Below are 144,179 nucleotides of genomic sequence, written 5' to 3'. Positions count from 1 at the left end.
CTTTCTTTCTTCTTTCTTTCTTCCTTTCTTTCTCTCTTTCTCTCTTTCTCTCTCTCTCTTTCCTCCCTCCCTCCCTCCTTCTCTCTTCCCTCCTTCCTTCCTTTCTTTCTTTCTTTCTCTTTCTTTCTTTCTTTCTTTCTTTCTTTCTTTCTTTCTTTCTCTTCTTATCTCTGAGTATGAAAGCCAACAATTGTATCATCAGTCTTCTTCTCTTTACAGCGTCACTTTCCAGATCCATTCATTCACTTGCATGGTTTCAACTGTTGTTCTTCAGAGCATCTGCCTTCCCAGGCCTGTACCCAACCCATGCCCTTGTCTTCCTTTCTTACTTTTTGAGAGATTATCCTAAATCTAACATCTCCTTATATCAGCTGAAACCCACTCTGGACAAAATTGAAAGGAACATATTTCTTAGCATCATAATTACATTTCTTGATTCCTCCTTTTAAAGGAAAGCACGCTTTCCCTAGTATTCAGTATTAGACATTTTAGAGCCATTCAGAAACAATTCTGCTGTTTTACTGTTCTGGTCCAGTCTGTCATCATGGCTCTCTTTGCTTCTTTCGACATGTTTATCTTGAGTGTAAACTTCAGGAGTAGAAAAACTTCAATTCTTTTGTTCCCCATTGTCTCCCAGCACCTAGCACAGGGCCTGGCATATCATACACGTTTAGTAAATATTTGTTCATAAATAAATGAAATAATGTTCACAAACCTTTCTCTTTTCCATTCCAAGTGCCAGGATCCGTGTCATATCTTTTTACTTTAACCCAGGACTCCAGAAGCCTCTTAGATTATAGCCCTGCAATTTGACTATTGATCAAAATCACCTTGGTGGTTCATTAAATGGCCAGTGTCTTGGGTCCCATTTCCAGATATCATGATTCACTGGACACCCAGAAGTTAAATGAGCACACGCTTCATTCAGAGTCCTGGCTTTCCTCATTCTCTTCTGTTCTATTTTATTATATATTATAGACTTCTTTCTTTTTTATAAATTTATTTATTTTTGGCTGTGTTGGGTCTTCGTTGCGGTGCATGGGCTTCTCATTGCAGTGGCTTCTCTTGTTGTGGAGCATGGGCTCTAGGCACATAGGCTTCAGTAGTTGCAGCATGCGGGCTCAGTAGTTGTGGCTCGCAGGCTCTAGAGCGCAGGCTCAGTAGTTGTGGCGCACGGGCTTCGTTGCTCTGCGGCATGTGGGATCTTCCTGGACCAGGGCTCGAACCCGTGTCCCCTGCAGTGGCAGGAGGATTCTTAACCTCTGCGCCACCAGGGAAGTCCTATATTGTAGACTTCTATCCAAATTGTAACAAATTCCATTGTAGCCAGATCTAAATTTATACCCAATCCCCTTCTTAGGCTTCATCCTTGTTAGTTTTCATTTTTCAAACAAATTAGATGCATGTCAAGGGCAGAATTAAGAGATCAGATTTCAGATTTCCGTCTTCATTTCCTATCTCCTTAATCTATTAAATCATATCTATATCATGTGGTTCCTGTGAGGATCAAATCAGATACTTTTTATAAAATTGACTTGTAAATGAAAACACTTGGTCCATGTCAGTTGTTTTGGTATATTCTGTTTCTACTGTAATTATAACAATATTAGCCACAAACTAGTCAGTCAATGGCCACATCCTTACGACATTATAAATTCAGTGGGCTGCTTCTCTGGAACAGTATATAAGATATACTGTTTCCCAAATACTAATTAGTTGATAAGTTCTTTATGGGAAATCACGTGTAGACCATTTCTGTGTTTGGGATTTTATTTCTTGCCTTTGAAAGAATAAATGTGTGGTTCAGACCTAAGAGAAAAGCAGCTGATGAAGCAGATGTTAGTTTGTCTTCATAGAAAATCAGGTTCTTCCTCAGGAGGGAACTTACTGCTCAGTTGGGGAAGGAACAGTAAGTGCTCTTCCCTGTATGAAGTCAGGGTCTTAGAAAAACACGGACATCACACTATATTCTCAGATATTAACTAGGTTGCTGTATTTCAAAATCCATAGAGGCCACATGGCTTTTTCGTCACTATATTCCCAAAGCTGGGAATATAGCAGACGCTTGATAAGCACTTATTACTTAAGAAGCCCAGTCTTCTATTATGGAACCTTAATCCCATGAAAATATTCTTTTTGATGTCTTGTTTTCTATCCTCGTTCTTCTCCAGGGCTAGCTATTCCCTATTTTCTTCCTTAATCACATGATCTCATTGCCAGGTAACACTTTATAGTTGCAAAGTGGACAGTTAATAATAATGAACTTAAGGGACTTCCCTGACTGTCCAGTGGTTAAGACACCGCTCTTCCATTTTAGGGGGCACGCGTTCCATCCCTGGTTGGGGAACTAAGATCCCACGTGCTATGCAGTGTGTCCAAAACATAGAAAAAATAATAATAATGAACTTAAGCTGGCCGCATAGCCTCACCTGGAGTCACTTTTTTTTTTTTCCTGAACCTTCTAGTGGTTGGAGGTTGCCATGTGACCTAATTTTCACCAATGAGATTTTCAAGTAGCTGAAGTTGCGGCTGGCACAAATTGGTGTTCCAATATTTGTTGAATGAATAAAAAAAAACGAATGAAATAGGGAAAAATAAGTTACGTGTGTAACTTCTGCCTCTCCTAAAAAGACAGCTGCCTTGTGCCCTCCCTGGCACGTGGGCGAGTCTGTGCTCCAGCTTCGGGCACGCCGATGACCACAGAACTCTAGGGCAAGGGCTTGCCAACTTTTTCTCTAAGGGGTCAGATAATAAATATTTCAGACTCGGTAGTCGTGAGGTCGCTGAAATACTCAGCTCTGCCCTTGCAGCCTCAAAACAGCCATAGATAACACAGACACAAATGGATGTGTTTGTGTTCAGTGAAACTATATACAGAAACAGACAGTAGGTTGTGTTTGAGCTTTGAGTTGCAGTTTGCCTGCTCTAGGGGATCGTGGGGAACAAGACAGGAAGCAAATGGAGAGCTTGAAGGGTGTCATGCAGCTGAGCTACCCCAGCAACCTGAATTGCTCAACTCAGGGCAGGAATATGGGAAAGAAATAAATTTCCTCTTTAAACCGTTATATTTTGAGGGTTTTGTTACAGCAAAGCTAATTAGCTGGTGCAAACAAAATATAATAAAATGAATTGCTAACTGAATTTACTGTCATTGTTGTTCTAGTTATTGTAATTATCATTATTATTATTATATTAAATCTCTAATGACCCTGGGATAAATTGTCTATGGTTAAACGCCAGAAGTAGCCAAAAGGGGAAAAATAGGTATTATAATGTTCGGTAAACTCACTTCATTTAATCATCATAACACTCGAAGGAATAGGGGCATATTAATTCCGTCTTGGCAAATGAAAAATGAAAGGATGATATAGATTGTGTCTTGCCGAAGGTCACAGAACAAAAAGTGGTGAGATTAGGATGGAAGGTCAGTTACATCTGATTCCGTACCCTTTGCTCACCATGCCTTCTGCTGGGATAGCTCTGATACCATTTTGTTTGCATACCTACATTTATTAATATATCCAGGCCTACTATAGACTAGAAGGGAAACCCATCTCACAAATGCTCTTTATATTAGCCAGGTGCTTACAAAGTCTCCATAATAATATATAAAACAATCCTTTCTTTGGGATTCATGTCTTGGTATCAACTTGCTAGAAGGTTCACAAGAAGAGATGGTCCCTTGAGTGATTGTTCTACCCTTGCACTGCCCAGTGTGGTGGTCACCGGCCACATATGGCTACTCAAGTTACATGAAATTAATTAAATAAAACACTCGGTTTCACCCCAAAATTGCTCAGCCACATTGAATGTGCTCACCAGCCACTGGTGGCTAATAACCGCTACTTGGGACAGTGTGGATTATAGGGTATTGCCCATTGCAGAAAGTTCTACTGGACGGTACTCTCTCCTTTTCCACTAGATTTGACATTTTTAGTTTCTTTGCAAATTCAAGCTCTTAGTAGTTCTTGACCTTTGGTGTCCCCATAGAGCTATCCCATTAGCATCACCCAGAGGAAGCTGCCCCTACTTCCAGGTTCCGTTATTTAGCTCCCCATGGACCCCTCCTTCTTTTTCCTTTTCCTTTTTGCTCCCCACTCTTATGGCCCTTTTGCCACTTCTGTGCTGGTTGTCATGCCTTCAGCACTAATTGCTTCCCAGCAGGATGGAGCCAGAGTCACCAATGGCGTAAAAGTCAAAAGAAGGAAAAAAGAAAAGAGACAGTGTGTGGAATCTGCCCTCAAAGTGTGGAATCTGCAAACCAACTGAATTTTCACACTGTCTGTATGAACAATCCCCTAAGTTATTATGCTAAAAGAATGTTTGCATCTCTTCACTCTCCCTGCTGGAACCCAGAAGGAAGGGAGAGTGTGGAAAACCTTCTGGCACCTCCATTTTTAATAGTATATGTTTGTGTACATGTTTGTGTGTGTGTGTGTGTGTGTGTGTGTGTGTGTGTATTTTCCTGCCCTACAGAGGGTGTGAAAGCCCCACTTAACAGCAAACGCCTACCTGCCATACCTGGTCACCCGCCTATTGTTTGAAAAGCTACAGTAGGTGAACCAAAAGTGTGTCTTAATCCAACGCTTTGGTTGAGGTTGAGTTCACTTTTATTACGAGAACACAGTCTTCAGAGTTTATGAAAGTAGAAGCTCATGGGGAAAAAAAATAGCTGTTTAAACAGGCTGAACAACAATGACGGCTCTGGTGGAATGCATAATCGTGGACTAAACTTGAGTCTGTGTTTCTGTCTGCATCACAGTGAGAAGGACCAAAGGGCGATACGAATTGCTTGGCTTCTGTGAAAGATGTGAATTGATGAGCTTCTCTTTCCAGGGGTGTTTTATTAGGGAAGCACAGAGGGCCAACCTGGGATCAACACCTGGGTCCCTACTACCCATCTCTCATCATCAGGAATAGACATTCCAAAGATAGAGACACACACAGAGATCTTACAGTTATTTGTCACTGAATTTGTTAGTAGAACGATACATTTTCAGAAAATTAGCCCCCTATTAGAAAACTTGGGACTTTTTAAATGTTCGTCAAAAAAGGAGGGATTTGGGGGAAACTGCACCCTCTTGTTTATGTCAAAATGTGGTCCAAGGGGTGCTTTGTGATTTGGATGTTTAATGAAATAATTGTTATTTGCCTTCCGGAGTGAGAATTTACTTTCTTTGACCCTCCTTTGGAGCTCTTCGTTTTAAGATAAGCTCAAATATTGACAGAACTGGAACTGAGATTAAAGGACATATAAAGTGCATTAGTGTTACAGCAAAGGAAGAAGAAAGAAAGACCAAGGGGCCTCTCCCACAGTAAATAAAAGCGACAGAGATTCTTAAGAAAACACTGCTGAATTTCACTCCTGTGTATGATGAAACGGGTTAAGTTTACAGTGGTCTGAAGGACAGGATGGATTCTTCACCTTGACACCCCCAGGAACAAACCGCAGTATTACCAGAGCTCCTTTTTATATTCATTTTGGCCATTTTCTTTTCGGTGTGTATCATAATCTGACGCATAATGAAAACCAGCTGTTGCCCCTCAGAGGCAAGCCACCAAGTACTCTAAAAGCTGGGTAGCAGGGAATCCACAGCCCAGCCTGGGGTCTCGCTTGTTCCGTCACTTAAAGAAAGATGGAGTTTGATGGGAAGGAGCAGAGGAAAAAAGATTACTCTGTCGATGCCCTTGTTATCAGAGAATGAATTATCCATGTGCACCATATATAACCTAAGGCTTCCAATTTTTCTCAGTTGAGGGCTGAATCCTCCATTAGCCAATTTGTAAATTTATCCCAATCTGGCCAAAAAAAAAGAGAGAGAAAGAAAGAAAAGTGTGTCCTATTTGTGATATAAGCAGGATTTAGGATTCAAACTGATGACTAATTATTGACGGGGTAAATAGAGAATTACTGGTTCCCAGTTAATATAAATTATTATGTTTAATGTAAGGGAAGGACAGAGCAAAGAGGAGTTCCCATTTCCCCTTGTAAAATATTTACCATTCAGGTCCTCACCAGTTCCACCAGTCAGATGTTTACTGACAGAGGTCAGGAGCGAGATGAGACACGTGCCGTTCATGATGGTGTATGGTCCAGGCTGGCCAGATCGAAGTCTCCGCCCCTAAATTTTACTCTTCATTTAACACCCTGGCTCTCTGTGTTCGTGGAAAAAAAAAAATCACTGAAGAATTTTCTGCCAACCAATGAGTTATTAAACAGAAATTATATGTTTTATAAAGGCTCTTGACAAACCTATGCATGTATTTTTGAGGCCCTTGAGATGCTATGATATTGTTCATTTGGAAAGCTACTTTTGTTACTCACTTGAATCACACTGACTTTCCAAAACACATTCATATTATCTTTAACGGCAGCTTGAAATTCAGCAGAGATAGGTGATATCTCTTTAAACATTGCTCATTTTTAGACCATTTTAACCATTCTCAGTACAAAGGTAGCGCTCGTCTTAGAGTTTAGGGTACACCTTTCTCCAAGGAGTATACATCATATAATTTACCCTTTGAGTTTGGATGTGGTCCTGATGTTTCCTGTTGATTCCTTCTGATGGATGAGAGTGAGGCTGGTGGGGTGTGGCGAGGGGAAGAATAGGGAATCTTTCAGGTAGAGTGGGACCCCTAAAGGGCAGAAAGGGAGATGTTAAGTGTCCCACACCATGCTTTTCATTCATTTCATTCAGCCTCCGTTTTGATATTCAGTTTACGTCTAAATTTTTCTGTCTGCATCTGTCCAAAAGAAGCAAACGCGTGCTGTTTGTTGCAACAGGGTTTACACGTCTGACATGACTCAGCTTTCAACACTTGCTAAAGATTTGTGAGTAGGACTCCTGCCCTCTGTGTGGCTTCTACAAGCAATACAGACCTGAGTCAACTTCCTAATGAAACTCACCAAAACACCTAACTAGAATTCATCTATTCCTTTGAGGAGTATCAACAAAATCTGTTGGAAAGAATATATCAGTTCTGCTACTTCTGCTATGGTCCGTGAGAGCTTTCCTCCTGGACATTTCTCTTCTGCTTTAATGTTTTCAACTGCAGCCATGTGCTAACCAGAGAAAATCCATTCTCAGGACTTTCTGGGATCTGGGTCAAATGTCCCTTGGTTGTCATTCTAATCTTAAGGTCCTTTAAACAAAAGAGCTTTGTCTCAAAACATGGATCAGTTATTTCCTAAATTAGGTGAATAGCTTACCTAAGCTGAGACAGGAAGCCACTTTATTAATGGATTCAGGACAAATCCACAACATTAAAACACTTGATATCGCTCATAAATACGAAAGGGAAATAAATCTGGCTGAGAACAAGAAAAATGCCTAGGTCCAATCTCTCTTAAATTCCTTAAAGTTAGAAAAAAAGAAATCTTTCCTGATGCCTCAGATTTTCACAGTGTTCTACAACTTTTCTTTATCCCTTACCTTATTTTCATTAAAAACCTATATTTTAAACACGCCAGGCTCTACTTACTTTCATTTCACAATAGTTGTTTGGAGGAATCGTTTTAAAACAATCACTAGAACTCAGGAATGAAAAATGGAAATACACCTTAGCAGGAATTTTTTTCATGGTCTACACTTTTGGTTTCAGCGTGGATTGTACTTCCACCGAGGGTGTTAGCCTGGTTATTCCAGGAACTCTGGGAAGGACTGAAAAGAGACAGAGTTCCCGTACCACTAGCAGAGTGACTCTCTACATGCATCTCTGTGCATGTCCCCAGATTCACAGCTGCTTCAGGAACACTGGGAAGGACTGAAAAGAGACAGAGGTCCCGTATCACTAGCAGAGTGACTCTGAACATGCATCTCTATGCGTGTCCCCAGATTCACAGCTGCTTCAGACAAGAATTTCCAAAAGAATAAAAAAAGAAAAATGATTCTGTGGAGGACAGTCTTCTGGTTTTCTGACCAAGGATAATTCCTATACGGGGCACTGGAGTATCTCCCAAAGTGTATTTGTCAGTCCCCTTGCATGAGAATCTTTTCTTTAAAGAACTTACTTTGCTCATGTCCTACCTTAGAACCCCTGAATCTTTAAGAGAGGCCAGGAAATCTGTACTTTTAAGTAACTCCCTAAATGATTATTACACATGCTAAATTTTGAGAGCCACTGGAATTGCATAAACTATACCAAACACAATTTTAATCAAAGGCTTAAAGCATTAAAAAAAAAAGCTTAATAAATGTGGTTATTTCAAAACAAACAAGGGATGGTATAACCACATTAAACCATAATCTAGAACCAGTAAGAGATTAGTACTCAGTATAAAGACCGATAAGTCAGTTTAAAAAGGGTACTACTACTAATATCCACTATTTTCAAATGTTTTATTTCTGGTATTGATGCGTGCACGCGCGCACACACATATATTTTAAATCTAACGCCAATTTAGAAAAGAAAAAAAAAACTTTCTAAATCTGAGTAGTGAGATTTAGGTGTAAGCTGGTGTGTCATAATATTTCTGTACATTTCTCTATTTTTTGTTTTCGTTTTTAGTTTTTCTTTAAAATATATACATAAGATCACATTAGAATGCTTAGGCACTTCTATTAAAAAGTAACCTTGCTTTTCTTTTCTACTTCACCTCATCGGCACTATTTCTTACCTACCTACAAACACACACACACATACACACACACTACGCTACACACACATTTGTGTGTATATGTATGTATGTGTGAATATGTGTGTATGTGTGAATATGTGTATATGTTATATTATGGTAATCCTCCCAAGTTATGTCCACACAAAAACCTGCGCAAAGATGTTTATAGCGGCTTTATTCATATTTGCCAAAACTTGGAAGGAACCAAGAAGTCCTTCAATAGATGATTGGATGAATAAAGTACAGTATACACAGACAATGGAATATCATTCAGCACTAATAAGAAATGAGGTATCCAGCCATTCAAAGACATGGAGGAACCTTAAATGCATATTATACTTAGGGAACGAAGCCAATCGGAAAAGGCTACATACTGTATGTTTCCAACTTGTATGACATTCTGGGGAAGTCAAAATTGTGGTGACAAAAAGATTGGTGGTTACCAGGAGCTAGGGAAGGGGAGATGAATAGATAGAGCACAGGGGACTTTCAGGGCAGTGAAACTATTCGCTATGATTATAATGATGTATATAGGTCATTCTAATTTTGTCCATACTCACAGAATGTACAACGCCAAGCGTGAACTGTAATGTAAGCTCTGGGCTTTGAGTGATTATGATATGTCAATGCAGGTTCATCCTTGGCAAAAAAATATACCCTATCCTGATGAGTGATATTGATAACGGAGATGTTAAGCATGTGTGGGGCAGTGTATATGGAAAATCTCTGTGCCTCCTTCTTAATTTTGTTGTAAACAAAAGTGCTCTAAAAAAATTGTCTTAAAAGAAAAAGAACCGGGCTTCCCTGGTGGCGCAGTGGTTGAGAGTCCCCCTGCCGATGCAGGAGACACAGGTTCATGCCCGGGTCCGGGAGGATCCCACATGCCACGGAGCGGCTGGGCCCGTGAGCCATGGCCACTGAGCCTGCGCGTCCGGAGCCTGTGCTCCGCAACGGGAGAAGCCACAACAGTGAGAGGCCCGCGTACCAGAAAAAAAAAAAAAAAAGAACCCAGGCTCAAAAGTTTAAGTGACTTAACAGAGATCAACAGATGGAGAATTGAAACTTGGTTGGTTTGACGCCCTAACCTGTTTTTAACCTCCACACTGGAATCATTAGTGTTATTACATCACTACCTAAAACATAAAAATACATATAGAAATATGGTTAAGAGGACATGCAGTGAGTCTGAGATGGATTAACATATATATTAGGAAGGAAGACAGACAGACAGAGACAGAGGAAGACAGAGATTGATTTTCAACCCAAACTCCTTATTTAGTATTTCTTCCATGAAAGGAGTAAGCTAATACCTTTTTCAGAAAAAATTGTAAACATGACCCTGCACAACACTGATTCATTTAAAGTCAAGCTTAGCAACGAATCTGGCCTCAGGTTCTTCCTGCCTGTTCTCAGAGCTCCATTTGCTCTTCCGAAAATTTCTTCCAACAGCTGAACGCTGAATTTTTATCTCACTTCCATTTTTCTCACTTTTGAAATGTCTTTTTGTTCTTTAATCTTGTAGCCCATCATGGTTTAGAAATTATCCCCTGAAGACATTAACCCATGGAGACTTCCTCACTTTTAAATAATATCTAGTATCTGTGTACATCTTAAGGGCTCACAGAATGCTCTCTTCAGAACTACTTCCCAGCTCACAGAGCCCAACTCTGTCACAACCATCCATCCTTCTTATCCTTTCCTATTAGTCGTTCTTTGCTTTTGAGTCTGATCACTGAATCCTATTATGGAAATTAGTGGCTACTTTGAATGTCTTAATCCCTGGGGGCTGGTCGGCCCCTCCCAACATCCAACAGGAAGGAGAAAGGAACAAAGAAGAAAGAAATCTGAGAGCCTCTACGTTTCTTCACCTCTCTTTGGGATACTACGGATGTATCACTTTGCAGGCAAAGCCCAAAGGCTCCAGGTCCCTGTTAGCCTTGCCAGGGCTGTCAGTTCAGTGGACTGTGTACACCCGCATCAGAGTTTAGCTAACAACAGCCCACATCTGTGTTGTGCTGAAGGAAGGAGGGCTTTTCTGTGGTGCTATTTTCCAAATACTTTTTGTATCTAATGTGAGAGACAACGATTTGAGATAAGCACTCAGCAGCTTCACTACTTACTCTTCAAAGATCGGAAACAATTATCTAAAGGAGACACTGCCTCACTGTTGCTGTGTATTCAAAACTCAGGTCAGGTGTGTTAGGTTTGCATACGGCCTAGGAGTTGCAGTAGATTGCCGCAAAGGTGATGAAAGATGGTCCAAGTTCCCACAGGAGGTGAACCCGCATGGAGAACTAGGTTCACAGCGCAGCCGTTCGCAGAACTCATCAGACTTGTGTGGTCCCTGCTCCTTGCGGCTTTATTTTTAACCCTGTTCTGCAAGGTTGGCTTCTTAATTAGGCTCCTTAAAAGATAGCATTTATTTAAGGACACACATGAACCAGAACTACAGAGGCAACTGGCCGTCTCTTCTCACGGCAGGATGATTCTTCTGTCTCATATCTCAGTCCCTGCTGGTGGGCCTACCCCTTCTTTCTCTTAATAGCAACGGGCTGATCATTTCCATCTCTTCTAACCAAATCACAGAAAAGGCTAACCTTCCTGTTTTCCCTGCTTACCATTCCCCATTTGGTCAGTTCTCCTTTACAGTGGGACTGTCTCCTGGACTCTCCTGAGGCCAGATGACTCTTTTCTTGGTATGGCCAGTAGCCAGCCCTGTGCAATTGAAAAAGGCAAATTCAATAACAAAAGGCCTGATACCTTTTCTATAAAACATAAAAATTAAGAAATAAAAAAAAGAATCAGATGCTGCTGCTCTAAACATTTCACGTGCCTGATTGGATTTTTCTCTCCGTTCACCTTTCCCACTTTCCCACTCCAACTGAACCTATTCAAAATCACGGTGGAAACGTCTAGTTATTTAACTTTATCCTCCTTCCCCCAGTCCTTCTGACCGCCCCCCCACCCCGAAGCTTAGTTAGTTTGGCTGTGCTCCCAGCTGTGGACCAGTGACAGGCATTTCAAACACGCTATCCCCAGAAGCCTCCATTTATTTCATCCCTCACTTCCTCGAGTCTCCTATTTCAATTTGCTGACAAAACAGAATCCCTCCATTATAAAACCTTTCTGTATTTCACCTCTCCATCTCAGAATTTCTTTCTTAGACCAAGCAGGCTTTTCTAGTTCTTTTTCTTGTTTGTTTTTCTTGTTGTTATTTAAAAAAAAAATAAAATAAATAAATAAATAAATAAATATATATATATATATATATATATATATATATATATACACACACACACATATGTAGACCCTTACTGTTTTTCAAAACCAACTTTTAACCTGGGATTATTTCTTCTTATTCTATTAATTCCACATCACACTTCATTCTATTACCTAGTATTAGAATTTCCACATACTTGTCTCTTTTGTTTTATAATTAGTCTCCAGACTTCTGCTCAGTATATACATGTGTTCTCATGCAACCAAATCCTGAAGAGAAAACACAAAATAAACCTCCTCCAAGCTTGCTTCCTTCTCAAACCACCATCTCATGCTCTTCCCTCCCTCCATTGCTAAAAATCTGAGAAGTGTAGCTTACACTCACTTTTTCTGCTCTTTCACATGTTACCTTTGTCCATAACCTGCTCCAACCTGTTTTGACCACTTTGGAGAAAGCATTCTCTGAGCAGACACAAGGATGTCCAATGTGCCACAATCTCAGTGCTCTCTAATCAGTTCTCAAGCATCTCAAACGTTCTATAATAGTAATATTTAATGCATTTCATGATGTTCTACATCCATATCCACGACTGCATTTAATTCTCACATTGGTATTGCTCCCATTTTATAAACGAAGAAACTATGGCTCCAAGATGTAAAATGATTTGCACAAGTACCACATGATACTAAGCTTGACAAAGCTTGTCTCAGCCCTGTTCTTTTGATCCCACTGGCATATGAAGCAACTGGATTTCCTACGACACAATATTTTTGGGTCATCCTCCACAGGTCATCGTCTCTATTACATTAATTGGCTCCTTCAATTTACGTTTCTATGTCGGTTTCTACTGAAGTTTCAGTACCTGGTTCTCTCTCCTCCTCCCTTCACACCTGCTACCTGAGAAACATATCTATGCATATTGCTAACACTTTCCTGTGGCCCTCTCCCAAATTACATTTTGAGCCCTGGCATTTCTAACAAGGTCCAGATTTTATATCAATATTTCAGCTTCCACCTAAGCATCTCTCTGTGGATGGCTCACTGGCACCATAACGTCAGTATATCGACAATCAAATGCATGATCTCGCCTACGAACAAACAACAGAAATGAACAAAAGTGTACTTTTCCCCTAGGCTCCTTTTTCTTGGTTAACTATATTATTATTTATTTTATCACTCAGTCTATCCCACTGGAAGTCCAAGTCATCTTGAACTTTCCTTTCTCTCAATGCCTTATTCTCAAAACCTATGATTTCCAGATTTCCAATTCTGAAGTTTTTCTAGAATGTCTTATTTCTACTCATATGACCACCGTCCTAGTGGAGGTACACATTACTCCTTATACAGGTTATTCAGACCCTTACTGAAAAATGGCTTTGCATTCATCCCTTTCCCCACCCCCGGAAGAATCTGTCACATGGCCCGATCTTGCCACCTCTCTGTTTAAGTATCTTGGATACTATCTATGATTTATAAACACGAGATCACATTCCTTTCCTAACCTGTCATGCTATCTGACCACACCATAACTTTTTAGAATCATGTCCCAGTAGATCTTACTATGTGAGTGCACTTTTGCCAAACTAGACCATTTGAAATGCTGAACAAAAACATTCGCTTGCTCACTTCTGGAATTCTGCTGATACTTCAGCTCGGGAGCTCTTCATCTCCACTTATAAAATCCTCCCCACCCACTCAATACTCGTTTTTATACTACTTCTAACTTCAATGCTACTAAAAATAACCAGGACTGAGGACTGCTTGACCCTTCTCTCACAGATACAAAAAAATTGATTCTAGGACTATCAATGTGCCTCAGAACCATTGCAGTTTGGGAATCGGTACATATAACCTGTTTGAGGATAGAAAGGACAAGAATTTCCATTTAGAAGACAAGGGCAGCTACCTACCTGAAAGCAATCTTTCCCCTTTACCAGGTCTTGTGAAACACACAGTTCTCCATCTTCCCGTAGTGCGCTTATTATTGCCAAAAGACTTTCTGATTCCCCAGCCCCTGATAAGAGCTTTCATCTCTTGGATTACAAAGAGCTTTCAGTTCTAAGATTTTGACCTCATCCTTGTTCCCCTCCACTGAGGTTTTACGGAATTCTGGAAATTATCCAAAACAGTTAATAATGTTTTGGTCTTTAAACAGCATTCTCAAAACCGTGACCCAGTGGACTGGGGCCAACAGCGTTGTCTCCCAAAATTCATGTCCACCTGGAACTCTAGCATGTGACCTGACTTGAAAATGAGGTCTTTGCAGATGTGATTTGTTGAGGTGAGGTCATACTGGTTTGCAGTGGGCCCTAATTCCAATGGCTGTGTCCTTAGAGGAAGGCCACGTGAGACACAGACACACACAAAAGCATGCCATGTGAAGACAGAGGCGGAGATCTGAGTGGGAAGTCTAAACGCCAGGGAACACTAAGAGTTGATACCAGAAGCTAGGAGAGAGAGGCATGGAGGAGATTCTTCCTGCTGACAACTCGATTTCAGACTTCTAGCCTCCAGAACTGAGGGAATAAATTTTTGTTGTCTTTGAACCACCCAGTTTGCAGTATTCTGTTACAGCAGCCCTAGGAAACTAGTCCATTCAGTCAACCCTTGGGATCAGAAAGCTGCCATCTAGCTTAGATCAGCATACATCTTCTGCACCTTTGTTTGGGTTCTTCTCTTCAATAGTTCCTGCTACATCCCAGAAAGTCACAGCCATGTCTCCTTTGTGACAGACGCCTTTCCTGCCCTGCTCCACCCTGCCCCCCACCATCTCCCCACAGGACTCTTCTCTCCTCTGTCAGCATGACCCCCAAACTCTTCAAGGGGGAATGTGTATCTGAAGCTTTTGTGAGATTCAGTTGGGACATCAAAAGCCAACTCCTTTATCATCTAATCCCTCTGGTCAGAACACAAGTTTTCTGCCCATTGTATCAATAACTTTACAGCACCCTCTGCCTCTGTTATACCCGCCTCTGTTATACTCCGTTGAAGCAAGTTTCACAAAATTTTTACCTCCCTCCTACAATTGATTAAAACTCTTAAAGGCAGGCACCAGCTTTCACCCCCGTTTGTCCACAGTGCAGTGCCTTTGGTGTTAAGTCGGTTCAATACCCGTCTATTTCCAGCCCACGCTATAGCAAGTACGTTTCAAAGTACCTCGTGCGTGTTTGGTCAACAAGCCTTGGATCAAAATGAGTGATACCTGAAGCTTTCCTTTTCTTCATTGTAGCCTGTTGAAAAATAAGCCCAGACCTTCCTCTGCTTTAGCTCACCTCCCCTTCTGGTTAAATTATTTGATATCAGACACCACTGACATCCCTTCTTTTTCTTTGAAACAGGAAATAACCCCAAGAATACATTAATCTAAACCCACTACACTTCTACATCTCAAAAACCAGAGGGCAGAGGAAGCTGGAGAGAGGCCAGAAGGGACCAACTTTATTCCCTCATCCTGTATTGTAACCCCCATGTCTAATCTTCCCCACCCTACCAGGTGGTTTAAGAATTTTATCCTTTCTTCAGAATGGAAAAGGAAGTGGGGGGCTGGAATTAGGTGTATACAAACTGTTGAAAAGGCTTTCTGTGCACTTTGAGGGCTGAGCTAGAGTATCATTTGTATAGAGCAGCCCAAGCCTCTAATTTGAGAATGAAGGTCTGCACTCATTCTCTGGCATGATTCCTATCGGCAGAATCACTGAAGCCAAGGCTAAGAAATAAATAACTAATCTCTCCACGCAGGGAGGCTGGTAAACAATGCAAATCCTGACTTCTGCCAAGAGGAAGAAGCACATAAACCAGGCAACTGCCGAATACATTGCCAAAGGGGGAGGCTTCCAATTAATCACTAAAGCTTTCAAAAGACTAAACGAGATCCAAGAGCAGAGTCGCAGATGCAGAGTCACAAGGGACAGTGGCAGAGAAATTGACCTCTAAGCACCATGGTATCGGATCAGTGGTTCTGATGTTTTCATTCACATCAGATTCCCTCAAGGACCTTCTGAATTTATCAGATCACCAGACCCTATCCCAGACACTGTATCAGAGCCTCCAGTGCTGGAACGCAGACCTGTGACTTCCTAAGCTGCCCCAGGGAACAGATGCATTTATGCCCAAGGTGGAAGAAACACTGAATACGTCTTCCTGGCCCAGACCCCTTCCCCAGTTACTAAATGTTGACCTTAGGCCAATTTCTTACTGAATCCAATTCTCTCAGCTCTAAAAAGGAGATAATAATAGCACCTTATCATAGATCTATTAGGAGGATAGTGCATGTAAAGGGCCAGGCAGCATGCCTGTCACACAGTAAGTGCTTAATAAATGCCTGTGCTAATTATTACTCCTGCAAGAGATGCTACTTACCCAGTAGAGAGTTGCAGATACCAAATGCCCCTCCACACTTTAGTCAGAAATTCTACATGATTAATTCTCATTGTAAAGCTCGATTGCTGTATCAGCCATTTCCTGAAAGAGATTTAAAAAATGACTCTATTATCAATATTACGTTTATTTGTTAAAATACTCTGAGTGTTTGATCCTCAGGAAGCTATCATCATCAATGATTTTATGAGTGTACTGAGAGTCATTTTCAGGTGCAGAGCAAGAGAAAAGTAAATAGGAATGCTTCTCCGCTGTTCAAAGATGAAGGTTCTGAGATCAAAGAGCCTGAGTGATGTGACCACATCCCTAGAGATAGTGCCAAACGCCACCTTGCTGATAAGGTTGCTGCAGGTGCCTTACACCTGAGTTCCTCTCTGAATGCCTGCTCCAGCTCTCTGCTGACAAGAAACATTTTGAGGTGTCCAAGAATTATTTGATGACCCTGATAGTCATTGTTTCTTTAGTGACTGAAGTCTACACCTGTCACACTCAGGTTTTTGTCTCTTTTCTTTAAATCAGGAAACCTTGCTTTTCCCAGAGGCTCCTGAATAAGAAATTAGAATAATAAAAATGGAGAGACTTCTAAGAAAGGCTGCTACCTGCACTGTGTAACTCCAGAACGCCTCAGCTACTGAAACAGAGAGCCTGCTGGGTTGCCTGGAGTGGGAGATCCCACACACACACACACACACACACACACACACAATGAACCCATCCCCACCCGCTTCCTCTCCTATGGTTTTTTATCAACCTATTGGCTAGGATTTGGCAATGGAACTGTAGAAAGCTATATCATTTAGAAATAACATACATTTGCTTGTAATTTCTAAATTTTCACACCAGCTACAAGTCAGTGCAGCACTTTGCTTCCTGTTAGAGCTTTAACAAAGCAACTTACTGCCATCCTTTGATAAGAGTATGTTTTACAGACTGCACAACTTTGTCAGGTCTGAATGTCACAGATTCCAGATCTAAGAAGGTTTTTAAAAGTAGTTGAACTGTGCAATATTCCCCCTGCCCCCCGAAATGTTTTATGTCTTCCTAGTAACTACTTCGTTGTGCTTTATTTTTAGTTACTGTCAATTTGATTCAAGTTACGTTCCATGGCAAACATAGCAATCCAAAATAAGAAGAGGCTTATTAAATGTATTTCTTTGAATATCATACCTCATGCCTCAAAAACAAGACTGGAATTTCGCTGTCACACTTATGTTCGTGGGACCTATATAACTTGCCTTTTACCATGAGTTATTTTATCAAGAAAAAAAAAATCATTGTCTGACCATGAGTAGGGACATATGTTGATATTTTATTAATTTAAATACCTAATATGTAATATTTAAATATATCATTTTATTGGGGGAAATTCTGTAAGACTATATTAAAATATGGGATTATCCCAAAGGAAAATGAATAAAAAGTATTGATCGCCTGATGTCTCTAGAAATTATCCAAAGCAGTGCTAGTCAATAGATATCCAGTGCAAGCCACATGTCATTTTTAAGTGTTCTGGTAGCCACATTTTAAAAAAAGTAAAAAGAAACAGGCAAAATTAAGTTTAATAATGTTTTATTTAACCCAATATATTCAAAAGGTTATCACTTAAATATTTAACCAATATAAAAAGTCGCTAATGAATGATATTACATTCTTATTTTTTTATCATGTCTTCAAAATCTGGAGTGTATTTTACAGAATGGCTCACTTTGGACTCGCCAAGTTTCAGGTGCTTAATGACCACACTTGGCTAGCGGCTCCTGTATTGGGTAGTGGAGATCTAAAGAATTTTTAAAAAAGGAAAAAATAAGAAAGCCAGGGGAAAAGTCAAATGATGACAAGACCTAAAGATAGATGATGATAGGTGATAGATAGATAGATAGATAGATAGATAGATAGATAGATAGATAGATTATGGATATAGGACACATTCATGACCTTATTTTTAAGTCTAAAAGAACAAGACACAGAGCGAATACATTTATGATATTAGAACACTAATCTATGAAATACAACTTTTCTTAAATTGGATAAAAGACACATTTTTCTATGATTTACTATTCTTTAAAAGAATTCTCTTCCCTGCCATCATTAGCATGGGTTTGTAGATCTAAATGGAAGAGCAGTGTAGACACAATGACAGGTATTACTTGAGAATGTGCTTTGGCCTCCACACTTTGTTCAGAGCTGTGAAAACTTCAGAAACATTAGACGTGTTTGCTGTGCACCAAGTATGGTGTATCAGAAGGAGCCGGCTAGGTCTGGATTTCAGTTTGCATGGTCAGTGACTACCCTGTCGGTCTGAACTTCACCGATTTCTGTAAAATAGATGTAATGATCCCAGCCTCATAGGGTATGGTGCTGTGAATGAGACCAGATACCTAGTACAGTGCCTGATTCACAGCAGTGATTCAGAGACGAGCTCCCTTTTACCTCCTTGACCCTATTCCATAGTAAGTTAGAGTCTACTTGGTGAAAGGTAGAGAATGTGTCCAAAATAATTCTCAGGCAAGGCAAGACAGCCTTTAATGAAAAGCTTGATTGTGTGAAGCACAATTTAAGAACCACAGAAAGTTAGGGAATGAGGATTGAAGACTACTTGCAGGAAACGGGATGTGACCTTGCTTTCATCATCAGGAAGATCTAGATGCGGAGGAAGAAAATCGCAGACAGGAAGACGTAAGGCAATGGTTCCGACGTAGTGTATGCAGTGGAGTGACCAACTAAGCATGGTTGTTTGGAACTGAGGAGGTCCCCGGGATGCACGACTTTCAGTGCTAAAACCAGGACAGACTGGGATGGTCGGTCACTCTAGCACAAGATAAAGAAAAGTAAGAAATTCTGAAGGCACACTTTTATGAGTTACGACCTCACTAAATGAGACTTCGAGCTAGAATTTTCGATGCTTCTTTCAAAAAACTAGTTTTCACACCAAAACCTGGAAAGAGGAAAAGAACAGCCAATAGAGGGGAAAACGAGGGCGAAAGCTACAGACACCCTCTCTAGAGCCAAATAACTCAGCCTTTATCTTGTCTGAATTCATTTCCTTTCTATTTATGGATTAACTATGAGACCTCTAGCCAATATCTCCTAAGTAAGAAGCTTATCTATTAGCTCCCTAGATCCCATTGGCAGAAACACTATGCTAAATCTATAACCAATACACTTTTCATGTTAGACTTGACAGAATAAAAGTGTCATTATAAGTCTTCACGGGAGGAAGAAGAAAAACAGCGCTTCGGAAACTCAGTCAATGAGAGTCTCCGTGAAAAAGACTATGGATCGTATTCTACCTGGTTAAGGGAAAAGGAAGAAACACCTTAATTACACTAATGCCTTACATTTTTTTCATATAATTACAAGTCTAAAGTTTTTCTTTGCTGTTAATTTTGTATGAAACGTATTCGTGCTAAATATTCCCTTACCATACACCTAGAGATGTTTATTTACACAGATGCAGGGTATTTGAATTTAGGGGGAGGGGGTCATTGAAGCCAGAACCCAAGGCCAGCCCCTCTCCAACAGTAATTTGTGGTTTTTCCTACATTTAGTGGTCACAAAGGAGCCTTAGACTCTGTTGGTCAAGACCAATACTGCACCGTTATTTTATATGAAATTTTAGAAAAAAGAACCCTCACCCTCATAACCCAATAAATATTTTAGCTCACTTTAGAGGTGAGTCTAGTGGTGGTGAGGAAGGGGTGGAGGGAATCTGGTGTCACATAAATGAGGCCAAATTCCCACAGAAGGGAACCGCTTGTCCAGTTTCTTTATCTTAGCCATGAAAACAAACTTGTGTCTGGGTGTAAAATAAGGTAGTAATAAAATAAATCAGGCAACGAGCCAAGTTTAGAATCGATTTCCTTTCTGTCTTATTCCATGAAAATCTCTACATGAAAACACTTAAGCAAAAACAAAATACCCACTTATCTACACAATATGTAATTTATATAATGAAATATATGGGAGTATGTACAAACAGAAATGTTCATGCAGGTGCTGTTCATATTGAGAATCATAAAAAAGAGGGAAATATTCGTCAAGAATAAGGGAATGAGCTGGGAAATGTAGAATTTCAGGATGTTTGAAGGTATCATTTAAAAGATAGCCTTGTGATTAGACCTTTCATACATTTTTTTTCACTCTCCTCCACCACTAGCTGAACATCGTAAACAAATAAAGAAAGAAGAAAAAAGTCTTAAAACAATATTAGTTTGCATTCCGACTGAAAAGGAACACAGGAAAAATGACGCAGAAAATAAATCCAGATAGGCAAAAAACCTCTTGCACATGATGTGGGGAAAGAAAAATGACATTTCATTGGGATGGTAACTTGGTCAAGGACTTGATCATCAAGTTTGCTATTTTCCTCCTAAAATTTTAGCTCTAGAGCACAGTTTTCAATGAATGTTTGGGTAGAAAAGCAATAGCGAGTTTAATTTCATATACAACCTAAAATATCTATGATTTTTAAGTGTTTTCTGTGGAATCTCAGTAGAGAAAACAGCAGCTTTGGGAGTTAGTATGACTATGACAATGATTAATCAAAACTTTGTTTTGAGGTTGATATAATCAGTACGATGTTTTAGCCTCCTTTCAAGAAATTGTGTGTTTTGTCCCATGGCCCAAGCATTCAGGAACTGCATGGCTAATTTTATGGCTGAAATAATCATATTCCATTTCACTTATATGCTTTCAATGTACAGAAAAAAAAATATTCCCAAGGTTCTGCCACTAACTCTTTCCCCTCAGCTAAGAAGTGAAAATAGTATATTGTTATAATTGGCACTCTGTGGTGGCTTATTTAGAGCTCATAATATTAATTGGACTTGATTAAAATACAAGTCTTCCTGAACTGGAGATTCTGTTGGAGTTGGGGTTACAGAAAGATTAAAGAGTTATACAAATTCAGATCTGTGATATACCAGGATGAAAGTTTCTAAAGACTTCTAAAATATTTAAAACTAGAGATATTAAAAACCTATACTCTTTACCCTCAACTACATCTCATATATATATATATATATATATATATGAGATGAAAACCTCTACATGAAAATATTTAAACAAAAACCCACTTATCTACACAATGAATAATTTATATCATGAAATATATGTGAGTATCTACAAACAGAAACGTATTATATATATGACAAATGTATCATATATATGATACATACAATTGCTTGGTGGAAAAGAGGGTATACTTTTTTTCTTTTTAGAAGATGTTGGGGATAGGAGTTTATTAATTAATTTATTTATTTTGGCTGCGTTGGGTCTTCGTTTCTGTGCAAGGGCTTTCTCTAGTTGTGGCGAGCGGGGGCCGCTCTTCATCGCGGTGCGCGGGCCTCTCACTATCGCGGCCTCTCTTGTTGCAGAGCACAGTCTCCAGACGCGCAGGCTCAGTAGTTGTGGCTCACGGGCCCAGTTGCTCCGCGGCATGTGGGATCTTCCCAGACCAGGGCTCGAACCTGTGTCCCCTGCTTAGCAGGCAGACTCTCAACCACTGCACCACCAGGGAAACCCAGGGTATACTTTTTGATAGCTCAAAATGACAGAGATAAAATATTTAAGTGTTGATAGTATAAAAGTCTTTATAAAATAGAAAAGGTGTATCCTGACTGTACATTGATAATATTTAGCAACATTCAAATGAGCCTTTAATTTCATATATGTTTCTATATCATCTTCCTGCTTCATACCAATATTACTGTTTTGAAGACTTTTGGAATCCTAGATTGATGTGGGCCTGGGACAGCTTTGGGACTTGACTTCTGACCCAATTAATACCCTTCCCTGCCCCCTTGTGGCTGCCAAAGTTAGAGACCAGGTTTGCCAGTCCAGGTAAAAGCCATCAACGCTGTAATCATGGTGCTTTGTTTACAGGTAACTTCGTTGCAGCTTTCCCATAAATTTTCGCTCCTTAATACACACTGACATATGTTTCAGCAGTGGAGCAAGTAGAGTCCAGAAACATGCCCACTCGTATATGGAATCTTGAAATATGACAGGATGACCTGACCAATTGCTGGGAAAAGGAGGAATTAGCAATAAATAGCACTAAGCAATTGGTTTGCCATCGGAAAATAATGAAACTATTTTACACCATATATAAAAAGTAGTTGCAGAAGGATTAAAGATCTAAATGTAGACTTCCATTCCAGTAACAATAGGCTACGCTGTTGAGACCAAAGCCCTTGCTAAAAGCAGATGTAGAATGAATAGCTTTTATACTACTAATACTTTTTGTGTTAAAGAGAATCACGTTATAGTGATAAAAGTTTCAAGTCACCAGAAAAAAGTAACAATTCTAAATGTATATGGACTAAATGACATGGCTTTGAGATACATTAAGCCAAAATAAAACTAGCTAAAGAGAAAGGACAAATTCCTGACTATAATGGGAGGTGACTGCATCTCTCTCCTGGTAACAGCTAGCTCATGAAGGCAATAATATCAGAAAGAACAGGGTGAGATATGAACAATACAATATACAAATCTGACTTGATAAACACATGTAGACTACAGCAGTAAATAACTGGAGAATTATTTTTCAGCACCCAAGAATCAATCGTAAATATTGACTAAAAGATATTACCTTGGAATTGGTAGGACTGTATTAAAATAGTTTCTATTCATCAGATAACCCCATTAAAATAGGGAACAGGAAATCCACAGAGTTAGAGAAGATATTTGTAATACATAGAGTTGACAAAGGATTTATATACAGAATATGTAAAAATTCATATAAATCAATAAGAAAAAGAGATAGACAGCTCCATAAAAAAATGGGCCAGAAGAATTGAATAGACAGCTCACTAAAGAAATCATTCACATGGCCAATAAACATATGGAAAGGTGCTCACTAGTCCTCAGGGTACCGTAAAACTCAACCACAAGGAGATGAAACTATCCACCTGAAGGAATGGCTAAAATGGAAAAGAGAGAAAATACCAAGTATATTGCAAGGATGTGGAGGGAACTATAGTCTCACAGGCACTGGTGGAGGTGTAAATCAGTACAACTATTTTGGAAAATGATTTGGTGCAGCTAGTAAAGCTGAATGTATGCATGTTCTATATACCCCCAAATTGCACTCCTGGATGTACACTCCACAGAACTGTGCACATGTATTAAAAAACAAACAAACATATATCAGCATGCCCTTAGTGTCATTATTGATAACGACCAAAAACCGGGAACTATTAAAATGCAGTTGAATGAATAAATAAATTGGTGTAAATTCATTAAATGGAAGCAGTTTACAACTGTGCATAACAATATGATGAATTTCACAAGCATAATGAAAGAAGTGAAAAAAGACTCAAAGAGTCCATTCTGTATGATTTATTTATAGAAAGCTCAAAAACAGGCAAAACGAAAATATTCTGTTAGAACAGTGATTCTTTTTGTGGGGTGGTAACTGGCAGAAAGAGGGGTGATTCTAGGAAACTGATAATGTTCTTGTTTTTCATTTGCGTCTCGGTCTCATGGGTGTATTGAGTTTGTGCAAATGCATCATGATAAACATTTATTTTTCTGAATGTATATTATAATATATACATTAATGTATACATTATTAAAATATTGCTTACAATTACATAAACAATTGGAATACTAAGGAATAAATCTAAAAAAGGGAGCAATATCTCTGAGAAAAAAATATAAAATGTTACGGAGAAATTTTAAGAAAACCTAAATAAACGAACATAGTGATAAATAACGTTCATGGATTGAAATCTTAATACTGTAAAGACTTCAACTCCTCAAACTGATCTCTACATTTAGTGCAATCCCACCAAAAATTCCAATTTTTTTCCTTTTGATAGACCTTGACAAGTAGATTTTAGAATTTACATGAAAGTGCACAAATCATAAATAGACAAGAATTCTAATAAAGGACAATGTGGGAGAACTTTCTCTTCCTGATATCAGACCATACTACAAAGCTATAGTAATTCATCAATGTGGAATTTGCACAGAGATAAATAATATATAGATAAATGCAGAAGTATTTCATAGCTCAATAGACCATATATGTGTGTGTGTGTGTGTGTGTGTATACACACACACACACACACACTTAATATATGACAGAGGTAACACTGCACAATTAGGATAGAAAGTACACATTTAAAATACTTTATTAATTATATTATTCTTTTTTATTTTCAATTTCAGAATTTCAGAAATATTGCAATATTAAGTATTTTCCCAAATAGCCTTCACCCAGATTCTGTAAATGTTAACATTTTCACACACACACACACACACACACACACACACACACACACACACCGTAAAATACACACAAAGGGATGACAATATGACTGTGTTCATATAAATTTCAAAGACAGATGAAACTAAATTCTGTTGCTTACAGAAACATACATAGGTGATAAAACAATGAAGAAAAAAGGGAAATAATTATTACACAAGCCAGGATGAGTTGAAGATGACATTCTTTTTCTTTATGATATTTATTTAGTTAGATGTGATTTACGTTATTGCACATTTTATTCATTTTTCTGTGGATAGTACATTTCACAATAAAATGAAAAAAAAAACCACATTTAAACCAGGAAGAATAGAACTTTTAAAAAAAGTAACTGTTTGGGGAATTCCCTGGCGGTCCAGTGGCTAGGATTCTGTGCTTGTGAGTCTGTTTCTGTTTTGTAAATAAATTCGTTTGTATCATTTTTTTAGATTCCACATATAAGTGATATCATATGATATTTGTCTTTTTCTGACTTATTTTACTTAGTATGATAATCTCTAGATCCATCCATCTTGCTGCAAATGGCATTACTTCATTCTTTTTTATGGTTGAGTAATACTCCATTGTATATATGTACCACAACTTCTTTATCCATTCTTCTGTCCGTGCACATTTGTGATTTTAAATGCCACCCATATGCTATGAATGCCCACATTTACATTTCTAGCCCAGGATGTTCCACTGAACCTCAGACAGCTGCTCAACGTCTGCATTTGGATGTCTAATAGACTGAACTAGTGAGATTTCTCCAATAGCTACCCATTTTCCGTCTCAGGCAAATAACAGATACAGTCTCCAAATATCTTGCTGTCGTTCCTGAGTCCCCGCTTTGTTTCACACTCCATGTCCAATCTGTCACTCTATCCTGTTTGCATTATTACTCGCTCTCTCTAATATTTTCTTAGCTTATTGAAGTAGATTCCTAATGGCTCTCCTTGCTTCTTCTTAGACTCCTTGAAAGTCTAATCTCAATACTGCAACCTGTAGGATGTTTCTAAAACTTAAAACAGATGGTGCCCCCCCTCTGCCTGAAACCTTCCCATGGCTTCACATTTCACTCAGGAGACAAAATCTTAAGCAGCCTACTAAGTACTCTGTGGTCTAGTCTCTGACCTCACTTCCCACTTCCTCACCCAAGTAGAGGCATACAGATATAGACCTCACTACTGCTCGTGGGATGGGCACGCTCCCACCTCAGGACCTTTGAACTTCTTCCTCCCTGGCCTGAAAATACTCTTCTCGCACATTTCTGAGTGGCTGATTTCCTTGCCTCCTTTGTTTAAATATCAACTTCTCAATGAGGCACTTATTTTAAAATTGCAAGTCCCCACTTCCAGCACTCCCAGTCTCCCATTCCTTATTCTATTTTGTCCCCTAACACTTAGTATAACACACTATCATTTACTAATTCAATTTTAATCTTTTTATACTTGAAGAAATGTGTCTGTTTTGTTTACTAACGTTTCACCAGCTCCGAGAAGAGTTTTCTACATATAGCAGATGTTCATGATATATTTGTTCAATGAATTAATTGTATTGCTTCATGTAAACTACAAGCGTTTTAAGAGTCTGGAGAAGAGAGAGACAAGTATAAGCCAGGGGAGTTAGAAGTCTGAACATACACAACTCCTGCTTGTATTTCATGTGCCATATGTGGTTGAGATCAAGCAGAAAGAAAAACACCCACATTGGATGGAGGTATGGAAAACAGAGTTTAGAAGAGACACTTTCTCCCTTCAGAATAAAAGTCATGGTTTCTAGATGGTCCCTCATCAGCAGCTTGGGGTATAAAATAAGGACCTTTCCTTCCCGTTTTTGCAGGGGATGGTCTATGATTCTAATCTCCCATCAAACTTTTCTTGAAGAATTATTTTCCTTCCTAAGGTCCTTTTCCCATGGTAAGTCAAAGACTATGAAGTGATTAGCTGTGGTTGGGACTTCTGTTTATCTATTCATACCTGGGATTTCTTCCCTTCTACAATAATAGCATCTTACTCTTTGGCTAGGCGTATAGTTCTCTGAGATAATTACTACAATTACATTCTCCCTTGGAACTAGATGCAGTGATTAAGTCCTAACCAATGGAATATAAGGGCAATAGTATGTGTGACTTCTAGGAGAAATAATGGTATCCAGGAGGCATCATTAAGGGGTAGAAGGGGGCGCCCTTCTGCTTCCTTTTTTATCTTCATGTTGTGTGGAATGCAAAATGATGTCTGGGGCTTGAGAAGTATCTTGGATCACAAGCTGATAGTTAGTTATGAAGACTGACAGAACCATACAATAGAAAAAGCTCAAGTCTTCAATAGCTCAGACGCTGGCGCGCCAGCCCCAGGCTGTTCACCTGTGCTTTTACGAACACAAAGAAAAGAACAAGAACACAAAGAAATAGAACAAGAAAGAAGCCTGTATGTTGTTTAACCCACTGAGAGTTGGGTTTTCTGCCATCTGCTATCACATTTTTTTTTTTTTTTTTTTGCGGTACGTGGGCCTCTCACTGCTGTGGCCTCTCCCGTTGCGGAGCACAGGCTCTGGACATGCAGGCTCAGTGGCCATGGCTCACGGGTCCAGCCGCTCCGCGGCATGTGGGATCTTCCCAGACTGGGGCACAAACCCGTGTCCCCTGCATCGGCGGGCGGACTCTCAACCACTGCGCCACCAGGGAAGCCCTGCTATCAAATTGAATCCTAAAACACTCTCACTAAAAGTTCCAGTTTTCCTAAAGATGAAACCTCTTCTCTCAAATGTCATATAAAAATATTATAGAACCAGTAAGTCACAGTTACCAACCAAGCTGAATGAACACTGACCTTGCAGTTGGAGCAAAGTCCTGGAAACCCTCTGCTGTGCCAGTCATTAACCCTCTGATTGATAGGTCTTGGAGAGGGCAAGGTGATCCTAAGAGAGTGGCTAGGTTTCCAGGAACTTGGAGAGGGGCTCTTTATCAACGAGTATGGGGAGTGTTTCAATATGTTAGCACATCTCAGTGTCAACTGCCTCTTCTCGTGATAAAAGTACTGTAAGAGTGAAGTGGGGATCCAGCTCCTTGACTTTGATCTACATGATTCAGGTAGGAAGAAAAACACCCACATTGGATGGAGGTGTGAAAAATAGAATACTCCGGTATTCAGGATGGAGGACATGAACATAGGCAAAATCAATTACAAAACCCCATGCTAATCAATTTCAGGGTCAGTAAATATTATAAAACCTAGGCATTTGTTGTCACTATTAAAGAAGCAGGGTGTGTGGCTCTCAGGATCTGCTTCTGTAGTGACATGAGCTTAGGGCTGCTGAGGTCACAAGTAGCTTGAAAATGGACCAGCACAGAAGAGGTGCTATTAAGTGCTGGGATTATGGGTGCCAGTAACCTTCTGAGTCCTGAATTCAGCCATACTTGAAACAAGGAGCTATCTATAGACTTTTCATTATTACTGAATAGTAATTTCCTCCTTTCCTCTTCATCAAGATTGGGTTGATTTTTTTTTCATCTATAACTAAAAGACTCCCATTTGATACAATGAACAAGAATTGCAATCTTCAGATGCATCAGAAAAGAGCATTCTAGACAAAGAACAGAATGGGCACAGACACAGAAATGTGGGCATTTATTCTGGAAAAGGGAATTAATCTTGTATAATCATTTGAAAATTATTTGACCTTCTGACAGGTTGGATAAGTGATTGCCTACACTCATTCACCTATTCATTCTGAGGGGTTACAAAGGAAGGGCCTGGAAAACCAGAACATCTAGGTTCAGATCAATAGCTGGCACTTAATTCCACTTAACCTCAATTTTCCTGCCCTTTGAAAGAGATATAACAATAGGGGCAAACTCATTAGGGTTTTGTGATGGTTATATGAGTGAATACATGTAGGGAAGTTAAAATAGTCCATGGAACATTGTAAGCACTGAGTATATGAAACAATTATAATCGCTTTATCCATTCTATAAAGTGCAGAGCCCCGTGCTTAGAAGGGTCCCATGTTTGGTTTAATGTTCTGCTGTGGCCATCTTGAAATTCATGATAAGTTTTGGACAAGAGGTCCACGTTTTCATTTTCCAGTGGACCCCACCATTTAGTCAGCCTGTCCCTGGCAAGATGTTCCTTTGCATCATGGTTGAATGGTCAAAGCAGGGACCTGTGGAGCTGGAATCACCAGGTCTGAACACCAGTTCTAATTAAAAAAATCCATGACCTCCCATAAAACATTCAGCCTGTTCCTCTGCTATCCATTTTGACTTCGTAGTGCTCTACTATCTGCTCCTTTCCATTTATTTAATCCATAGCTTCATCATCAACTTCAGACTGAAATTTTTCAGTGGTCTTTTCATTTCTCTTGCTGTCTTGAATTTTTCCTGACTCAATTTCCTTTTCAAACTGCTACCTTGTGTCCAGCATTAACTGAAAGAAAATAGATCCATATCAAGGTGCCTCATAATAAAATTTTAGGACACCAAAAAAAAAAAAAAAGAGAGAGAGTGAAAGAAAAAAAAGAAAACATCTTAAAAGTTTTAGAAAAAAAAAAAAAACACACACAGATAAGGCACAGGCAAAAATAAGCCATGAATGGGATTATGGGGAGCAAGAGTACAGAGGAAACATGTCTTCAAAGTTAAACAAAAAAATCCCAAACTATATAATCCTAGCCAAACCATCAGGAGGTGTAATAGTAGAATCGAGATATTTTCAGACCTGCCAACTTGCAAAAAATTACCTGCCATACATCTTTTTTTTCAGGAAGCTCCTGGCATCATTCTCCAAGGGAGTAATCCATAAAAGAGGAACTTGTAGGATTTATGGTAGGGAAGAAGTGAGGACAACTCCCATGCGGTTGGGGAAGAGGAGTTCTTAGGAAGATAGTCAGCGTATCAGACCTAAACAATACCTCCCTCAGGCTGAGACAGTGGGAAAAAGACGCCCAAAAATACACAAACATATACACATACACACATCCCGAACTCATAGACTATCTAATGTAGGACTCATATACTGAGAGAAGTTTTATGGTTCTTTTTTGGAAATCTTTGCAGCCAAGTAAGTTATGGTTCCGTAAGACAAAAAGCAAAGGAAAACAAAACAGACGCAACTATCATGAGAACATAAAAATGTACAAAACAGAATGACACGCAGTCTTAAAGTACTGGGTGGCTCAGCTATAAACAAAATATGCCTAGTCACAAAAAGAGGTGCACTGAATATTAATTCAACCAAAAAATCGGGGGAGCAGAAGGGGGGATGGAGAAGGGCCCGCCCACGCCTGTGTGTGTTGAGTAATGAGCACCCAAATTAATTCCCCATCAGCTATAGAGCAAAGTGAAAATACAATGTGTAAGATTTTTTTTTTTTTGCGGTACGCGGGCCTCTCACTGTTGTGGCCTCTCCTGTTGCGGAGCACAGGCTCCGGACGCGCAGGCTCAGCGGCCATGGTTCACGGGCCCAGCTGCTTCGCGGCATGTGGGATCTTCCCGGACCAGGGCACGAACCCGTGCCCCCTGCATCGGCAGGCGGACTCTCAACCACTGCGCCACCAGGGAAGCCCAAGATTTTTTAATATTAAAGATAGATATATAGGCATCTGCCTTAGAAATATGAAGATCAGTACCATTAGAAACAGCTACAGTGGCTTTCACCAGTGAGAAGGAATTATCCGTGAGGACCAGTGGAGTAAGAAACAGCTGTCTTTCATTATGAAGTCATCTAGGACTATGCAACTTTCTAGAAACGTTTTATTGTGGATTATCACATACATACAGAAGACTGCGTAAAACGTATTTGGACGGTTTAACACTATAATAAAGCAAACATCTGCGTGACCCTACCTAGATGGAAAAATAGAACAGGGCCAGCCCCTAGGACACCCCCCCGCAACATGCCCTCTCTGAGCAAAACCTCCTCCCAACCCGACCCCAACAGGTAGCGCTCTCCTGACTTCTGTGATAATAGATTTTGCATTTATTTATATTTGTATCACTTATGCATGCATCCCTCAACAATATAGTTGAGCTTTTCGTGGTTTTGACTGTTTGAATTTTTGAATATGTATATAATGCACTTGAATGAAATTTAAATTTTTAAATGCAATATTTTGCCTGTACAAGTACAGAAACTGTATTAATACACCCTCCACTGTAAAGAATTATTGAGTACACTGGCTTTCCCAAATTGATATTTTCATAAGAAAAATGTATTATTACTCATTTCTCCCAGACGCTTGTAAATATACGTTTACCTTGGAACCGCACGTAACACCTACAGATCTGTACAAGGAGTACTTGTATTTCTATACAATTAATGACCAAAGTATGTTTTTAATATCGTGAGCTAAAAAGTATATTAAAATGTGATTTTCACAGTAATTTCAGTGATCATTCATGACTAACAGGAAAAGAAGATTCTAAGACCCGAAGGAAGAATGATGGCAAGGACAAGTCACCTTTAGAAAAGAAAGAAAATTTAGTATTTGGGCCCATACTACAAATCTGGCATTCTCGAACAGTGGTTTCTATCCAGGGCGAGTATCAGAGTTGATTGACTTTGGAGGTTTCAAAATAATCCCAGTAAAAAGCATCCTTTTCACCAGAGAGGGTAAATTAGAGTTTCAGAGATAGGGAGATGGTAACAAGAGTATATATTTTAACAAACAAACAGTGAGCGTCCATGACAATGTCAACCAGCTCTTCAGGCCATGTGGATCTTAACATGTTCGTTCCTCATCCCGATATACTATCCCCGAGCAGAAGTGGTTTATTAACAAAGAGAAGACACTCCCAACATCTCACTTGACCCATGAGATCCATGGTCTTCTTTTCTCAACTGTGTAAATAATGGTCCCCATTTTCAAACTTGTGGGAATCTGCTCTGTCCATTTCCGACTCTGGCCCTGCTGCCTGCACTGGGTGGCCGGGTACAGTTATTATAAGGCGAACCAGCTCCTTGCTACCACTTCTCCACCTAGCCCAGAATTATTCTTTGGAACTTATTCTGGGCTGTGGAACAAAACATAACAAGACAGGGTCCTGCCATCAGCAGAGGCCAGAGATGTAGAGAGAGAACCAGTTTGGCTACATCAAGGGTGAGTCCTCCCTCTGTTGCTAGAGAGGAGCTTCATCTCGTGGTCAGAGCAGAAGCTGGGCGCCATGACTCACAGAGCCTTTCCCTGACTCTGCTCTGACTCACTTTGTGACCTTGGACAAGTCCCTCTACCACTCTGGGCTTCACTGTCCCCCCACCATCTAGTCCTTCTGGTCTCCCTGAGACTTCAAGCATTTGCATTTGTAAAGTATTTAAACCCTTCAGGAGAACCATTTCAGAAGAAATATTGGTTCTGGAATTCAAGGGAATTATCTGAGTCAGGCTTTCCAAATAGAGGTACTAAGTCACTGTTAACCTGTGTTTCTTCATTTTTCTTTCCTTTTTCCATCTTGAGTTCTATCGACTTTAGCTTCACCTGTCAGTGCTGCTTATGGCCGCTTGGCCTCTTACTTAAGGCACCCTGTTGGTCAGGCTATATCTGAAATCTGCTCAGAAACCTCTGTGACCTTCTCATTGTCTGTCAAGCTGGGATTCAAGTACTTCCTTGATTAGATCCCAACCCACCTTCCCTGTCTCGTGTCCTCCATTCCTCACACATATTTTGTGACATAGGTGAACTGATCACCTAGCTGTTTCTCAAGTAAGTACCACCTCCTGAGGGTAAAGACCTTGTTTTCTTTGATCTCGTGGTCTGGGATCAAACTCAGTGCCTCCTCCATTGTCATTGCTCAGCAGATGTTGGGTGAATGAGTAAATAAATGAATGAATGAATAAATGGATGGATTCTGTTTCTTCCTCCCAAAATGTCTTTAAAATATAAACACTGCCCATGTTTTATGGCCCATCTCAAATGACATCCTCTACAGAGCCTTCCTGGACTCTCCCCGTGAGAAATGGCCTTCCCTCCTTTACACCATTCTATCTGCTCTAATGACATAATACCATGTATTGGATTTACATGTATATATCATAGCCCTCATATCAAAGTCCCTTGAAGGGAAAGGATATAATAAGTGTTTTTCAACTCAGCTTTCACTCAGTAGCATTTTAGTAATTACTCTTTGCACTGAGTGTATGTGTGAACACACATGCCTTGGAAGTACTGTAGCCCCTCTTTTTTCACAATTATTCTTCACCTCTCGCTATCTCCTATAATTTGGGAGCTCTGAAATTCAGCCAACATCTTCCTCTTCTACAAAATAGGGAAGTAGGACCAAAGGATCCATCTGCAACTTGAGATTCTGTTATCTAGGCACAGATTTCTTTAGGTAAAGATTGCCGGAATGAAGAAATTTAATTAAAATGTATTACGAAAACCATAATGAGCTTTTGGCTTCTTATATTGCCTGGTATTTTTGTTTTCTTGTAAGTCATTAAGAAAATTATATTTTTCATAGATTTTTCGCGTTTGGCAATTTGTTTGCTAATTTTCTGGGCTGAAATGTCTCCAAACAAAATTAAATAATAAAAATCACAGCTCCCAAAAAGACCTTAGAAGTTATATACTCTGATCTTTTCATATGACAGAGGGGGATATTGAGGTTATGGAATAGAAATTGGTTTGCTCCGAACAACATAAAGCCGGATAAGAAATCCCAGCAAAGGATCTCATTCTTCTGGATAAGCAAGCAAAACAAACCACAAGATTCGTCAGCTTCCTTCTTCCTGATGACATGCCCAAGATCCTTTTTTGTTTTCTTCTCCATACCACCCCATCCACACTTTTTAAATAATTTTGGAGATTAAGAATGAGTCTTTTGGTTTCAGCAGCAATCCTAAGGGTGCCTAAAGCATATGGTCCAAGTTTTCTTCATATTAGATACATATTCATTATGGAAAGCATTGTCAGATGGAGTCAGGGACCATTTTCCAGCTCCAGCTGAAAAACTGGGCGATAAATGAGAAAAGCAACAGTGTGAGTTTTGACTTTCTTGGAAAGCTCGCCACGTCTCAGGCCAGATTTGCATCCTTTGTAACGCCACAAGGGAATTCCCAGAAGACTTATATTTTCTTTCCTCGACAAATGTCTCAAATTAAAGAGCAACAAAGGAAAATGGTTGAAGCACCAAGGGTGTGCTATTTTAAGAGATTGAACTCGGTCTTTGGCTCTTTTGAGCTGAATTGTTCACAGTTCTCTACAGGGAGAACATTTGTGGATCAATTTGTATCACATTAGAGCCCCAAGGGCACTGCTAGCGAGCTCATCTATTTATTTGAGGTTTAGTAGTGAAATAGATGGATTTTCTCCCCACCCTTACCCATTTTTTTTAAAAGTCCCAGCTGTCTTTTATTGTTCCCCATGGTAGGTGATCCTCTTAAGGGAAGCTTGGTGGAGAAGGTAGAGCCCCTGGCGTTGATGTATGCTTACATTAATCATGTCTGCGGAAGATAAAGAGGCTTGTAGGCAATTCGTACAGCAGATTGAAGACAATCAAATGGCAGGCTTACTAACCCTTAAGACTAGAGCATTGGCAAAGATGTCTTTTTCTCCCCCCAGAGTAAGGAGCATTGATATTTTTACTCACTGCTGTAATAGACTCTGATTTGAATTGAGGTTACTACATCTGAAACACTAAAGTTCTTATGAAGCACTTTCTGCAAAGGGTCCTGTTGTCTACACGTGCAAGAATGGTGACACATTTCATTTCAGCTTCCATTCTGTGTTCATTTCTCCTTTTTTGCAAGTGTTGAAAGGTTGCTGAATCTGAATGCAAAGATGTTTTCTGAATGTAAACTCTAACAAATTCAGAAAGGCGTTGAGAGGAATAGTGCAGACATTTAAAATTGGATGCATGATGAATACTGATCTGATACCAGGGATGACACATGAAGTACTTAAATCTAAGATGTTCTTTGTATCAAGATTTTTTTTCTAACTTTCAAGAGACTTTACTCATTTGCCTTCATATTCAGCATATAGAATGAGAAAGGCCCAGTACCTTCTTGGCCGGTTTTTGATCGAACGTTATTTCTCATCCCCAGTTCCACACATCAGCCGAGTTAAGATAATCTAATTAAAATGAGGCTGATATTGACCTTTTTATACTACTTAGTATTTAAAATAAGGCTAGTAAACACCACTGTCTCAGCTCCCCGCGTCCCACAACCCCTTTTCCTCTCCCCCCACTCAAAAAATACCAACAGTGATGTGAATTAGCCAATATACAAAAATAAAAATGGCAGACTTTTGTAACATTACATGGGAGACACATGTCAAAGAATTTCCTATCATGAATTCCAATAATCCTCACATTTCTACAATCTCACGCTGTTGTGAACAGTTGATAAAAATGAGAGAGGTCCAGATAATTTGGTACAGATAATGAGACGTGACTTGTCAAGGAGCTTGGCCAAAGTCAAAGAGGTTACAAGCAGGGGAGTGAAAATTTGAATCCAGACCCTTGGTCTTCACCATCCATGATGCTAACACTAGGTTCTGCTTCCCTCCTGGTGATAACGGAGTTCAGATACTTTGCTATCCTTTTCTAAGTACGTTAGAGATAATCACCGCTGCATTCTTGAAGAAACTGACAGATTACTTTAGGAATAACAGGATATTAGGCTTCATAGACTAGACTCAAAGGTATTTTTAAGTTTAGTTTTGATAGCACAGGTCAGTACCTGACTGGGAGATGTTATATCAAATTTAAAAAGTCCTAATCATGGGGAAATTACAAGCTAGGAAGAGAACAGCTCAATATTAGTAACAAAATATAAAATGGTAATACGGATAGTAGGTAATGACAATATTCTCTAATAACCGCACGTGTATTTTTATTATTGTTTTCCACAAAACAATAATTTTGATGATACATTCTTTAATAACTGCAAGTCGAATTATTCTTGTTCCCTCAAAAAATGTTATGCCTATAATGTATGCTTTCTAAGAATTTAGTCCATGCTACTTTTAGCAAAAGAAAAAGTTTTAAAAAACACAGTAGTTTGGAGCAGATCCTATGATACCTTCTATATAGTGAAAGCTTCAAATAGCCTCCTATTTTAAATGATAATAAATCAACTCAGATTGAGACGAATATTTATTATATTTGGAATTAACAATAATAAAACCAGAAATTGCCTTCTGCAACATTCGGAGTGGAATTTAATGGAAACAAAATGATCCTGTGAAGTTTGATTTTCTACTTAAGACATTGTCATATTTTTGGAACCAAGGTCTCCCTAAGATTACATTACTTGAAAAGCTGAAATAACTGCATTCGAGTGTAAATCAGACTATTTTTGCTGGAGCTAATATCACCACCGTGGCCTAGTTTTACCTCTGTAGCCTTTTTTAAAACACACTTAAGAACAGTCTGCTTAAATTTAAGAGGGAAGAGAGGAATTTCTTCTCTCGGCCTAAATCTGAAAACAAACTCACTTGCAGTAAGAAAGACGAGACTTCCGCACATTAGAAATTTCCTTCAAAACAGGGAGAAATCGTTTTTACATCAACTGCATTCTTCATTTTCACAGAGGAATTACAAAAGAAAGAAAGAACAATGAAATACCATAGGAATTTTACCAAATGAACAGCTTTGTATATTCAAAATATACCTTAAAAATTTTTTTAAATGAACATATTGATTGCCCCATTTCAGTTTTTCATGGGAGCCTTTTAAAAACCGAACACGTGGGTCATCGCTGCTGATGGAGAGCCTTAACTCCCTCTGGTGTTGGACAGCCTCCATGTAACAGAAGACACTTAGATTTGGTATTTACTGAGACACTGTACTCTGCAAAATTGGACCAAAAGGCAAACCTCAAACTGTAGTGGTTGCTTAACTCCTGAAACGACATACCTGGGCTATATTTGGAGAAGTCTGTGTAGACAAAACCCCGTGCGCTTGGGAAGGGGGTGGGTAGGAGGAGTGCAGCCCTGTCATCTGGTTTCACTGTCCACAGTGATCATGTGACCTGAGTGATCGCCCTTGATTCCCTTTGCAGTGTAGCGCTCCAGGGCAGTGCGTTTGCTTTCAAAGTGGGATGAAGAATCCAGAATAACGCAGCTCCCCTGTGACTTTTTCCCTCTTCCATCTCTGCTCCGACATTTTTTTTAAAACTTCCCCAGTTGAGGTGACCTTCATGAGAGCTGTGCCTGGGCCTTAACTTGAATTTCTCGACTTCATCTGTGATGTGATTATGAGCGGCTCTGCACCCTTTGAGCAGAGCATTGTGAAGGATATTCAGCCAGGGTGTGTGTGTGTGTGTATGAGTGTGCATGTGTGTGTGTGTGTGTGTGTGTGTGTGTGTGAGCATGCCTGCTGGGGCAATGGTGGAGTCAAACAACTTGGGGTGGGAAACTGTAGGAATGTGAATGATAACAGCATTGGGTGTGGTGTGAAATAAATTATTTTAATGTATTTAATGTCAGATAAATGTCACAGACTATAGATTTCATTTAAAACAATTTCTGGGCCTTACAGCTCAAATATTTCTCAAATGCGTGTCTTTCTTTTCATGCCACTTTCCAAGTCCTAGAACACGTCCCAACATCAGTCACTTTGAGTACTGCTGCCGTCTCTAGTCTGGCTTCCAGCTTCCTCCATCCAATCCATCTTCCACGTGGCTGTTAGAGTATTCTCCTCAGACGAAACTCTGGCCATGACTTGCCACTGCTCGAAAACCCTCCAAGGGCATCCTGTTACCAGAAGGAACAGAACCCAGACTCCTTGTGACCTGGCCTCTTCTCACTTTGGCATCCTTCTGCCATCTTGCTTCTCCCTGCCTACAGTTCTTTTTGAGTAATAGCAAGTCACTTGTAAATTGCCCAGATATGTGCCCCATTCTTTTCCATTCTTCATGCCATGCCATGTGTGTCTTCTGCTTCAAATTCTCTGGAATGTAATAAAACCATCAACCTCTCCTTTCTCAACCTCTCCATTAAAAGTGTGATGGTTAGCCAGCTCCCTCAGCAAATATTTTCTGACGCTGGAGCTGACTGTCACTCATCTGTGCTTCCATAGGACACTGTCTATAATTTATCATAGCATCAAACACATCAGATTAAAATTAGCAGATGTGTATATATGTTATATATATATATGTGTGTGTATAATATACACATTGGGTTGGCTAACCCAGTAAAATATATACACTACTATATATATACACACATATATGAAATCTCATCATGATACAGTAATCTTCTCAAAGGGGAGCCATTTCCCAGGACCTAGCATTTACATCCACAGGGCCTCCTAACTGGTCCATCAAAGGCATTGCATACATGTCTGTGAAGAAGTTTCTGTACCACGGAGAGCCCCACTTACCCTTTTACATTTCGTGGATATGTCTTCAGCTTAAGGAACACTTCATGTCAGATCTCCCCGCAGGGACCACTTAAAGTTTACTTTTGCTCTAGGCTAAAAACAATATGTTTGAGGAAAAACAATAACATGACTTCCATCCTTGAAATTTTCATTTGGCTAAACTTTATAGTTTCCAGACCGTTTCTGAATGACTGCAACAGTCACTAAACAAAGATGTGTTTTTATATAACAATTCTGGCGATTGCAGCGGACTCTGCAGTTGCAGAGGACTATAGATGTGGGGCTAAAAGCAGAATGGAAGCTAACATTCACAGCAGGAGGAAAATTATCAAATTCATGAGTCGGTTCAACTGCAGTTGAAATACATGTCTCTCAAGACTGTCCTTTCCAGAAAGAAATCGTTATGATTCTGATTCTAATTGACTCTTGAAGGATGATCATTTATTATTTTAAGTAAGACCTTATGTCTTGAAGGTAGTTTAGGACATAAAAATGCTGACTTAGTACAGTTCCCTGCTGTGAAAAGCAAAATATGTGAAATTCAAACGGGAGGTCACCATTTTATCCCAAGCACAATAACTTGGATGTAAGCAAACATAGAAAATTAACTTTGGCAGCATGATAATAAATAAGACCTGTTAGTGAATTGACTGGGTTTCTCCGGCTGCCGACTTGAACCTCAGTGTAGTCTGTAATTGTAACACATCTGTCCATTTTATCTGGGATTATAGTAGTCTGGTTTAGTCAATAAATATACACAGAACATTTGCTTCATGCCAGACTCTCCGCTAAGTGTTTAACATACGTATGTGAAAGGCGTAGGCAAGGACTTGGAGGATTTCACATTTTAGTGGAAAAGGCACATGATTCATTCACTAATGGAAATGCAGTGTTATAAATGATAATGATGCAAAAGGTAGTATAAAAAAAAAAAAACAGAAAAGAGAAATTGAATTCAGCGTGGAAGTCCCAGGAGGGCATTCTGGAGAAGATGCTTCTGCATTTGAATCCAGTAAACTGGTAGAAATGAAGCAGAGAAAGTAGCAGGAGATTCCAGAAGGAGGCAGTGGAGGCACAAAATGCTGAGAGGCCCCTTAGAGTAGGGTTCATTCAAGAAACTTCAGTTGATTCAGTATGGCTCAAACATTGAATGTTTTATAAGGGAGGAGGAGGAGATGAGCTCCTAGAAGTACGCAGATACCAAATGATGGGCGTATGTGGAGGTCCCACCTACTCGCTTCAGCTCTGTCATGCCTGGGGAACAACAAAAAGATTGCAAGTGAGAAGATAACAGGATCACCTTTACAGTTTATAACAGTAGGATGGAGTGACACCTCAATCAGATTTAAATTAGAGGCGGGAGACGATCGCATTGTTCCAGGGAAGAAATGGTGAAGACCTGAAATAAAACATTGATGCAGAGAAGGAACTAGATATGAGAGCCATTTAGAAGTAGAAGCCACAGACCTTAGGGCCTGATGGTACATGAAATGCTGATAGTGAGGAGGAAAGTGTCTCAGATTTCTGTCTTAGGAGACTTGCTGGGTAGGAGGAATGCCATTTCCTCAAGATCAGGAATTAAAAAAGAGTTCGATTTGAAGAGGGAGGGGAAGTAAGAAAGGTTGAATTTTAGAGAGTTTGAATTTGGGTGACTTTGGGGGCTTTCAATCAGCCATGTTAGTAGAGAATATATACAGTCGTTTAAAGCTTGAGATGAGAGTGTGGGCAGCATGGGTGTAGTAATCATTCTAGAAAGGCAGACAGAATAAAACAGGAGACTTTAACCAGGTAGGAGGAAGGGAGAAAAAACTCAAAATTGTCTAGTTCCGAAAAGGGCTCAAGTGCCAAGGGAAAGGAAGATGTTCATTGGAGTAAAACAATAGGTCATTGTTGAATCGAAAAGAGAAAATTTAACTCGCTTGTAGTGGATGAACCCAAGATAGAAGGGTTGAGAAACGGACTGGAGGTGAGAAATTGGTAACCAGTGGAGGCTATTCTTTCAAGACCCATTGATGTGAGGGAAACACGATTAAAAGTTCAACAAGTTTTGATGCTGTTTTGAGACATGCTTAAATGGCAGGGGAAGGACCCTCTAGAAAGGAAGAGGATCTATAGGCCAGGTGTTTGAGGGGTTTGGATCCATAACAGAGAAAGAGAAGTTACACCTGGAGAGGAGACATTTCATCTGATATAAGTCATGTTTTTACATAGAGGTGAATGGCAATTTGAGGCTGGTCCCACCTGGTGGCTTCTATTTCTTCAGTGAAGTAGGGAGAGAAATCATTGGCTGAGATAAGGGTAGAGATGATGAGACAGGTGAACTGGAAGAAGCAGAGGTGAATTGGGGGAACACATCGCTGAGCAAAGAGGATTGGCTGTTAGTACAACTGAGGCTTCAGCCCCCTGCCCTATCGTTCAGCCCTCCTTTCCCCTCCTCCCTTCTCCATTCCTCTCCTTGTCCTTTGGTCCTTTTAGAGGCAAAGTAAGAACAACAATAACAGCGAAGCAATTTCCAGGTCCTCACATGGACCATCTTAACCTCTCCAAGATGTTTGACTATGGTGAATATAAGCAGTGACCTGGCAAGGTCTTTAAACTACATGAAATCCAGTCCTGCATTACTAAATTCTTAGACAGAGGCCACCTTCTCCTTTGGTCCATTTGGTAGAGGATGGGGGTACTTATAGAGTTCAAAGAAGTTACATTTTTAAATTAAAGCTATAGAAGAAGTTCTTATAAATAAAATGCTAACCTCATCCTGTCATTACTATCTTCTATTTCAGTTTTATCCAAGAATCCATGAAAATGTCGTGCAAGAATTGTTCTACATGTGAAACATACTTTTATGTTTAAAATTTTAGAAAATATATGATAAAAATTGCATGCACTTATCAATTGTGTCTTAGATAAATAAACCAAGGTTCAGTATCTAAAGCCAATTCCCGTTCTAATTTTACTTCTGGATGGATTTGTTTTATTTTAAAGATTTTTTCGTAAACATATTCCAATTCTGATAGTACATTAAATTTATTATAACAATAAGTATATCATATATATATATGCATACACAGACATACATATTAAATGTTTCATAATACATTTTATTTAAATATCATACTCAAAGAAACTAAACCATTAAAAAAAACATTACAGGCTTGGGTTATTCATTTATTTTTTAAGTTTTGGAATGGGGGGAATTGGTCTGGGAGAGACAGACGGATACAATATAGGGATTTTTGAATTTATAAACGTAAAGATTGTGGGTTAATCATAGTTTTATAAATTGAAACACATTTAACCTTAAAAGAGACTGGGTTACATTAAAAGTATACTACTGTGAATTTTTAAGTAGGTCATTCTGTCTACCCATGAATTAAGTTTATCTTTCAAAATATATAGTGCTCAGAGTGGGTTATAACTTCATGACCAGCTGAAGGTTACTTGTGACTATTTATTCAATTATTTTTCAAGTGACAGCAATCTGCCTGCATCTGCATTAAACTTTGGTATGAAAGACTTGACCGCTACTCAAATACAAGACAAGGATGATGTGAAAACAAGGAACGTTGTTAATATCAGCTGTGCGTTAACGTTGTTAATATGCAGCAGGATGTAAGATTTTGGGCTTTGTCTGTCATCCATTCTCCCTTGGAACGCCTGACACATCATTTATCAGAATCTCAAGATTGAACTCATATCCCAAACTCTTCTCTCTACTCTCCAGAACCCCCGCCCCCCCAAAGGGTGATCTAATACACTAAGACTCCTTTTGGTGTCTCATTTTCCATCTCTGCCTAACAAGTGTTTTAACTTTAGTGTCACATCGACTTTTTTTTCCTGCGTAAATTACCCTGCAAGTACGCATACACTCTGTTGGCCATTCACATCCAAGAAACACACCCTGAGGAAGAGCCAGTTTCAGCAAAGCTGCCACCTAAAGAGACAGGACCACTATTCAATGGCTTCCGTGCTTCAGGCACTCTGCTTTCTCCATGCCAGTGGGAGCGAGTACAGCCTTGACGAGGCAGAGGAAAAGAATCCGGAAGATCCAGGGATGGAATTAATCGACCATGCAGATGTACCAGAACTTCCAGGAACTAAAGGGATAAGCCAGGGCTTTCCAACAAGAAAACACTGAGAAATAATGTATAAGAGAGTTGGAGATGTATCAAAGGAAAATTATTCCTTCTGTATTTCACCATGGACGTAAGAATTATGAAACCTGGCTTCAAGATATCCCTCCAGATATTTATATGACACTGGGTACTTGGCTTCCTTGTGTCCCGTTTCCTCTATCACTAAAAGGAAGAAATTGTATTAATTGACCTCTGGTTATAGTTTTGTCTCTATTATTTAAATTGCAGACATCTTTAAATACAAGTTCAAGCATATTTTTAAATGTCAGTGGAAATGTGTCTAGTGATAAGTATAAAAGTTACACACTAAATACTGTTTGAATAGTTATCTGCTCTATCTGCAGTTACAGTTATCTGCAGTTATCTTCACACTTTACTATCCCTTTATGTGTCCTTATCCCCCCTTTATCTCTGTAAGTAGTTTTTTCTTTCAAGTGTCTCTGTGAGCGAACCATCTGTGAAGTTTTCTTCCCGGGAGGATCTTGATGGATTAGAACATATAACGATAAACATAGTATAAAAACGTATAATAATAAAAATAATATTACATATAAGTATATTCAATATGCATATGTATTTAACCCTATAAAGAATGTGCTTTTAGAGCCAGCATTTTAGGGTCAAGAAAACTGATACATAGAAATGTTAAATAATTTTCCAAAAGTCACACTGGGCTCTATTTGGCAACGTCAGTAGCCGGTACTGTAACCTAAATGTTTTTTCTCACTCCAGAGACCCTCAGAGCCACCTATTTCCTTATGAGGAAAACCTCTGGTCACCTCTGTTAATGCTCATAATTTATGATTATTTCTATACCATCCCCATCATCCTATTAATCTGATATGATATGAATGTTATAATATCATTCATACTATTCATATTATATATCACACATTCAATATCATTCATGTTATACTTTTCTAAGAACTTTCTAGACTTTCTGGGCTTAGTAAACTGGACTATTACTAACTAGTTGTTAGGTTGTTAGGGTGCCTACTGTCAATGGCAATGAACTATTATTGGGTAAAAATAATAATAAAACTTGGTAACCTTAATCTTTGCCACTAGCCCAGCCAAGCAGGACTGGCTATAGAGTTGGATTTTTTTTTTTTTTTCAGCTCTTCCTCCTTGCTTAGCGCACATGGGCTTGGCATTTATTTTTCCTCTCAGTGGGAACATCAGAGCTGTGGGTGGCCTCTCTTGAAACCTCCTGTTTAAAATGTACTTGAGGAGGAAGCATGGTGCTTTCTCAACGAAAAAGGGAACATCTGTTCTTTTCCATAGAGAATCAAAATATAGTGAGATTGGACCCAGGGCGAGTTCATTTGCCCCCTCTACCTCTTGGACTCACCAAGCCTATTTTTTTTCCCCAACTAATGGTCCCCAAGCAGAGAGGGATGCAGATTCTCCATCCTATAAATCATACGCTCTTCCTGCCAGAAGGAGACACTTCGACATCGCATCATCAATTATCGGTCGGTGAGATTGTTTCTTGACTGTTTGGGATTTCCAAAGGAAATAAGGAACGGTCTTAGTTATCTGTCTTTCCCTCTATCCTCCTTTTCTAAGAGTTCCTCTTCTGCCCCAGTTTAATTCTTCTTGCTGTGCTCTGGGACATTTCTCTCCTCACACCTCTCTCTGCTATGTCTTCTCAGTCTTGAAACAACAGTGCCCACTTCCTTCTCAGACCATTTCCTTCATCTAAACAAAAACACATATCCCATGAAAATTGGGGATTTTTTTACTTTTTTTCTTTGGCCGTGCCCCATGGCTTGTCTGGGATCTTAGCTCCCAGACCAGGGATCAAACCCCGGCCCTCAGCAGTGAGAGCACTAAGTCCTAACAACTGGACGCCAGGGAAGTCCCTAAAATTCTTTTTAAAATTGAAGGAAATCGTGTCTGCAACTGCTCCCACCTGTCACCATCTTTCTGTCTCGCAAAACCCTTTGAATGATGGTTATTCACTCTGTGCATTGATTTGCCTGCCAGTCTCACTCCACACCCAGCCATCCAGCCTGATCCTGGAACCGCCACGAAATGGCTCTCACCAAATTCTAGAGTGTGCTTTTTGCCAAAAAATCTAATGGGCATTTTTCAGTTCTATTTTAAGGTGACCTTCCTCCATGATTTGATACTTTTGACCCCTCCATTCTTAAAAAGCCATCACCCCTTGAATTCTCTGGCACTCACTGATGCTTATTTCAAACCTGTCTGGTTATTCTTAGTCTTTTCCACACACAGCTCTTCCCCACTCATCTGCTGAAAGGTAACTACTCTCCGATGTCCTGCTGAGAGCAGCTGAGTATCCTGCACTACAGAGTTCTGTGCCCAACAGCCTTCTTCACGTTTGATGGACGCCACAAACTAAAACCTTCAAAGCACATCTCCGCATGTTTCGCGTAGCAAACAGACACTGCTTCTCCGATCCCACATTCTCAATAAACTATACCATCCTGTTTTCAGCTGCACAAAATAGAAACCCAGGGGTCCCCCTAAATCTTCCATTCCACTCATCCCCTTATCCAAATTACCCTTTGGTTGGTTATGTGTATTAAATGCTTTAAAATCCATTCATTGCTCTATGTCTCTTGTATTTCTGCTTTAGTTCAGGCTCAAGCTTCTCTTGAATAAACCAATAGACTTCACTTTTCTTCCTGGCTTCACCTTTATGTTCCTATACTCTACCTTCCACTGCTGTAGCCAAGGTGGTCTTTCCAAAATTAACATGTGCCCTTGGCATAAACTCAGAACACCTCGGAAAAAGTCCATCAGAGTTGCCACTCTTTTGCTTCAGCTCACAGCAGCCCTGCCCACTGTGTGCCCCAATATTCTCATGTGTCTGCAGGTAGCCACACATGCATGTTCTCCCATCATCCTGTCTTTCTTTGTACCTTGTAATTTACTCTGTCCAGAATGCCCTTTCTTTATTATACTCCCCTCTTCATCCTGCTTAGAGTCTAATTGTTCGTTAAGGTAAAGATTTAAAATCTGTGAGAAGCGTTCCCTGAGCACCCGGATTGGGTTAGCTTCTTTTCTTTGAGGTCCCAGAACTTCTTACATCTCACCTCTTATAGCACATACGCGTTCCGGAATAAACTTCAATCTACTTATCTAGCTGCCCTACCTCCCTGTTCATTCTTTTAGCTCTGTATCTATCAAATGTTCTATCTGTAGTACCAAGTTCAGACAGTGACTCATAGCAGTTTCCAAATATTGGTGGAGGAAATAATATGTTCAGTGAAATATGTTATGGCTGGTTTGTCTAGTCATATAGGAATAAAGTCTGGGAGGAATTTACAACCCAAGGTAAAGAGCACTTTCATCACTCACCCTGGAAGCTGCTATGAACCCTTCCCAGAAGCAATAAGATTTTTGTGGGTTTCAAGAAAGAGATATATTTCTGTTTCACGCCAGATGCTCAGAGAATTTTTAAAGAATGGTTAAGCGTTCTACAAAATACAGGATGCAGGCTTTAATTGCACCACCTAGGAAAATAGATTAGGCCTAGCTTTGTCTCTCACATAAGTGAATACTTTTACCATAAAACAACACTTTAGCCACTGAAATAGTGGCAATAGAATTTAGTATGTCTTTCATTCTGTTACTCCTAGGTGCATACAGTGAAACACTATACATTTAAATGTCAGAATGTGTGAGAACTCCAGCATAGGTCAAACTGAAGTTTATCTTTGCTTTTGCTTTAAAAATAAATGGAATCATACAATCTGTGGTCTTTGTGACTTAGCATAAGAGTTTTCCAGGTTTACCTATGTTATAGCATGTATCGACTTTTCATTCATTTATAGTGCCGAGTAATATTCCATGGCATCAGTGTGCTACCTTGTATTTATCCACTCATCAGTTGATGGATATTTGAGTTATTTCCACTTTCTGGCTATTATAAATACAGCTGCTATAAAAATTCATGTACAAGTTTTTATGTGGGCATAAGGTTTCCTTTCTCTTGGGTACATACCTAGTAATGGAATTGCTGGGTCATATGGTAACTCTATGTTTAAACTTTAGGGGATCTGTCAAACATTTCACAAAGTGGCTTTACCATTTTACGTTCTTTCTAGAAGTATATAAGCATTCTGATTTCTTTACACCATCCCAAACACTTGTTATTTTTCTGTTGTTTTCTTTACAGCCACCCTTATGTGTGTAAAATCTTATCAAATTGTGATGTATAATTGTGGTTTTGATTTGCATTTCACTAATGGTTAATGACACTGAGAATCTTTTCATGTGATTATTGGCCATTTGCACATCTTCTTTGGATAAATGTCTATCAAGATCCTTTACCTATAATGATACTGAGTATCTTTTCATATGCTTTTTGGACTTTTGTATATTTTTCGGGAGAGATGTCTATTCAGATTCTTTGCCCATTTTAAAATCGTGTAATTTTTTATTATTGGGTTGTAAGAATTCTTTATATATTCTAGATATAATTACCTTATCAGAGACATGGTTTGCAAATATTATCTCCCATTCTGTGAATTGTCTTTTAATTTCTTGATGGTATCCTTTGGAACATATGTTCACTTTTTTTTTTAGCATCTTTATTGGAGTATAATTGCTTTACAATGGTGTGTTAGTTTCTGCTGTATAACAAAGTGAATCAGCTATAAATATACATATATCCCCATATCTCCTCCCTCTTGGGTCTCCCTCCCACCTTCCCTATCCCATCTCTCTAGGTGGTAACAAAGCATCGAGCTGATCTCCCTGTGCTATGCGGCTGCTTCCCACTAGCTATCTATTTTACATTTGGAAGAATATATAAATACATGCCACTCTCTCACTTCATCCCAGCTTACGCTTCCCTCTCCCCGTGTCCTCAAGTCCATTCTCTACATCTGCGTTTTTATTCCTGTCCTGCCCCTAGGTTCTTCAGACCACTTTTTTTTTTTTTAGATTCCATATATATGTGTTAGCATACGGTATTTCTTTTTCTCTTTCTGACGTACTTCACTCTGTATGACAGACTCGAGGTCCACCGACCTCACTACAAATAACTCAATTTCGTTTCTTTTTATGGCTGAGTAATATTCCATTGTATATATGTACCACATCTTCTTTATCCAGTCATCTGTTAACAGACACTTAGGTTGCTTCCATGTCCTGGCTATTGTAAATAGAGCTGCAATGAACATTGGGGTACATGACTCTTTTTGAATTACGGTTTGCTCAGGGTGTGTGCCTAGTAGTGGGATTGCTGGGTCGTACGGTAGTTCTACTTTAAGTTTTTTAAGGAACCTCCATACTGTTCTCCATAGTGGCTGTATCGATTTACATTCCCACCAACAGTGCAAGAGGGTTCCCTTTTCTCCACACCCTCTCCATCATTTATTGTTTGTAGATTTTTTGGTGATGGCCTTTCTGACTGGTGTGAGGTGATACCTCATTGTAGTTTTGATTTGCCTTTCTCTAATGATTAGTGATGTTGAGCATCCTTTCATGTGTTTGTTGGCAATCTGTATATCTTCTTTGGAGAAATGTCTGTTTAGGTCTTCTGCCCATTTTTGGATTGGGATGTTTGTTTTTTGATATTGAGCTGCATGAGATGCTTGTAAATTTTGGAGATTAATCTTTTGTCAGTTGCTTCATTTGCAAATATTTTCTCCCATTCTGAGGGTTGTGTTTCTGTCTTGTTTATGTTTTCCTTTGTTGTGCAAAAGCTTTTAAGTTTCATTAGGTCCCATTTGTTTATTTTTGTTTTTATTTCCATTTCTCTAGGAGGTGAGTCAAAAAGGATCTTGCTTTGATTTATGTCATAGAGTGGTCTGCCTATGTTTTTCTCTAAGAGTTTTATAGTGTCTGGCCTTACATTTAGGTCTTTAATCTATTTTGAGTTTATTTTTATGTATGATGTTAGGGAGTGTTCTAGTTTCATTCTTTTGCATATAGCTGTCCAGTTTTCCCAGCACCACTTGTTGAAGAGGCTGTCTTTTCCCCATTGTATATTCTTGTCTCCTTTATCAAAGATAAGGTGACCATATGTGCGTGGGTTTATCTCTGGGCTTTCTATCCTGTTCCATTGATCTATCTTTCTGTTTTTGTGCCAGTACCATACTGTCTTGATTACTGTAGCTTTGTAGTATAGTCTGAAGTCTGGGAGCCTGATTCCTCCAGCCCCAGTTTTCTTTCTCAAGATTGCTTTGTCTATTCGGGGTCTTTTGTGTTTCCATACAAATTGTGAATTTTTTTTCTAGTTCTGTGAAAAATGCCATTGGTAGTTTGATAGGGATTGCACTGAATCTATAGATTGCTTTGGGTAGTATAGTCATTTTCAAAATGTTGATTCTTCCAATCCAAGAACATGATATATCTCTCCGTTTGTATCATCTTTAATTTCTTTCCTCAGTGTCATAGTTTGCTGCATACAGGTTTTTTGTCTCCTTAGGTAGGTTTATTCCTAGGTATTTTATTCTTTTTGTTGCAGTGGTAAATGGGAGTGTTTCCTTAATTTCTCTTTCAGCTTTTTCATCATTAGTGTATAGGAATGCAAGAGATTTCTGTGCATTAATTTTGTATTCTGCTACTTTATCAAATTCATTGATTAGCTCTAGTAGTTTTCTGATAGCATCTTTAGGATTCTCTATGTATAGTATCATGTCATCTGCAAACAGTGACAGCTTTGCTTCTTCTCTTCCAGTTTGTGTTCCTTTTTTTCTTTTTCTTCTCTGATTGCTGTGGCTAAAACTTCCAAAACAATGTTGAATAATACTGGTGAGAGTGGGCAACCTTGTCTTGTTCCTGATCTTATAGAAAGTGGTTTTAGTTTTTCACCATTGAGGACGATGTTGGCTGTGGGTTTGTCATATATGGCCTTTATTATGTTGAGGTAAGTTCCCTCTATGCCTACTTTCTGGAGGGTTTTTATCATAAATACATGTTGAATTTTATCAAAAGCTTTTTCTGCATCTATTGAGATGATCATATGGTTTTTCTCCTTCAATTTCTTAATATGGTGTATCACATTGATTGATTTGCATATATTGAAGAATCCTTGCATTCCTGGGATAAATCCCACTTGATCATGGTGTATGATCCTTTGAAAGTGCTGTTGGATTCTGTTTGTTAGTATTTTGTTCAGGATTTTTGCATCTATGTTCATCAGTGATATTGGCCTGTAGTTTTCTTTCTTTGCGACATCTTTGTCTGGTTTTGGTATCAGGGTGATGGTGGCCTCGAAGAATGAGTTTGAGAGTGTTCCTCCCTCTGCTATATTTTGGAAGAGGTTGAGAAGGATAGGTGTTAGCTCTTCTCTAAATGTTTGATAGAATTCTCCTGAGAAGCCATCTGGTCCTGGACTTTTGTTTGTTGGAAGATTTTTAATCACAGTTTCAATTTCAGTGCTTGTGATTGGTCTGCTTATATTTTCTATTTCTCCCTGGTTCAGTCTTGGAAGGTTGAGCTTTTCTAAGAACTTGTCCATTTCTTCCAGGTGGTCCATTTTATTGGCATATAGTTGCTTGTAGTAATCTCTCATAATCCTTTGTATTTCTGCAGTGTCAGTTGTTACTTATCCTTTTTCATTTCTACATCTATTGATTTGAGTCTTCTCCCTTTTTTTCTTGATAAGTCTGGCTAATGGTTTGTCAATTTTTTTATCTTCTCAAAGAACCATCTTTTAGTTTTATTGATCTTTGCTATTGTTTCCTTCATTTCTTTTTCATATATTTCTGATCTGATCTTTATGATTTCTTTCCTTCTGCTAACTTTGGGGGTTTTTTTGTTCTTCTTTCTCTAATTGCTTTAGGTGTAAGGTTAGGTTGTTTATTTGAGATGTTTCTTGTTTCTTAAGGTAGGCTTGTATAGCTATAAACTTCCCTCTTAGAACTGCTTATGCTGCATCCCATAGTTTCTGGCTCATCATGTTTTCATTGCCATTGTTTCTAGGTATTTTTTAATTTCGATTTCTTCAGTGATCTCTTGGTTATTAAGTAGTGTATTGTTTAGCCTCCATGTGTTTGTATTTTTTACAGATTTTTTTCCTTTAATAGATATCTATCTCATAACATTATGGTCAGAAAAGATACTTGATACGATTTCAGTTTTCTTAAATTTACCAAGGCTTGATTTGTGACCCAAGATATGATCTAATCTGGAGAATGTTCCATGAGCACTTGAGAAGAAAGTGTATTCTGTTCCTTTTGGATGGAATGTCCTATAAATATCAATTAAGTCCATCTTGTTTAATGTATCATCTGAAGCTTGTGTTTCCTTATTTATTTTCATTTTGGATGGTCTGTCCATTGGCGAAAGTGGGGTGTTAAAGTCCCCTACTATGATTGTGTTACTGTCAATTTCCCCTTTTATGGCTGTTAGTATTTGCCTTGTGTATTGAGGTGCTCCTATGTTGGGTGCATAAATATTTACAATTGTTATATCTTCTTCTTGGATTGATCCCTTGATCATTATATAGTGTCCTTCTTTGTCTCTTGTAATAGTCTTTGTTTTAAAGTCTGTTTTGTCTGATATGAGAATTGCTACTCCAGCTTTATTTTGATTTCCATTTGCATGGAATATCTTTTTCCATCCCCTCACTTTCAGTCTGTATCTGTTCCTAGGTCTGAAGTGGGTCTCTTGTAGACAGCATATATATGGGTCTTGTTTTTGTATCCATTCAGCCAGTCTGTGTCTTTTGGTGGGAGCATTTAATCCATTTACATTTAAGGTAATTGTCGATATGTATGTTCCTATTCCCATTTTCTTAATTGTTTTGGGTTTATTATTGTAGGTCTTTTCCTTCTGTTGTGTTTCCTGCCTAGAGAAGTTCCTTTAGCATTTGTTGTAAAGCTGGTTTGGTGGTCCTGAATTCTCTTAGCTTTTGCTTGTCTGTAAAGCTTTTAATTTCTCTGTCAAATCTGAATGAGGTCCTTGCTGGGTAGAGTAATCTTGTTTGTAGGTTTTTCTCCTTAGTCACTTTAAATATGTCCTGCCACTCCCTTCTGGCTTGCAGAGTTTCTGATGAAAGATCAGCTGTTAACCTTGTGGGGATTCCCTTATGTGTTATTTTTCCCTTGCTGCTTTTAATATTTGTTCTTTGTATTTAATTCTTGATAGTTTGATTAATATGTGTCTTGGCATGTTTCTCTTTGGATTTATCCTGTATGGGACTCTCTGTGCTTCCTGGACTTGATTAACTATTTCCTTTCCCATATTAGGGAAGTTTTCAAGTATAATCTCTTCAAATATTTTCTCAGTCCCTTTCTTTTTCTCTTCATCTTCTGGGACCCCTATAATTTGAATGTTGGTGCATTTAATGTTGTCCGAGCGGTCTCTGAGACTGTCCTCAATTCTTTTCATTGTTTTTTCTTTATTCTGCTCTGCAGTAGTTATTTCCACTATTTTATCTTCCAGGTCACTTATCCGTTCTTCTGCCTCAGTTATTCTGCTATTGATCCCTTCTAGGGAATTTTTAATTTCATTTATTGTGTTGTTCATCACTGTTTGTTTGCTCTTTAGTTCTTCTAGGTCATTGTTAAATGTTTCTTGCATTTTCTCCATTCTATTTCCAAGATTTTGGATCATCTTTACTATCAGTACTCTGAATTCTTTTTCAGGTAGACTGCCTATTTCCTCTTCATTTGTTTGGTCTGGTGGGTTTTATCTTGCTCCTTCATCTGCTGCATGTTTCTCTGTCTTCTCATTTTTCTTAACTTACTGTGTTTGGGGTCTCTTTTTCGTAGGCTGCAGGTTTGTAGTTCCTGTTGTTTTTGGTGTCTGTCCCCAGTGGGTAAGGTTGGTTCATTGGGTTGTGTAGGCTTCCTGGTGGAGGGGACCTAGTGCCTGTGTTCTGGTGGTTGAGGCTGGATCTTGTCTTTCTGGTGGGCAGGACTGCGTCCGGTGGTGTGTTTTGGGGTGTCTGTGACCTTATTATGATTTTAGGCGGCGTCTCTGCTAATGGGTGGGGTTGTGTTCCTGTCTTGCTAGTTGCGTTCTCCCGGGGAAGTTGTCCCTGGATCACGGGACCCTAGCGTTGGCGGGCTGCACAGGCTCCCCGGAAGGGGGTGTGTGGAGAGTGACCTGTGCTCGCACACAGGCTTCTTGGTGGCTGCAGCAGCAGCCTTAGTGTCCCATGCTCGTCTCTGGGGTCCGCGCTGATAGCCGCGGCTCGCGCCCGTCTCTGGAGCTCGTTGAGGCGGTGCTCTGACTCCCCTCTCCTCGCACACCGGAAACAATGGCCTCTTGCCTCTTCGGCAGCTCCAGACTTTTCCCCGGACTCCCTCCCGGCCAGCCGTGGTGCACTAACCCCCTGTAGGCTGTGTTCACGCTGCCAACCCCAGTCCTCTCCCTGCGCTCTGACCGAAGCCCGAGCCTCAGCTCCCAGCCCCGCCCGCCCCGGCGGGGGAGCAGACAAGCCGCTCGGGCTTGTGAGTGCCAGTCGGCACCGATCCTCTGTGTGGGAATCTCTCCGCTTTGTCCTCCGCATCCCTATTGCTGCGCTCTCCTCCGCGGCTCCAAAGCTTCCTGCCCGGCCAACCCCATCTCTGCCAGTGAAGGGGCTCCTTAGTGAGTGGAAAGTTTTTCTCCTTCACGGCTCCCTCCCACTGGTGCAGGTCCCGTCCCTATTCTTTTGTCTGTGTTTTTTCCTTTTTCTTTTGCCCTACCCAGGTACGTGGGGAGTTTCTTGCCTTTTGGGAGGTCTGAGGTCTTCTGCCAGCGTTCAGTAGGTGTTCTGTAGGAGCTGTTCCACATGTAGACGTATTTCTGATGTATTTGTGGGGAGGAAGGTGATCTCCAGGTCTTACTCCTCCGCCATCTTGAAGGTCTCCCCCATACATTCACTTTTGACGAAGTGCAGTTTATCCTTTTTTTCCTTTCAATACAGTGGTTTTGCTGTCATATCTAAGAAAGCTTTATTAAACCCGAATCATGAAGATTTACTCCTGTACTTTCTTCTAGGAGTTTTATGGTCTTAGCTCTTACATTTAAGCTCTTACACGTAGAGTTAGTTTTTGTGTATGGTGTGAGGAAAGTGTTCAGTTTTAGTTTTTTGCACGTGACTACCCGATTGTCCCAGCACTATTTGCTGAGAAGACTATTCTTTCTGTATTGAATTGTCTTGGCAATCAAGTGACCATAAATGTGAGAGTGTATCACTGGACCCTCGATTCTCTTCCATTGATCTGTGTCTATCCTGGTATAGACACCACACAGTTTTCATTACTCTAGCTCTGTATTGTTTAGACATTGGGAACCATGAGTCCTCCAACTTTGTTCTTCTCCTAGTTATTTTTGGCTATCCTGGGTCATTGAATTTCCATATGAATTTTAGGATCAGCTTATCATTTTCTGCAAAAAAAAAAAAAAAACTTTTTGGGATTTTGATAAGAATTGTATTGAATCTATAGACCACTTTGGAGCATATTGTCATTTTAACAAAATAAAAATAATAAGGTTTTTGATTCATGAATTTGGGATGTTTCCCCCATTTATTTAGATTTTCTTTAATTTCTTTCAGCAATATTTTTTTAGTTTTCACAGAATAAGTTTGTACTTTTGTTAAATTTATCCCTGTGTATTTTATTCTTTCGGGTGCTTTTGTAAATGGAATTTTCTTCATTTAATTTCAGACTTTTATTGCTAGTGTATAAAAATAAAATAGATTTTTGTATATTGATCTTATGTCTTGCAAATTGCTGAGCTCCTTTATTAGTTTCAATAGTATTTTCATGGATTCCTTAGGATTTTCTACACCCAAGCTCATGTCATCTGCAAATAGAGGTAGTTTTGCTTCTTCCTTTCCAATCTGAATGGTCTTTATTTCAATTACTTGCCTAACTACCCTGGCTTGAATTTCCAGTATAATGTTGAATAGAAGTGGTGAGAGCAAACATCCTCATCGTAATCCCAGAGTTAGGAGGAAGGCTTTCATTCTTTCACCATTAACATGATGCTAGCTGTGGTCTTTTTATAGATTATCAGTTTGAGGAATTTACCTTTTATTCAGCATTTGTTGAGTGCTTTTTGCATAAAATGATGATGGATTTGGTCAAATATTCTTTCTGTGTTTATTGAGATGATCATGTGTTCTTTTTTCTTTATTCTATTAGTATGCTGTATTTAATTGGTTGAAAATCTTATGTTGACCCAACCTCACATTCCTGGGTAAATCTGACAGGTTCACGGTGTATAGTTTTTTTAATACAGTACCAGATTCAGTTTGCTAGAATTTTGTTGAGGAATTTCACGTTTAAATTTATAAAATATATTGGTCAGTAGTTTTCTTTTCTTATGATGCTTTGTCTGGTTTTGGTGTAAGGGTAAAATCAGCCTGGTGGAATGAGTTTAGAAGTGTTCTGTTCATTCTGTTTTTAGAAGAGTTTGTGCAGTATTGGTGTTAATTCTTCTTTCCATATTTGGTAGAATTCACCTATGATGCTATCTGGACCTGGGCATTTCTCTGTGGGAAGGTTTTTGATTAGTAATTCAATCTCTTTACTTTTGTAGGTATATTCAGATTTTCTTCTTGAGTCAATAAAATAGTTTGTGTTGTCTAAGAAATTATCCATTTCATCTAAGTTACCTAGAGTTTGTAAATTGGACCGGAAGCGTCGGAAATCATAAACTCTATGATAACTGTATTTAAGATTAAATTATTGCTAATGCTCTTTGATCAGGCATATGTAGCAACATTTGATTAAAAATGACAATTAACAATATATATTATATAATTAACAATGTAGATTTAAATAGAGATATTAAATTATTTTCAGCTAGAAAAATGTGTTGGTTTAAGTAGTACAGCCTACCAGCCTACTTATTAAAAGAGTACACACAGACATCTCAAGTCCCTTCTCAGTCTAGGAGAGGGATATGTCAATAAACGTCCACCCACGTCTACATTAACCAGCTATGTTACCTGTGCAGTGTAGCATTAGTCTCTTTTTTGCACTATAACTTAATCCTTGGTAACGTTGTCAGGTGTTTATTGAACACTTGGAAATGAAATACTCTTTAGTTACCTTTTTGAATAAATAAACAAGGTAATTAAAAAGGAGCCAAAAAGACAGGTATCTTTGTTTGCCAACATAATGCAAATAACTCTTGCTGTCAGCCCCTTCTTTACTGTAATTTAGTCCTCAATAGACTTTCAGTCTATGAACACACCAATGGAAGTGGGGAAGAAAAGGTTCAAAGAATGGTTGTTCTTAGAGGATGCAGTTGTTGCTAGAAAGGAGAGATATGCAGGTTATTTTAAGTGTCTTTAAAAATGAGTGATGGAAAAAAGTCTAGAAGAAAAAAATCTTTCAACTTGAACTTTTAAATCTAGGGAGAATTCATTTCCAATATAAACATTTTTATAAATTGAGACGTAATTGACATATAACACTGTGTTAGCTTAAGGTGTACAATAGGTTTATTTGACACGTTTATATATTGCAATATGATTACCACCATAGCATTAGCTAACACTTCTATCTGGTCAAATAATTTTTATTTCTTTTTTATGGTGAGAGTATGTAAGATCTAGTCTCTTAGCAAATTTAAAATATATAATACAGTATTGTTGACTACAGTCATGATGCTGTACAGTAGTTCTCCAGAACTTATTCATCTTCTAACTGCAATGTTGTTCCCTTTGGCCAACACTCCCAAATTCTTCCCCCCACCCCCCAGTCACTGGTAACAACCCACTCTCTGTTTTAATAAGTTCAGCTTATTTAGTTCTACTATAAGTGATATTAACACTTGTATTTGTCTTTGTATGACTTATCTCACTTAGCGTAGTACCCTCAAGGTCCATTCATGTTGTTGCAAATGGCGGGATTTCCTTCTTTTGCAGGGCTGAGTAATATTCCATTACATGTTCTGCATCTTGTTTATCCATTCATCCATTGATGGATGGCTATGAAATGTTCTGGGGCCATAATGACAGACCTGGTCATGAATAGATTAGAGTTCATTTCCTTGGAAGATCTGTATTGCAAGCCATTCACTTTTATAAATACCAATTGCAATTTAGTTAGAAGCAATTGAATGAGTGTTGTGTGTAAATAATTTATTCTCCTAACAATCTCATGAAGAGGGATAATTACGCCTGTCTGACATACGGTAGAACTGAATCTCACCCAAGTTAGTAAGTATGGAATCTTAGAGTTCCTTAAACTAAATCCAAAGTTAGAACAAGGCAGAAAAAGTGTATTACCAAAACCAAACATTTGTCTTATTGTCTAGAATCAGGGCTTTGGAATGCAACATACAGAGAAGGACTAGTGAAATTGAATTTAAAAAGTGGTTTAATTTTCTGTATCTGTAAAGAATAATGCAGGGGAACAATCACTTCTTAGACATGCTTCAGTAGAACTTTTTAAGATTACTTACTTCATATATTTCCATGATAAATCCTTCACAAACTTCTACTCTTTATTTTTCATAACAGTTTACCTTCAACACATCCTACAAGTGATTAAAACACATCAAGGACATGGCAGTTGAGAAGCCATAAATCTCAATTATTCAAGCTTTAAAATCCTTCTCTGTCTCTCTTCTTTTTCTCTCTCCTCCCTTAGTTTGACTGAAGGTCTGAAAAATCCAATTAACTGCTTTAACTCATCACTTGGAACGTACAGATAAAATCATTGCATACAAATAAAATGCAATCTCAGCTGTGCACAGGGTTTTCCCATGCTTGCGGCAGGGATTAAATTCTACACTGTATTCTGATGTTCTCAATCACTCATCTCAGGCCAAAACTTACTTCAGACTTTAACACTGTCTCCTCAGGATATGAAAAATTTCCACATTTACCAAACTATTTTCATGGAGATTTGCCTTGCATATTTGATGAGTAGAGATAGCACTCTGAATAACTTACACCCAAATACTCATAACAATAAAACAATTTTAAAGGGATAGCCACATTTTTTTAAGTTCTGTTTTTTTATTTTTTTGATGTGGACCACTTTTAAATTCTTTACTGAATTTGTTACAATATTGCTTTGTATTATGTTTTGGTTTTTTGGCTGTGAGGCATGTGGGATCTTAGCTCCCTGACCAGGGATCGAACCCGCACCCCCTGCATTGGAAGGTGGAGCCTTAACCACTGGACCACCAGGAAAGTCCCCTTAATAGCCACATTTTAGTGAATGCTTCCAATGTACTGTGTTCTGAGTAAAGACATCATCATAATTTAATTCTTCCAGTATTTCTTACAAAGTATTACTATCAGTGCCCTAGAGGAAAAAACAAACACGCACCAAAGCAAACAACAAACACCAAACTCTGAGACCAGAGTTTGTATAAATTGCTCTAAGTTACACAAGTGCTAAGGGGAAGTCTTAAATTTAATATCAGCTGTCCTCAAATATAAAACCATTGCCATTCTTATATGTTAAATTCAATAAGTTGAAATGATATTCATTCGTTCATTCATTTATTCAACAAAACACTCGTTGAGTGCTTACTGTGTGTTAGGAGTACTGTGTTAGGAATTGGGACTTCAAAACTAATAAGACCCTTGTCTTCAGGCAGCATATGGTCAAGTAGGGGAAGCTGATGAAAGAAGAATTAATGTATCGCAACAGAAGGTCTAGACGAGGTGAGGTGAGAAATCTGAGTGGGAGCTTTGAAGTCTTTTCTTTTTTAAAATTTATTTATCCATTTATTTACCTGTTTTTGGCTGCATTGGGTCTTCGTTTCTGTGCGAGGGCTTTCTCCAGCTGCGGCGAGCGGGGGCCACTCTTCATCGCGGTGCGCGGGCCTCTCACTGCCGCGGCCTCTCTTGTTGCGGAGCGCAGGCTCAGTAGCTGTGTGGTCTTTTCTTTAAAATAATCAGTTCCTGAAGCCGAGCTGAAAGGTTTTCAGATCTCGAAAGCAGGTCACTCTTGGAAGAGTTATCCCCAGCTTGCAGGTACAGATGACATTTGAAGAGCAACTCACTATTCTCCAGATCCAGTTACCCTGACCTAAAACCAGTATGCTGGCAACTCCCATTTCACAGGCAAAGATCAGTCAATACCCAGGAGATGAACATGAGTTTTCTCTAGGAAGACACTTTTCTTTCTCAGTTTTCCAGAGTAAGTTTCCATGAGGTGGGTGTGTTTGGGTTTAGCAGGGAAGAACTCCACGGTGCTGTGTTGTTTTAGTGGCTGGAGGATGACATAAAGTGAAAACCATAAGTTCAAAGTGTCTGGCTGTTTACGGGAATCCCACCTCCAGAGAACTGGCATTTGAGTGCGAGATGACTCATCTGTATTAACTCTTTGGATAAACACTTTCTTGTTAAGTGTAACATGGGCTGTACATTTCTGGACAAAACTGTTCTCAAATTTAAGTAGAATATCTGAACCAGGGTTGTTTTTTTAAGATATAATTAGGAAGAGACAAGTCACTTCAGTACATTCTTTTCGGATGCTGCCCAGGGTTTTTGGGCAAAGCCATGGACCAGAGATTTGATACCACATGTTCAACGAGAAGAGAGCTTACCAAGATTCCAGGTATCTTCCATGGTGTTACTTCATCTATGTCTTTGCAACTCCAATCGTCCAATTATCTCTGGGTCAATTTGTTAAACAGTGCATTTATTCTAAATACCAAGCAAGGCTTTCCTCTGATTCTAATTTAAAATGAGTAAGTGCCCAAGGAAGATACAATTGTAAAAATAAATCTAGGGGAAAAAGTCATACTAAAAGAACCCCACAAACTATAATACACTCAACAGATGATGAAAGAAAGAATTTGGAGAACTAGTACATGTAATCACCTGCATCATTCTATGGCAATGGGCTTAAGAGCCAGCATTTACTTGTTTGTCATGTCTATATGAATTTAAGGCACCATGGTGGTCTTCTTTTAGTGTACCCACCTATCTATTTATTTATTTTTGGCTGCATTGGGTCTTCGTTGCTGCACACGGGCTTTCTCTAGTTGCGTCGAGCGGGGGCTACTCTTCCTTGTGGTGCGCGGGCTTCTCATTGCGTTGGTCTCTCGTTGCGGAGCACAGGCTCTAGGCGCATGGGCTTCAGTAGTTGCAGCACTTGGGCTCAGTAGTTGTGGCTCATGGGCTCTAGAGTGCAGTCTCAATAGTTGCGCTGCAGAGGCTTAGTTGCTCTGCGGCATATGGGATCTTCCCGGACCAGGGCTCGAACCCATGTCAGCTGCATTGGCTGGCGGATTCTTAACCACTCTGCCACCAGAGAAGTCCCCTATTCATTTTTTTTTAAACAGATAAATCTCTAAGGCATTGTGAGATGCTTTTGGCACCGTAAGAATTGTAACTTTTAAAAAATTGTCTCCAGAGCAGAAATTTCTGATGAGATCATAAACAAATTAAAAATTCCTTCAAACTAAGTAAGTACTTACCTACCCTCCTGTCTTAGTCCGTTCGGGCTGCTGTCATAAAATGCCATAAGTTGGGGGGCTTATCATAAACAGAGATGTATTTCTCGCGGTCTGAAGGCTGGAAGTCCAAGATCAAGATGCCAGCATGTTCAGGTTTTGGTGAGAGCCTCTTTCTGGTTCATAGTGGTCTTTTCCCTGTGTCTTCACATGGAAGAAGGAAAGATCAAACACTAACCCCAATCATGAGGGCTCCACCCCATATGACCTAATCGTTTACCAAAGTTCCCTACCCCCTAATAGCATCACCTTGGGGGTTAAGATTTCAATATATGAATTTTGGGGTGGGGGACACAACCATTCAGACCATATAGCACCTCCCATCTTAAGACTGAGCAAACCTGGGGTGTAAAAGTCCAGAGGAAGCAAAGACATATTTTTCATCCCTTCAGACATGTTAATCATCTTGGGAAAAAGTATACACTTAATAGTAAAATTATTTAAGCAACGACTCTCATCTAAGCAGTGTGACTATTGCGAAGTGACAGGACTTTTGCTTCTGTGAGTTTAAAGAAGGGCGGTGGTTACAGCAACACCGTCTTCTTGCCAGATTGAAAGCTGTTAAATGGAAAGATTTTTGCTGAGTGCCTTTCATGAGTTTAGATATGAAACGGTGGGCCTGGAAAGGAAAATGAGGTTATGAGCTCAAAAGTTACAAAATACTGGGACAGTATTTTGCTTTCCCTGGGCTTGAAGTTGAGTTCCTGCCCAATCTTTTTTTTTGCGGTACGCGGGTTCTCTCACTGTTGTGGCCTCTCCCGTTGTGGAACACAGGCTCCAGATGTGCAGGCTCAGCGGCCATGGCTCACGGGCCCAGCCGCTCCGCGGCATGTGGGATCTTCCCGGACCGGGGCACGAACCCGCGTCCCCTGCATCGGCAGGCGGACTGTCAACCACTGCGCCACCAGGGAAGCCCGTGCCCAATCCTATATAGGTCTCGAGGAGCACGAGTACCCAGCTTTATACAAGTAGGTTTTCAGGAAAACGTGGGCGTACATAGGACTCAAGACCAGTTGTGGATCTGTGTTCCTCATGAAACCTTTTAACCCAAGACCTGGTATGGAACTCTCCATTGCAGGGTTCAAGTTCATACTGCAGATATCGCATTGAAACAAAATAAAAGAATAAGAAACAAAAAACCATACAATTTACTCCTGTTATATCTCTTGCCTCTGGGATATACTTTCTTAAGCAAGTTAGACACCCTGTCATGAAGAAGAGACTCTGAAGGTCAAGGTACTAAGAAGACCACTGTGTCTTGAGCTGACCCTCCTGAAGTTGCCAGACCAGCCAAGAGGGCCTCTGGAGCAAGACCTGGTCCTTGGGACATCTGCGCCAGGGGCAGCAGGCACAGCCCCGGGGGGTGCAGCAGAGGGAGGGGCAGCTGCTCTAGAACCACTTGCAGGTGGGGTCACTGGGTTGCAAGCATCGCTAGACCAACCACGATTATAGCTATAGTGCTTCACAACATTTGGTACTCTGTGTCATCTCTGTGGGATTATTCATATTTGCCCAGGAACTTAAGAGCCAGAAGTGACTAAAAGGTGGCACATGAATCCTCTATTTCAAAAGCTCCAAAGCCATTTCATCGACTTCACTTTTCTTCCTGTGTGTTTCTGACAGAGTTAGCAACGGCACGGTCCTGAACACGGCAAAGCTCGCCTCTGGTGTGCCCTGCTTCCCAATGCTGAGAAGCTTATAAGCCTTCCCTTTAGCCCTAGGTACCCAATTCTGGGTTACTAGCTGAGCTCATGCTGCCTGGTAATATTCAAAGCTCTAGACTTTTCCAAAGTCCTCGCTCCTCGTTGCAGTATCTTAAATCTGAATATTCCATTTCTGTTTATTCTCAAAGCTTTTCCTCTGCTGAGGGATTGCTACCATATACCTTTAAGTTGTGAAAGGACTTTTGTCACTTTTAGGTATTAATATCTGTTTTCTTATTAAAATTTCTTGGGGAAAAACGCCTTAAGCACACTGTTGGTTAGAAATTTAAAGATAAGGCTTGGTGAGCTTTTGGAGCAACAGAGGACTTTGGGGATCAAGAGGAGAAGTGAACTCTTAGATGATATTCAGGAATACTGGATCCATGGGTATCTCTTCCACTAAAAATGCATGCCTCTTCCTTCCCTCTCTCTCTTTCTATCTCCCTTTCTAAAGTCAATAATTTATATAACTATACTTTTATTTATTTATTTTTGGCTGCGTTGGGTCTTCGTTGCTGTGTGCGGGCTTTCTCTAGTTGTGGTGAGCGGGGGCTACTCTTTGTTGCAGTGCCCGGGCTTCTCATTGCGGTGGCTTCTCTTGTTGCGGAGCACGGGCTCTAGGCACACAGGCTTCAGTAGTTATGGCTCGCGGGCTCTAGAACACAGGCTCAGTAGTTGTGGCGCACGGGCTTAGTTGCTCCGCGGCATGTGGGATCTTCCCAGACCAGGGCTCGAACCCATGTCCCCTGCATTGGCAGGCGGATTCTTAACCACTGCGCCACCAGGGAAATCCCTATAGCCATACTTTTAAACCTAGAGAATACAACACCATGTTATAGAATGTTTTCTAATGAACTTTGTTGACTGTGCAATTTAACATACATAATGATTTCAAAATTAATACTCTATGTAGAAGGAGCAGCCTAATAATCATAAATGTATCTTCATTGAACTATTTTCTTCTAGTTTAGTTTATTAAAAACATAATACCGATCAAGAAGCAAGTTTCCTTTGTGGCAATATACTTGTACACACACACAAAAATACAGTCAATTTTGTTTCCTGGAGACCAAGAAAATACCTATTGTGGCTCCTAAAAATAAACAGATGATAGGTAGATAGTAGATAGATAGATAGATAGATAGTAGATAGATAGATAGATAGATGAATCCTACCTTCTACCCAGCTAGTCATCCTAGAGACATGACATAAACAAGAATAATGTGAATTGCCATTTCACTACAAATGGGGGTGTCTCATTCTAGATCTGTTCCTGTGACACTGGTCATAGAGAAATCATAAATGAAATAAGGTGCAGCCATATATAAATCAGAAACTGAAAGATGGGCTGCTTATTCCTTCTAGTTTTTTTTTAATTCAATCATCTCTAGGATCTATAGGATTATTTTACATCTAAGAATACTGTTGTTATTCTAACCCAAAAGAACACAACATTAGTAACACATCAAAGTTACAATATTTCCTTTATCTAAACATTGTTATCATTAGTAATGATCACTGTTTACTATTATTTGGAAATCCAATTTGACTCTGAGTATATCTAATTTGCATTCCTTTATACTGACTGTTTCCCCTTTGCCATCAAAAGGAAAGACTGGATCATTTACTCTAAATTTGGATGTGAAAAATAATTTGGAAGAAAATATTTTTAAAGCTACAGGGAAACCACTTTATATCTATAATCACAGATGTTTTCCCTGAGTTTGAAATGAAAACAGTGCAGATCTAAGTGTATACCTGAAAATGCAAAAATTATTACTAGAAAAACCTATCATATCTCTCACCTAGGATAGCAGTTGGCTAAAGGTAAATATTTGTTTATTCAGTAATTTATTTTAAATCCACTGAAAAAAGGAACCTGGTTTTTAGAGCAAGTTTTTGGTTTGTTAAACAAACTCCCATCTGGCCACAAAGTTCTTTGTACCTACTTAAGTACATTCCCCAAAAAAGATGAAAAATCAGTTTTGCTTTTGCAAGTCCACCCATTTAGGGAAAACTTAGTGCAACCTAAACTAAAATGTTAAATTTTTAATTGTGAAAAAGTATTTTTATTTCTATAACAGACCCTATTGCTTTAGTTTTGGGTAACTGATATTTGAGGACACTGTCCAGGTAAGGATCAGAGACAGCACTTTGGCACTCATTCTGCCAGCAAAATCCTACATTCGTGCCTGAGAATACAGATTCTCAACCCCCAGCCTCCACAGAGGTTCTTAAATCAGTAAGAGAAAATAGTTATGTCTTCACACTGAAATACTGAAGTTTTATGGACTAATAGATCTGATTTTCCATATCAGAGAGAGAGAGACAGAGAAAGGGAGGGGCTAGGAGGGGAGGGGAGGAAAGGGGAGGGAAGAGAAAGAGATAGGGAGAGGTTTGTAGAAGGAAGGAGGGAAGGGGAGGGACAGACAGAGGGAGACAGAGAAAGAAAAAGCCTCAATTTATCTGAATCATTTAAAATCACAATGGGTGACTCATGCATATGAAAACTGGTTTGCAAAATTTAAATTACAGTATAATTCGTTTCACTCCCAGGAGATGGATTTGACCACGGACCCTTGGGCTGTCACAAAAGTCCTCAGACCCTCGAGGAAGAAAAACATTTATCTTCATGTGGAGCTTTCTTTTAGAACAGTGCTTCTCAAATTGTAAGATACAGATGGACCACTGGAAAATCTTGTTAGATTGCAGGTTCTTCTTTAGTAAGACGAGCCCTGAGATTTTTGCATTTTTTTAAAAGCTCCCAGGAGATGCTGGTTCTGCTGGTCCATGGGTCACACTTTAAGTAGCAAAGGCTTTAGGAAACCATCTTCCTATAGAGGATGTACAGAAACATCAATCCTCACTAAAAAGTAGACGTCCTCTCCCCTCGTGGTGGATCTCTTCTTAGTCAAGTAGTTCATCGTGCCTCTGCTCTTTACTAACAGACTTTCTCTGACAACCACTCAGATCCGAAGAAACAAGATTGAGAAACCCACCCCTTGATCCCCAAGATCCACATCTTATCACAATGACCCTCCTCTCAGCTCAGACAGCCTTCATCTTCATGTTCCTCAGGAATCTGGCTTAGAACACAGAGAGCAGAGTCATAAAATATCAATTTACCCACCACACACAGCATCAGAAAAGCCACAGTGCACCCATGCTTCTTCACAGGTCTGGGTATAGAAAGACATCTGTTTGGTTAAACACTGGACACACTCTTTTTTTTTTTTTAATTATAATTAAAATGCATACTTATATAGACAGCAAAATTTTAATAAGACAAACTACCACACTGGATCATCCGTCAGCGGCAATAACGATTTCTCTGCATAACATAACCTACACTTAAAACTACATGCCAAAACTTTGGTTTCAGAACAGTGGAAACTTTTCTCAATTTGCCAGGAGAAGATGAACCTTCGGAAGACATTTCCATTATCAAATTCCAGAGAGGATAACTAAGGAGGACCCACCCTCACTCAAAATCTACTCTCCCGCTTTTTCCCGTCTTGAAAGGGTCTGTAAACTGCCCCTCCAATTTGCTGTGTGTTCTTCGCCTAGACATGCATTCCTATTATAGGTTAGAAAACCAGAATAAGTACAGAGTATCACCAAAGGCATCTCCTCTATAAATGATCAAAGTCGTTAGCTGTCTCCTCCCCATTTTTTCATAATACTCCTCCTGCCTAAACTACAGCAATCTCTAGGTCAAGGTTTTCAGCCTTGCTCTGAAGACTACGGATATCCTCATTAGTAGAACTGCATCATTTTGCTGGTCCACACACTCTTACCATGCTAACCATGGGCTACAAATGGCCTGTCAGGGTATCTGTCTCTTGCTGACCTGACTCAATACAAGTCTGATGGAATTCTGTGGGAAGGTAGTGGAGGGAGTAGAAAGACTGATTAAGCCATCGCTTACGTTGATTTAGTAGCCAGCAGCTTAAACTGATGCTTTATCAACTCTTAAGTTCAAACCCTGGCTGGAAACTGAGTTATTCATCAAGAAGGATTAGAAAATGCAAAGGGTCCATAAATTTCACAGACTGATTCTTGTTATCTCCAGAGATTTTCCTGTCACTTAAAAATGATGTCTGGGGTACAATTTGCATCTAAAATGGCCTTGGAAAGAGGCAAGAGGCCAGCACTTCAAACTAATGAATCCTCAGGTTACAGAGAAATGCTCCCAGCCAAATAAAGTAAACCGCATTCCGCCATATTCCAATCGGACCTAGCCCAGATTGGTAGCAGCCTTGCTAGTGGACTTTAGCTTCTTTCTTCCAGGAGAAATGCTACTTTTTTTTTCATAAAATTCATATCAAGTGGAAGTAAGGGTAACATATGGAAAACAGAAAACTAGGGTGGTATATCCAGAAACTTTGGGTTCTGATTTCAGTGAAGCCGCAAAATAGCTCTGTGATTGCAGACAAGTCACATCTTCTCTTTGGGCTTTCATCTTACCACTTATAAAATTAAATATTCAAGGTCCCTTCTGTACTGGTCCTGTACAAGATCTTCCCTTACTGTTACAAGGCTGTAATCGTCTATGATTTTACAAAAGAGTAAGGGCTAGTGACTTTTTTCTAATGAATTAAAATGTTCAAACATCCTTTCTACAGGGTAGAAGAATGTTCAATGTTTTTAATCTCTTAAATATATGTTCTTTAGAGTATTTCTTATCCCCCTCATTCCAACCACAGATTACTTGAAGACTAGCTCTAGTGTGACATCATATTGTGCAGATCACCCGTTCAAGGGTTGCACGTGCACGCACGCGTGTGTGTGTGTGTGTGTGTGTGTGTGTGTGTGGTTTTCAGATAAATTTCTCTAAGCCATATTTCTAAAAGAGGAAAGACATGTTCTATTCATTTGAGGCTATTATTTGTTTAAGATTATAATAGTTTCATGCTAGAGTGTGGGTCCCAAGGTTGTACAGACTAAGATAAGAGCTCCTTTTGCTTGAGGATTCTGACAAGGGTTCATTTACAGGTGAGAAATGCTACTACCTAGGTAGATTCTCAGTGTTTGAATAGACACAATTATTAGATCAAATCTGCATGTGCAATAGCCTCATATCGCTGAAAGATACAATATTTACATGCAAAACTTTAAGACCTTGAAGGCTGCTTCTTAATAGTAACATTTTATAAGTTACGACATTTTTATTGATTCCAGTGACTTAATTTTCATTCTGATTTTATCCTCTTTAGGGAACCAATAGAGATATCAAATATTATTGTATAAAAACCCAAAGAATGACAGAAAACGTTTATGTACCAGAGATTCTGTTGTAAGGTCATGTAAGGTCATGTTGTAAGGTCATGCGTGGCAAGGTGTCTTATTAGGCATTTTCAAGTCGCAAACAAAAGGCAGACCCAGGATAGAAGTGAAAGTGCTTTTAAAAAGAGTCAAGGAGGGCTTCCCTGGTGGCGCAGTGGTTGGGAGTCCGCCTGCCGATGCAGGGGACGCGGGTTCGTGCCCCGGTCCGGGAAGATCCCACATGCCGCGGAGCGGCTGGGCCCGTGAGCCGTGGCCTCTGAGCCTGCGTGTCCCGAGCCTGTGCTCCGCAACGGGAGAGGCCACCACGGTGAGAGGCCCGTGTACTGCAAAAAAAAAAAAAAAAAGTCAAGGAAAAGCAAAGAAGCTCAGGAATATTTTCTGCAACAAAATAGTTCTTTGGAGCACATGGTTTTCTCAGTCCCTCCTCAGCCATGACCCCTTAGATCGTGCGCCTAGCACACCTCAAATGAAAGTAATGTATTTAGGATCATTTCACGTTTTTCCAAAGTCATGAATTTTGACCTTTTTGCCTCGCCTAATTCAAAGTATCTGCCCTTATCAACTTTCCCACTAGAAGGTGTTATTTTTCTGTGACAGTTATGCCTCGTAAACTTACTGAGTTACTGTCATCACCGATTTTCATATTCATTGCACGCACTCACTCGGAAAGCGCCACATCCTTATCCACTGAAATGTCGAGTTTCGCTGTGTGGTGTCAGCAAATAACACTTCATGTAAGTGACCAGCCAGTGGTCAGAGCTTTGCTGGGTTTTCACGGGTTAAAATCTCAAGTGGTCTAGTTCGTTCAAACATATGTTAGAGACGCTCATTCTCTAGCAAGAAGTTGCAGTAACTATTCTTGTAGAGAAGCAGTGTTTTTCTCGATATTTTCTGTCTTACATAATGTGTAATGCTTTTTAATTGTTTCAAATAAAGATCTGACAATGTTCAGTTCAATGAACTCAGCAAGTTTGACATCTCAGTGTACCAAATCTACCCTTAAACGTCATTAAAATACAGTGTGAGTGTAAAGCGTAATTCTTGAGTTGAGCCTGAAGGAAGTTTTTAGTGATCCAGCCTGAAACCATTGGTCTAAAGGGAAGCTTGATATTTTAGGGCTCACGTCTATGTTCAAAGGTCAGAAGAGGTTAATCTAAGAAAGTAGACTATGATATTCGGTCAAGACTAGAGGAAACTTCAAAGTCATTTTGGACTGTTGCAGTAACATGCCTGACAATGTTTTCACTTTTACTGGAAGAAAGAAGAATTCTAGTGATGAAAGCACGGGCCAGATAAGAAGGTAGAGTTAAAATTTCAGTGTTTCCTTAAATTTCAAAGTGTAAACAGGCGCTTGGTTCACCTACCTTCCTGTTATTCTAATATGTTATTCTAAGATAAGACGAAGCTTTAGAGCTAAGGGATAATTGTAGCATGAGGACTGAAAATGTGAGATTTTAAAACTCTTCTTGTGCCATTTAGTTTATGCTAGTCCTTTGGAAATAAAGGCCTTCCCGGTCTGTACAACGTAAGCTTCACACATTTTAGAATCTGTATTTTAAAAGAGCAGATGCTCAAAGCTCACCCCTGATTCCAATTTTTGCCCTCTCTAACAATGCCCTAACCAAAACACAGTCAGCTGAAATTTCACATCCTCTGTGTTTTCTTACCTCAGTTAAGCAGAGTTGGGAAGCCTCTCTTTCATGGCTCCCTAACGCTGTGTACACATTTCTATTACATTTTTTAAGCACGTTGCACCATAAATGTTTATGACTGTGCTTCCAGTGCTAACCATGTTAGGAATCTTTCACTCAATATCCAGTTATTTGTCATTCACCAAGGATATTTTTAGACCTTTTGCATTTTAGGAAATCTGGGAAATAAGAGATAACTGAAATATTATCAACAGAGCACAATAATACCTGTCAAATTATGACCACTTAGCAACAGTTTCTTGAATGACTAAAGGAAGGAAAAATGAGTGAATTCATCACTTCCACAAAAGAGCCGTGTGGACAGATGTTTCCCCAGCATAGGCAGTAGGAGACCTGGGGCATGGTAGAAAATTATACATATTTCTCAAATGATGTTGAATAAACGAAGAATAAATTATTAAGCGACTTGCAAGTCAAAGTCATATTCTTATCCTTAAATACATTTTCTTTCTTCCTTCTTCTTTTCTTCCTTCTTTTTCTTTTCCATTGTCCTCATCGTCCCTATCATTTATGTTGGCCTCATGCTAATACCAGCCCCCTGTTACCAACAAACATTCACAGAGGACTACCAGTTTGTTCAATTAGGGTTTTTCAAATCAAGTGTATTGATGTCCTTGTCCCTGTTCTACTTTGATATGAAAAGGAAGTGTCTGGTTACCATTGTAAATTCCACTGGGTATTTGATCGCTAACACATAACACTGAACATTTTCTCTCTGACCATTTCTCCGCTCTAAAGCAGATCATTAAATTGCTCCCAGGCAGAAAGACCACGGACCAAAACAGCAGGGAACTTTTGTAATAAGACCTTGTAAATTGAAAGCCCTGGATATCTTTCCCACTGTGAGAACCCGCTGAGACTGGTTCCTTTTAACATTGCATTAATCTGCTCTTCAGACCCAGTTAATTAAAGACAGTATATCTAGGCGGACTCTCATTGCCCTGAAGAACCATAGGCATGGACACTCTTAAAAACCAGTTCTTATTTTGAAGGTATTTTTACTCTGCTGAAGCTAACTTTGGTCATGATGCAGTTTGGTTAGTTTGCCCAGATCTTCTGAAACTCAGTTTTCATATTGTGAATGGAACCATGGGCCTGAAATGGCCTGTATTCATAATTCGATCCTGTGCTTGAAGCTATACATGTTTTTCACAACAAAGTCAGATGTGAGGGCCATCTAGCTGTGATTAACCAAGTCCATTTGTTAAAACCCTGCTGGTTAAAGGAAAGGCTTATAATTGCAATATCATGGCCATACAGTTACAAACTGGAGACCTGCTGGGAAATGCAGACCTTAATGTAGAGGTGTCATTAAAACCTCCGAGTCCGCGGAGGTAGTTAATCACTCAATTAGACTCTCATTATCATCTGCCCCGCATCAAAAAGGCTTCCTGCAGTCGAGGAGGGCTGTAACCAGTCACTCTGTCGGGCGATCCCCTCCTCAAATACAATGGCCACAATGGGCCTTGGAGGAGATACCAGCATGACGTGGCCTGTGTCTCTGCCGAAGCAGACGCCCAGGGAGTTTAGACAGGAGATCAAAGGCAGGGAAACAGCTGATCCCAGACTGGCTGGTGTCAGCCTGGTGTTCCCTCTGTCAAAGGCAGATGCAGACCCAGCTTATTGATTGCTGGCCTCAATATTCCGCCTGGAATGAAAGGCCTGGCCTGGGGGAAATATTCAGGAGGAACGTCTCGCTTGGGAGGCCATGGCAGCCCAGAAATGAAGAATCTGCTAGCCCTTCCTTCAGAAAAGACCTGCTTGAGGAATTCGAGGGTGAATTGGTCATTTTCTTCCACCACATAGTAACGTGTCAAGGAGATAAAACCAGCAAAATCGGTACAGCTCAAGGCACAGAGCTCTGATCTGTTTAAATATTTTTCAGACGCAGAGCTGGTCTTCTTGGGGTGAGACAATTGACTGGGGGACCAAGTAACCAATGGAGGAGTCCATGAGCCAGGCAACATAGCACATAGAATGATGCTGAACATGTCACCAGTGACGTTCTCCAAAATATTTGAGACATATTAAAATAGGGGTGCTGATTGGGTCATTTGTAGAGACGTGGATGGACCTAGAGTCTGTCATACATAGTGAAATAAGTCAGAAAGGGAAAAACAAATATTGTATATTAACGCATACATGTGGAATCTAGAAAAACGGTACAGATGAAACTATTTGCAGGGCGGGAATAGAGACGCAGACGTATGGACACGGGGGTGGGGCGGAGAGGGTGGGATCTGCTGGGAGATTGGGATTGACATATATACACTGGCGTGTGTAAAACAGATAGCTAGTGGGAGCCTGCGGTATAGCGCAGGGAGCTCAGCTCGGTGCTGTGATGACCTAGAAGGGTGGGAAGGGGAGGGGGGAGGTCCAAGCGGGAGGGGATATATGTATACATAGAGCTGATTCACTTCGTTTTACAGCAGAAACTAACACAACATTGTAAAGCAACTATATCCCAATAAAAAATAGGGGTGCTTATATGTCCTGACATAACATTCCAACCTTTTCCCTAAAGGGTCAAAGGACTAAAATTTATAATTTAATGCATGGAGAATGGAAGGCCCCCAAAGGAAGAGTACAGGTGGATTTCTGGGTATTCAGAGTAGAATGTGCCAATTTGGCCTTTATTTAATTTTAGTAAGTCAAGTAAAAATATCATCTACTGGGCTTCCCTGGTGGCGCAGTGGTTGAGAGTCCGCCTGCCGATGCAGGGGACACGGGTTCGTGCCCCAGTCTGGGAGGATCCCACATGCCGCGGAGCGGCTGGGCCCGTGGGCCATGGCCGCTGGGCCTGCAAGTCCCGAGCCTGTGCTCCACAACGGGAGAGGCCACAGCAGTGAGAGGCCCATGTACCGCAAAAAAAAAAAAAAATATATATATATATATACATATATATATATATAATCTACTGATACTGTCTTTAAATTTATTTCTCTAAACAGCCTGCAGTCCTTACTTATCCATTCAAAACTGGGTTCTTTACGTGTGCCGAATATCAAAGCCCTGTAGCAATTAAATCTCAGTGAATTTCATAATGTAACCTTTTAACAGGAGACTGAAAACATTTTCTCTGCTTTTTAGTATGAGTCCCTTTCCTCATAATTTAATTGCATAACAGACTGTAAACAGGCTCAGTTGATTTTATTTTACATATTCTGCCCTTTTTAAAAATGCTGTCTTTTTTTTTCAAGTATGCTTTTAACACCTGTGAATTCTTTTTCAAGCTACAAAGTTCTTTAAAATATCTGTCAAAACGAACTCTGAAGCTCATATGTATTCTTCCATTTTTCTTAGCTGTGATGTTTTTCAAAACACCATCAATATTGATATTAATCTTGATCACCTGGGTGAGGTGATGTTTGTCGGGTTTCTCCACAGTTTACTCTTTTTTCCCATTTTCCATGCTACACTCTTTGGAAGGAAGTCAGAACAGATATCCCACACTTAAGGGGCGGGATTTATAGCCCATTTCCATGATTGTGGCATGTCTAAATAAATTATTTAGAATTCTTCTGCATGGAAGATTTGGCTATTCTGCATTTATTTATCTATCTATTTACTTATTTATTTAATAAGTCATTTATATCAGTGTACACTCATGGGTATTTCTTTCATACTTTGTGATATTATCCAATACTATCAACGAGTGGGCAGTGCTTAAAAACAGTCCTTTTTGCCTTTAGTCTTAACGGTTTAACTCATTTCCAAAGTTACTTAGGTCAGTACTTTTTTTTTCTATCTTCTTGAGTAAGGTTACTTCATACATTTGGTATACAGTTTGCTTTCATCCTGAGATCACCCAGACTCCTAAATAATCTTATTAAAGATCATTCTTTGTGCTGGAAAGCTCTGTGGGTTTTGACAAATGGTTAGCGTCCTGTATCCATTATTATAATATTATACAGAATAGTTTCATTGCCGTAAAAATACCCTCTGTGCTTCAACACATACTCCCGCACCTTAGCAACTACTGATATGTTCACTGTCTTTTTTTTTTCTATTTTTTATTGTATATTGGACTATAGTTGATTAACAATGTTGTGTTAGTTTCAGGTGTAGAGCAAGGTGATTCACTTATACATGTATCTATTCTTTTTAAAATTCTTTTTCTGTTTAGATTATTACAGAGTATTGAGCAGAGTTCCCTGTGCTATACAGTAGTTTCTTGTTGGTTATCTATTTTAAATATAGTAGTGTGTACATGTCAATCCCAAACCGCCAATATATCCCTCCCCCCTAACCTTACCCCCTGGTAACCATAGGTTCATTCTCTAAGTCTGTGAGTCTGTTTCTGTTTTGTGACTAAGTATCATTTTTTTTAGATTCCACATATAAGCTATACCATATGATATTTGTCTTTCTCTGCCTGACGTACTTCACTTAGTTCACTGTCTTTTTAGCTTTGTCATTTCTAGAACATCATATAAATGGAAACATACAGTGTGTAACCTTTACAGATTGGGATTCTTCACTTAGCAATCTACGTTTAAAAGTCATCTCTATCACAGATGTAGAGAACAAACGTATGGACAGCAAGGGGGGAAAGAGGTTGGGGGGGGTAGTGGTGGGATGAACTGGGAGATTGGGATTGACATGTATACACTAGTGTGTATAAAATAGATAACTAATAAGAACCTGCTGTATTAAAAAAAACATTCTATCTTGGGCAATTTACTTGCACCCAAATGCAAATCAAATTTTGACTTGAAAGGCTGTGTAAGAGGAAAAGGGGAGAACTACATTTGATAGAATCCTCATTACAAGAGGAAAAAAAAAAGTTATCTCTGTCTTTGTGAGGTTTGATAGCATCTTCTTTTTCATTACTGAATAGTATTCCCTTATATGGACGTATAATAACCACCGAATGAAGAAACCTACTATACCCATGCATGTGCTTGTTTTATATAGAGACAAGCTTTAAGTCAGTTGGGCAATTACTTAGGAGCATGATTCCTGGACTGTAGGTTAAGATCATGTTTAGCTTTGTAAGTAATTGCCAAATTATCTTCCAAGGTGACTGCACCATTTTGCATGTCAACCAGCCATAAATGAGAGTTTCTATTGTTCTTCATCCTTACCAGCATTGGTATCATCGGTTTTTCGTTTTTGTTTTTTTTTTTATAATTTTAGCCACTCTAATATGAGTGCAGTGTATCTTGTATTTTTATTTACATTTCTCTAAGGACAAATGATGCTGAGTATACTTTCATAGTTATTTTCCATCTGTATATCTCTTTGGTAAGGTGTCTGCTCAGATCTTTGGCCCATTTTTTGGGGCTTTTTTTTTTTTTTAATAGATCTTTATTGGAGTATAATTGCTTCACAATACCGTGTTAGTTTCTGTTGCACAACAAAGCGAATCAGCCATGTGCATACCCATTTTTAAAACTGGATTGTTTCTTTTCTTATTGTTGAGAGTTCTTTGTATATTTTGCATACACATTCTTAATCAAATATGTATTTTACAAATTGAAGCCTGTCTTTAGTTTATTCTCTTAGCAGTGTAATTCACAAAGGAGAAGTTTTTAATTTTAAGGAAATCCAATATACCATTTTTTTCTTTCTTGAACCAACCTGTTTGAATTGGACGCTAAGAATTATAAAGAATCTGTACGGTGAATTTTCTCTCCCATCAAACTTTAATTTTCAGTTGGAACAAAAAAGCAGGCATACGCTATGGATTCTGTTTCAGTGACATTTGAATTGATTGTAACAGTTGATTTATTTAAAATATGGACAAATGGCATTTCAACTATCCTACAGAAATTATTTCCAGTCACCCATTCACGTTTTCAATTTATAGCTGTCCCTGATCTGCTCTTCCCTCTTTATTCCCCTTTCAAGTGCCTTCTTTGGAAACATCTTTAAAAGTTTTTAGTGTACTTCGAGACCCCTCTAGTTGAAAACGAAAGGAAATAGAACAATACATGGCAAGGTGGGGAGACCTAAATAATATAAGCAAAGCACCTAGTACATGCCCCAGAATCTAACGAGCAGTTGTTAAATGGTGTTATCATCAATGATAATAGTTCTTAGTAACAAGCAGATTACAACAATTGAATAAAAGTCCTGACTGTGTCTATGTGTTTATTTGGCCCTAGAAGCCAGGGGTCAGTACAAGCCTCTGAGAACCGGTAGGATGGTACATGAAAGTCTGTACAGCACGACACAGTGGTTGAGACCAAAGGTTTCAGATCTAGGCTGCCTTGATCTAGGTACCGTTTATCCTACTTAGCTGGGTGACATTGGGCAAATTAATCTCGCTGCACCCCATTTTCCTTATCTATAAAATGGATGATAATAGTACTATCTTACTTATAGGACTATTAGAGGATTAAATTAGTTAATACCTGTAAAACCCTTAGAAGAATGGCTGTCAGAGAATGCATGGTACAATTCTTGTATGAGTGTGGCATTCTAAAAGCGTAAAGTCCCTTCCTATAATTACCTTTTGCTAATATCTTGTGGCATCAGCATATATGGACCCTTTACCTTTAAAAGTCTTAATGCTCCAGTGGAGTTCGCTACTGAAAACTATCTTTCTTCCCTCCCGCTAACAGTAAGAAATACGTGGTAAATGTGGTGGTCGTGTGGGGTACAGCAGGAACACAGGCTTGTTCTGAGCCAGGGCTCCCTGCCGGAGTGTACAGGCGAGGCCCGGACGGGGGCAGCTGTTGAGGCAGTGATGTATGACGAATGACTTGTTGCTGCAATGCATCACCAGAGCCCGGCTACACTGGTGACATGTCGCAGTCATTCATCATCAGAGCAGTGCCCGGCAGTAGCAGCAGCCTGGAAACCACCCTGCCCCATAAATTTTAATACAGCCAAATAAGAGAGCTGTAATTTTCTTTTCTTCTAAATTAAAGATTGACACTCAGGAAAGGAGGGACAGAGAAGGCTTTCATAGGACCCAGTTGCTTTCCAAAGACCCCAAAGGCGTGGAGGTCCCCCACTGATGGGCACTATCCCCATTGCTGCACAGTGAATGAAGGAAATCCAGGTACCTTGGCTGGACTTGACCAGACTGTCCCAGTGTCTGACCCAGCACAGTCTGCCCTCTGAGGTAGAGACGTCCTGTATTAATCTACGGAAAATTGTCTGAAGCAGTGGGCTGGCTTGTTATTCATCGTTTAGCTGTCATCAGCTGAGTGTGCATGAAGATTTTCTGGAATCTGTAAAGTTTTCTGGAATTTGTAAACGTGCTTGGCAGTTTGTATCTCAATGGAGGTGGGTGTCGCTAGTCCAGTGAGCAAATTTAATGAGTTGAAAAAATCAAAATAATAATTTCCTTACTAGGCTTTGGGATGCAACAGTGAGCAAAGCATTCTAATAGCCTTCATTCTAGTTGGGTTCAAGAGAAGATCCTAAAACTGAACGCAAAGTGAGTAATATAACTCCAGTTTTGATAGTACTATAAGGAAGAAGAAGGAGAAAAAAAAAAACAGGGTAGTGTGATAGAGATAAGACATCCATTTTAGCTGAGGTGATCAGGAAAGGCATCACCCAAGAGGTTACTTAGGATCTGCGACTTCAATGATGGGAAGCCCAGGAAATTTCCGAGAATAAAGTGCCCTGAGCAGAGAAATAGCAAATGGAAGTCCTGAGACAGTAATCAGTATGTCAACATTGAGACAGAAGGGAAGCAGTGTAACATATGCTGCAGTGGGAACGTGGGAAGAATTGAGATCGTAGAGGTCAGATAGGTAGGCAAGTTTCAGATCATCTAGGAATTTGTAATCCACGCTGAGGTGTTTGGATAATTAGAAGGTTTCAAGCAGGGGAAGAGTGTGAGAAGGGTCACAATTTGGAAAGAATCGTTCATGTTGCTGTGTGGAGAGAACAGTGAGGTAAGGATGGAAAGGTAAGATGAGGTAACTGGAGAGACCAGTTAGAAAGTTACGAGAACAATCCAGGCAAGAGATGACTTTGACCTTGAAACACAATTTTAGCAGTGTGATGGCAAGAAGTGTTTGGATTTATAAAATATTTTGAAGGCAGAGTTGACATGCCTTACTAAAGGAGGAGCTGCTTTTCAGAAAGAAGAAAGCAGGGAAAATTCTTAGGTTCTATTTCTAAATGACATAGTAGAGGTGACATTGTTTACTGAAATGTATAAAACTTTGGAATAAGTTCATGGGGGAAAATCAATACTGTTGTTCTTTGGCCATGTTCTGTTGAGATGCCAGTTCAGTATTCTAGTGGAGCTCTCAAATAGGCAGTCTGATATATAATTCTTGAGCTCAGGAGACAGGTCTGGAGATGAAACTTGGAGAGTCTTTAGAGTACAGATAGTATTTAAAAGCAGGAGAGGAATGAAGTCTCCTAAGAATTAGGTAAAGCTGAGAAAGAGGGGAAGGTTGAGGGCAGGGCTCTAGGGCTTTCTGACATTTTGAGGTCCAATATGGGAGAAGGAGCAAGTAAAAGAGAGGGGGAAAAGGTGATAGGATAAGAAAAAGTTGAAAAGAAAACTAGATGAGTGTTGTGTTGGGAAGAAATCTAGAGAACAAGAGCTTCAGGAAAGAGGGATTGGCCTGCTGTGTCAAGTGATGCTGGAAGGTGGTTTGAAGTGAATACCAAGCATTGAGCATCACCTTTCGAAAGGTTAATGTTAGTCACATTAGTATGAAGAATACCTGTGGAGTGATGGGGTTGGAAGTCCAGCTGGAACGATCTGAGACACAATAGCAGCTGAGAAGGTAGAGACGCAGACTACGGATGACTCTTGATGACTGTTGCTAGCAAAGGGAATGGAGCAATGAAACAGTAACTGAAGGTGGGTATGGGGTGATAATAAGGTACATTTGAGTACTAATGGGAATGAACCATTAGAATGGTCAAGGAGGTGAAGCGGGAGAGAAAGGAAGAAATTCCAGGAGTCAAGGGAGAATAGATCCAGAGTATATAGATGGTCTTAGAAAAAGAAGAAAGGAAGTTTGTATATTTTAAAGGGAGAGAAATCACATGTGGTACAGATGGTGGTAGATTGGTAGATGTGATTGTAGTAAGATCAGGTAGTTCTTACTGGATTGCATCTGTTTTCTTTTTGAAGTATGAATCAAGTCTTCAACTAAGAACGAGGAGTGAAGATTTTGAAGATTTCAGGAAAGAGACTGTGGGGAAATGTCCTCATTGAGAGGGGAAAAAGGTGACATTAAAATGCTAAAATTGACATTTTAGTTTCCATCACAGAATGGAAAGTAGAAATGTCTTGTCTTCTTTGTCACCGTTCACCGCCCTTTGTATACGCTCGTCTATGTTCCAACGGGAGGGATAGGCTTGATCCAGCTGCCACTCGACAGTTCACACAGTCAATTAACAGTGATTTGCACTGATGGGTTAATGCTATTTGTGATTAGGAATTTGTCACCAGTGTTACTTCAAGGAGTGTTCATATCTTTGGATCCACACGTTAAGTGGCTGAATGGGTCAACTAGGGTTAGGTATTTCTGGGCATATTTAAGGGTATATGCAGGGATTGGTTATAGACCATAGCATATAGATTGGTTCAGAAGAGAAATCAACACTTGCATGCAAAGAGATTTAATGGAAACTGAAATGTAGAGTTGCAGATGGATTGAAAGTATTGATGGATCAATCAATTGCTGGAGTGAGTAAGTGAACGGGAGGGTTAGTAGTTAAAGGATGGTCAAAGACAGCAGTGTTTGAAATTAAGATTTTAGAATTGGTATAGTTATCGGTGATGACAAAGACTTGGGTACGCCATGTAAGCGAACAACCATATACGTGCGATGAGTGAAGAGACACTGTACAGTCTAAAGAAGTGAAAGAACTGATAGGCTGTTGGATAATCCTCCTATATGGATATCAAAGGTGTCAAGAATGGTAACAGACAAAAAGGTGAATAAAGGATAGTAATCCAGGTGCAAAAGACCCACTGGGCTAGTCTCCTGGATTCAGTGTTCCCTACACCCAAGCCCTTGAATGACTCCTTAGGAATATCTGGTCAACCCCACACCTGCCTAGGAGCCAGAAAATGCCTCACAGGGGGAAAACAGGAACTGGGTCTCAGATGGTTCTCCACCTGGTGTATCATTCCTGGATGATACTTATAAACTATTCCAATATGTGGAGACCCTGAAATTCAGAACCCCGGCTAGTACTGACAGAATAGAAAATAAGATCATAGTATAATGTTACCAGTATTATTTCTTTCATGATACATTTTTATAAAAATGGTACTTGTACATGGTTTTTAATTTTTAAAATAAAATTACTTGAGTGCTTTTGATTTTTGTTCTTTTGCTTTTCCCCTGACCAACTGAACTAACTATATCTGAGAATCAATTCTTTCTTGCTAAGGAACACCTGCTTATTTTTCCTTAGAGGGGGGAAAATATCTATATTTCCATTATATGATTTCTACCCTTTCCCTCTATAATTGCTTCTATTAAATGATAGGTTTTCCTAATTCAGATCTATGTAAAAAATTCGTAATAACAATAGACTCAGTGTTGTTAAGTAATTTATTTAAATGACCTAGTAAAGAACTAAGATAAATGCTCTAAGATCCTGAAATGTGGGTGAGTCTGCTGCCTGGTTTAAAGAAATGTCTCCCTTCTATGGTATATAGGAGACACTGATTTAAAAGAGGGAGAGACAGATAGAGAGAGAGAGACAAAGAGAAATACAGAGAGAGACACACAGACGAAGACAGAAATCAGGATGCAGTCTCAGAAAAATATGTCAAAAATATTGGAAGAAATCCCTATGCTATGGATGCAGTCCCAAACATTTCTTGGGATGAAATGTTTAATAAAATGTTAATATGAAAAATGTGAATACATCCAGCTAACTGGCTGGAAAATACTCTCTGGAGCCGTAGTTTTGTCTTGTTTTTTTTTCCTTCCTGAGGCTGTACCTGTGTGGTTTCATTGAAGAGTTTCTTGAGCAGACGTTGTCGGAAATTCAGGGAAAAGGCTCCAAGGGTTTCTTAGAAATGTATTTCATGGTACGGTATCAAGGGACAGCATTTATTCTGGATGTGCTTCCACAGGAGAATTGAGATGCTGTGGGGTAATATTGGTTTTCTTCCCCCACACAGAATGTTAGTGGTCGTAAATTAATTATAAACCAAAAATTAACATGCTACCGAAAGTCAAACAGAAATATCTTAGTGTTTCTCTTCTCCTTTTCAAAATTCTAGGGGACTTGGCTCTGAACGAACTGTGTTCCCACTTATCAAAGAATCCAGTGTGTGTTAATTCTGTTCCTCACCCAAATGAGAATTTTTTTCTTTTTCTTTCCTTTCTCTGTTTGGTCTCTCCTAAAGCAACACTGCAAAAAGAAAACACACCAGATTCAAAAATCTACAAAATAAATTAATCTGCAAATAATGCTCTAGTATTCAGAGATGCAAGCTCGTATTGGAGGGGAAAGGAAAGAAGTCTACCCACCTTGACCCCCTCACAAGAAGACAACTAAAATGTCAGTTTTCTCCGTTCTGTGAGGTACCCTCCATCACAGAATGGAAAGTAGAAATGTCTTGTCTTCTTTGTCACCGTTCACCGCCCTTTGTATACGCTCGTCTATGTTCCAACGGGAGGGATAGGCTTGATCCAGCTGCCACTCGACAGTTCACACAGTCAATTAACAGTGATTTGCACTGATGGGTTAAAAAAAGGAGCGGGGGGGCTTCCCTGGTGGCGCGGTGGTTGAGAGTCCGCCTGCCGATGCAGGGGACGTGGGTTCGTGCCCCGGTCCGGGAAGATCCCACATGCCGCGGAGCGGCTAGGCCTGTGAGCCATGGCCTCTGAGCCTGTGCATCCGGAGCCTGTGCTCTGTGACGGGAGAGGCCACAACAGTGAGAGGCCCGCGTACCGCAAAAAAAATAAAAAATAAAAAAGGAGAGGGGCAAAAGATGGCACAGTTAAACTAGAGAGAGAATAATCCTCAAACTGTGTCCGTTTGGCCTTTGGAGGCTCTTACCTTAACCTGATGGCAGTGATGTGACAGGTAGAATTTCTCAGTTCTTAATCTAATGATTCATATCATGAAGTTTAATGAGGAAAAGTCATCTCATTTTGCCTTCGTTTTTAGCTTGTCTCTCCTTATTTCCATAGATGGAATTATTTATGTCACGTCCAAAATTGACTGTTCCAAAGCACCAACCTGAAGAGAAGCAATCTTTTGCACACCTGGCTCCTTCACGATTTCCCTACAAGAGATACTTATTTTGGCCTTTGAAGATTTTTCCACGTGCTAGTCTAACCTTAAGTAAATATCCCATTTGTTTCCTCAAAGTGCGTAATTAACTAAATGAATGAAAATGTAACTATGAATTTAAAAGCAAAATGCACATGAATAATCTTTAATTCCACTAATTCAGTCCCAGATAATTAATAATTCCTTCATAATTCTTAACTAACAGGGGGGTCATGTACCTTGTACATACTAGTCTTCAGAACAAAAGTCATAGCAGTGCTGGCAAAGTCTAAAAAAGGTCCAGAAAAATAAGGAAAGAAATTGAGTAGTTTTCATGTGATAAAGACAAATGGTTAGGTGTATGTAGTCTAGAAAGCAGGAGACTGAGAAACAGTTATTGAGTTTTAACTCAAGAGTGGTGTGTGAACGAGTGGAGATGAGAACATACGTTTTTCTATCTTTGGACAGTTATTAGATGTACCCTAACTATTGGTTCTCTTAGTAGAGGCTGTCTCACAGAGTAAAATGGTGAGATCAGGTAAGAAACAGCCACAGAAAAACTCCTGATGGATACATGTTTCATTTCACATATTGATTCTTTGTAAGTTTTATAACTTAAATTGTCCATGTTGCTAAAAAAAAAAAAAGAAAAAAATTAAACCGAACAAACCAAAAAACACGAGGATCTTAAAAGGAGGGGTCCACTGTGGGGTAAAAGGGACAAGATATTTCTAGAGGGTAATTTTGCAGTATTCATCAAAGGCCTTACAAATGCTTGGTTCCGTAATCCACATTCTAGATTATATTTTTCCAGGAAATAACAGTAGTAATGCGAGTAGTAGAACACGAGCACGTTCAGAAAAGCTACAAGTCATACTAAAAAGTGTAGCTGGTTAACTAAATCAAATAATATTCATAGTAAAATCCATGTTACAGAAAAATATTTTATGATATAGGGAAATGCTCATAACATAGAATTAATTTGAAAGATATTTTGAAACAGATTATAGAATTTGATCTATTTTTGAGGAATAGAGAGTATGTGAAGGTCACCATGAGACTCGTGCATACGTGTGTTTCCAACCACTGTTAGCGTTGATCTTTGAAAATATTATTTTAGGCAGTTTTCCCCCAAATTATATTTAAATTATGTAATTACTCTTCAATCAGAAAAAAAGTCAATAAATGCTCTATTGGGGGTGATTTTAGCGTTTGGTGATTCCCTTTGTAGAAATGAGAATCGAGTTGGGCAGCAGAAAATCAGAAGGAGAAATGAGCATGGTTTTCTTAGATTCGGGAGCTTGCACTTGTGTCATCACAGATATCTGACAATGTTCCAAAGCGTGGTGACCATCAGAGTTCTAAACTCTAGTTTAAACTCTGCTACTTTGGTGCTTGGGCAGCCTCTATGATTGTCTTTTTTTTTTTCTAATAAATGCCCACAGTCCCACGAGGACTGTGCTCTTAGGCATCCTCTTAGGGACCTCCCTGTTAAACTCTACACCATGATGACGTTCAGAGTACCCGCTGGAGAGCCTGTCCCACTAAGACTGAATACACAGCTGGCTTCTGCCCTGACAGTAAGCCTTTCCTGCATTTGGAGGTCCAGGAAGTCTACTAAATCCTGCTTGTAAAATCACCTGACCTCAGAGAAGGCTTTTCTTCCCCTGACTGCTCTTGGGTCCTCTCCTGTGAGGGCGTGCAGTGCCTGGTCATCATCGTCCTATCACAGTGTATTACAATTTCATATGCTCTGTTGTGTAGCCATAAAATGAAAATTACACAATACCTTCATATTGTCTAAAGCGATCAAAATGTATGGGTGGAAAACAGAGGTTGAAGTTAGGAAAACAGCTTATCTTTTCTTTTTTACAGATGTTCATGTTTGACTTTTTAAGTTTTCTTCTCTTCTTTCGGCCAGAAGGTACAGCTTGCAGGATGACGATAAAAACCCAGTAACATCCCAGTCAGATACACAGTATGGTCATGGAGTTTCGTCCCTAGAGTTCTTAGGGTAATGAAAAATCCACATGTATACACACAGCCCACAATGCAGCTTAAGCGACAAAACTACTGCTGACTGGTAGCTTTTCCTGTATTTACATGTCCTTGTAAGATGCAGAAAGAAAAATAAACAGATGGATTAAAAATGTCCATGCCACAACATTTAGCCATCCCTAACTGTGCCCTCGGGCTTTTCCTGCAATGGGAGGGTCCAGTATATATAATAAATAAATACACAGAGGGAAATGCCTTCCCAGGCCCCTGCTGCTACTCAGCTTACACCCCGCAGCAGAAGACTCGATTTCACTTTTATCATTATTGTAGCTGGCAGTCGTTTAGACAATTATCCAGTGCTTGTTAAGAAGCTTAATTCAATTATTTACAATGTTGACCTCCCATAACAGTTAATTCCTTAAAGTTCCCTCACGTAAGGATGGAACGCTATTTTATTTTGGGCAGGAGAGAGGGGAGAGGTGAGCAGAATAGATTTCTAGTTAGGTTATAAATGAACTGTAGAACCCCATGCTCCTGGTTCTACTTTCGCTTCCAACTGCGTTTGGAACACAGAGAAATTCAGATGAATAATATTGTTGTCAGAGTTGATTTCTCTTGCTTTCCCATGATGTCAGCAGGAATTCGTCTTTCCTGATTGACATGACATGTCAACGTCAAAGGGAGAAGTGAAGGAGGGTTATTCTCATTCCATGTTTTATAGAAGGAAGTTCTTCCATTTTTCTAAGGTTTGAAAATAAAACATATCTATTGGACACCTGGGCCCTCCTTAAAATGTTACGATGGCCAATGACGTGGGAAAAGCATTTTGAAATGTTGTTTTTTGTAGCGGTCGTAATGACAGTAATTGAAAACTTTAAAAAGGTCTTCTCTCGTATTCTGCTTTATAGCAATTAGCTGAATACGGGCATAGAGTTATCTGGCTTGTTCTCTTGGCATAAATATGCCTAAGACTGGAATTAACAGCATGGTCCTGTCTTGTCCGTCCCTATCTTTCCTACTGTGAGTATTTGAAAACTTATACTCTGGATGAAAGTTTATTCTTCTTGGCCTGTCCCACCAAGACTGAATTTTTACCCCTCACTTAACAGAATGCAGAGAACTTTCAGATATATGCTGTGTGGTATTCTGTTCGGTGGCTGACTTATTTTTCCTTCTGACATACCCTGGCTACCCAAATTTGCAGGCAAATTCTGTGAACATCTGAAGCTATAGAAACCTAACACATCTGCAAATGATACTGGAAAAAAAAAAAAAATGGTGCTCACTTAAAACACTAGCTTTTGTAATAATGGTAACTAATCAGACAAAGCTGTTCTATCTACTTCAAGGCAACATTGAACTACTGCTTATTTCTTATCTTGTCTTCATCCTCTTGGTACCATGCCAGTAACCATTCGTGATCAACAAGGCTCCACTGTAAGATCTGTAGGCAGCTTGCTTTTAGAACTCAAAATTTTAATAAATGATAAGAGAGGGTAGCCCGATCAGTGATTCTACGTATGTTCCGTAACTGTTTCTGTTTGTTTGTTTATTTGCTTTTGCACAGCTGGTTTTATAAGTAGTAATTCTGGGCATATTAAAGAGGTAAGAGTGTTAAATAAATAAAGGCATCTTTAAAGGTACTACTCATCAGATGTTTGCAAAGCTAATTATTTGACCTTTTCTTTCCCCTTCCTCCTTTATCTTCCTGAGAGATTCGTTTTAGGGCCAGAGCTGCAAATTAGGTAGAGTCAGGTGACCTAATGAGATGTTTGTAAGACTCAGTTTTCCAACAGGCTGATTTTCAGGCTTGAAGCACTAGAGAAAATACCATTGCCATGCATAAATTTATCATATATATCCTGCAGAGCATCCACAACACAGCACGAAAGAAGACCGCTGTAAATGATTGCATGTGAACGGAGAAGTCAACCTGTGCGCTTGCAGTAGCTGCCTTCTTCCTTGGTCTCCCCGACTCCAGCCTCTTCCTGTTTCCAGCCTGGCCCACGTTCTCCTGCCAGAATAAACTTCCTGGTGTGGTGGAGAACCCAGTGTGAGCCTCAGCTCTGTCTGGGCTTGGCGTTTAAGCTGATGGACGGTTACGACAAGATGTTTATCTGTGGGCTGGCTCAGGGAGCCTTTGGGAGAAAGCCATCTTGAGGGAAAAGGAGAATTAAAAAGGAAAGGTTGATCAAGTAATAAAACCCGAGTTGTCAGAGGTGAGGGATGATTCTGCGTTCATCCAGGAGCCTATGATTATTCTACTGGATTTCGAGTTTTCATGCAGAGGAAAGCTGTGGTGCTGAAGCAAGGAGAAATATTATACTGAAGTTCCTGTTTGCCTTGAGAGCCAAACCCTCAGTAACCGGCGTGCTGCACACTGTGGCTAACACAAAGGGTAAAGGTTACTTGCCCTCATTGCTCTGCAATCCACAGGATCCAAAATGTGTTTCTACCCGTAGAATTTAGAGTGCTCTGCAGGGTAGATTTTCTCTAAAAAAGGGCTGTAAGGGGTAAGGAGACACCTTGCCCTGTGCTGGTAGTTAGTGAGGCACAAGCTGACTCTGGTAGGCGGCCCGGGGCCCTCCTGTGGGGCCAGCACTACGCAAGGGATGCCCCCTGGGGACCGACCACATTTGTTTGTGGACAAGTGTGAAATGCTCCCCAAGACTGTGAGAAATACTTGAGGCAGCTGTAGTTGGAGCTGAAGTATTGAGTGAGTGTGCGGAGGGAAAGAGAGAGGGGCACTGGCCCTTTAAAAATGACAAAATATGTAAATCCTATGGAAAATGCAGACACTGCTAACATCCAAGTACCTATGACCCAGATAAAAGAGATGTTAATGGTTTGCCGTATTTGCTTGACATTCCCATTTTATACTTTTTCTGTTTAAAAAATAAAACTGTACACGTATGTCTCTTTTCCTTTCTGCTTCCCCATAGGTAATGATCATCAGGGAATTGACATATGTGAATCCATTAATGTTTTTGTTTTTGTTTTTTAATAATAGTATATGATACACAAATTTCAAAACATATACATTTTTTAAATGCTTGATCAATTCTTTTGTTTAAAATGTTGTATAGTATACCATCACTTGAATGAACTGTAATTAATTTATGCATTTGAGACACTGAGATATATGCTATTATTGTTGATTTGAGCAAATTTTTACACACAAGTTCATGGTATACTTCCCATGTTCAAAATATTCCAGAAACTTCTATTGTTTGTTTGTTTACTTTGGCCACACTGTGTGGCTTGTGGGATCTTAGTTCCCTGACCAGGGATTGAACCCAGGTCCTCAGCAGTGAGAGTGCGGTGTCCTAACCATTGGGCCACCAGGGAATTCCCCAGAAACTTCTATGTGGAAGAGAGCTCAAACCATCCAGCCTGGATTTGGCCACTTTCAGACTTCAGTCCATCTTTCCTCTCCTCCTCCAAGTACAGCAGACCCTGCCCATGTCACTCAAATGGCCGTTTCATAAACTTCTCTGCTACTGTTTTTTCTAAAACCCCTTCTTCTGTCTGGGGTACCTACCTCTTCTCTCCACCCCAGACCAAAACTACTGTCCATGTGGTGAATCACAGTGCAATTTTTGAAGCCCAGATTTTCACTTTTTTTTCTATCCCCAGTTGGTTTAATCTTCCCTCCTCTGTATTTTCATGTTTCATCTCGATGATAGGATGTGTTATACCTGGCCTTCCACTTCTGTTATAACACATGTGCCTTCCCAGATTTTGATCTCTGGAACATCTCTGGATGCTTTCACAATGTAAAAATAATAAGTGAAATTAATAAGTGAAAACAGTAAAAACAAGTAAATGTTTAATTAAGTTGAGAGGAGAAGATAACAATGAATCTGAAAGTGGTCTTCGTTTTCCTTAAAACCCATAAACCAATGACTGCATTATTCATGACATAAGCTGTCCTCCCTAGGGTTGTAAAAGGACACCAAGGGGGCCAGATGAAAGTGGATCCAGTCAAAAGCATCACAGGACACTGTTGCCAGTAAGGGACAAGGTGTGGAAGAAAACTCATTTTCTGTTACTGACCTCAGAATAGCGCGTGCGCATGTTCGTGCATGTGCGCATTCCTCGGTCAAATACTTCATTGTGATTAAGAGCTATTCACCTGGTAATATACGAGGCAGTTGTAGATAGAACGGGCTTGCGTCGGGAGAAAACCCTTTTTACCAGGAGGGAAATCCTGGATTGAGAGAGGCACAGACTCAGGCACTCATCCTCGTCCGTGTTCCAGATCACAGGCATCTCTGGTAAGAGCCAAAGCCTGCTACACTGTTAGAAAGAAAATCACTCGGCTCCCCCCGTCTTTTGCGTCCAATTTATGTCCAATTTGCAGACTTTCAACATTGCAACCTCACAGTTCATAAAATCAAACTCAGCCTGGGCTAAGTCTCCAGGTAATGGATTTAGGATCACGGGAGGTGTTACCTGCAGTTCATGATGGGTAACTTTCTTGTTAACTAAAGTCCCTTTAGCTAAATGAGTTCCAGGTTTAAGTCTCCCTTCTTTCTTTTTTTTGGCAGGGGTTTGGGGACGGGGGTGGGGTGGGCATAGAACTTTATTAGGCTGCGCGTGGAGAGCTTTTCATTGCAAAGGCAACAGAAGGAAAAAAAAGGGATAAGCCAGTCTTTGTATAAACGGAAGGTGGTGAAAGGAAGACTGTGCATGGGGTCTGGAGGATCAACCCTCCGGCTCCACTCGGCCTACGTAGGGGCTCCGGGAGCCGGCCTGGTGCTCGCAGCGGAGCCGGACGATTTCCGCAGGTAGCTGGGCTCTGCGGGGAGAGAGAAACCGCAGAGGCAGGGGCTGGAGGGACGCAGTGTGGACATTCAGCCTCTCTTACCCACTCCTGTGCCCTTGTTCCCAGCAACGAATTCACTTTCATCCACGTGCCTTGGGGACTTCCAGTCAGTAGCCCATTGTTGAAGGCAGGTCAGTTTAACATCCTAGGTGTGTCTGAGCGTGTATGTCAATGTACACACCACACTGAAACACACGCATGTGCTCACACTTCCGACTGAGGATCTGGTCCAGAAGCCTGGAGGGAAATAACCCTTCTGAGATGAGTGGTTCTTCAACTGTCAGTCTCAGGAGTGGGGTTAATTGGATGTCTGTTTTTAAAGCAAGTCATTTATTGAGTCACTCCACTTAGAAAGCTAATGAAATGCTCTTTAATTTGGGCTTTCTGTTATTCCTTAACCCAAGACGAGCCACTTCTATATTTAATTTCTTTGAAAAATTATTTCCCCTATAAAAATCGCATGGCTGCATGTATTTCGTCACTCATCCGTATATTCACATCTCTTAAGCTCTTCACGTGGCTTTCCTGCTCCCTGGCCTGGTGGTTTTGCCCTCTGTCTTTCTGGTTTATTCTGAAGCTTTCCTTGTCTTTTCTGATCTCTCAAAGAGTGTGGTCAGATAACCTGCTTTTAGATGAATAAGTACTATCCCTAGTCTTGGAACTTTCAGTGAAAGAGCTGAGTACTTCCCTTATTGCCCTTCTGTCCTATAGAATGAAAATGCTCTGTTACATACATTTGTTTACAAATCATAGTTTCTCCTGTCACAGGGAGATTGTTGCCATGTGGGCCAGTATTGACACTGTATACGCTGTTTGTTTTGAGGCTAATAAACGATAGACAACCTATTATGGTATTATATGTATATATATACTTATAGTTTATAGTCATAGTTATGGTTATGGTTATAGTTATAGTTATATATGAACCTTACTGTGCTTCCATTTTCTCCACTTCCACATCTGTAAAATGGATATATTTTTGATCAGGTTAGTGGATTGTTGTATAAACCTCTTATCTTTAAATAGGTGCTCAACTCATAGTGGGAATTTTTTTTGGGGGGGGGTAGGTTTGCATGATATCATTCTCGTCCTGTGTCTCTCAACAAAGTTTAATGAGAAAGAAAACAATGATTTCTTCTTTCCAAAACTCTGCATAAACTCATTGCACCTTCTTGCTGTTGTAGAAACACTTAACACACAGATTTGAGAAAGGGCTTCAAGGAAATATGCTGGAATACTTTGGAAATGGGTGACAAAGATTCTGGACTCTCAGTCTAATTACTCAACACACATGTACATAATCATCGGGGAAAACCGTTCAAGTTCAATCAACCACAGAGTGACCTTGATGAATTGTTGGAATCGTCTCTGGCTGATGTCATTTCTCTCTCCTACCTGCTTTGCCTTTGAGGGCAGATATACTCCTTCTTGACACTCAGGTGCTCTCCCCTGCTCTCCCTGGCTTATAGGAGGTAGGTGGTGACTACCTAAGAAGAGGCCAGTTGGCTCAATGCCATGGGTCTTGTGAATCATCGTTTCATTCAAAGGAGCTACCACCGTGCAGGGCCTCAATTTCAATGTTGCAGTCTATGAATTTGAGGGGAAAGAAGCTGAAGGACTAGTTGGAAAATTGAAGTCACCTTTTAGTCATGTGCCCTTGGAGACTGAACCTGCTCACTCAGAACTTGGCCTCCAGACTCGTGTCCTTTGGTTTGTGTGAGGCGTCTGGAGGGAAACCATGAGCCCACTGTGGTGTCCTGGGTGGGAAGGGTGGTTGACCTGAATCCCAAACACCTTTCCCTGCCGTACGCCCCTGAGCTGCTCAGAGTTTGCCTTTACAAGCCGAGCATCAGAAAATGTCTACAGAATGAGGTTGGGACAATTATACGGTGGTAGCCGTGTTCTATTTTTAAAAAAAGATGGGGGACTCCTAGGTGTTCAGGGTTTGGCAAACAAATTTAGCAAAATATTTTTGATTTGGAAATGTAGAGGACACCCCGTCCCGAGGACACTTGTCTTTTATTTCTGTTAACAACATAAAATGAGTTTTAAAACACATTACTGCTTTTAATTCATCAAAGCTCTATTCGTTCAAAAGGACATTAGTAAGAAAAATATTAGGAAGGTAGAAGCAAGTTTATCAACAGTTGGAATTAATATGATCATCTATAAAAGAAAGCAAGAGAACCAACAAAAATAATTTGAAGTAACAGGTATAAGTTGTTGGTGGCTAGTTATAAAAACAATATAGAGGGATCAATTACTTTCCTAAAAATCAAGGTTAGCCTTGAATTAAATTTGAGATTAGTCACTTACTAGCTGGGTGAATATACTCAACCTTTCTGTGTCTTTTTATTTATCTTTAAAATGCAGCCAATAATAGTTTCCGTTTCTAATAATTATTGTAAGAATAACTGATATAGCATCTATAAAACATTCAGCACTGAGCCTCCCATAGACATGCCTAATGAAATTAGTTTTAATAGGTTAAAAATGAAATTTTAAAATGATCTCATCCAAAATTGCTATTAAAGTGTCAAAAAAAATTCTTAGAAAAATTTTAGGAAAAAAAATGTAGGACTGATAAGAAAAGTACTAGACTTTATTATGGGATGCTAGATGTACTTTGACTAATGAAATGATACGCTATCGTTATAAATTAGGAGGCTCAATATTATAGTGATATTAGCATATACACAATCCATTGACTATTTAGTGTTTACTGTATAGCGTTAATTGTATAATGATTAATGTATGTGTGTATATCTCAATTACTATTTCTATCAACTCAGTGAAGAAGGAATTATTGTGCTTAATTTATAAAAGAGGATATTGGGGCTTAAAGAAGGAAAAACCACAAGTCCGTACAGCTGATAATTGAGGGAATGTGAAATTGAGTAAAAGTGTATAATTTATTTCTAATTTAAGAAATTAATAGGACTTTGAAATTGCCTAAATGGTTCAAAGTTAACTGGAAAAGACAAATCCTGAGAGCAGCCAAGGGTAGTTTTCAAACAAAGAATAGCATATGTACAATTGTCTCACCAGGTGTTAAAATATATTATAAAACCATGAAAGGACAGATTAATGGTACAGAATAGCATCAAGAAATAGAATCAAAAATAAATGATGTTGGCTTAGCTTTGCTTTACAATCAGTGTCTAAGGTAAACATTTTTATGCAGATAGCTTGCATGCAGGGAATCATCTCAATGGACAGGAGAAGGCAACCGGAAAGACTGGAAGAAGGAAAGAGGCAGAGCCAATCTAGGGATGCATTATCTAGTTAATAACGCAAGTGGGAGACTGGACTTGGTCCCACTGGGGACTCTCCGAGGAGCCATGTAAAATACAGCTTCTTCATCGAGGGACAGAAGATCTGTGTATTTATCCAGTCTCCCGTCCCACACACTGGTCAGGGGTTACCCTCGGTCAAGGGTACGATTCACTTGAACTTCCAGATTTGTGCATGTGTCATAGTGGCTGAGTGGTTTCATCACGCATCCTATGCAACTGTGGCAGAACAAGTCCTGGGGCTGCAAGGGAGAGATTTCTGTTTTCAGTGGAAGCAAGTTGCAGTCAGATTTCAGTCCACTGGTGGATGCAGCAGTGACGAGAGTGGAAAATGGGCTGAAAAGATGTGGTGATGCAAGAGCAGTATTAGATATAGTGAAGTAGTTTATAGTAAAAGTGGTACTTCAGAAACACTGAGGAAATAGTGCTTTATTTGATTATAGAGTTAGAAAAACTGGTAAAAGATGAATAAAACTTAAGTTTCACGAGGTTACGTTCCAGGTGAAATAATAATTTAAATGGTAGAAAATAAAAATACTAAAGGATTAGAAGAAAATTCAGGTGAGTAGTTTTTCTTTGATCGTTTGTTTTAGTTTTTGTTTTTTAACAATCTTAGGGATGGAACAGACTTGGTAGCCATAATATTTAAGACCAAAAACCATGGATGAAAATATTACAACTAATTTTTTAAGCTTTTAAAGTTAATCCAAAATAGATTTTGCTCTTCAAAAGTTGCTTTTCTTCTCCAACTAAACAGTTTTATTAAATTAAATAAACATACCTGAATTTTTACTATTTAGTTGCCAAGTACTCATACCCACTCTCTGTACTAATATACTAATATGTAATATTCCGTGTTCAGCACTTAGTAACTGAAAAACATATGATCAAAGAGAGATCTAAACTACCCTTAAGTATATATATCTAAGATCTATACAAATTTTTTTTAAGATCAAAGTCAGATTTATACTCATAATCTATTAGGGCTGTAGATGCATAAATGGGACTTTGAAGCAGTTTAAGAGTAAAAGTTTTCCTGTCTTAATTTCACTGCTATTTGTATTATTTTAATATGGTAGTTTGAGACATATCTTTTTTTGTCAGAGTTGGAGAAACGGTGGTTTAGTGGTGATGCCCACATACACAGAAATTACTTTATTTTTGGAGAATTATAAAGTGAAGAATTTAGGCAATTAGTTGAATACTTATTATCACCACCACCCCCTAGCCCACATGCCTAAATATGTGTCATCAGAAACCTTTTGGTCTAAGTTTTAAATACATTTGATTATTTCCCTACTTAGCTTTTATAATTTGATACAATTTATATGTTCAGAAAGTAGCTTGATTAACAGAGGGTAGCATTAGTACATTTTTAGTAGGCACTTTTATCATTGGATGGTTTGCGAAGTACTCTCAAATGAGCGATGAATTTTAATTTTTTTTCTAATTCAGATTCAAATAATTTTTTAACCTCTTCCTGATAACAATCTCATTTTTACAATCAATGTAAATTGGAAAACATAGTTTCTAGCCTTAAGTCTTCTCAGAGACACTTTAAGTTGCGGGCCAAGATCTAAACAAACCAAAACCAAAAACAAAACACAGCAACAAAAATAACCATTCAGCTGTGTAATTGTCAGAAAAATGCTATATAGAAGAGAAAGGGTCCTAGCCATGAGCCTAAGATTAAGTAATTCCCCCAAATAATATGTATGTGGCAGCCTTTTCAGTTTCTTAGCATCTTTCTTCATGCATCTGTTTTTCTGACCACATTTTTCTGAAATGGATTTCATATTCAGTGGGACCAAATGTTTTCATTTGTGTTCTGTAACTGACTTGCTTTTAATCTACTGTGAGGACTTAGCAAACACAAGCGATTAATTCTAAAACGACTGGAAAATTAGGTGAGAAAAAAATCGGCCACAAATTGATTGTATAGTGCAGCATTAACCCAAAGAAACTCATTTTTTGAATTTTCCAGTTTGGAGACATTAGGGAAACATGATTTTGGACAGAATTTGTGATGCTTTTTTCTCCATGGGCTTTGAAGGAGAATATCTTTGGGAAATAATCAACAGCTAGAATTTGTTCTGGCTGGTACTTCTTTTTCCTTTCAGCCTGTCATGTTCTTTATAATTTTTTTTAGTTTAATAATATGCAAAGACTTGAATGTGTAAGGCTGTCATACTTTCCACGGGGCTTCAAAGAAAGAAAGCAGAATGAAGCTTGTTGTAAACTTTTATTTCCATTTTCTGTTTTATGTAACCTTATTTTAGTAGCTCCAGTAAAATGTAACCACATTAACCAACACTTAATTTGGACTAAATGACGAAAGAAAGCCAAAAATAGCTCAGAAACAAACAAATTTGGAAGTGTGTCTGCCACTACATCAGATGTTGTCAAGTCACAACTTCTCATTTGTTGGTTAAAAAAAAGAGAAAAGGGAAGATGACTGAAATCAATTGCTAGAAATATTCGGGCAATCAAGCTTAATTATTCTTTTCTATTTGGTGTTGTACTTGTTAAGTAAAATTATAAAATTAAATGAAATGACGTTATGGAATGAAATGTGATTCTTTGCTGAATTCAAATTGGCGACAGTATTACTAGTCAATGGCGTTTTTATATAAAGTTTATATCGTATGTTCCATTTATTGAAAATCATGGATTTCTACACAAGTTAATGAAATTATAATATACTCTGTTGTATCTGAACATACTATGAGAGTTTGATAATACAGACAATGGTGGGATAAATTCAATGTTCCTTAAAGTGTAATTAATATCTGTGTTTTCTTTGTTCCTATTTATCAATCAACTACTAAATTGCTTGTGAGCCACTACAAAAATACCTTATATTCGTTTAATGTTTTACAGAATACAAGATAATTTTATAGGGGTTTGCTTTTTTTTATCCTAACAGTTGTCCATGATATCTGACGTTTCAAAGCACGTGATTGGTCTTAGATATTATGCCTCAAGATCCAGTGCATTTCTAGAATATCCAGATACATTTACGTTTATGCTATATAAAAACACACTGTTGTACTTTACCCCTTTAAATGCAGATAGTTGCTAGCTGTACTTATATTAAATAACCTGAAATTTTAGCAGATTAATATAAAAACTAACGTGTATTCAGGACCGGCTTATACTAGGATGTGTACTTCTTTTTTCTTTCTTTTTTTTTTTTTTTCCAGCTGTGCCGAGCGGCACGCAGGATCTTAGTTCCCCAACCAGGGGTCAAACCCATGCCCCCTGCAGTGGAAGTGCAGAGTCTTAACCACTGGACCGCCAGGGAAGTCCCTAGGATGTGTATTTCTGTTCCAATTATGTATTGCTGTGCATAGTTTTGGTCGGACAAACTGACTAAAAACTTAGTGGCTTAAAATGACAACCATTTTATTCATGTGCTCACGATTCTGCCGTTTCGTCAGTGCTTTGCAAGCGTAGCTCATCTGCTTCGGTGGCATCGCTGAGGTTGTTCTTGTGTACACTCCCAAGCCAGCCCACTCACGTGGCTGGCAGGGTGATGACGGTTGGAATCCAGAAGTATCCATCGGCCAGTAACCTCGGTTCACACTTCTGAATGGATTTCTTGGTTCTTCTCCTCTAAGCCTCGCTGTGGGACTAGCTTGGGTTTCCTCATAGCACTGCGTTCTTAGGTTTTTCCAAAAGAACCGGAGCAGATGCTTCCTAAAGGTTAGGCTCAGAACTAACCGTGTCAGTTCCGCCACTTTCTATTGGTTAGTGTCAATATGATTCACAGGTCTGGCCTGTATTTAAGGGAAGGGGATTACATAGGGGTGTGGATATCAGGAGATGTGTTTCCCTGGGAGCCATCGATGTAACACACAGAAACTTGTCCACAGATGTCCATAGCTTTATCCATAATGGCCCTACCCTGGACATTACCCAGATGTCTTTCAAAGGATGAATGGTTAAACAAACTGTAGTACGTCCATACTGGTAAATGCTACTCAGCAATAAAAAGGAATAAGTGCAAGAACTTGGGTTAACCTCAAGGAAATAGTGCTGAGTGAAAAAAGCTAATCTTAAAAGGATGCGTGCTGCCTGATTCCATCTATATAACATCTGTGAAGTAACATTTTACAGAGATGAAGAACGGCTTAGCTGTTGCCTGGGGCTGGGGAAGGCAGGCATGGCTATAAGTGGGACAGTGAAGGGAGCCTTGTGGCGATGCTGTACTTGAGTATCTTGATCGTGGTGTTGCTTAGAGAAGCTACAGATGTGGTAAAATTGCACAGAGGTACACACACACACACACACACACGAGGGTATGTAAATAGTGAAGTCTAAACAGGTTCTGTGGGCTGTACTTGTGATACTGAACTCTAGTTTTAGGAGGTATAGATATTGGAGGAGGCTGGGTGAAGGATACTTGAGACCTCCCTGTACATTCTTTGTGACTTCCTGTGAAGCTTTTATTATTTCAAAATTAAAAGTAAAGAGGAAGAAGAAGAAGGTGGCCCTTGGGTTTGAAAGGGGGGTTGGGGGAAATTCGTGCAGTCAAAGGACTTTGGCTCAACCCTGGGTACCCGTCTTCTAATGTACCTAGGATTTTGTCTGTATTCAGGTATGATGAGTTCAACTCATCGGAGACAGTTGCCTTTGAAAAGATGGTTTGTCACCACAGTTCCCAGGAGGAGGGAGGGAACAGGTGCCGTGGTTTGCAGGACAACATGGGAAAGCACCAAGGTCAATCAGGAGGCAGATGGAGAATGGGGAAAGCACAGACCAGAGCCTTTATTATCGTTTCAGCAGAAAGAAAGGGGTGAGGCAGCATAAGCAGCTGAGCGGATTTAGAATTGGAGAGTCTGAAGAATGTTGGCAGGCTCTGGCCAAAAGGGCTGGTCCCAGGCTGTCCAGTACCTGGCCTTGGGGTGACTTAAAGGAAGAGGAATAATGGCTTGGAGTGCGAGAATTTGATAACGGTGGTGATTGAGGGGGCAGGTGTGCTCTGGATTCGTTGGTGTTCATATCAAAGGTTCACTCGAAGGCAGGTGGTTTGCTATGTCTAGGAGCCAACTAACCCTGGGAGGGCCAGTCCCACCCTTCCTGGGGTTCGCAAAGCCCCAGCCATCATCAAATACAGAAAATTTTAAAAAACGACGAATGGATTACACCACTTCCTGGCAGTTGTAACACCAGAGTATTATTTGACTCTTCAAGGCTCAGTTTCTCCTTCTTTATAATTCGGATAATAACAACATCTAACTCATCAAATTGCCGTATGGGCTAAAAAGGAAGTAACCCACATGAGGCACTTACGCCAGGGCCTGGCATCTGTTAAGCACTCGGTGTTATGCAGTCTTGGACTCTTGAGAAAACTCTGTCTGATACAATGGTGGGTGGGTTTGGAGGTTTCAATAAAACTTTGCTCAAATAATAATTTATATAATTACTCATTTCAATTTTAGGACTCTGTTCTCCTGGAGAAAGACTCTTTTAAGCTATTTCGTGTCTATTTTGTTGTTACTTATACTAAATTCCAGAATGAACTCCAGTGAGGAATACATTTTGGTAGCAAAGAAAATCTTAGTATTATTGTAGGCTATAATGTGTATGAAAGACCGTTTGATTCTCCAGAGAGAAGCAGATTTGGAAATGACCTGCGTGAAGTGCAATAGAAATAGGTCCTCTGACTTTGCCCATGCAGTTTCTTCCGTGGCGAGCACTAACTCAGATCCGTACTGTATTTCTAGGAAGTGGTTGATTTTCGGGTGTGATATGCTCGAGCTGCATGTGTATGAAGGGGTAGCTCATTTTCGCTGCAGGAAGATGAATCCTGTTTTGTCAGCTAGAGAAGGTTGAAAGTCAGTTGGTAAACGGACAGTTTCACCACTGACCTGTGGAACTTCACAGGGGCATCCAGCTAACTGGGGCACCCCTCATCACTTCATAAATTAAGAACACTCCATAAATAACAACTTACTCCAAATTAGATGGGAGAATGACACTTCAGGAGCTGTGGAGGTGGGAAAGATGGACAGTTTCCTAGAAAAATGAAAGAGGCCCCTTGGGAGAGCTCATAAGGATGGCTTAATTTTAGTCAATGTGGCAAGCTGAACACAGGCTTGATAAACCCCAAAACTATATAAATTGTCTCAGAACAGTGAGACACAAGTGATCCACTTAACTAAGAGCCTGAAGTCAGGGACTTTTACAGTTGTACTATATTTTCTGCAATATGATATGCAATTAATTCTTCCTTAAGTAAACAAATCGATTAAAATTTCATTATGTCAACATCTCACGATAAACCCCGATCCAGTGAACACCTTTCTTTTCACTTATGTAAGTCTTTATAATTAATTGTGGATTTATGTCATTGGCTGGTCAATGTTACAGTCACCTCACTAACTACTTAAGCACTTCGAAAGCTGTCGGAGCTCACAGGAACCACTGAAGCCGTGGGCGCTAGCCCACACTTCTAATCTAATCCTGTTTCGCAAAGCTTAATTTTCCCGTGCTGCGACATTTTCTTTTAACCAGGTAATTAAAAGTTAATGTCAGCATTTTATGCACAACAATAATTCTGAGTTTAGATTTCAGCTGGACAGATGCCGTGACATAATTCTGTTCAATACACAGCCTGGTAACGCCTTCTTTCTTTTTCGTTTTTCAGTTTCAGCCCCCAAAACTATTTTGTCGTAGCTGAGAAACCTAAACTATTAGGTGATACGGAGATCCTGAGAATTCTCCACGTGATTGGCTTACCCATATTTGTGTTGTCAGCAGGCTTTGGTTGAGCTCCCCGAAGTAGTTCAGTGCCATGCATGCGAGGGGCAACTAGAGAGTCTCCAAGAACGCAGGAAATTCTTAAGGACCTGGTACAATTACCCACCAACTAGGTAGCGCGAGCTGGGCAGCAAAATCAAAGCCTTACTTACACCCGAATCTTGAAGTAAGATGGCGCTCCCTTTCACCATATAGGAAAGTGCAGACTTTTCAACAACTTTTAAAAATGTGCTCATATGTATTAAATGCTCCAAGAATGACCCCTCTCAGGGTAGGTCTTAAATGTCCTCACCACAAAAAGAAGTGGTAATTATGTGGGATGCTGGAAGTGTCAGTAGCCATAAGGTTTGTCATCATCTTGCAATACTCAAGTGTATGAAATCAACATGCGTATAGCTTCAGCTTACACAGTGTCCTATGTCAATGATAATACAACAGGGGAGAAAAAAGAGTGGCCTTTTGGTAGAAAACAAAACAAAACAAAATCAAATAGGCCATAAACATGTAATTTACACTTTTGTCTCATGCAGGTAGAGCAGGATAATCGACCAGATTTTTTCCAGAATTAAGTGTTGAATGTGTGCTTACCCCTTAAAATAGGTTATAAGAGAAAACGATTTGTACTTCAAGAATCTGCAATTTGTATAACATCTAGGATCATAGAATCTTGGACGTGTCCTCTAAGAGCAAGAAGAGAATGGAAGTGGCTGCATTCATTTTCTGTTCCTTAGCTTAGACACCAAAGCCTGCCATCATCTGACCTGAACAATTTGAACAAAATAGACATTTTCCGTAGCCAGATCCGTAGCTCTCCCATATTATACTGCCTCTGTGACTTGTTTATCTTGCTCCCGGGCCTGAATTATTTTCCCGATACTCCTTCATTAACCAAATTTTTCATATGTTAGAGACCTTGAGGAATACTAAACTTTTATCATTTTTTCTCCTCGTTTTTAATTCAAAGTTTTTCTTGATAACTCCTCTCCATAGAACTATCTTATTAACATTATTATTATTAAAATAATGCAGTATACTTGATTCGATGAGACTGAATATGTCTCAGGTTTTCTTGTAGAGGTTGGCTTTCAGTTAACAAGAGATGAAAACTTCTGGGGCAAGAGCCGTGTGATTTTTCTCCCCTAGAAACTTGGCAAGTATTAGTGACAGGTAGCGTATGAAAACGTACTCTTGACTGACTTTTACACCTACCTCATCTACCTTCTCTGGTCGAGAATATCCCTTCTGGCACAGGAAAAGGGCATCTTTTAAAATAATCGTAATTACACTATGATAGACTTGCACAGTTTAAAAACAAAAAAAAATAGATGATCCTTCAGCAACATGTGTGCATGTTTCCTAGACATTTGGGAAAAAAAGGAAAACTGTCACAGCATCATGAAATGGTCCTGGATCTGTTGCAGTATCATCAGAAAACTTCATCCACATTAGATATCTAAACTTATTTTCTATTGTTCTCCACATCTCAGAATAGTTTTGAAATTAGACCTGGGGTTTTTCCATTGACTAGAAGGGCCACCTTGAGTTCCACCCCTGGGAAGGGTCACTGTCAGTATCTCTAAGTGGAGGTAAACATGCCTCCCACGTGGGGTAGTGGGGAAGATTCAGTGGATTGGGAGATTTTTGTCTTTCTTCTCCAGGCGTCGGCCTTGTTTACAAATCTTCCCTGAAGCTGAGCACTTGAGAGAAAGACGCAAACACAGATGATAGCCTTACATTGCATTCCCTCCATTCTCAGTGTACAGCTCCCATTTCCTCCTCACAGAGCTAGAGGGCTTTTATCTTCCTGGAGTAGCCAGACTCAGACAGGTATGCTTGTTCCTTTTCTTCTGGAAGTCTTTTCTCGGAAAGCTTTCTTTTCTGCGCTTCTCCTCAGTTCCTCTCTGTCAGCACACGTTCCATCCTGCCGTTGAGGCCCAGATGGACCTTCTAGAATTATTAGGTCCCGGATAGAGCTATTTCCTTTCTCTGAAGAGTTTCATTGCGCCTGAAGCTGATGTTACATTTTCTAGTTAGAGATGCTCTTTGGTGCTAGATTATCTGTCCATACCACTTAATCCTATAACAAGTTAAAAGAGCTTCCAGGGTGAGAGCCAGAAGGTTTTTTTCCTTCTTTTCTTTTCCATTCTTTTTTCGTTTAGTCTTTTTCTTTTCCCACATTCTATTTTTTATTTTTTTAACATCTTTATTGGAGTGAAATTGCTTAATCTGCATCAATTGTGTAGGCTAAGAATTCATGATACAACCAGAGGGAACTATTTTCCCTTCATTATTTATTCTCAGCTCATTTTTTTTCTAAAAAGGTTTCAAGGTAGCTTCCAAGGCAGTGCATCTGAACCTGAATAATAAATTATTTTGGTATGCGTGGCTTTGCACTGTACACTTCCGCAACGCTTTATATCATTTTTATTCTGTTTAACCTCCTGCCAATCCTGTGTATTAAGCGGCTATATGTCACTGCTCTGTACGTTAGAGAAGAACAGATCCTGCTCGGAAGTCGTGAGTTTTCTTTCCTGTACTGCTTCCCAGTGTGCCTCTCATCACTTGGGAAGAATACTCTTCTGTTTCCCTGAGTCAGTACTTTAATCGCACATCTTTGAGACCTTGATTGCCAGTGTAATGGATACACTGAACCTGATTGTTTTGGAAGGCAATCAGATCCATATCAGAGAAAGGTGGATAGATTCCATGTTTTATCAAATGCTAATCCGTAACATTCTCAACGAATGCTATTTGGAATTACACGTGGATTGAGGGGAGATGATTATTTTTAACGGGGAAACAAATAGAAAATGAAGGTCCCAAGGAATGGTCAAATAGTTTAAATAGGAACTGATGCCTCTCTGTTCTCAGAATGTACTTGGAATTCAAGCAGGTTGATGGCAACCGATAACTTCCGAGCCCCTAGAAAGAACAATGATGCAAAAGTACATCCATCCAGAATGGGACTGTGGAAAGGATTTATCAAATAGCTAAACTTTATTTGCATTGATAAACGAGCCTTTCTAAGAAAGGATTTTTTTTTTTCTTTATACTCGGTTCCTAAGTGAGCCCGCTGCAGATGCCTCTTGGGATTTTTGCAGTGTCATTATGAGAAACCGTCTGTCTAGGCTTCTTGCAAAATCTCCCCAGCTCCATCCAGGTGTTGAGATTTAAGGATGTGCCGTTCCTTACATCAGCTGCACAGGATGGACTCTCACCCACACTGTCAGCACCTCATGAACAAGAGAAGGCCCTCTTTGTATCCTTCCTCAAGGCACCTCAGTGTAGCTATCTCATTCTGTTTCAAATTAACATCAGTGGTAATTTCCGCTGGTTATCCTGTGTAAAAGGAACTCTATATCCTTCAACTGTTCTCCGTTTGCAGGGCACTATGGGAGGCTGTTAAGATATGCAAATTGTGTTGTCTCAGTGTCCCTCTCTTGGGGAAATTTTTTTTTTCCCTTCCTCTTAGCAAATCTAAAAGAAAATGTTAGAGTTTGGCTCTTAATACTGGAGGAGAAAAGAGCAGTGATGCAGGTTCTCCTCTGAATCTTCTCTCAAAGAAAGATCTTTCCAATAAGGTTGAATGTTAACACTTCGGAAATATTGCGGGAACAAGTGAAAATACATGGTAAGATCACACTTTGAAGGAATCTGTACATATATTGGGAACCTGTCACTATCGTTTATGTGTTTGCCAGTTATTTTGCTAGAAGTGAAATTCTGCCCCAAAATGAATTCTGCTAATGTGATCTTTAAGTGACTGTGATAAATGATCAAGTCTTCTCTGTTTGACCTAATAGTTAAAAATACAGAAGGGGTCAGACTGGCACAAGTTCAGATTTCACTTCCATTGACTATGTGATCTAAGTGACTTAAAATCTCTAAGCTTCAGTTTCCTCATCTCAAAAATCAAGATTATCACACCTAGGTCACGGTACTGTTACAAATCTAGCACAGGATAATATTCCTGTTACATGGTCATCATTCAGCCTAGGAAGACTGTTATTGTTATTTTTATGTTATTGCTTTGGAAAACTACGTAGTTGATTCAATATCAGTATTGAAGCCTAAGCAGTATTGGGGAATTTTTAGTGACATGCTTCTGCATCATGGATCTGATCAGCTGCAGCTGAATTCACTCCATCCACCTGTTGTATGCAATTAATAGATAATTTATCAGTAAACTAGTAAACGTTCCACAGTATTTAAGCCAGCACAACAATTCGTTTTTTAGCCACAGAAAAAAATGATACAGATTCTAGTAAATGGCTTATTATAAAGGTAAATTTCTAATTTAAATACCCTATAATAGGTTACTAGTACATTGTGTGACAGTGAATTTTCCGCGAGGGCCCTCATGTGTGTCCTTCCCACCCCCTCCTGCAGAGCTATAGCCCCTACCTCTCCCTCCTCACTCTTTTGGATAAAATCCAAATTGCCCAAACAGTGGCTGCTAATTCAGAGGAATAATTCCTCCCTCTCCTAAGAATCATCCTTAACCAACTATTCCAGAACATAGCCACTGAAAGACACCACTTGCTGAAGGCCTGTGGAAGATCCCGCCCTCCTTGCCCGAGTTAGAATGCTCCTTGGCAGTCCTCTTTGACCTTGCATTTTGAAATGAAGGCTTGTGCTCTTGGTACCTTTGTTGGTTTTCCTCCACAGTATTCTGTGTATTTCTTTTTTTCTAAGTTTAAGAAACACCCTACACACAGGGCAGAATATCTTACTCTTTACCACCTATAATTGTTTTGAGAATGGTGCTTTGAAAGAACAATGACAAATTACAGTTACTGATAAAAAGCAGACAAAGGCCTGTAAATCTGTGTTGGGGTTCAGGTCATGTTACCCCCAAATTGGCACCTTGGCGTGTTGAGTACTTTGAGAAAATGACAGAAACAGGAGGCTTGCTCTGACCACGTCTCCCCTTTGCCTTTCTTTCCTGAGACAGGTTAGAAAACCCTCATGTGAGAGGGTCCCTATACCTGCAGGAAAGGAGCGTCTTTATCTCTGCAAAACAGAGGGATGCAAAGTCAAATCCTAACAAACGCGCCGTGCTCAGTCCCCCTCCCCTGCCCCCCTCCAGGTTGCTACAAGTACCTCATACTCCTTAACCGACATTGTCCCCTCCTCATGAAATCTAGCATAAAAATACACCAGCCCTAGTGTTTCTCTGAGTCTTCGTTTCCTTATGGAAGGAAGCTCCCACATCAGGTAAAACTTGTATTAAACAAATTTGTATGCTTTTCTCCTGTGAATCTCTCTTTGTCAGTTTAATTTTCACACCCAACCAAGGACCCTAAGAAGGTCAAGGAAAGCGTTTTCCTCTCCTCCGTCAGCCTGGTTTTAGACTCTTGGAGATGCCAAGTTTAGAATTCATTTCTAGAAATCCCTTTCAACAAAATATTACAGTTTCATTAGAAGTAAAGTAACCACCAACACTCTCGACACTCTTCTCAGATATGTAAGAAGATCCAACGTAGAATAAAAATAGGTGAACAAAAGCGTAGCTGTCCTAGGAGAGCTCAGCCTAGGAGAGACTCAGACATTGCCAGTCGAAGAGGCTGTGGACCAGGGATCATCAAACTAAGATCCGGATGCCAAATCCCACAGGCTTTCTGCCTTTTGTACAGCCTGTGAGTTTAGACTGGTTTTTACATTTTTAAATGGTTGGGGAAAACATAGAAAGAAGAATCCTCTTTTGTGATGTGTGACTATTATATGACGTTCCAAATTCAGTGTTAGCAAATAAAGTCTTATTGGAACACAACCATATCCATCTGTTTGTAGGTAGTCAGACTGCTTTGGCCCTATAAAAGCAGAGCTGAGTAGTTGGGAAAGAGACCATCGGCTCCCAATGCAGAACATACTTACTACGCGGCCCTTTATGGAAAAAGTCAGCTAGCTCGGGCTGCAGACCAGTGAAATCACGTATAGCCATTAGCGTCCTATGTACAAAGTTAGTTTTCATTTGCTCGTATTACAGAGTTAAGGAAATAAAAGCACCATGGGAAACTATATACAGTGTAATATTGATTATGTAAAATCAAAATGAGTAAATCAGTTATAAAGAAATATGCTTAGATGTTAACAGTACTTGACTTTGGATTGAAATCACACACGTTCTGTCCACTCCATTCCCCTACCACTTCCCCGTGCTTGGAGAGGATGAGTATAAACTAGAAAATCAAAGAAAAGGTAATGAAAGCACTTTTAAATGAACTCGATTTATATGCCAATCTGTTCAATTGTTTCTGCGCTTTGGTTCTGGTACATTAAACAAGGAACTTATATTTTATAACTATATTCTGTTAATTAAGGCTCCAAAGACCACGTCTAGTTAACTTTATCTCTAAAAATTCATGTAACATGCATTTTTGCTAAAATAACTCTTCAGCTATTAAACTGCATTTAATTAAAATTAAAGTATAGTCTAATTCCAGTATCTCCGTATCTCACAAGTAAAGCAAATGTTGACAGCTCACTGTTATTTTGCTAAGCTGGGAAAGGTAACACTAATGAACTAGCTACAAATTGTAAATGAAAAATGTGGAATGTAGTTTTGGAGTTAAAGAATACATTTTAGGTTTCAAATGATTTATTTAACTGTTTAGTTATATATGGAGAAAACCCATTTATATAAATTTTATGGTAAGAATTTTCCTTTTTAATGTTTTTTTAAATGGAAGAGGATAAAAAAAAAACCCTAAAGTCAAGCCCTTTGCTATAATTCAAGTAAACTCAGAATGATATAGTTCCAGCAGATGTTTACCTATATGAAAATGAAATACAGAGATGTGCCTGAGATTGAAAAAGATGTGCACATATGTGCATATATTCAAGGCCAAGTAACTACAGATTTATGTCTGATTAATTTAAGTTAAAAGAAATGTCCCTTCTAGATTTGTTTTTTTCTGATCAAGATTTGCATTGTCGGTAATTTTGTAAATGTGTACCCAGAGAGGACATTTGTTATTGGCTGGGCTGATGGATTAGGCCATTTTGGTCATTCTTTATTTACAAAGCATTTGTTTGCCTTGAAGCAAACAGAAACAGGCTTTCAAATCATTATAAAGCCACGTATTTTTGCAAAGAAATGCATGATGAACAGAACTTTGGAGAACCAAGTAAGAAACAGATGGCCCTAACAAAAGATGACCCTTCTTCCAAAATACACTCATCACTTCCCAGTTTTCATGCTTTTACATCTCCTTTACAATGTCTCAATTCCGTTTTGTGATATTGAAGAATACAGTGTTTTGATTGGGAGGAAAATATGTCAAAAAATGGAACAAATTGTCGTCTGAATGGTCACTGCAAATAACTCAAATAGATAAACCCTGTGAATGAAAGAGTACTAAGTTACATTCGGCCATGCACCTATGTTTTAAGGGAAATCATTAGCTTGCAAAATTAACTCATTAATATGTTGATTTTATTTTGTTTTTTTTTAAGATTTATTATTTATTTATTTATTGGCTGCGTCGGGTCTTAGTTGCGGCACGCAGGCTTCTCTCTAGTTGCGGCATGTGGGTTTTCTCTTCTCTAGTTGTGGCGTGCAGGCTCCAGGGCACGTGGGCTCTGTAGTTTGCGGCACTGCGGGTTCTCTAGTTGAGGCGCGTGAGCTCAGTAGTTGGGGCACGTGGGCTTTAGTTGCCCCGCAGCATGTGGAATCTTAGTTCCCTGACCAGGGATCAAACCCGTATTCCCTGCATTGTAAGGCAGATTCTTTACCAGTGGACCACCAGGGAAGTCCCAATTTTATTATTTTTTAATCTTATTAGACCAGGGATGAAAATGCATGATACACAGGATAGACAATACCCCGCCCCCTTCTACACTTGGGACACCCTTTTTCTCTGAACTTGAATAAAAACTAGAATTCTCAACCATCAGCCCAGGCAGCTACTACCATCAACTGAAGTTAGCACCCGTGACAGAAGGGACGCATGCGTTCCATGTCAGCTCCCCCAGGGCAAGGCTTCCTTGCATTCATCCTTCTACCCCTAGATGGGTTCTTATTAACAACAAGAGCTAACACTAAGGCTGTGCTTACTAGACACCAAGACATTTTCTGAAAGCTGTTGTCTATTAACTGTGGACAGCTTGCAACCACATGAAAGGACTAGGGACTCCAGTCCCCACTTCACAGATGAAAACACAGGTCCCACAGATTTGGTTAATGGGCGCGAGGCCCACTGCAGGGCAGTCAGACCGGAATTCAGATCTGAATTCCAGCCTGGCTGCCCAACCTGCAGAGCACCCCCTGCAGAGCCCCCTGCAGAGCACCCCCTGCAGAGCACGGCCTCCCCAGCGTTTGACCGTTGCTTCTAAGGGTTGAAAGAGAGAAAAGAACTCTGAAAGTGTTTCTCTAGTTGTGGAAGGAAGCACACGTGTGCAATAGCTTTAATCTCAATAACCACCTGCCCCTCTGCTCGTCATACTTCCTCGCCCTGTCTGACCCACTCCAACCTCCATTTAATGCCTTTCTCACTATCACTCTTGTTCTCTGGAAGCAACTGCGTAAATTATGCATTAATTACCATCAATCATAATGAATTAATTCCCATTGGTTTTCTAACCTTTTGAAATATTTTCCATTGAAAGGATCAATTAAATTTTATCCCGGAGGAATTGATTACTAATCACAGGAAAGACTTTTGGAGGGCCAAGGCAACTCCTAAAATCTAGCCACCAAAAGGCAGTTTTACTTCATGTGACCTATTGCTCGTGGGAAGCCTAGGAAACAAGGTACCAGGACCTGGAATAATTTTAGGGGCTCACAGAAGTGTTTTAAATGGTTTGGAAATCAAAAAGAACAAAATGTAATTCTAGGTCAAAAATAATGCTGTAATATAGAAAACCAATATATTAATTTTCATACCAATGCAGTTGGAAAATATGATTTTACTTCCCTGTCTTTCTGTCTCTCTGTCTCTCTCTCTCTCCCCTCTCTCCCTCCCTCCAACCCTTCCTTTCTCCCTTTCTTCCTTCCTTTCTTCCATTCTTTATTTTATTTATTTATTTATTTGTTTGTTTTTAATGAAAGAAGGGAGCCATGAAGGCAGAAATGCCTAGGCTCAGAAATGACGTAATGTGGCCCTGGTTGCTGATGGGAGAAAAATAACTACAGATCTTCCTCAACATACGATGGGTTAACGTCTTGACAAACTCATCATAAGGCAAAAACATCATAGTCGAAAATGCACTTAATACACCCAACGTACTGCACATCATCGTTTAGCCGAGCCGGCCTTAACCATGCTCAGAGTGCTTACATTAGCCTACAGTTGGGCAAAATCTTCTAACACAAAGCCTATTTTATAATGAAGTGTCAAATATATCATGTAACTTTTTGAATATCGTCCTGAAAGTGATAAACTGAATGGTTGCCTGGGTGCAGAAGGGTTTTAAGTGTATCGGTTGTTGACCCTCGTGATGACTTGGTTGGCTGGGAGTGGCAGCTACCGCCCCTGCCCGGAATCCCTAGAGAGTAGTTTATGGCCTATCGCTAGACTGGGAAAAGACCAAAATTCAATATTGGAAATATGGTTTCTACTGAATGCATATCACTTTTGCAACATGGTAAGCTTGAAAAATTGTAAGTCTAGCCATCTTAAGTTGTGGGCTATCTCTGTGCACTCGCATGCTTTCAGTTTCTTCTAACAACTGGGTCTAAGGAAAAAAAAGACCAAAACAAACAATCAAAAAAAGCCCAGCCTTTTTGATCATACTAATAACTGAATCTGAATTATTTTGTTCTAAAGGATAAAATAATTTTTTCGTGTAAAATTATTGCCAGGGTTTCATACAGAGAACGGATAAAGATTGGAATATTTCTATGGTTTGTTATTTCATGGGAAGCCCGGAGATTTGGATATTTTATTTTTCTCTTTATGTCTCAGTAATTCTGTTAAATAACTAAATTGGGATAACAGTAGCAACAGAAGAACAATTTATTTGTCTCTTGCAAAATATAACTGTCTGATATTGTTCAGAGGAGAAAAAGAGGTTTTATTTCTTTTTACTCATCATGTGATTATTTTAAGTAACTTTCATTATTAAAATAAGAACCGTTTTGATAACTTGCCGTAGATTGCTAAATTACAAAATCTTAATGCAAAAATAATGACAACCACAAAAGAAGTAGTTGCTAAATTTTGAGCTACTAAGTCTTTAGCCTTCCAGAAATTCTCAGAAATCACACATCAAGAACATGGGCTTTGGGATATTACAGACCAGGACTTCTAGAATTATCCTATCCAGTACAATAGCCACTAGTCACATTTCCATTTAAATTTAAATTAATCAAATTTAAATAAGGTTAGAGATTGAGCTCCTCAGTCACACTACCACATTTCAAGCTCTCAGTCTTATGTAGAATGTGGCTACCATATTGGAAAGGGCAGAACTTTTCCATCATTATAGAAGTTTCTATTGGAGGTTAGCATATAAAAATTTAGGCTTTGTAGCCCATGTTGTGTTTGTTGCAACTACTCAACTCTGCCGTTGTAGAGGGAAAGCAACTGTCGGCAATATGGAAACAAATGGGTTTGGCTGTGTCCCAATACAAATGTATTTACAAGAGTCTGTCATACAGAGTGAAGTAAGTCAGAAAGAGAAAAACAAATACCGTATGCTAACACATATATATGGAATCTAAAAAAAAGTGGTCATGAAGAACCTAGGGGCAGGACAGGAATAAAGATGCAGACCTACAAGAGAATGGACTTGAGGACACGGGGAGTGGGAAGGGTAAGCTGGGACAAAGCGAGAGAGTGGCATGGACATATATACACTACCAAACGTAAAATAGCTAGTGGGAAGCAGCCACATAGCACAGGGAGATCAGCTCAGTGCTTTGTGACCACCTAGAAGGATGGGATAGGGAGACACAAGAGGGAGGGGATATGGGGATATATGTATTCGTATAGCTGATTCACTTTGTTATAAAGCAGAAACTAACACACCATTGTAAAGCAATTATACTCCAATAAAGATGTTAAAAAAAACACAAATGTATTCACAAAAACAGGCAGAGGGCTGGGACTGGCTGCACTATGTAGTTTGCAAAACTCTGGACTAGATTATCCATGCAGGGCGCTAAGCGCTGTGTTGGACACACAGTAAACATTCAATAAATAGTCGTCTTTTCTATTGCAAGTACTTAAAAATAAGAACAAGAGCTATTAGACCAGAAATAACCTAAAAGTTCCACAGTTTTTCCATATACGATTTGGTGTGTTCCAGAAATAATGTAATAGCTATATTACTTGAACACAATGCTGTAGAAAAAAAAAAAAAAGGGAAAGAGAGAAATTTGAAAAATATTTACTGGAAAGATGCTCTTGATCCATCTTTTTATTTTAGCAAAGAATGTAGGTTATTGACCGAATGATTTTAAAAAGGACAGAAACATACACGAATAGTCACACATCTCTGTGTAGTGACTTATATGTCTTAATTTTATTATCTTCCATCTGTGTTTTCAGCCTTTTCTACATATTGTCGCTTTCATGTTTATAATCGGAAGAAAGAACATGCTAAGCTAATGGAAGTTACTGGAGTGCGGTCCTCCCCCAATGCATTCCTGATACTGGGGCGGAAAACACACTGAACACGCGCTGTTCTCACCGAAGCACAGAGTTGTCCAGTTCTATTTAGTCTGTCTCTATATACATATTTTATAAACGCCATTGGTCTGAGACAAAATAATAATAGTGTGAAGGTGGCCAAGCGTGTAAATCTTGAATAATTTAGGGATACGGTTTAATGGACTGCTGGATTGTTCATAGCTTCAAGATAATCGCTTGGAACTTAGGGGAAATTTTCATAGACAGAATCCCTCCTTTACTCACCAGTTTTGTCTTCTTGTTCACCTAAACGTGAAAACAGAAGTTGAAATCGCTATATGAACCATGTTGCATCTTCATCAGCAGTGGGTATGCACAGATTATACAGAGATGTACGCTATCCAAAAAGAATGAAGCAAGCTAACTCCATATTCCCTGAGAATTTATAACACAAGAAAATATCTACAGCAAGCTATTAGGTATAAAAGTGGATCTATACACTACTTGGATTTGGTTTATAATACAGACAAAACGTACAAATGTCAAACTAAGTTTTTAAATTTACATTCCAGAGTTTTATTCTTTTGAAAACAGGTAAAATGTTACGTATATTTGCATACACACACACGCATACACACACACGCTGAAGATAAACAGAAGGCTTTGAATGTGTATTAAGTAAATGCACAAAGAGTGAATTCGAAATGTACCTTAAAGATAAACAATTCTGTATAAATGTTTAGTCCAGCAGGAAATAGAGCTTTATCACAATTTCTGGCAATATTTTATTAGAAATAGATGCAACTTTGTTTTCCTTTTTCAGCAGCTTCCCAGGGAGATTTTAGAATGATTTAAAATTCCCTTCTACTGAAACTGTTCTATTTTGTGAATTTGGGTGGCCTGATGCCTTTATTTCGAATTGTTATGAAATTAATCAATATGACACTTATTTAAAGTAGCTAAACATGTCTATATTTTTATCTTCTTGATGGGCAAACATTCTGTTGTAGTATAGCTTAGTATATGTAAGAAAGAGAAAGCTGTTTCCCTTTTCAGTTGAGAAAACTTCACTTGGGTAATGGTGTGATTTTTCCATCTGAGGCAGTTATACAGGCATTAGCCAAGGAGCCTTATAGGAAAGGACGAGATGTTACGTTTTACCTCAAGATACATTTACAAGCCTTGTTTGGCAGTATTTTCTCTGAGAACAAGCTGTGCTATATATTTCAGAGAAATTGAAACCATATGTTGACACCTAAAAAATCTTGAGAAATACCACTGGAGTTTGCAAGAAAACATATAAATATAATCAAATCGTTGTAGAATATGTCTACTTGGAGTCACTATAATACTTCACTTGTTTTTCAAGGAGCTGTATTAGTGATCGTAATGCTATTAACTGTAATACACCGTGACCTAATTGAAGCTGACTGATTGAGTTAATATTAAACTCTTCATCTTGTATTTCCAAATTGAAATGAAAAGATTTAATAGTACCTGCTTCAATTTTAGTAATAATTATGTTTCCTCGCTGATACCTGGCATACAGAGCTTCCCTGTTGAAAGACTGGGGTCTTGGAATGAGATTTAGGCCAAAATGAAGCCTCAGCAAGGAAAAGACGATTGGGGTGTATTTAGGCTGGCAGCTCTTTGAACTACCGAGCAGCCATTGCAATTTCCCTAGCATTCCGACAAGTCACTTTTGTCCTCCCATCTTGAAAACAACTCTCCCAAAGCACTGGCTTCAATCTTCATTTAAAGATGGACACCTGGCACAAGTGACCTGTCTCAATGGGATCTGCATTTAAAGGTAGATACAGGACAATTCTTCTGGGTCCCCAGAAATATACCTACTTAGAGATAATTATAGTCGTAGAATATGGAGTGGTCTTTGCCTGTAGATGCCTCACTTTGAATAAAGGCACTGATGACATCATTGCCATGGTGTGACTTTAGATTTCTGTCCACATGGAAAACACAAAAGTAAAACACGGTTATGATTTTTTTTTTTTTCTGCATCCATTTGGGTTAGAAATTCTGTGATGGGGGTCCCACAGAGGGAAAATCCTGTTACCAGCTGCTCATCACTATCTGGGATTGCCCTTCCCTCCTGCCACCAGGAAGTATCCTGATCTCCAGCCCATTTGCTATGACCACCACTGCTGAATGCTCTCAGCCTGTGACCTCTGTGCATCTTTTTGTTGTTATTTTTTGTTGTTAGCTTAATGGATTATTTGATATTGAAAATCAGGCAGTTTTGCTGATGTACTTTCTCAGATGTTTCTTTCACACACTTTTTCTTTCCTTTAAATTTTAAGTTATGAACAATGTATATGTACTTGCAAATCTGGGCCACCTTGCCAATTTGGAATCCCTCCTAGTTATGTAGGCTTTTTTTTTTGTCTTTTGTTTTGTTTTTGCTGGTGGTAGTGGACTATGTATATTGAACAAACAGTGCATTTCTACCTCAATTATTTGGGAAGGGAGAATATCCCCTCACACACAGACTGTCACCACCACCATCATCTCTTCCTAAGGGGCAGTAAGATGTCTCAAAGCTTCTTCAATGCAAACTTGCGCTGCTTCTTATCCTTCTCTTTTCATAAAGACTCTGAATGCTCCGGATCCCAGATCATGGTGAAATTGCAAGCTATGCGTAATGTCCCCGGAGGTTTAGCGATGTGAATGGAACCAATTTGGTTCTAGATTCCTTTTTCCCCACCTTGGGCCTCAAATTTTACAGCATTGAAAGGATGTTTTAATCATTGTCTTTACGCTTCTTGGAGACCCAGCAAATCTCCTCCCTCAGAACCTGATGGTCACACTTGACCTACTTCTGTATGATATTGGTTGACCTAATAACATACTCATTAATCAACCGTTTAGTATCTCTCAACCTTGGAATAAACTTGGCTTCCATACCTATCTTTCCAATTTGGTACCAGCCCCTGCCTTCTCTGTGGGTCTTGAGAGTTTGCTGGTAAACATCTTCTTTCACTGGAATCAGTGTACATGGGTGGCCTCTGACACTCAAAGGTTAATGCCCAGTGTCTTTCTCCCTTTGGGGCTGCCCACTAAGTTAATTTCCTTAATAGTAAACACCTATGGCCTCTCAGCTAATTTACGGCCCAGAAATTCCTAAAATATCCTATGACTAGTAATTAAAGTTACAGTAAACCAAAAAAAAAACCTTACATAATCATCCCCTAGTCCAGTTTGCCCAGGGTGATATTTTTACAGGATTGTGGCCTTATAATTTTGAAACCTAAATAATTTTATCATCGTTTGAGTAGTAGATGAAATTTCCACTGAGTATCAAATAGTTCATTCTTCCATGGCTCACCAATAAATAGTGCATTTACCTTGAACTCTATGATTTGATTAATCAGATATGAAGGAAGGTATCATGTTATTAACCTTTAATTAACAGCAACAGCAACAACAAACCGCATCTAAGGTAAAGTTGTACATACTTGCTCTTTTTTCCAAACATAGTAAGGTCCTTTATTTACCCAATAGCAACATACCCCCTCCTCTTGTTTAAACTGCTAGTAAACAGGATCAGTATTGGGTTGTTTCTGAAAGCAAGTTCTCCGGAGTCAGACATGTATTCAAAATCAGGATCCTTTCTTATAGGTTGAGCAACTTTGGGTAGGTGCCCAATTTCCTGGTGCTCGTTTTCCTAATTTATGAAATGAGAACAATAGTGCACGCCCCATAGAGTAGTTGTGGTTTAAAATGAGAAAACACACGCAGCACACTCACTGCAGTGCCTGTCGTATCATAAATGAATTTAGCGTATTTAGTTTAGTGTTAATATAATTGCTTGTTGTTAGACAAAGGTTGAAAACTAGAATTACAGAAATAAGTAAACAACCATGTAAAACCCGTTGCACCTAAATAATTCATTTTGGACAAAAAAGAGTGGAAAGCAAAACAAACAAAACCCAGGGATTGGCTTGGATAACCTATCAATAGTAACCAAATGGGCTAATAAGAAACGATTCAAAACTTTATTTGTATATTTTTGCTTCTATAAATGTATATACTTATACTTATTACATACGTGTATACGTAGATATATATATGCAGATCTATCTATCTATCCCTTTCTTTGAGCAAAATTGAGGAATCTCTTAGCCATTTTCCATTGTCGCTCCAGCTTACTCCTGGTTAGAATCCTAAACCAAACTTATGACTTTAAAAACATGAAGGAAAATTACAGAACTGAATGTTAAGGCTATTGATGCTAGAGATCATTTTCTGGTTCAAATGAAGAAATGAAGGAATGAATGACATAAAACTTTCCTCTCCCCCTCGGTGCTTGGTGCTTGGAGATTCTGTTCTCTCCTCCCCAGCCTGCAAGCGGATAAACCCTTGGAGCTCATGGTGTTTTCAATTCCAATGTCATAGACTAGCCCACTGCTTAACTTTCCCGGAGGAAGTTAAATAATTTAGGGTCAGACCCTGAGGTAATAATTAACATGCTCTAGAATTTGTAAACTCCAGGCTCTGTTATCATATGATTCGTCTTCTGAGTGGCAGTGTCCATATTCAATCAAATGAGCTACTGTGTAGCCCCTTTGAAGAAGCTCATAAAACAGTGGGTTTAATTTGTCTGGGAAATAGAGACTAAAATATGGTGCAGGTCCCTGATGGAAAACGTGGCTCTGTTCTGCAGTGTTCCCACCAAATATCTTGGAAAATGGGCAATGTTAACACAGCTCTCTGGAGTAGGGCCAGAAAGAAACAGTGGATGTTCTCTTGTAAAAACCCTGAAAGCAGCGAGCAACCCATAAACAGTATGCAGACTGAGTCTGAACATGGACCGTTTTATGTTCCCTAATGGAAGGATAGCTTATTTGTTCGTGGATTTATAGCAACAATGTGATGTCATCAAGTGATTTATGGCCAGAAGCATAGCAAGTGTCAATATACAGTGGTGGGTGGAAACATCCTATTCTCACCAAGAAGCTGATCCCCACAGGAGGTTGTCTTTGCCTTCGGGTGGGGTAGATGTAGGAAAACCCAACTTGTTAGTGTTACTGGCAATGGGACGACAAGGGAGGTGAAGAACTATTGGAGTCATCCATCCTAGGAAAGGATTTGAGGAACATAAAATCAGTTTGTTTAGAACATAAAATGATGATTACAAACCAGACCATCTCTCTGATTCTTGACTCACCCAGTGACTAGTGTTTGATGTTCCACAGGAAGGTGGGAATGGTGACTACAAAATCCAGCCACACATGGAGTGAGTATTCATTTTTAATGAGAAAAGGATAGGATACTGATAGTACCATGTGATCATAAAGAAGCATGGCATTATTTTATTTTTAAATTTATATACAGTAAAATTCACTCTTTTGCTTATACAGTGCTACAAAATTTAACAAAAACTAAAGACTCGTATAACTGTCACCAGAAAACAATAAGCACAATGCTTCCATGATATAAAAAAAATTCCCCCACCCTCCACCTTGGTAGTCAGCTCCTATCCTCACCCTTAATCCTTGCAACCACTGATACTGTCTCTGTTTAGTTTTGCTTTTTCCATAATATCATTCAGGTTAATCATGTAGTGTGTAGCCTTTTAAAACTACACAGTGTATGCATTTGAGATTCATCCATGTCATTGCATTTCTCAATAGTCCATTCTTTTTCATTACTGAGTAATATTCCATTGTGTGCTGATACCACATTTTGTTCATCTATTTACGAGGGCATTTAAGTTGTTTCCAGTTTTTTGGTGACTATAAGTAAAGTTGCTAAAACCACCTATGTACACGTTTTTGAATGGCCATACATTTTTACTTCTCTTGAATAAATACTTAGGAGCAGGATTGCTAATTCCTATAGTCACCGTGTATGTTTATAAGAAACTGAAGAAATGTTTTGCAAAGTTGCGGTATCATTTTGCACCTACAGTGCATAAGAATTCCAACCACTCTGTATCCTTACTTCACTTGGCAACGTCAGATGTTTGTGTTTGTTTTTATTTCTTGCCATCCTGATAGGTAGGTAGTGGTATCTCATTGTGGTTTAATTTGAACTAATGCTTGTGATTTCCTATGTAGATGATATTTGCTGTGAAAAGAGAGTTTTATTTCTCCCTTTTCAATTTATGGTACATCTATACAATGGAATATTATTCACCAATAAAAATAAATGAACTATTAAGCCACAAAACGCATGGAGGAACCTTAAATGCATATTGCTAAGTGGAAGAAGCCACACTGAATAGGCTACATATGTAACAATATAGGCTCAAATGTTTAAAGCAATTATTGACAGAAGAACAAGGAGAAACTTAATTTGCAGTTATGTATGCCTTTGTGCAATAGTAACAAATAAATCAGACGAAAAGTAGATGACAGAGAGTTCAGCCTTATAAATGACTGATGTAATTGCTTGTAGCACAAAACACAGTGCGTTTATAAAACACATTTCCTTTTCAAGAACAAATGGGACATTTACAAAAATGGACCATATGCTATGTTATAAGTATCTGTATGTCAGTTTCATTCAGAACAATTTTTTAATCAAAAAGCCAATACAACAGAAAGAGAATGATAGGTTTTACAAAAGATTTTAGAAACTAGAAGACATGTCTCTAAGTTATTCATGGTTCAAATAAAAATACACGTTGGTAAAATAAATACATCGGAGAAAATTTCAGAAATTAACAGTTGGTTAGGATGTTGGCTAGAAATCCTCACACTATGTAATAACGTTAAAGATACACTCAAACTCGAAGCTAACAAAACCACATTTAGGTTCATGCACAGAGAAGACTTCATCCATGTGATGAAGACACTCTCACAAAGATAGGTTTTTTGTGTGTGTGTGTGTGTGTGTGTGTGGTACGTGGGCCTCTCACTGTTATGGCCTCTCCCTTTGCGGATCACAGGCTCCGGACGCGCAGGCTCAGCGGCCATGGCTCACGGGCCCAGCCGCTCCGTGGCACGTGGGATCTTCCCGGACCGGGGCACGAACCTGTGTCCCCCACATCGGCAGGCGGACTGTCAACCACTGTGCCACCAGGGAAGCCCAAAGATAGCTTTTAAGGATTGCTTCTAATAGCAAAAATATGAAACAATGGAATTTAGTTTATTAATTAAGTAACTAATGCATAAATTATACTCTTATAAGATGAAAAATTAACAATTGTCAAAGTTAATGAATTAACTAGACCAGGTTTACTGTTTTAGACTTTGCCAGCCAAAGTGTAAGTTGAGAATATTGTGTAGGTATTTATATAGCAAGAGATATGTTCCACATGTTCTGTATCGGTGAAATTCAAAACATAGTAATAAAAATTGAGTGTATTTTGGGGTTTTTTTTGTAACATAGGTATACTAACAAAAAGAATAGGATTCCATTTATGGGGATAAAATTTCACCTAGTTGGGGTTGAAAGTTAATGTTGTGTATCATCAAATTGATTGCAAATGTTCATCTGTTAAAAAAAAAAAAACAACTTTCTTAGTTTAAAGGCTGCACAAAAAGAGGTAGAGGACAAGATTTGGGCCCATGAGCCATGGTTTCCCCACGTCTGAGCTAGATCAATGTATCAGCATGATACTGAGTATAAACACATCTTGCCAAAGGAAACATACATATTGATGCCATTTTTGTAAACTATTTGAAAAATCAAAACATTACTATTACTATTGACTGATACAGATGTGTGGTAAAAGTATAAAACATGAACAGGAAAGACATACCAGCTATTAGGACAGGATCTGAATGCAATCTTTCCTATTAAACTAATGAATCCAACATTTCTATACTAGAACTCTCTTTGTGCATATGGGGGTCCACATGCACACTCCAAAAACGGATGCTGGTTATAAACCAACTGGGGTTGGCCACAGGAATTTTGAATTGAATGCGTCCAAAATAAATGAATCATTTCCCTCTTCCCTACCTCCTCCACAGCTTCCTGCCAAATTATTCTCTTACTCGATAGCACGTATCTTAATAAATATCACTTCCATCTTCCGAAGTCTTTTTTAATCTGCCCTTTCCTTTCCAAATATGACTACTATTTTCCAAATTCCCGTCCTTCGCGTCACCACTCTCTCTGTCTCTGTCTCTCTCTCATCCCTCTCTCCTCTGTCTTCTCTCCTCTCTCCTCTATTACCATAAAAGCCTCATAACTTTTCTCCAAGAGAGAAATCTTTTTGAAACCCAAATGTGATCCTGTCAGCCATTTCTTCAAACTCTCCAGTGTCTCCCCATCCTGGATAAGATAAAATATAAAGCCTCTAGCAGGTCTTAAAAGACTTTTTGGAATTGGTTTTCTTAACTTCTAAAACTTAAATTCTTAGCTTTTAAATTAAAAAAAAAATTAACTTCAAACACCCCCCCCGCCACACACACACACACACACACACTTTATTTTGCACAGTTGTGGTCTCCAAGCTCCTATGATGACATACTCCTGTCAATAATACATTTTAGGATTATTTCCCAATACATTTTTGTTTAATTAAGATACAAACATATCTGTGTATTTATTTACAAAGACCATATTAAATACTCTCAAAATTTAAAAGAATTAAATATAAGTGGAATGTAATAGAAATCTCTAAATAGTTTATAGTTTTAGTATTAAAAGCACACACATAAAAATCTCTTTTGTTTCTCACTAATATATTAAAATTAGCTAGACTACAAATAGTGCATTTCATGAGAGCAAAGTGACGCTGTCTATTACCGCCTCTGAAGAGCTCTCTGCATCTGAACACAGAGGCTCTGCCTTGGTCCAGCTAATAAGGAGGAGATTCAGTGCTTCTTTCAAAGGGCAGATTCTTCGATTCCCATCATCCTCTCTCCGAATCAAGCCACAGCTCCTGGAATTATTTCTACTCTTTCTGAATTGACGTTTCACCCTACCCCCACTTCTGCTGAATTATTTCCATCAACATTCAAACATTCTGTAATGTCTTTGTTGGGGAGAAGTAAATTTTCCACTACCCTTGGTTGACTTAAAACAAATAGGCTGCCAGTTATTTCTCCAGCAAAAATTGGTTTACTCGCAAAAATTGGTCTACTCGGAATCAGCAAAGACTGCAATTTAGGGTGTGCAACATGGCGAGCCTTGTGCAAGGAGACAAGTCTTTATAGAGGGGAAGGGAAGTTGGGAGGGCTCTAGTAAACAAAGAGTCCATGGCTTTTCATTGGCTGAGTTGAGACAGTCTCTCATTGGCTGAGTCCTTTCCAGGAAAGAAGAGGAAGATTTTCTTCTTGCTCTTGGGCCCTGCCACCATGGTAGGGTGTGAGAGCTTCCACTTCCGGTCTCCTATTTGATTGAGGCTTCTGTTGACTAATTTTTCACACCTTCCAGGTTCTTCTTGCTGGTCTCTGTATTAAATTAATATGAGACAGAGTAATAGGAGAAAAACAAATAAAACTTTAATGGCATGTATTCATGGGAGAGACTCAGGAAAACTGAGTAACTTGCCAAAATGGCTGAAGCCCTCACCTTAAAAATCATCTTCAGCTGAGGACAGACGAGGATATTGGAGGTAGTAGGTTTGGGACCTCAAAAAGGAAAAAAGCAATTCACATGGAGATGGAAATGCAAATGTTTTGTAAACAAATGATTTTGGGGCCATGCAGAGCCAAGAGGGCACAGTGCACTCTGGTTTCTAGACACTGCCGGTGTCCTCCACCACACCTAACCCATATTCTTTGGAGATATCTCTGGTGGTAGCTCAATTCCAGGGACAGGCACTTTATCTAAATTCTTTTAGGCAGTTAAGGGAAAGGTAACAAGAAAAACTTCCTAAGCCTCTGTTCCTTAGAGATAATCAGTCTAAATTAATCCATCATGCCCAAGAGACACATTTTGCCCCCTACATCTTCTATTTGTAAACCCTAACAAAGCACCGTGGACTCCAGTGTAGCCCAACATCTCTGCTCCTTGAAGGGGAGCAGATTTTGCAACCTCAAAATATGCCTCTTTCGCATAAGGTTTATCTTGAGCTGATTGTTTTTAAGAAACAACAGAGACAGGAGAAACTCTAAAAAGGAGGAGAAGTTACCTTTGAGTAAGAGATTTACATTTATGAGGGAAATCTGCGTTTGTAAGGTTGTCTCTCTCTCTGCACCAGGAAGAGGTGAGTGGCTCTAAGTCTCTAGAAACGCTTACCTTTCTTTTGCCTTTATCTAGAGGTGGTATTTAAGGTGGTGGCTTGGGTAATTTGGGGAGTTATTCAGTTTTCCTGGGTATCCCCCATGTACAAAGGGGTATACATGTTATTAAATTTCTGTTTATTTTTCTCCTGTTAATCTGTCTTTTATTACAGGGGGTCTCAGGCAAGAACCTGGAAGTGTGGAGGGAAAAGTATTTCTCCTCTACATCCTCTTTATAGCAAAGCTCTTCCAAAGAAGTTTCCTATATACACTCCCTTGAGTACCCCCTTTACCCCCTCTATTGAAGGAGCTCTTGCCAAGGTCATTGTGACCTTCACAGATCTAAATCCAGCTTCTAATTCTTAGCCCTCATCATACTTGACTTTGGAACAGCCTTTGCCCTGGGTGGCCCTTCCCTCCTAGACCTTGCTTCTGCACCTGACCCCTGGGAAACCACTGTCTCAATTCCTTCTGAATTTACTTTCTAAATCTTTTTTTTATTTTAATAAATTTACTTATTTATTTATTTATTTATGTCTGTGTTGGGTCTTTGTTGCTGCGCGTGGGCTTTCTCTAGTTGTGGTGAGTGGCGGGGGCTACCTTTTGTTGCAGAGCATGGGGTCTAGGCGCGTGGGCTTCAGTAGTTACGGTACACAGGCTCAGTAGTTGTGGCTCACGGGCTCTAGAGTGCAGGCTCAGTAGTTGTGGCGCACGGGCTTAGTTGCTTCGCAGCATGTGGGATCTTCCCGGGCCAGGGCTCAAACCCATGTCCCCTGAATTGGCAGGCGGATTCTTAACCACTGCGCCACCAGGGAAGTCCCTGAACTTAATTTCTGATCCTTGTTTACTTTGCTATTTCTTTCTGTTCTCTCAAACCTCTAAGATGTTGTATGTATACTGTGTCTCTACAGGTATACCTTGTTTTATATATCATGCTTCACTTTATTGCAGCTTTTTACAAATTGAAATTTTGTGGCAACCTGGCATTGTCAGGTGATGGTTAGCATTTCTTAGCAATAAAGTATTTTTTAATTAAGATATATACACTGGAGGAGAGACCTTCAAGATGGCGGAAGAGTAAGACATGGAAATCACCTTCCTCCCCACAAATACATCAGAAATACATCTACATGTGGAACAACTCCTACAGAACACCTACTGAACGCTGGAAGAAGACCTCAGACTTCCCCAAAAGAAAGTAACTCCCCACTTACCACTTAGCAAAAGAAAAAAGTAAAAACAGAGACAAAAGAATAGGGACAGGACCTGCCCCTCGGGGAAGGAGCTGTGAAGGAGGAGAGGTATCCACACACTAGGAAGCCCCCTCACTTGTGGAGACGGGGGGTCGGCGAGGGGGAGACTTCGGAGCCACGGAGGAGAGCACAGCCACAGGGGTGCAGAGGGCAAAGCGGAGAGATTCCCGCACAGAGGATCGGTGCTGACCAGCGCCCACCAGCCCGAGAGGCTTGTCCGCTCACCCGCCGGGGCGGGCGGGGCTGGGAGCTGAGGCTCGGGCTTTGGTCGGAGCGCAGGGAAAGGACTGAGGTTGGTGGTGTGAACACAGCCCGAAGGGGCTAGTGCGCCACGGCTAGCCAGGAGGGAGTCCGGGAAAAGTCTGGACCTGCCGAAGAGGCAAGAGACCACTGTTGCAGGGTGCGCGAGGAGAGGGGATTCAGAGCACCGCCTAAACAAGCTCCAGAGACAGGCACAAGCCGTGACTATCAGCGCGGACCCCAGAGACGGGCATGAGAAGCTAAGGCTGCTGCAGCAACCACCAAGAAGCCTGTGTGCGAGCACAGGTCACTCCACACCTCCCCTCCCGGGAGCCTGTGCAGCCCGCCACTGCCAGGGTGAACGCCAACTTCCCCGGGAGAACGCATGGTATGCCCCAGGCTGGTGCAACATCACGCTGGCCTCTGCCGCTGCAGGCTCACCCCGCATCTGTACCCCTCCCCGCCCCCAGCCTGAGTGAGCCAGAGACCCCAAATCAGCAGCTCCATTAACCCTGTCCTGTCTGGGCAGAAACAGACACCCTCAGGCAACCTACGCACAGAGGCAGGGCCAAATCCAAAGCTGAACCCCAGAAGCTGTGTGAACAAAGAAGAGAAAGGGAAATCTCTCCCAGCAGCCTCGGGAGCAGCGGATTAAATCCCCACAATCAACTTGATGTACCCTGCATCTGTGGAATGCCTGAATAGACAATGAATCATCACAAAATTGAGGCAGTGTACTTTGGGAGCAACGATATATATATTTTTTTCCTTTTTCTCTTTTTGTGAGTGTGTATGTATATGCTTCTTTCTGTGATTTTGTCTGCATAGCTTTGCTTTTACCATTTGTCCCAGGGTTCTGTCTGTCCATTTTTTGTTTTGGTTTGGTTTTTTAGTATAGTTCTTAGCACTTGTTATCATTGGTGGATTTGTTTTTTGGTTTGGTTGCTCTCTTCTTTCTTTCTTTTCTTTTTTTCATTTTTTTATTATTTCTTATTTTTTTATTTTTGATAATTATTTTTTATTTTAATAACTTTATTTTATTTTTTTCCTTCTTTCTGTCTTTTCTTCTCCCTTTTCTTCTGAGCTCTGTGGCTGACAGGGTCTTGGTGCTCCGGCCAGGTGCCAGGCATGTGCCTCTGAGGGGGGAGAGCTGAGTTCAGGACATTGGTCCACCAGAGACCTCCTGGCTCCATGTAATAGCAAATGGCTAAAGCTCTCCCAGCGATTTCTATCTCAATGCTAAGACCCAGCTCCACTCAATGACCAGCCAGCTACAGTGCTGGACACACCATGCCAAACAAGTAGCAAGACAGGAACACAAACCCACCGATTAACAGAGAGGCTGCCTAAATTAATAATAAGGTCACAGACACCCCAAAACACACCACCAGACGTGGTCCTGCCCACCAAAAAGACAACATCCAGTCTCATCCACCAGAGCACAGGCACCAGTCCCCTCCACCAGGAAGCCTACACAACCCACTAAACCAACCTTACACACTGGAGGCAGGCACCAAAAACAACAGGAACTACAATCCTGCAGTGTGTGAAAAGGAGACTCCAAAAACAGTAAGTTAAGGAAAATGAGAAGATAGGGAAACACAAAGCAAATGAAAGAGCAAAGTAAAAACCCACCAGACTAAGCAAATGAAGAGGAAATAGGCAGTATACCTGAAAAAGAATTCAGAGTAATGATAATAAAGATGATCAAAAATCTTGGAAATAGAATGGAGAAAATACAAGAAACATTTAACAAGGACCTAGAAGAACTAAAGAGCAAACAAACAAGGATGAACAGCACAATAAATGAAATTAAAAATTCTCTAGAAGGAATCAATAGCAGAATAACTGAGGCAGAAGACTGGATAAGTGACCTGGAAGATAAAATAGTGGTAATAACTACTGCAGAGCAGAATAAAGAGAAAAGAATGAAAAGAATTGAGGACATCCTCAGAGACCTCTGGGACAACATTAAACACACCAACGTTCAAATTATAGGGATCCCAGAAGAAGAGAAAAAGAAAGGGACTGAGAAAATATTTGAAGAGATTATACTTGAAAACTTCCCTAATATGGGAAAGGAAATAGTTAATCAAGTCCAGGAAGCACAGAGAGTTCCATAGAGGATAAAGCCAAGGAGAAACACGCCAAGACACATATTAATCAAACTGTCAAAAATTAAATACAAAGAAAAGATATTAAAAACAGCAAGGGAAAAACAACAAATAACATACAAGAAAATCTCCATAAGGTTAACAGCTGATCTTTCATCAGAAACTCTGCAAGCCAGAAGGAAGTGGCAAGACATATTTGAAGTGATGAAAGGGAAAAACCTACAACCAAGATTACTCTACCCAGCAAGGATCTCATTCAGATTCAATGGAGAAATTAAAACCTTTACAGACAAGCAAAAGCTAAGAGAATTCAGCACCACCAAACCAGCTTTACAACAAATGCTAATGGAACTTCTCTAGGCAGGTAACACAAGAGGAGGAAAAGACCTACAATAACAAACCCAAAACAACTGAAAAATGGTAATAGAAACATACATATCGATAATTACCTAAATGTAAATGGATTAAATGCTCCAAACAAAAGACATAGACTGGCTGAATGGACACAAAAAGGAGACCCGTATATATGCTGTCTACAAGAGATCCACTTCAGACCTAGGGACACATACAGACTTAAAGTGAGGGGATGGAAAAAGATATTCCATTCAAATGAAAATCAAAAGAAAGCTGGAGTAGCAATTTTCATATCAGTCAAAATAGACTTTAAAATAAAGACTACTACAAGAGACAAAGAAGGATACTACATAATGATCAAGGGATCAATCCAAGAAGAAGATAAAACAATTGTAAATATTTATGCATCCCACATAGGAGCACCTCAATACATAAGGCAAATACTAACAGCCATAAAAGGGGAAATCGACAGTAACACAATCATAGTAGGGGACTTTGACACCCCACTTTCACCAATGGACAGAACATCCAAAATGAAAATAAGTAAGGAAACACAAAGCTTTAGATGATACGTTAAACAAGATGGACTTAATTGATATTTATAGGACATTCCATCCAAAAGGAACAGAATACACTTTCTTCTCAAGTGCTCATGGAACATTCTCCAGATTAGATCATATCTTGGGTCACAAATCAAGTCTTGGTAAATTTAAGAAAATTGAAATTGTATCAAGTATCTTTTCCAACCACAACACTATGAGACTACATATCAATTACAGGAAAAAGTCTGTAAAACATACAAACACATGGAGGCTAAACAATACACTACTTAATAACTAAGAGATCACTGAGGATATCAAAAAATACCTAGAAGCAAATGACAATGAAAACACGATGACCAAAACCTATGGGATGCAGCAAAAGCAGTTCAGAGAGGGAAGTTTATAGCAATGCAATCCTACCTCAAGAAACAAGAAACATATCAAATAAACAACCTAACCTTACACCTAAAGCAATTAGAGAAAGAAGAACAAGAAAACCCCAAAGTTAGCAGAAGGAAACAAATCATAAAGATCAGATCAGAAATAAATGGAAAAGAAATGAAGGAAATGATAGCAAAGATGAATAAAACTAAAAGCAGGTTCTTTGAGAAGGTAAACAAAATTGATAAGCCATTAGCCAGACTCATCAAGAAAAAAATGGAGAAGACTCAAATCAATAGAATTAGAAATGAAAAAGGAGAAGTAACAACTGACACTGAGGAAATACAAAGGATCATGAGAGATTACTACAAGCAACTATATGCCAATAAAATGGACCACCTGGAAGAAATGGACAAATTCTTAGAAAAGCACAACCTTCCAAGACTGAACCAGGAAGAAATAGAAAATATAAACAGACCAAACACAAGCACTGAAATTGAAACTGTGATTAAAAATCTTCCAACAAACAAAAGTCCAGGACCAGATGGCTTCTCAGGCAAATTCTATCAAACATTTAGAGAAGAGCCAACGCCTGTCCTTCTCAACCTCTTCCAAAATATAGCAGAGGGAGGAACACTCCCAAACTCATTCTACGAGGCCACCATCACCTTGATACCAAAACCAGACAAACATGTCACAAAGAAAGAAAACTACAGGCCAATATCACTGATGAACATAGATGCAAAAATCCTCAACAAATTACTAGCAAACAGAATCCAACAGCACATTAAAAGGATCATACATCATGATCAAGTGGGGTCTATCCCAGGAATGCAAGGATTCTTCAATATATGCAAATCGATCAATGTAATAAAACATATTAACAAACTGAAGGAGAAAAACCATATGATCACCTCAATAGATGCAGAAAAAGCTTTTGACAAAATTCAACTCCCATTTGTGATAAAAACCCTCCAGAAAGTAGGCATAGAGGGAACTTACCTCAACATAATAAAGGCCATATATGAGAAACGCACAGCAAACATCGTTCTCAACGGTGAAAAACTGAAAACATTTCCACTAAGATCAGGAAGAAGACAAGGTTGCTCACTCTCACCTCTGTTATTCAACATAGTTTTGGAAGTTTTAGCCACAGCAGTCGGAGAAGAAAAAGAAATAAATGGAATCCAAATCTGAAAAGAAGAAGTAAAGCTGTCACTGTTTGCAGATGACATGATACTATACATAGAGAATCCTAAAGACGCTACCAGAAAATTACTAGAGCTAATCAATGAATTTGATAAAGTAGCAGGATACAATATTAATGCACAGAAATCTCTTGTATTCCTATACACTAATGATGAAATATCTGAAAGATAAGTTAAGGAAACACTTCCATTTACCACTGCAACAAAAAGAATAAAACACCTAGGAATAAACCTACCTACAGAGACAAAAGACCTGCATGCAGAAAACTGTAAGACATTGATGAAAGAAATTAAAGATGATACAAAACAGATGGAGAGATATACCATGTTCTTGGATTGGAAGAATCAACATTGTGAAAATGACTCTACTACCCAAAGCAATCTACAGATTCAATGCAATCCCTATAAAACTAAAAATGGCATTTTTCACAGAACTAGAACAAAATATTTCGCAATTTGTTTGGAAACACAAAAGACCCCGAATGGCCAAAGCAATCTTGAGAAAGAAAACCGGAGCTGGAGGAGTCAGGCTCCCTGACGTCAGACTATACGACAAAGCTACAGTAATCAAGACAGTATGGTACTGGCACAAAAACAGAAATATAGATCAATGGAACAGGATAGAAAGCCCAGAGATAAACCCACACACATATGGTCACCTTATCTTTGGTAAAGGAGGCAAGAATATACAATGGAGAAAAGACAGCCTCTTCAATAAGTGGTGCTGGGAAGACTGGACAGCTACATGTAAAAGAATGAAATTAGAACACTCCCTAGCACCATACACAAAAATAAACTCAAAATAGGTTAAAGACGTAAATGTAAGGCTGGACACTATAAAACTCTTAGAAGAAAACATAGGCAGACCACTCTATGACATAAATCACAGCAAGATCCTTTTTGACCCACCTCGTAGAAAAATGGAAAAACAAAAATAAACAAATGGGACCTTATGAAACTTAAAAGCTTTTGCATAGCAAAGGAAAACATAAACAAGACAGAAAGACAACCCTCAGAATGGGAGAAAATATTTGCAAATGAAGCAACTGAAAAACCATAATTCAAAAAGAGTCATATACCCCAATGTTCATTGCAGCTCTATTTACAATAGCCAGGACATGGAAACAACCTAAGTGTCTGTTGACAGATGACTGGATAAAGAAGATGTGGAACATATATAAATGGAATATTACTCAGCCATAAAAAGAAACGAAATTGAGTCATTTGTAGTGAGGTCGGTGGACCTAGAGTCTGTCATACAGAGTGAAGTACGTCAGAAAGAGAAAAAGAAATACCGTATGCTAACACATATATATGGAATCTAAAAACAAGCTTATGAAGAACCTAGGGGCAGGACAGGAATAAAGACGCAGACGTAGAGAATGGACTTGAGGACACGGGGAGGGGGCAGGGTAAGCTCAGACGAAGTGAGAGTGGCACAGACATAAATACACTACCAAATGTAAAATAGATAGCTAGTGGGAAGCAGCTGCATAGCACAGGGAGATCAGCTCGGTGCTTTGTGACCACCTAGAGGGGTGGGATAGGGAGGGTGGGAGGGAGGGAGACGCAAGAGGGAAGAGATATGGGAACATATGTATATGTATAACTGATTCACTTTGTTATAAAGCAGAAACTAACACACCATTGTAAAGCAGTTATACTCCAATAAAGATGTTAAAGAAAAAAAGATATGTACATTGTCTTTTAAAACATAAGCTGTTGCACACTTAATAGACTACTGTATAGTGTAAACATAATTTTTTCTATGCACTAGGAAGCCAAAAATTTCATGTTACTCACTTTATTGCAGTATTCGCTTTATTGCAGTGGTCTAGAAACAAACATGCGATATCTCCAAGGTGTGCCTATGGTTGATCTCCTCCATGCTCATGGCTTTCCATCCACACACTGATGGCTTAATCCTGGTTTAAGTTCCCATCTGAAGCCAAGTTCTCTCTAAAGAGTTCTAGATAAACACTGACTTGACACACCCACCTCTGTGTGCGCTAGGCATCTCAGATTCCTCACCCCCACAGCTCCTCCCTCGTTTATGACCGTGTCTGTAAATGGCAACTGTACCCTTCCCTTTGTTCTAAAAGCCATGGAGACATCTCTAACTTCCTACGTGGTGCAACATCTATTTATTTTTTTCTACACTCTTCTCACAAAAATATATAAATTTGCAATCAGAATTAGATTTGGGACTCAGAATATACCACTTGCCTCTAAAGCTTTTTAGGTTATTGTAGGAAAATAATTGTCACATGGGGTTATTTTTCACTCTATAGTCCATCCCCCAAAATAAAATAAAATAATAAAATAAAAATTGGGTCACATTCTAAACATTTTAATAAATTTATTTAAATTACTTGGTCAATCATTTTAAAGATTATCCCCAAATAAATATTTTTTTGGAAAGGCCAGCATAGTTTTTTGTCGTGTTAGCATTGTATTAATGACAAGGTTTGATATTTAAATCGTGCAACTAAACTAACTAGACACGGTGAACTATGGCCTTTTTTTTTGCCACAAGCATTATGCATAAACACACTAATGGCTCTTAAAACCTAAAGTGGGAATGTATTGTCTTCTTCACAGAATTAAATACTACAAAGAAAATATGGACAAGAGAGGTATATGACAACCAAATATATTGCCGATGCTCAAACATTAAAATTAAAGCAGCCCTATTTTTCTCTCTTACAATCACAACACTGTTTGATAGCTATTACCGTACCACGTTTTAAGACTGCATGACCCGTGTGGACTTACATTTCTCACACCTTTATCTGCTCCCTGACAGGTGTGAAGGAAAGGGGAGAAGACAAGGATGTGGTTAAAACCACCACACTCATTTTGACTGTCAATTATGAGAAGGGGAAAGCTTATTCATTAAATTGAAACCACTTTTCTCCCTTCCAGTTAAAAACATCTACCCTCAATCTCTTCCAAAAGTGACCTGTTAGAGTGTGCGAATGGAAATTGCATTTGTAGAGAAAAGCAACATAGAATGAAGCATTAAAGCAAGAACATCGATGATGGAATAGGAATTGTAATGTTTTGCTGTAGGAGAGTGACTAGAAGACACTCAAAGGAAATACCAAAAGGTTAATAGCTTCCTTTTTATTTTTCCTGCCCTTAGAGATAGAATCTACCCACAAATCAACTATTTTCATTTCATTTTCAGATTTCATGGAATCAGTAATAGAGTATATAAGAGCATGACTCATGTGACATTTTGTGTTTAAATTGTATAATTAAAGAAATACATTTCTTCCTTCAACATTTCTACTTACTTAGACTAAGTTGCAAATAAACTACGTGCTGAAAAATATCACCCAAAGCCAGCGTTACATAAATAATAACCATAAAATAGATTTTTAAAATTGTGTTTGCCTTTTATCACGGGATAGTTATTGCTGGAATAATGGTGTGGGAGTTCCTACTTCTTGGATTTTACTCTAAATTTTGCTGATTTTAGATTTTGATTTCCTTATGAGCTAGGTCTTAAAATGTTTTAATGACTTCTTTGATGTCCAAGAATCATTTATATCATTCTTGAGTTATCACAGATCAGTGCATTTCTGCTATAAAGAGGCTTTCGGATGCATTATACTTGGGGTAGAGGCTTACCTATATGGTACCAAAAGGACAGGTAAAAAATTAACATAACTGGTCATCTGAATGTTTGAATATGTCTAAACTTTCACACACTGTCAAGGATCTGAAACGATTACATTATTTCAAAATGCTGATATGTGGACACAATCAACACTTAAATAACTGCATATCCACTGAGCATTTCAATTATTTTCCCCCAGTGTCAAAAGCAAGGTAGGAATGTGTGTGCGTCATTCAGTGTTCATGAGAAAGTGGAGGACTTTTTGACTTTAAGAACTCAAAGGAGAAGGACAGTGAAAGAAAAGATTAAAAATGTACTCTTGAGAGAAACTATGAGGAACGTAACTATTTAGACAAAGAGAAAGACAATTATTTTAGGGTTATTCAAAGATGAATAATTAACTATTTTCTTATTGATAACAACTTCAAAAATAATGGGCTTCCCTGGTGGCGCAGTGGTTGAGAGTCCACCTGCCGATGCAGGGGACGCGGGTTCGTGCCCCGGTCTGGGAAGATCCCACATGCCATGCGCGGAGCGGCTGGGCCCGTGAGCCATGGCCGCTGAGCCTGAGCGTCCAGAGCCTGTGCTCCGCAACGGGAGGGGCCGCAACAGTGAGAGGCCCGCGTACCGCAAAAAAAAAAAAGTAATGCCACTGTACTGTACCCATGTTGATACTAGGCTTGTTATCAGGGCAAATTGTGTGTGTATTTATATGTGTGTGTGTGTGTGTGTGTGTGTGTGTGTGTGTGTAAAGAATGTAGTCTTTCATCATTAAATATAGAATTCTCCTTCCAATCATGGATATGTTCCACTTTCCCATTAAAACCTTTTCTCTTATCCTTTTGGTCCAGAGAAGGTATGACATGGAGACTTCTCGAAAATTTTCTTTGATAGAAGCCTGAGTGTAAACATAGTCAGAGCTCGGCTGGCAGTGTCTATGGAAGTAACCCTCATGGCCTTGTGCTAGTGTTGGAATTTTAAGAGGGAGCCAATACCCTCACTCAGAACCAAGAAGAAGCAAAAATCACATAGAATTGTCCAGTGCTATACAGTAAGTCCCGTACACACAAACGAATTCGGTTCGGAGAGCACGTTCGTAAGTCCAGTTTGTTCGTCAGTCCAACAAAGTTAGCCTAGGCACCCAACTAACACAATTGGCTATATAGTACTGTACTGTGATAGGTTTATAATACTTTTCACACAAATAATACATAGAAACCAAACAAACACAAAAAATAAAGGAAACGTTTTTTACAGTACAGTACCTTGAAAAGTACCAGCTACATCACCGCTGCTTTTATGCTCGCTTCTGGACACCCTGGGCTTGAAATAAAGATACTGTACTACTGTACTCTATACAGTACCGTACGGTAAAGTACACAAAAGCCCAACCACTTGTAGAGGCTGCACGCACGTGACAGTGTACGCCAGACACGTGAGCTGACTTACGTGATTGGACATGCGAACGCATGTCGCATTTTAAAAGTTTGAAACTTGAAGGTTCGTATGTGGGGGATTTACTGTATTGCCATTGAATGTAAAATGAAGCTTCTAAAACCTTATGACAATCTTATATATTTTTTCCCCTAAGCAGCACTACTTTACTTGCAGAAAAAGATCTTGATATGTACTAATGCATTTTGAAAACTGCAAATCAGTGTGAATAATAGAAACCTTCGCCTGCTTGACCCAGGATTTGCAATAGTGCTTAGTGCTTAGTCATCATTACTAAGGAAGAGAGTAACGTTGACCCTTTAATTGTTTTGTATCTTTTACTTCTGTTTCCTGAGCAATAGATGTATCCTTACAGAAGCCGGCTAGTTGAATGATTCAGTTTTTGCTCATTTCATTGAGGCCGAAGGAAATGCAAAAGGTTAAGTGTTGAAACGTAGCTGCTAGGTAATTCAGAAGGTGAATTTCGCTTCTCTGTCAGTTGACTGACACCAAGCTAGTGACAATAAGACCTCTTTAGAGGAACTTATTAAACGTCAGTTTGCCTCCGCTTGTCACCTGAGGAATGTGTGAAGAGGTAGCACGCACAGACACAGCTCCTCCTTCAATTTAAACTTGCTAACGGGCCTTTTGCCTAACTCCCTAGGTTTGTGGTCTCAGGATCTAGTAGACCAGACCATTGAATGTGTCTTCCTGGGTGTTCAGGCCAGAGGAGCTTATCTGCAGACTCACATCCCCACCCTGTGGCTCTGGTCGACCCACCAGGCTGAGTGAGAAGCAGCTTCTTCACTGTGACATTCAGCCTCTTTCAGCGTGAGAACCTGAAAGCACCATGTTCACATCCTACCTGAAAAGGAGCTTTCTTATTTAACTGAAATTCTGTAAAGAAAAATCGTATTTCTTTCTCAACTCGATCAATCATCTAAATTATTCTTGAACCACCCTGGAAATGTAAAACAGAGTCCTCCCCTAAACAGCAAAGCCTCACTAATGTGCGTCAGAAGGTAAATACTGGTTCAAAGGAGAAATAATTCAGACTTAATTTTGAATTATTAACTTTTGCTTTTGCACGTAAGAGAACTAATGAAAGAATAAAGATAGAAACTAAAGCTAGTAACTAAAGATATAAGTTAATAATAATAAATAAAATAAATAAAAATAAAAAATAAGATAGTGAAGGGTGGAAAAGAATATGATTGGTAGACAATTTCTGTGAACCTTAAATTCAAGTTTGTTCATTTTGAATCTTCCTTTAGTATCATTCATTTATTCCAGATACTTATATCTTAACCTATGACTAATGTTTTCATCACTGGAATTCAAATTGATAAAATCTATTTTAGTTGGATGTTCTATTATTTTTCATTGAGAGGAAGTCTCGTTAGAAGTTAACAGATTTTCAGAGCTAACTGATTTAATTCGCCCCTTTAGTTACCATTTATTTAGTCCACGTATTCGACTCAGTTGTAGCACTTCAGTGTTTATTGCCGGAGCTCGGAATTTCTCCTCTGTTGTCCTGTCTTACTTCTGGAAGTCAAGAGCTTTATAGTATATTTTCTGATGAAATCTTACATCCTTAAAATGATATCCTCTTCCACAAATCTGCCACGGTTCCAGCCATCAGTCACTAAGATCTGTGTCTAATAATAAACACAAGCGAGGTAATATTAGTAAAAACTGGTATTGCAAGGGACAGGCTAGGAGAGAAGTTGATAGCTTTGGTAAGAATCCGTTATACTCTGCACCATAATAGCAACCTTCTTTTATAAATTTTTTATTTATTTTTGTCAAGCTTCTTTTTAAAAATTTTATTTTAAATCCTTATGAACACAGGCAAAATGTAAATCCTAAGTAAGCAGTGAGACCTAGAGTATTTGATTTCTCCTCCTTTTCTTTTCCTTGCTTCCTGACCATTTCTCTACTCATTAGCACCTTTGACTGAACCTTAACCCAATGGGAAGGGTCAGAGAATGAAGCTCAACTCAGCTGTTCCTTCTCCTGCTAATGTAGCATGGAGGGCAGGGTGTTGGAGAAGGGGGAAACAGTTTCCGATAAGCACATGCAAGTGTGACTTTTATTCTGGGGTAAATAGGAAGCTTTGTTGGTTGGTTGGTCGGTTGGTTGATGATAAACGGTCTATGGGAGAAGTGATCTAGCACTTAATTGAATGCCTATATGGAATTCCCATACATGTCACCGATTTTGCATAAACCTCCCCATTTCATTACCATGATCCTCACTACTCTCCGATGATAGAGGAATTGCCACCATACTCTGGAGGCCTCCTTCTGAGTTACAAGCCTTAACATTTGGCAGTCGTCTTGGACACCCCTCTCCCTTCCCTTGTGCCCTCTCCACTATATTGAATCCATAAGCAATACTTACTGGGTTTTGCCTTCTAAATAGCTCTTGCAGGTATCCACTTCTTCCCAAATCCCTCATTATTATCCTAGACTATGCTACAATCTGTCTTCTGAATAACCAAAAACACTCCTATCACCTGTCCATCACCTGGACTCTCAACTCTGTGAGAAGTGAGGCCAAGTTTAGTTTGCTCCCCAGCACCTAGTGTAAAACCTAACATTTAGTAAGAAGAAAGACAGTCACTGTAGCTATCACCAATAAATTAAAAAACTTGTAAGTAGAGAAGATGAATATACTTTTAGCACTTTACTTTCTTTATCTACCAACCACACACACACACACACACACACACACACCCCCGATAAGCACTCATTCTAGACTACGTAGCTAAGAACCACAGTGGTCAGGTCCTGAGGCCCCAATTCCAGATACTCTGCGTACCAGTAATACTACGCATTACTTCAAGTCTAATAGATACAGCCCCCTCCATCCTACGAGCTTTGCATGAAACTCTTAAACTACCCTAACATGAGCTGAAACAAGAAGTTTTTGTTCCAACAATGTGTTCATATACTGTGTGCTTAGCACCTAGTGTTGGGTCTGCCAGTCTTGGGATCTCACACCCCTTCACCATTTCTCGGGAATGCAGTCATAGACAAGTTAGTTCAGCTCCCTGAGATTTGCCTATTCCTTTGATAAACTTAGAATAAAACTACATAACTTCCAAGGATTTTATGAGGGTTCAAGACGATATTTATCACATGCCTAGCATGGTGCCTAGCACAGAAGAGAGGCCCAATGAATTTTAGTTTGAATTTTCAAATGACAATTCTTTTAAGCTATAAAATAATCTGTGCTGAGCTTCCTGGCAAAAAGAAGTGCTGTGATCATAGAGCATTTTTAATGCTTCCAAAGGTTATTTGCAACTATTCAAGAATCGGCTTCAATATAACCAAGAAGTTGGCAGGACAGCTATTATTACTTGTGTTTTTTTTTTTTTTTTTAATAAAGAACTAGAGACCCAGATAGTTGTATGACTTGTACAAGGTCATAGAGTGAGTTAGTAATTAAACTTGGAAGAGGGCCTAGACTTTGGGATTTCTCCTCTGTTTTTATCCCCACCCCCGGAAATAGTAAGAATTTAATTCATTCCAAAGAAGCTTGGGATTGACGTGAATTGTTCAATGTACCAAGGCTTTTGGGAACTGTCAAAAATAAGAATATTTTAAAATACGAAAATATTCTACAGTTTCGCTACCTGTTTTGTCCAGACTTTCCATTTGAGGCAGTATTTGGTTCCCTATGTGTTTATTCATTAAAATTAGAATCAAGACAGTGTGTAAAACATGATGAGAAGATGCAAAGAGAAATGTCCCCTGACGTCCGAAGCACTGCTTCCTTATGTCCCAGCCAAGGATGAATCTGCTAAAATGTATAGCAGCCACCTGGGGGGAAAGACCACCTTTAGAGGGGTGCCCTTCAAGTGGGATCACATGATAACATATCTGCCTCCTAGAGATGAGAGGTCTGCCTAATGATGCTACGGCAGAAGCAATTGGCCTTATAACAATCCTCCAACCCTTTTACAGCAGAAGATAGCCAAAGGGAGAGAATCTCAAGAAAAAAAGAAATAAAGAAAAAAGAAGGAAAAAAAGCTAGATAGAAATGAGATCCAGAAAATATTTCTGGGTGGTAGCGTGCTGAAGTCCAGATGGGAATTTAGCATTAATTTGGCTAACGCTATTTCAGTCACAGCACATTTTCAACTATTTATTTTTGTACTGAGCCTCTCCTAGTAAGGTGGGTATCAAATGGAAAGTTTTTTTCCTAAGGTGGCATTTCAAATAATAACAATAATAATAAAACCCTGGATCAGGAACAGTTTTTCCATTAGATGCATAAGGAAGCACAGCAGGGACCTTGCATGAGCCTATATTTTTTGCTAATTTAATCTGTGCATATAAATGACATCTTTCCATTTCTTTTCTAAAGGAGGCTTGTTTTTCCATCCTTTTCAGTGATTGGCTCCAACTCTGAGATGCTTGTTTCTTTAGTGTTTATACCCAAATACGAACGCAGTCCTTCTAATTTATACCATGGGGAAAAGAGCGCTGGAGTATGAGAGAGGTGGATTTTATCCTTGCCACGGTTACAGATATAGAAAATTGATTTTCTAACCATACCAAATGATAAAGTCCATCTTTGATATATTCCTGTCTCACTGCTTTCCAGGTCTTAAGGCATCTGATCTAGGGTCAGCTCCCCTTGGAGTGTAATTCAGAACACAGTCCTTTCCCTTCAGAGATCCCCTGACACAGGGCATGGGTATGTTTTCTTTGGCTAGGACAGACCTTATGAAAGAAATTATGCTGCCGCCTAACTGACAGAGTTGGGCATGGGGTACTGAGAAATGGAGCCTCTCCCAGTGGCCCTCTGCCTGGAATTTGTCCTAAAAGCATGAAACTGAGCAGGATTTGTAGCAGACAGATGTGGATAATATATGCACCACCTTTCCATTCTGGTGTCTGTTTGCATGAGAAAGAAAGACGGCGGGATTTTAAATGTGGCCCCAGGTGATGGCGAAGCTGTGAACTCTTCGGAGGGACCTGGCCCCAGGTTTGACTGGAAAGTCTATTGTGGGTGGATCCCCCTGGCCAAATCAGAAAAGAAACTCCCATGTTGCCATGTCTACTGGAGCAAATTTTCTGAGGATAATCACCTAAAGATGGACAATACATGCGATGTAAACACAGAGAGCAGTCAAATCCAGCCGCTAGCCAACAACGGCTGTGCCCTAAAACTTTACCTGCAAGCAGGGGCTACTCAGCACACCGCTGGCATTTATTCGCACCTCTCTCATTGCCATGTATTTCTCAAAGGAGGGAGAAATAACAACGGGGTCATCATCTTAACCTAGAAGTATTGCAGCGTCCAAGAGTCCGTTTCTTCGGTTCTGTTTTTGTTTTGGATGAACTTTCAGGAACAATTACAGTAAACCTTGACAATTATAGTAAAACTATAAATGTATAGTGAAAAGAGACCCTTCTTCGGTCTTACGAGCTCTCGTTTGGCTCTGCACTAATTTTGAGCCAGTTATTCTACTTCAGTGGAACAGCAGCTTCCTTATGTATGAAACGAGAGAGACGATTTAAGTGGCTTCTCGCTTACCTTTTCACTCTAAAACATTATAGCATCAGTAGTACAAGAGTTGGCTCTTACACCGAGCTGAATGTAAAGGAGTGGAAAATAGCAATTCGCGCTCTTACTGTCTGAAGGTGAGGATTCGAAAGAAATATACATTATTGGTTATGTTTTCAAGACATTGATTTCGTTTTTCTCCCTGGAATTCAAACTAGGGGTGAAATTTGAAATTGAGATGCCCTCTCTCCTAATATAGCTCCAGCTACTAGTACGATTCCTCTACGCCAAAAACCAACCTTCTCACCTAGGGAATGGGGACGAAGTTAGGTGTCTCCTTAGATCAGGAGCCAGTGAACTGGCTCAGGAGGAATCTGCCTCCTATAATCTGTTTCTGCAAGACCCAAAGCTAAGAATGGTCTCCTCTGTGTTTTTAAATGGTTGAAAAGACATTGAAAGAAGAATATTTCATTACACGTGAAATGTACACGATACTAAAATTTCAGTGTCCACAAGTACAGTTTTATAGGAACACAGCCACACCCGTTTTTTACTGTTATCTCTGGCTGCTTTCATGCTGTGATGGCAGAGTTGAGCGCTTGCGACAGAGACTATGGCTCTCAAAGCTCGAATATTTACTATCTAGCTTATCACAGAAAAATTTACCAACCTCTAGCTTAGAGCAAGAATATGAATAGTTAGAGATATATTAATAAAGATGTGGAAAAGAATAAAGGGAAACCAAGAAGAGGAACAGAGAAAGGAAAACGATAACTGTCACTACATTATAATTACAATAATGGTAGCAGTATCTCTTTCAGTTTAATACTACTGGCATTTTCAAAATATAGCACATACATTACTTTATTTATTTGGCCAAAAAAAAAATTGTGAAGAAGTAAGACAACTATGGTATTCTCCATTTGACTGAAAGATAGACCCAGAAAGACTCAATGACTTAGCCAGTCACACAGCTAATTAGCCATATGGTTAGGATTAAAATCTAGGTTCCTTAAGATTTCTCCTAGTACATCCAGTTTATACTGTATACAACCAAAGAAAGCTGTTTGAGAGAAGGGTCATTTGGGGAAAGTTAAATCACAGCTCTTCTTAAAGACTTAACTGTAATTCTTCCTTCTGAATCCATGTAAGACTCCGGTTGGCCATATTATCTCATGTGTCGGCTCTATTAAAAGTGGCACAGACACACACACACACACACACACACACAAACACACATACATATACGTAAGATACTTACTGACTTTAGAAGATTTACAGTCATCCTAAAACATTAACACACATACTATTTAGTTTAAACAGTACTGTTTCCATTTTAACATACCTATATAATGGACATTACAGTTATGTATATATTTAATTTATATATAAATATGTTACGTATGGTTATACGTATATATGCGTATAATGGTATACATGATATCATATTTTTATGTATAAGTAGTATGAAACAAAAAGTACAATAAAGTCTAGGTCCGAAGATTTTTATCTTAGGAAAACTGACTAAAGACCGAATTTAAAAAAAAAGAAAACTAACGAAATAACCTATATATCTAGTAAAGTCCACTAATGCCAAAAACTGCACTGCCTGATCCCTACGTTTAGTGAAAAAGTAGCCAACAAACGCAGCCACTGTCTCTCCCACCTCAGCCATCACCATCAGACCCAAATCCAGAGCAGCTGATACGATTTAGTGACATAGGAGGAGACAGAAATATGTGAAAGCAAGCTCTGAAAGCCAATTGGATTATATAGTGGAGACTTTGGTGATAAAGGGGACTTAGTTCTACAGCTTGGTTGGGCGGGGGTGGGGAGAAAAGTGAAAGAAGAAAGATCACCCTGGGTCTCTTTGGTTGAGTTATTTTGCAGATTTACTGAAACGTGCACGTGGTAGAAAATGACTTCCAGCAGTCAGAGTTTTAGCTAAGCCATACTGCGGCGGCGGGCTGTCCTGTGCAAACACGGCCCGTGCTCTGAGGTAATGTGAGGTAACTGTTTACAGGCAGGGAACACTTGACAATGTTAATTGCAGGATGCCTCAGGCCCGAGCTGGCAGGAGGCTCTGGATCCTCCACTCTGATTAGAAATTTGTGAACTATAACACGTCTTGCCAGGTTACATTCACAGTTGGGTCAAGCCGTTTCTACCAAGTAAAAAGAAGTGGAGAGGTATAAGGGAAACACACACACACACACACACACACACACACACACACGCACCCCGAAGTAGGTTCTGGTAGCCAACGCTGAGTCTACGCAAGCCTACCTGATGAGCTTTTTTTAACAGATCAGGACACTTAAAACGATCAAGCCGTTCTTCGTGGGAGATGTAGTATTCGGCGATACTTGCTCCTGGCTGTTCATCAAATATGCTTTCCCTGTGGTCAGTGTTTGCCGTGGAACACAGAGCCTTGCTTACTGATAGCTGGGAGCACTTTATTAAATGCTAATGTGCTGATGAGGTTAAACAGTTGCACTGATTTCTTGACTTCCTAATACGTAGTCCAAAAGCCAACAAACAGAGATTAGTAACCAAGCCATACCTGCAAGAATCCCCAAAAAGCCCGTGAATTTTGTTTAATTCAGTCCACCAGTTTGATTGAATTCGCAGGTCATTTAGTGGGTCTGGGTAGAAATGGCCACAAGTTTAATTCATGGTAAATCAAAATACGTATCAATCTGACCAATCCAGTGGGGAAAATGCTGTCATGCATGTTGTCTGCTGAAAGGTGGCACAGCAGGGAACCAACTGCACGATTTCATGATGCCTTCCTGGCTCTGCGTGACGCTGGGAGTGATGTCTTCTTCCCCTGGAATCTCCTAGCCTTTCACATAATACTCTTCTGTGAGTCAGATGGTACCCACGTATAAGTATTTTGGGTTATTTTGCCTTCCCTATTAATTTGCAGTTTTCTTGAAGTGAGGGACTGTGATACATTTTTGTATTACATTCAGCAAAATGTCATCCACAGACTAGTTACTCTAGAAATATGTAACAAATTAATATTAAAAAATCAGTGATTGATAGGCGCAGTATCTCACATTTCTTTGGGCTCTGTTCTAGTTATTCATTCATTCCACACATGCTAGGAATAGATACATCCTGTGTTTCAGACACAGTCCTTGTCACTGCAGGGATACAAATATAATAAGACATACTCCCTGCCCTCAAGTAACGTAGGGGAAACATGAGACGAGGATAAATATTTTAATATGATACAGAATACAGTATATCTTATTAGAGAGGTCCAAACAAAGGCTGTGATGGACTTAAAGGAGAGGCTTTGTTATTTTATCTATTAATTCACTTTTCATTTATTAGCTACATATTCCTTTTAGTCAGGCACAGAGGAAACATCAGTGAGTGATGATACCAGCGATCACCTGTGTAGGGGTTGCCATGAGCTATATGTTATTTTCAGCACACTACGGATAGCAATTCATTACATCCTCACACAAAACGATGAGGTAGGTATTACTACCATCCCTATTTGCCATGTGAGAAAACTGAGGGACAGAAGTTACGGAGCTTACGTGCTCTGTTTAGGAACCACAGAGACACATTCATCAAACAGTTCCTTTTTTGTGGCTTAACCCCAAGGTGAGATTCATGCCTACAGATAGTTGTACACAGACCAGGGTAGTATGAGTTTAGACTGATATTTTAGGTACTATTTTGAAATCAACTCATCTGAAATGAACTCTAAACTGACCATATTTGTCAGGTCAAGGAAGTGAATCCATAGTGAAGGATTTATAAACGTGACCATATGATAGTAGAACCCAGTTCCTCTTACTTAAAAGTAATTGTTATTAGAGAAGAATTCAAAATAAGACAAATTATGCTGGTGCAACCCAAATCCATGTCATCTCTAACTCTAATAAAATATAATTGTTGGTATAATATCACCTATACTTATATAATAAGACGTGGGAGGAAAGGCTTCATATTTAGGTATACAAGGTAAATTCTGTAGCCTAAATAGATTTCTCGGAAAATATTTTATCAACGTTTCATCTGGGACTGAAGAATGATGTTTGCAAAAACATTTAGTTAGCTCATGAGAAGAATAATTTTCTTCCTTGATAGCTTTTTAGCATAGAATAATATGAAGAATCATAGCATGTAGATATCTTGGAATAAACTTCAAGAATCTCACAAAAATATATCTCTGCTATAAAATGGAGTAAGATAACCGAGTTGAATTCATTTTATTTGTAATATGTACTTTCAGCATGGTGCCTGTTACACAAAGTAGAAGCTTGAGACAAACTCTTGTTGAGTATATGTTTTGAATCCTGTGTAATAAATACATAAAGAAAATTGCCATAAGTTGTGAAAATCATTTTCTTCATTTCAATCCGGGGATTTGTTCTATAAAATGATAATGTGGTGTTAAAAGTGTGATTGCAAAATGGCCTTGCTCTGGGGGCAGCTCCTGGGCTGCCTTTGTGGTTTCTGCTGATATAAATTTGATATTTTACAAATGCAGAATATGAAATATATTCCTAACATGTGTTTCATACCCTTACAATACAACCAAATGAAAAACAGCATATAGGCTTGGAACGTTTCTTGGCTGTGTGCTTAACGCAGAATATCTAGAACATGTTAAATGTTATAGAAATAATTGAAACATTTCACACAGTGAAACATGCACTGAATTTTGCATGTTAAACTCATACTACCTTCTTTAGTTATAGAGGACTTTACATGACTGATACACAAATGTTTCCCTTAGAATCAGGAACTCGGAGGATATGGTGTTTCTTTTTAGAAACCACTGTTAGGTAAACTTTGGAGGTATTTTAGACTTAATTTTGCCAACAACAGTCTATCACTAAAGAAACTCATGAAGAAAGGTTTTTCTAAAAGTGAGTTACTGAGAAAACCTAGACAAGATTTCCTCTTTCACAATTTGAAATGACATCTTTTGCTCCATTTCATCTCTGTTTTTTCCTTCCACCTCCTTGGTGAACGTTCTTTGCTTATCCTAGAATCACATCAGTATTTTCTCACTGATAAGCTGTAAATATTTAATCATTCAAATATACCTCCTTTAATTTTGTATGCTGACTGCGGTAGGTTTTTAATGAAATTCCCTGTTTCAATTTAAACAAATTGGAAGCTTCTCAATTCCTATGGAAAATTCAGGAATGAGTAGCCCTAAGGGTTAATTCTTTTCTCATTTTTTAACTCAAAGTTACACTGAGTGCCTGATTAGGTGGCTGGTAGCTACAGAAAGATTTAGAAAGTCTGAAGTTATTCAACAATTGTTTTAAAATCATTATTCAATATTAATCTTTTAGTTTGAGACCTGGATGTAGCAATTATTTATAGATCATTTAGGAACTACTTCATATATGTTTTATTCATTGATGGTACAACAGACAACATTATTTTTTGAACATGAACTGTCGTTACCAGCGTACATCATGGGCCTACATATATTTCATCACTACTGTCCCCTCTGCTGCAGTGGTTCTCAAAGTGGGGTCCCTAGGGCATCACCAGGAGCATCTCTTAGAAACTTGTCAGAAATGCAAACTCGCAGGTCCTACTCCAGACCTACTGAAAGGAAATCGGAGAACCCACTAGTCCGTGCTTTAACAAGCCTTCCTGATGATTCTGAGACATGATCAAGTTTGAGAACGACTGTTCTAGAAGGATCCATACATTTTCCTGGCTACTGAGATGATGAGCTTTGTTATCCCATTAGGATCTTTTCCCAGTTACGGAATCTGTGACAAGTTGGAGAGGAAATGTGAATTAAAGGCGAAGAGATCTCCTGGAGATCTAACAGAAAACATTTATTATTAAGCAATAGATAACCAATCTCAAGAATCTGGGTAAAATATTCTTCTGGCTTTCCCTCATTCTCCCCTATCCCCCACCTTTCCTCTACCAAAGTATACCTACAGGTGCGCATGCACACACACACACACACACACACACACACGCACACACACACACTTCCTAAAGAAACCAAATAAAGATGACTTTTTCCACTTTCATTTCAGCAAAGACATGACCTAAGATAATCAACTACCTCAAGAGTAGAAATTCCATTTTCTAGCCAACTCATGAATATTACCTGGGCCACTCAAAATGTTAGAGAGAGAAATTCAGAAAAAGGTAGGGACTGCTAATTATTTTGTCCCATGGTTAAGATCTAAAAGTAGAAATAAGTCATTGCCTCAAACTTAAAATTGGTCAAGTTAGTACACACAAATTAATGCGTGTGTAGGAATATATAGTTTAATTATGGAAAAATAATTTGATTTTATTTTTAAAGGTCCCGTAGGATAAAGCATTACACAAGTCTACTTAAATTTGTCCACACATTTATCTGACAGTCGTCAAAGGCAGTATTATGAAGTAGTGCATGTAGTTTAAGATGGGGTTCTGCGTCTGAGTTACACCAGTTGTCAGTTTGGTACTTTTAGCACGTAACACAAACTGCTTGTTTTTTTCGTCTCCTCAATTGTAAGATGGAAAAAATAACATGTTCTGGCCCACGGTAATCTTTGGAAAAAATAAACAAGGTAGCGTATGTATAATGTCTGGCATGTAGCACCTGTTCGATAAATGTTAGGTATCCGTAAGGTGGATTTTCACTGCGTGTGTTTCTTAATATCACATCCTCATTCTTATTTTATTTTCTTGATTAATGTACTAAAACATTACCTTTGGAAACACACAGTGTAAAGTTTGCTTTCCACTGAATTTTCAGTAAATTATGAGCTTTCAGTGTCACGAGGCACATTTACTTTAGTCCCTCCTCCCTTTAAGAAAACTCCCTTAACATTTATATTAATGAGTCTTTTCAGTAGTTATGAGTCTGGACTGTGCTCTTCCAAAGAAGTTCCCTCATGAATTAGCATTAATTGATGTCCAGTTGTTTGGAAAATGTTAGCACATGTTATTTATGTCACGTTCTGTTCGTGTGACGCCTCTTAATGTGAAAAAAAGAAGTTTTCAAAGGAGGTTCAAATGCTGTTTCCTTTGCTTGCAAAACGGTGAAATCCACGGCCTTTGCGTGTTTGGCAGACCCTCAGCAGTATTTCTACTTGGAGAGCACGTAGGCCATCTGAAGTCAAGGGTAGATTTGCGACGGCTCTTACTACAGCGGTTCTTTCCACGTTCATGTTGAGCCTGCATGAGCTGCGGGCTGCATGCAGCCCAGTGACTGAGGCATATTCTCCTTAAATGTCAGTAAATGTGCCTTGTACCCAAAATGAAGCCAAATACGAGAAAGGTTGCCATGGCTTCTACTAATCCTAGGTTATGAGCAAAATACAGAAGCCAGGAAATATCAAAAAAATGTGTTTCGTTTTACTATTCATTATGTACCTATGTGTGCGTGCACCTGCACTGTTTGAGCTTTTGCAAGTATCGAAATAGACCAGAGAAAAAGCAAGATGCCCTGAAAAATAGGGTTACAGTTTGGATACATATTGTTTTAACTGTAGGGGAAACATGATGCAAGGCTGTAAGCCGAAGCGTTCCTAAAAGTTGGGAAGATTTTTCATCGTGTTAAACATCTTGAACTAACGTGTGCTGACCAAAGGTTTGTATGGATGTGCTAGAAAGCCAGTCCTTAGAGACACGTGCCGTGGGTGGTTAGGATCGGCCACATAATAAATTCTCAGTACATTGTGTCTGTTGTTTTTATTTTTCCCAGCCTTAAATATTGGGTGGTTTTTGTTTTGTCCTTTTTTCAGTTTTACTGTGTGTTTGCTGATTTGGGGTAATAAAAGACAAATAAAGAAGATTCTCCCACTTAGAGATAAATCTGTTCTTTGCTAGAAGAAAATCTGGAATTAGTCAATTCCTTCCATATAGTCAGTCATGTAAATATAAATCTATATTGGATTTTATTAGGAGAAAAACAGTCAGCTGATGGTATTTCCGTAAATTTAGAGCAACAAAATATACCTATGAGGTTATTTGCATGAAATATAAGCCCCAATTAAATAAATAAAAGTCAAAAAATAACATTTTGGGGACTTCCCTGGTGGCACAGTGGTTAAGAATCCGCCTGCCAATGCAATGGGACACAGGTTCGAGCCCTGGTCCAGGAAGATCCCACATGCCGCGGAGCAACTAAGCCCGTGCGCCACAACTACTGAGGCTGCGCTCTAGAGCCCGCGAGCCACAACTACTGAAGCCCGCGCGCCTAGAGCCCGTGATCCACAACAAGAGAAGCCACTGCAATGAGAAGCCCGCGCGCCACAACGAAGAGTAGCCCCCTCTCGCCGCAACTAGAGAAAGCCCACACACAGCAACAAAGACCCAACGCAGCCAAAAATAAATAAATAAATAAGTTAATTAATTAAAAGAGATAAAAAATAACATTTTTAAGTTCCATTGTAAGCCCAATTTTTGAATAATAAATATGTTTACAGATTTAACCCTTTCTCTAAAGAAGTTATACTTTTATTAGGATGATAGGGAAAAATGAGAGAAATAGAAACACTGTACAGGAGACTCTGTAATTTGTTGCCTGGTTGAATTCTTAACAATAGAAACACAGAGAAAAAAATAGTATTCTCTGCAGTCTCCAGTTCTTCAAGATGTGAGTCAAGAGAGGAGCTGGTCCAGGAAGCAAGACCCTTCCCAGAGGGAGCATTTCACAAAAGATGGTCCCAAAGTCAAGGAGAAAAATTTTAAAAAGCCGTATTAACAGATATGGCTGTCAACATATAGCAAATGAAGCATAAC

The sequence above is a fragment of the Delphinus delphis genome, chromosome 19 (assembly GCF_949987515.2).
Source record: "Delphinus delphis chromosome 19, mDelDel1.2, whole genome shotgun sequence".
NCBI lineage: Eukaryota > Metazoa > Chordata > Mammalia > Artiodactyla > Delphinidae > Delphinus > Delphinus delphis.
The sequence above is the reverse complement of the archived record's forward strand: the minus strand, read 5'-3'. Positions refer to the sequence as shown.